Here is a 144,179-nt window from a genome sequence, read left to right on the forward strand (position 1 = left end):
TCCCGGGCCTGCGCAGAGTTCTTCTTCTTCCATGGCATCAACATGGCACAAAAGTGATATTATTTGTCGTCGTTGTAAGGGAAGAGGACATTTTGCGAGAGAATGCAAATCTCAGCGAGTGATGATTGCTACTGAGGATGGTGGGTATGAGTCCGCTAGTGACTATGATGAGGAGACTTTGGCTCTTATTACACGTGAAGAACACGGTGGAGATGATTCTGATCATGAGACGCAATACATGGCTCCTAAAGATGCTGACAGGTATGAATGTTTAGTTTCTCAACGTGTTTTAAGTGTGCAGGTCACACAAGCTGAGCAAAATCAGAGGCATAATTTTTTCCATACAAAGGGAGTTGTGAAGGAACGTTCTATTCGTGTCATCATAGATGGAGGGAGCTACAACAACTTGGCTAGCATGGAGATGGTGAAGAAGCTATCTCTCACCACAAGACCACATCCACATCCTTACTACATCCAATGGTTCAACTACAGCGGCAAGGTTAAGGTAACACATATTGTTCGTGTGCATTTTAGTATCTCTACATATGCTGATTATGTTGATTGTGATGTGGTACCCATGCAAGCATGTTCCTTATTACTTGGTAGACCATGGCAATTTGATAAAAATTTTGTACACCATGGTAGAAATAATCAGTATACTCTTGTTCATAAGGATAGCCATATTACTTTGCTTTCTATGACTCCTGAATCCATTTTGAAAGATGATACTAATAGAGCTAATAAAGCAAAACAGGAGAAAAAGAAGAGTGAAAATCAGATTATGACAAAAGAATTTGAGCAACAAATGAAACCTAATAATCAACCATCTAGTGTTGCTTCTGAAATTAAATTGAAAAATGCATGTTTACTTGCCACAAAATCTGATATTGATGAGCTAGATTTCAGCAAATCTATTTGCTATGCTTTTGTGTGCAAAGAGGCATTATTTTCATTCGAGTACGTGCCTTCCTCTTTGCCCCTGCTGTCACTGACATTTTGCACGAGTTTGCTGACGTCTTCCCACAAGACGTGCCACCGGGATTACCACCTATTCGAGGGATTAAGCATCAAATTGACTTAATTCCCGGTGCATCGCTACCCAACCGTGCACCATATCGTAACAATCCAGAGGAGACGAAGGAGATTATGCGTCAAGTACAGGAGCTGCTCCACAAAGGTTACATACGCGAATCTCTTAGTCCTTGTGATGTTCCTATTATACTAGCGCCTAAAAAGGATGGTACGTCGCGTATGTGTGATGATCGTAGAGGCATTAATAATACCACTATTCGTTATCGTCATCATATTCCTAGGCTAGATGATATGCTTTATGAATTGAGTGGCTCTACAATTTTCTCCAAAGTTGATTTGCGTAGTGGATACCATCAAATTCGTATGAAATTGGGAGATGAATGGAAAACAACATTTAAAACTAAGTTTGGTTTATATGAGTGGTTAGTCATGCCTTTTGGGTTAACTAATGCACCTAGTACTTTCATGAGACTAATGAACAAAGTTTTACATGCTTTTATTGGACGATTTGTGGTAGTCTATTTTGATGATATACTGACTTATAGCAGATCTTTGGAGTAACATTTGGAACATTTACGTGCTGTTTTTATTGCTCTACGTGATGCACGTTTGTTTGGTAACATTGGGAAGTGCACCTTCTGCGCCGATCGAGTATCTTTTCTTGGCTATGTTGTTACTCCACAGGGAATTGAAGTTGATAAAGCCAAGATTGAAGCTATTAAGAGTTGGCCGCATCCCAAAATGGTCACACAAGTGAGGAGTTTTCTTGGACTCGCTGGATTCTATAGGCATTTGGTGAGAGATTTCAGCACCATTGTTGCACCTCTCAATGAGCTTACAAAGAAGGATGTTCCTTTTGTTTGGGGTACCGCACAGGAAGAAGCCTTCACGGTATTGAAAGATAAGTTGACACATGCTCCTTTACTCCAACTTCCTGATTTTAATAAGACTTTTGAGCTTGAATGTGATGCTAGTGGAATTGGATTAGGAGGTGTGTTATTACAAGATGGCAAACCTGTTGCATACTTTTCTAAAAAATTGAGTGGGCATAGTCTGAATTATTCTACTTATGATAAAGAATTATATGCTCTTGTTCGGACTTTAGAAACATGGCAACATTATTTATGGCCCAAAGAATTTGTTATACATTCTGATCATGAATCTTTGAAACATATTAAAAGTCAAGCTAAACTGAATCGTAGACATGCTAAATGGGTTGAATTCATTGAGACTTTCCCTTATGTCATTAAACACAAGAAGGGTAAAGAAAATGTTATTGCTGATGCATTGTCTTGTTGCTATACTATGCTTTCACAACTTGACTTCAAAATATTTGGTTTGGAGACCATCAAAGATCAATATGTGCATGATGCTGATTGTAAGGATGTAATGCAGAATTGTAAAGAAGGAAGAACATGGAACAAGTTCGTCATTAATGATGGATTTGTGTTTCGTGCTAACAAACTATGCATTCCAGCTAGCTCTGTTCGTCTTTTGTTGTTGCAGGAGGTGCATGGAGGAGAATTAATGGGACACTTTGGCATGAAGAAGACGGAGGATATACTTGCTACACATTTCTTTTGGCCAAAGATGAGACGTGATGTTGAGCGTTTTGTTGCTCGCTGCATTACATGTCAAAAAGCTAAGGCACAACTAAATCCTCATGGTTTATATATGACTTTGCTTGTACCTAGTGTTCCTTGGGACGATATATCTATGGACTTTGTTTTAGGTTTACCTTGAACAAAGTAGGGGAGGGATAGCATATTTGTTGTCGTGGATAGGTTCTCAAAAATGGCACACTTTATACCATGTCATAAAACAGATGATGTTGTTAATGTTGCTGATTTGTTCTTTTGTGAAATTATTCGCTTGCATGGTGTGCCAAATACTATTGTTTCAGATAGTGATACTAAATTTCTTAGCCACTTTTGGAGATGTTTATGGGCTAAGTTGGGGACTAAACTGCTTTTCAGTACTACTTGTCACCCCCAAACTGATGGACAAACTGAACTATCAATAGAACACTGTCTACTATGCTTAGGGCTGTTTTGAAGAATAACAAGAAAATGTCGGAAAAATGCTTGCCTCATATTGAATTTGCTTATAATCGTTCTTTGCATTCTACTACTAAGATGTGCCCTTTTGAAATTGTGTATGGTTTCCTACCTCATGCACCTATTGATTTGTTGCCTCTTCCATCTTCGGAGAAGGTTAATTTTGATGCTAAAGAATGTGCTCAATTAATTTTAAAAATGCATGAGTTAACTAAGGAAAATATTGAGCGTATGAATGCTAAATATAAACTTGCTGGAGATAAGGGTAGAAAACATGTTGTGTTTGCACCTGGAGATATTGTTTGGTTACATTTGCGTAAGGATAGATTTCCTAATTTGCGCAAATCAAAGCTAATGCTGCATGCTGATGGTCCTTTTAAGGTGTTAGATAAAATAAATGATAATGCATATAAACTTGAGCTGCCTGCAGATTTTGGGGTTAGTCCCACTTTTAACATTGCAGATTTGAAGCCTTATTTGGTGAGGAAGATGAGCTTTCATTGAGGACGACTTCATTTCAAGAAGGGGAGGATGATGAGGACATCAATACCATTATTACACCCACAGCCCCTGCTGCTATACATACTGGACCAATTACTAGAGCTCGCGCACGCTGATTGAATTATCAGGTACTTTCGTTTCTGGTATCAATTCTAATGTTCATGAGAATATGATGCTGCCTAAATTGGATACATTTGTTTTGCTTACAAATGAAGGGCCTAGCTTGGACAAGAAAGATGAACCTTGGAGCAAGTTCAAGCATGGAGATGATGGCATGCACAAGGGGAACAAGAATGGAGTTACAAGTGATGATTCCAGGACTTTGAAGCCACCATAATGAGTGCATGAAGCCTTGTACAAAATATACAAAATGCCACTTCATAAATTTCGTCCAGAGGCTATTCTATGTGCTGCGTCACCTTATTTTGGGCCAGGCCCATGTAATTTCGAAATACTTGATTATAGGCAGTTTTTAGAGTCCGTATGTGTGGGCAAACAAGAGTTAGGGTTGGTTTCGGAACCCTCCTCCAAGGGCCACGAAATTCCCCCCTCTCTCCTCGATATATACAGCCCTTAGGGCATCATTTAGACTTTGGGTTTTGTTTAGATTAAAAGTTCGCCATAGCTGCAACTTTGCGTACTTCGTTTGTGTCCAACGACCAGACCAAGACGTCACAGAACCCCACCTTCATTAATAAAGCTTTCCTCTTTTATTCGCAATATCCAGATTGGAATCTCAGTTTCTTGCTTGTTCTTTGTTTGCTCGCAGGAAATAGACCCTCATGGTCAGGTTGATCGTGCTCCGGCATGGTTAATAACCCACGGAAGTTGGTTTAGCGATTGATAAGGCGCGACGTCTTCGCACGTTGGTAGTCAGATCCTCAAAGTCGACTCCCATAGAAAATGATATCTATCTCATCGAAACATTGAGACTCCTTCGCCTCTATCAAGACCAAGCACAAGCGATCAGCTCTTTGAAGAATCAAAGTGCAGATCAAGAAGACCAAGTCAAGCCAAAGGAGCAAGACACCACTAAGGGGAAAACCTCCCTTGCCGGCAGGCGAGCCTGGAGAAGTCAAGGTTACCCCGGAAGTGAGCCTCAAGGCCGTCCAGGCAGGCCTGTCGGGCCCTACGAAGGCAAAACACCCCGCCAAGACTCCACCGGACCACCTCACAGCGATGCAAGTCATCGATCGGTGCGGTGTCATGCCCCAAAGTGACTAAGTGGCTGTTTTCTGCCACATGGCAGCCACTTCCTATAGAAATCACCTCCAAATGACACCCGTCCAGCGACGTGTCATGCAGACAGGAGAGAAGGTGGCCGAACTGCCCGGCAAGGCATGCCGGGGTAGGCCATGATGTGACACTAAGCGGTGCATTTAATGCGCTCTGCCCTGTGTGCAGAGTTAGGTATGATAGCACTGTTTGCTATCTAATCAGTGCACAATGAGTGATTTGCAACTGTGGTGACCCCTTGTTCTATAAAAGGAGGCCCATGGCAACCATAGAAAGGATCCGGATCCTTGTACACTCATACGCACGTAGCTGCTCTTGCCCTGAGGCAACCCTACCGGGTTAGAGCGCTGTGCTTCCACCACAATCCACCATCAATCCACCAAAGTAGGACTAGGGTTTTATGCCTCGCGGCCGCCCGAACCTAGGTAAAATTGCCTGTGTGATCTCTGTCGTGCTGCGTGACGCTCCCTGCTCTTTGTGCAATGTGCTCATCCCCCCTGCCGAACCACAAGGGGCTCATGGCCCCATAGGTGGTTGTTGTTTCCCATGACATCTTTGGCACGCGCTACCCCGACACGGCTCCTCAGAATCAAGGAAAACCCACCAGAGGCCGTGAGAAGGAGGATTGCAATGATGAGAATGATGGAGGAGATGAAGTGGAAACTAGCGAGCAGGAATTCCAGAAAGCCACTAACACCCTGTGCATTGACGGGGGTGGATCTCTGCACTCCTCTCACCGCCAACTTAAATAGTAGGCGCGTGAAGTCAATGTTGTGGAGCCAGCAGCATATTCTCAGAGGCCGCTCAAGTGGCCCCGCACGCTCATCATCTTCAACGAAGAGGACTAGCCTGACCCACCACCGTAGTAGGGTGTTTGCCGTTGTTGGTCTGGCCAACAATCCACAACCTCAAAGTCACAAAGATATTGGTTGACGGTGGGGCCGGGTTGAATCTAATCTCTCCAAAGGTCATCAGAAAACTTCTGATAGAAGAGGAAGAGATCAAGGTTATTGGTACGTTTCAAGGAATCAACCCCGGCAGGAGTCGTCCTAAGGGGAAGATCACATTGCCGGTGACATTCGAGGGAGAGTTGAATTACCGAACTAAGAAGATCGTGTTTGATGTGGTCGACCTCCCCTGTCGTACAATGGAATCCTTGGTTGCCCAACTCTGGCCAAATTTATGGCGGCATCCCACTATGCCTACAACACCTTGAAGAAGCCAGGGCCGATAGGCGTCATTTCCATTCCATCAGACGAGAAGGATGCAGTCATTTGCGTGGACAAGATGTATTGGGAAGCAGTCGCGGCAGAGGTCGCTGAAGCCACTGTTCCTACCAAGGAAAGAAAAGGAAGGAAGAGAGCTAACAGGGACGCCAGCAAGGAATCCGGGAAGCATGCCTCTTCAGAGTATGTTGCGCCTATTGATGACTTGCCGGAGAGTTCCAATAGCAAGAGATCCAAGGCTGCTGCACCCACTGTGAAAAAGGTCCCGGCAGGGCCGGCAGGCGCTGATGGTACTTTCACTATCAGTGCCACCCTTGATGACAAATAGGAAAGCGCGCTTGTTGCCTTCCTGTGGGTGAATGTCGATGTGTTTGCATGGCAACCATCTGATATCCCCGGTGCTCCCAGGGAGGTAATCGAGCACCACCTTGTTGTCTGCCCTCATGCCTGACCTATCAGTAGAAGGTCCAAAAGCAAGCTTTGGAGAGGCAACAGTTCATTGCCGTGGAGATCAAGAAACTTGAGGCAACTGGTCTAGTCAGAGGGGTATTGCATCTAACATGGTTAGCAAATCCTGTGGTGGTACGCAAGGCTAATGGGAAATGGAGGTTGTGCATAGATTTGATGGATCTGAACAAGGCATGCCCGAAGGACCCATTTCCCTTGCCACGCATCAACCAGATTGTGGATTCCACCTCCGGGTGTGACTTGCTCTCTTTTCTGGATGCCTACTCTGGATACCATCAGATCTTTATGTCCAAGGAGGACGAAGATAAGACCGCGTTCATCACCCCGTGTGGCACATACTGCTTTGTACGGATGCCTTTCAAGTTGAAGAGCGCCGGATCCACTTTTGCCAGGGAAGTCCACATTGGTTTTGAGTCACAGTTGCATAGAAACATTGAAGGGATGATATTGTGATCAAGACCAAGGACAGATCAACCCTCATTCATGATTTAGAAGAGACGTTTGCTAATCTGCGCAATATTAACTTGAAGCTGAACCTGGAAAAATGTGTGTTTGGCATTCCTTCCGGCAAGCTGCTTGGCTTCTTTGTGTCCCACTGGGGGATAGAGGCCAACCCCGACAATATCAAGGCTATCGAGCAGATTCAAGCACCCAAGACAGTTAAGGACGTGAGGCATTTGACTGGATGTGTTGCTGCGTTTAGCAGATTTATTTCCAAGTCTGCCGAGCGTCCCTTCCGTTCTTCAAAATCTTGAAGAAGGTAGGACCCGTGGAGTGGACCCCAGAGGAAGACGCCACACTGCAAGATTTGAAGGCCTACATGTCCTCTGTGCCTACTTTGGTCGCTCCCAAACCACAAGAGCCATTGCTGCTATACTTAGCAGCAACTATTCAAGTGGTTAGCACATCACTGGTGGTGTAGTGGGAAGAGGATGAAGCGGCAGCCGCAGCTAGTGTCCCCTCCGGAGAGGAAAGTGAGCACACCCTGGCGGAGTTAGATGCAGATCAAGATAGAGAAGAGCAAGGTAGAGGAGGCAGCCCCAAGGTTGCGGTAAGGAAGAAGGTGGTGCAGCGCCCAGTGTACTTCGTCAGCTCCCTATTGCAGGGGGCTAGATCTAGGTACTCTGGCATGCAAAAGTTGATTTTTGGCCTTGTCATGGCCTAAAGCAAACTACACCACTACTTCCACGCCCACGAGATTGCAGTTGTCACCCGTTTTCATTTGCAACGGATACTCCAAAACCCTAAGGCTACCGGCAGGATAGTGGAGTGGGCCTTGGAGTTATCCAGCTTTGGTTTGAAGTTTGAGAGAACATCCACTATTCAGAGCAGAGCATTGGCAGAGTTTATTGCAGAATGGATGCCAACTCCTGATGAAGAAGTGTTGGAGACAGTTATTCCCGGCAAGGAAGTGCCCCAAGAGTGGATCATGTATTTTGATGGTGCCTTCTCCCTACAAGGTGGAGGGGCTGGCGTGCTTCTTGTTGTTCCCACTAGGGAACACCTGAAGTACGTCATCCAGATGCATTTTGCCTGAGAGAAGGCTACCAACAATACTGCAGAGTATGAAGGGCTCCTTGCCGGGCTCAGGATTGCAACAGAACTAGGGATCAAGAAGTTGATCATCCGTGGAGAATCACAACTTGTGGCGAGACAAGTCAACAAGGATTACCAAAGTCCATTCATGGAGGCATGCGTTGAGGCAGTGAGAAAGTTGGAGGAGCGCTTTGACAGATTACAAATAGAGCATGTACCCCGTGCGGAAAACAACATTGCTCATCATCTGTCAAAGTGCACTGCGCAAAAGCTCCCTGTGGAACTAGGAACTTTTGTTCTCCATCTAACTCATACCTCCGTATCCCCGGCAACAATGGCCAGAAAAGTGGAGGAAACTAGACTCCGGCAAGCCTCTCCCGGTAGAACCTCCCGAGGCTCCCCGCAGAGAGCTTGTTAGGAACAACTCCCCTTCGGTCGCTGAGCTGCATCCTCCCGCCAGACCACCGGTCACTGCGGTCGAGGAATGCGCTCCGATGAATGAGGAGGTGCTACTAGTCCTTGTTGCCGAGCCTCAGGCTCCAACTTGGTTGTGGCGCATAGTCCATTTCCTCCAAACTAGAGAACTTCCCAAAGAGCAAGAAGAAGATGAAAGTGTAGCCCAGAGGGCTAGTATGTATCAGTTCGTTGACGACACGCTGTACAAAAGGAGGCCCAATGGTGTGAAATGGAAGTGCATTTGCCAAGAAGAAGGAAAGGAACTGCTGGCAGAGATACAAAAGGGTATATGCGGCTCACACATTGGATCGAGGGCTCTGGTTGGAAAAGCCTTTCGACAAGGATTTTACTGGTCCACAGCCCCCCAAGATGCACTTGAGTTGGTCACCAAATGTGAAGCCTGTCAGTTCCATTCCAAGAATATCCACCTGCCTACCCAAGATCTTTAGACAATCCCTTTGTCAAGGCTGTTTTCGGTCTGGGGCTCAACATCTTGGGCCCCTTCCCCTGTGCTACCGAGGGCTTTGAGTTCTTGTTCGTTTCAATCGACAAGTTTGCAAAGTGGTCGGAAGTAGAGACTGTGAGAAAGGTGACTGCTCAGTCAGCTATCAAGTTCTTAAAAGGATTGGTGTGCCGCTTTGGAGTCCCTGCTCGAATCATCACCGACAATGGCACCCAATTCACGAGCCACGCCTTCATGCAATACGTTCATGCCCTCGGAAGCAAGATCTCATTCGCCTCTGTTGCTCATCCAAGGAGCAACGGGCAGGCTAAGAGTGTGAACGCTGAAGTGCTGCGAGGACTCAAGACGAGAACATTTGATAGGCTACAGAAGTGTGGCAGGCGGTGGATCGACGAGCTGTCGGTGGTTCTTTGGTCCGTCAGAACGACACCAAATCGAGCTACCGAGCAGACTCCCTTCTCCCTAGTCTATGGGGCAGAAGCAGTTATCCCCATGGAACTCATTTACGGGTCACCTCGAGTGCTCATCTACGATGAAGTAGTGCAGGAACATCACCGGCGTGACGATGCTGTGCTACTCGAGGAGAACTGTGTCCGGGCTGCTACGTGTGCTGCACACTACCTGCAAACCCTGCGTCGCTATCACAGCCGCAGGGTTCATGCCCGGAGTTTTGAGGAAGGTGACCTTGTCCTTAGGCGCGTTCAGTATGCCAAGGGTACAAATAAGTTGACTCCAAAGTGGGAAGGCCCTTACCGGGAAGTATGAGTCACCAGACCTGGCGCAGTCCGTCGGGAGACCAGAGATGGCATTCAGTTGCAAAACTCATGGAACATTGAGCATCTCCGCAAGTTCTACCTGTAAGGCACAGCTGTAAGGCCCTGCCCGGCAGCCACCCTTTTGTACAGACCTTGCCTCTATTGCATGGAACCCCTTGTAAAAAGCCACGCGCAGACCCTGAGCAACAGAGAAATAAATGAAGCGCTGGGGGCCCCCAATAAACTGCATGCATGCATAAGCATATCATGAGCATAGCATGGTCATGTAGATAAGATCGCATGAGGCATCATTTTCATCTGCACCAAACTGCAGGCTCCTACCGTGGATTCGGTCCCGAAGAGGAGAAGAGAAGACAAGCCTACGTTGCGAGCCCCGACAAGCCTAGACAGATAAGTTCTTTATCTCTCTTATCCGTACGTGCTCTGTAAGTAAAAACTTGTGCATAACAAAACCTTTCCACTTTTGAAACTTAGGTGCTCCCATCCCTTGACTCGAAGGTTGCTTTAGTCGGGATGGTTGTAGTGGCCTTTGGCGAGAAGGTTTGGCGGAGGGCTGGTCCCTATTTACGATGTGTGCCCGAACTGAGGGTACCAGCAGGATATAGCTTGCTAGGGAAAACTTTTTTACTTGAGTGTATAGACGCACTCTACCTCTGCATGGACATGATACATGCAGAAGTGGCCGGCAAGGTTTATCTTTTTCATTAATATGATGATCAACAAGTACATATCTTACAGAACACAAACATGGATAAAAGAGATTACATAATTTGAACTAAAGTTTGGAAAGTGCCTACATGTTTTAGATTGTAAAAAGATAGATGCCCGTGATGTCTTTGTTCTGTCCCTCTCCTCCTTGGAGTTGCAGGGGGAGACGAACAAGATGGAGGGAAGGCGTGGCTGGGATTCAGCGCGTCCCCAGGATCAGAATGTCGTCGTTCCCTAACTAGGAGGGAGAAACTGGAGGGCAGGTGCAGATGGGAACATCACCGGGAGCCCAGCCGGTGATGATGGTGCTGCTAGCAAGCACGCCTCGTCGGAGTAGTCATCCCCACTCTTGACACATCGTGGGTTGCCGCCACCTTCCCCACCGCGGTCGCTCAAGAGGACGTTCCCACGACCACTTAAACCTCCACCATGGCGAGCAGGGCAGTCATCGGGCGCTCTGGATGACCCCACAAAGAGCATGGTCGTCTCCAACTAACCAAAGCTAGAAGGATGACGCCCCCTGAAGAAGCATGCACGGGCACAAGGAACCTGCCCATACGTAAGACGGGCAGTACCGCGAAGGAAGGGATCTACCGTTATCAATGGCAAGCCACTCCCGTAGTCCCCCTCTGACATCACAAGAGAAGGGGGATAGGCCACGATTGACTACCACGCTTTGAGTCTGTTATGGACTCCGATGTGGTGTCGCTCGCATAGCCCCTCACTAAAGTTAAAGCCCCGAGTGGCCCGGGAATGAGAGCACCAAAGTCGCTACCTCCGGTGCTACCGCCGCGCCGCCCGCGCACCCCCTGAGGCTTGTGCAAAGACTGGAGAGGGGTCACATCCCAGCAAAGGTGTGACTAATGACCCACAAGTATAGGGGATCAATTGTAGCTATTTTCGATAAGTAAGAGTATCGAACCCAACAAGGAGCAGAAGGAAATGACAAGTGGTTTTCAGCAAGGTAAAGTCTGCAAGTGCTGAAATTGTAAGTAGCGGAGTAGTTTGATAGCAAGATAGTTTGTAACGAGCAAGTAACGATAGTAGTAAAAAAAGTGCAGCAAGGTAGCCAAATCCTTTTTAGGCAAATGACGGGACAAAACGGTCTCTTATGATAAGCAAAGTGTTCTTAAGGGTACACTGGAATTTCATCTAGTCACTTTCATCATGTTGGTTTAATTCGTGTTCGGTACTTTGATAATTTGATATGTGGGTGGACCGGTGCTTAGGTGTTGTTCTTACTTGAACAAACCTTCTACTTATGATTAACCCTCCCACAAGCATCTGCAACTACGAGAAAAGTATTAAGAATAAATTCTAGCCATAGCATTAAACTTTTGGATCCAACCGGTCCCTTACGGAATAGCGCATAAACGGGAGTTTAAGCTTCTGTCACTCTCGCAACCCATAATCTAATTGCTACTCCATAATGCATTCCCTTAGGCCCAAATATCGTGAAGTGTCATGTAGTCAACATTCACATGACACCACTAAGGGAAGCACAACATACATACTATCAAAATACCAAACACATATCAAGTTTACATGATTACTTGCATCATGATTTCTCCCATGACCTCAAGAAAAAAAGTAACTACTCACAAATGATAAACATGCTCATAATCAGAGCAGTATTAAATAGCATATTGGATCTGAACATATAATCTTCACCAAATAAACCATATAGTAATCAACTACAAGATGTAATCAACACTACTAGTCACCCACAAGCAACAATCTATAGTTCTGGTAACAAGATTGAACACAAGAGATGAACTAGGGTTTGAGAGGAGATGGTGTTGTTGAAGATGTTGGTGGAGATTACCCTCCCCAAGATGGGAGAGTTCTTGGTGATGATGATGACGATGATTTCCCCCTCCGGGAGGGAAGTTCCCCTGGCAGAATCGCTCCACCGGAGGGCAAAAGTGCTCCTTCCCAAGTTCCGCCTCGAGGCGGCGGCGCTCCACCCCAAAAGTCCTCTCCTTATTTTTTTCTAGGTCAAAATGACTTATATACCAGAAGATGGGCACCGGAGGTGGGCCTGGGTAAGCACAACCCTCCAGGGCACGCTTGGGCTCCCTGGCGTGTCCAGGTGGGTTGTGCCCACCTGGTGGGCCCCCTCTAGTAGTTATTTTCTCCAATAATTCTCAAATATTCCATAAAAAATCCTCGTGAAATTTCAGCTCATCTGGAGTTGTGCAGAATAGGTAGCCTGACGTAGCTTTTTCAGGTCCAAATTTCCAGCTGTCGGAATTCTCCCTCTTTGTGTATACCTTGCATGTTATGAGAGAAAAGGCATTAGAATTACTCCAAAAAGCATTATATGGATAAAAACATTATAAATAATAGTAAGAAAATATGATGCAAAATGGACATATCAACTCCCCCAAGCTTAGGCCTCGCTTTTCCTCAAGCGAAAACCGAAATCGAAAAAATGTCCACATGCTTTGAGAGAGAGGTGTCTTTAAAAACAAAATACGGGCATAGAAGCATCATGTTGATTATTATAACATCAACAAAATTAAACATAAAACTTTTATCATAGAACTTTTATCATATACTTCTCATGAATAAGTGACAATTCATCACACAATTGAAGTATAAAGCAAAAACTCTACTAGAAACCAACAAACTATGTTCTCAGTCAACTTTGCAACTACAATTCAGCATCTTTTGAGGAAGGGTCACGTATCGGAGCCTTTAGGCAAGTCCACATACTCAACCATAATATAGTCTTCTATGATTGCTAACACTCACCACGTACACATGCGCAAAACATTTCAACCGGACACATAGGAAGATAGGGGCTTAGGAGTTTCGCCTCCCAACATACTCACCTCAATGGTGATGTCAACAATAATAACTCATGCTATCTATATCAGCTGGACATATGTGCCTATATCTTTCCTCACCACATGATGCTTGCTAAAGGAGAAAAATAAAAAGGAATAGAAGGAAAACTTTGACTCTTTGCATAAAAGTAAATACATGAAAGTAAAAGATATGCCCTTCGCAGAGGGAAGTAGAGGTTGCCATGCGCTTATTTGTTTGTATGCTCAACCCCTTAGTGCAAAAGAACGTCACGTTTCATTGCCCCTTGTGATAGCGACCTTTATTATGCAGTCTGTCCCTTTTATTCTTCACCATCATAAATTAGTGCAACGCTCAATTTTCTCTTACACTAAATGATCTCATACTTTTAGAAGCAATTTTTATTGCCTTTTTGCACCGATGACAACTTACTTGAGGGATCTTGATCAATCCCTAGGTAGGTATGGTGGACACTTGAAAATAAGATTTGGGTTTAAGGGTTTTTGAATGCACAAGTAGTATCTCTACTTAGTGCGGAATTTTTGGTTAGCAAAGATAGGGGCAAGCACCACATGTTGAAGGATCTATGACAATATGACTTCTATGTGAATATAAACAAACATAAACCATTAAGTTGTCTTCCTTGTCCAACGTCAACAATTTTGGCATATAATATTTTGATGAGGGCTCACAATCACAAAAAATTTCTAGGATAGTATATTTAAATGTGAATCTTCTCTTCCCTTATTAATTCTTTCATGAGTTGGATCATTGACTAATGCTATGTTTGTCAATATCTAATAAAATTTTCTACTTATACTTTTCCTGATTGTCGGGACCCCGATCGTAAGTCACATCGATCTAGCATGTAACACATCATATCACCTTGCGGCGTCATGCACGGTATCCCCACGGGTGCCACCTTACCTGGCCCGGGACCGTTTGCGCCTTTTGGCTGACGTATATGATAGTGTCCTGGCATCCATATGACAGAGAACCCGGGCCGGCATGACTAGTCGTGAATTCAAAGTGGCACTAACTTACCATGACATGCATACATGACCCAGCAACGAATGTGTCGATCATCAACGTATGAACCCAAGTCGTAGCAAGCTACAAGGACTTAAAGGAACAACACATGGCATTTCCCTGAAGGGACAGACACAGGAATGAAGAAGGACACATGCCGGCCAGCCTAAGTGTTCCAGAGCAGTAGCAAGCTACCATGGCTCAGTGGAAGCACTAGGAGACATTTCTCCATAAGAGAGGCTACCAAGAATAAACAAATAGATTGTCGGATCCCACACATACCAAGAATTTCAAAATCATACACACAATATGCTCAATATGTGCAAATACAACATGGCATCCCAACAAAACTCTATGACTCAAAGTATTTATTCATAAGGCTACAAAGAGTCATACATAGTAAGAATTACAGTCATGGGTCACATGACCCAACATACAGAGCATACAAGCAACGAAAGCATAACATGTCTGAGTACACACAACTACAAATGAAAAAGGCTGAGAAGCCTGACTATCTACAAGACCCTCCCAAGGGTACAAGATCGTAGCTGAGGTAACAAGCTAAACGTCGAAGTCCACGCGGAACTACTAGTGAGACTGAAGTCTCTCTACAAAAACATAAATTAAGCAAACGTGAGTACAAATGTACCCAACAAGACTTACATCAGAACTAGCTACATATGCATCAGTATCAACAAAGGGGTGGTGGAGTTTAACTGCAGCAAGCCAGCTTTGACTCAGTGGCTATCCTCTACTACGACTGTTGGTAACTCTTTTGAGGTGGCGCACACGAGTCCACATATTCACCATGACAATACACCACTATGGATCTGCTCCCGTCTCCCTATGAGAAGGCCATCCATAGCACTCACGCTTATCCTGCGCCTTTTAGAGTATCCACTTTCACTTGTCTATGAAAAACGTAAGCAACCTAGTAGTCCATTACCGCAGACGCGGCTATTCGAATAGATCATGTTAACCCTGCAGGGGTGTACTTCTTCACACACGCTCTCTCCACTTACCGCCATGTACATGTCATGTATCTCGACAACCTTCAAGCAGAAGCCTGGCGAGGCTGTCGTCCACGACCTGACTAACCACGCAAGACTCTAGTCCAGGTTTATCGCCTATTCGGGTTCCATCCGCAAGGGAGTCCGGCCGAGTTTTCCATCATGGCCCCAAACGATGTGTACAGGGTTCCCAAGCCCACCAAATGGGCGATGCTTAGTACACCCGGCCACGGTACCTAGTCTGTCCCAAGCCCACCTGTACCGGGTGCCACTTGGTAGACTACTAACACTACCTACAAATGCGTGGTAGTAACTGTCTTGGATCACAGACACGGAACTCAGTTCCTGAGGACGGTTTCAATGAGAAAACCCACCATGTACTCCTACATGACCTCTCACTGCTACCTTCACCAAATCGTGTTCACACACTTAGCTCTCAACAGTAGGACATGTTCACATCATTCCAATTCATCCCCAATGAATCAGACCTAACACAACTCTAAGCAATAGCAGGCATGAAAAACAAGCATGAATAAGTAGGCACATCATGGCTCAAGCAACTCCTACTCATGCTAGTGGGTTTCAACAATTTACTTTGGCAAAGACATGTCATGCAGAGGAAAGGGGTTCAACTACCGCAACATGTAACCGTTGAATCGTTGTTGTCCTAATGCAGTAAAAGAGAGCAGAAGCGAGAGACTGGGATTGTATCGGAATGAACAAGGGGGTTTTGCTTGCCTGGCACTTCTGAAGATGATATAACTCTTCATCGGTGTCATCGATCACATCATCGGAACAACGTCTACTAAGAGGGGACAAACACCGGCAAACAAGAAAGAACACATTCAATGCAATGCAACAATATGATGCATGATCATGGCATGGCAATATGCTTTGATTTGAGCTAATGTAGCTAGCAACAAGTTAAATGAAGTTGGTTTGAACTCAAGGTTCAAATTAAAACTCCATATGTGATATTCAAATGCCATTTATTTGATTTGTCCAATTCAGCAACTATAAGTTGTTCCAACATGCATGAAAATGGTACAGATGGATAGATTGAATTTTTCTGATAATTTTTCATATATAACTTATTTTAAACTGAGCTACGTTTGAATTTATATGAATTTTTGAAGTTTTGGCTAATTTCTGGAATAAATAAACCATTTATGATTTATTTCAAATCACAGAAAAGCTTTACTGCATCAGCAGTACATCATGGTGATGTCAGCAGGTCAACTGGGTCGCCCAGAGTCAAAACTGAAGTGTGGGGTCCACATGTCTATGGCACAATTAGTTAACTGGATTAATTAGCATTAAGCTAACCCTAACTAAAGTGTTAGCAGGGCTGGACCCACACGTTAGTGAGTCAGTTGGTTAATTAAGTTCAATTATAAACTTAACCAAAATTAGCAGGGGCCAGGGCCCACTTGTGAGTGACCCAGGAGGTCATTTAGTTAGTGCCTAACCGGTGTTTAGCCGGAGTTAAGGCCACCGGCGAGGCCAGTCGTGGCGGAGGTCGTCGGAATTCCTCCTCCGGTGACCATTCGAGCGGCGGAGGGTCTCTACGCAAAGCACACGCTCGCGCTCTTCCAACACAGCAAGCGGCGGTGGCTAGGGTGCACAGAAACGATGTTGACAACAAGAAGCGCGGCGGTCGGAGTTCAGTCAAGCTCGGGGCAGGGCCGGCCCTGGGGTATGGCCGGTGGGGCGGCGGCCCAGGGCCCTAGTGAGAGGGGGCCCATGATGTAGTACATACTAATGCCCAACAAAAAATAGGTAAAAACGAGATGGGCTAGGGCGCGAGGCCCATGCGATCGATTACGAAGCGTTACGGATTTAGCGATCGGTACCGGCTGCTCATTTTCTTTTCCTTCGTCTGGCGTCTGGACGGTTCGTCTCTAATCTCTTCGTCCTGCCTGCCGCTCGGCGCTCGGCGCCTCGCCATCTCAGCCGCCGCCAGCTCGCCACTGCGCGCGCCGCAGAGCATTCCGGTAGCCCAAAGTCTACAACGAGCCAACGTGGTAATCCATGATCCATTCCATCCGTCAGTTTCTTCATCCCGTCCATAGAGTTAGTAATAGTACGTATATGTATCCATGATCCATCCCCCCAAATCCCAATTTGACAATTTCAGTAGTATATTTTACTTTTTATTTAGTATGTACGTATTCAGCTATCCACATGTATGTCTAGGGTTCCAATCATCCGATGTATAAATTCTTAATTCTTTGTACCCACTTTTCTTCATGATTTTAGGACATTATCCTGCCATGTTGCCTAAGAAGAAGCAATTGTTGGTGCTGAAAAAAGGAGAAGAAAGAAAGAAAGTATTATTGCATCAAGAAACGTCCGAAGAAACTTTTTTTGAAGCACTGAAGTATTATTGTTGTCGATGGAGTCAGTTGAATTTGGTTCTTATTTGAGGTAATCATGGCATGTTAGTTTCACGTTGCTATCTTTTTTGTATTATTATTTTCGATGGAGTCGGTTCAAATTTAGTTATTATTGTTGTCGATGGAGTTAGTTGAATTATTATAGTCAAATTTGGTTGAAATTTATATAGGGGCCTGTGTCATCGAGTTCGCCTAGGGCCTCCCGAAACACAGGACCGGTCGTGGCTCGGGGTCAGTGTTGCGGTGCACGACAAGACATGCCGGTGGGTGGGTTAGCTTCCTGGGAGTTCCAGGAACGCGTTGAGGTGCTCAGGCACGAGCTCTGCTAGCGGTAGCCACGGCGGCGTCATGGCCGGTGGCAGAAACTTGCGGCCATGGCGGGAGGCAGCTGGGCACGGGAACAGAGGGGCCGAGCAAAGGGAGAAGATCGGGAGCTCACAGGGAAGCAACATAGTAGGTCAGCGGGCTCGGGGACGCGTTGACTGCCGCGAATCGATCGATGGCAGTCGTCGGGCAGACGAGGAAAATGGTGAGGGTGACAAGGCTGCAGGGCATCCATGGTCCCCGACTTTAGCTCGGAGATGAAGTGTTGGACGGCGGACCTTCCAGGCACGGTGGGTGGGCACAGGGACGCCGGTGGGCGCGACATCGGTAAGCGGCGGTGACGAGCTCGTTCGGCTGGGTGAGGGAGAGAGCTAGGGGAGGGGATGGGATCCTGGGAGAGTTGGGAGAGGTGCAAGGGGTCGAGGGGGAGTGTGCGGCGTCGTCCAGAGGATCAGGAAGGGAGGCAACCAGGCAGGAGGTGGCCAAGCGCGACGTCGGCGCTCGCCACCGAGCCGCTTCGTGCGCTGGCATGGGGAAGAAGACAGGCATGCCCCTGTTGGGCTAGGCCGCCTTCTCCACTTGATCAGGTAAGTCAGGTGAGTTTCTGCTCTATTTTATTTTTCTATTTTTTTCTTTTATTTATTTATCTGCCACTGATTAAATTCAAAATAGAATTCAAACTCGTGCCAAAACTTTCTGAAATATTTTTTGTTGCAGACATGGACCTAGCTACATGCCCATAAATTATTTCAGGAGCATTTTTAAGATATATTCTAGTTATATGAATATAAATTCAAATTCAAAATACAATATGATTTAAAATCTATGCCCAAAATTATTCTTTAAAAATGTTCATTATTTTTGGTTTGGATCAAGAGCATTGCAAAAAATATCAAACATCAATGAAGAGCATTTTGGGTTCATTGAATGCAATTTTTAGGGTTCTTCGCCCTTCCTTTAATTACATTTTTGAGGCTTTCAAATTTCCTCAGTTCAACTTTTAGAATTTAGACATTATGCAAGGATGCAATGCCAATAATTTCAAGAATTATTCTAGGGTTGTGACAATTATGTGGTGTCATCACCTACCATAGGATTACTATATGATCTTTTCATTATTTCTTCCTTTTTATTTACTCCCTTTCTCTTTTCCTTTCTTATTTATTTTCTTTAATTGAAACATGAAAGTAAAGAAAGCAAAAACTCAAACTAAACTTTATTATATAACTTGCACATGATTACAAGGATAGATCACTAAGCAAACTCTCTAGGAAGAAAGGATCGAACTAACTTTTATTCATCTAAAGCAAAAAGATCGAACTAAAATAAGTAAAAGCAAAAATATAGTGGGATGATACGATACCGGGGCACCTCCCCCAAGCTTGGCGGAAGCCAAGGGGAGTGCCCATACCCGATACTCAATTTTCCTTTGGTGGTGAAGAAGATGATGGTGATGAAGAAGAGATCTTGTCCTCGGATTTCCATGGCTGTGGTCCGCCATCATGAGAGGAGGAGTGAGTCTCACGGGTCCTGCAACTAGCAGCCAAACTCATACCTTTAAACCTCGCCTCATATTCAAAGACTTGGTTTTTGAGATCATAGATCTGGCTTTGGAGGAAGTTGATTTGCTCGTTGAGAGTGAAGACGATGTCCTTCATGCGCTTGCCATCCACCTTGAGATCACGGGAGAGGTCCATGATCATGAGGTGATTGGCATTGAGCCCACGCTCCACCATTGACGAGGACATCAATACCATTGTTACACCCACAACCCCTGCTGCTATACATACTGGACCAATTACTAGAGCTCGCGCACGCCAATTGAATAATCAGGTACTTTCATTTCTTGGTAACGATTCTAATGTTCATGAGAATATGATGCTGCCTAAATTGGATACATTTGTTTTGATTACAAATGAAGGGCCTAGTTTGGACAATAAAGATGAACCTTGGAGCAAGTTCAAGCATGGCGATGATGGCATGCGCAAGGGGATTGAAAGTGCGTCATATCGACTAGAGGGGGGGGGGTGAATAGGCGATTTTTATGATGTTCTTCACTGAGGAATTTGCCGGTTAGAAAATTCCTTAGCGAAGAACTACTAGCAGCGGAATAAGTACTCAAAAGTAAACATGGCAGAACACAAGCATAGTCATCATGATGAAATGAAGACAAGCACAGAGTACAGGTAGCGTAAGCACAGGATAACACAGGATGAAGACAAACAGACTGAAGAAATTGAACTGAGGAAATTGAGGAAGTCTTTAGTCAAAGTCTTCAAACACAGATATGAACAAGCACACAACACAGTTATGAGGAAATGAAAGAGTTGAGGAAATAGAACCAGTAATCTTGGTGAAGACAATGATTTGGTAGACCAGTTCCAACTGCTGTCTTAGTTGTACGTCTGGTTGGAGCGGCTGAGTATTTAAACTCGACGACACACAGTCCCAGACACCCAGTCCTGAGCACGCAGCTCAGGACACCAAGTCCTCACCGTATTCTCCTTGAGCTAAGGTCACACAAACCTCGCCCAATCACTCGTGGTAAGTCTTCAGGTGACTTCCGAACCTTCACAAACTTGGTCACTCGGCGATCCACAATTCGTCTTGGATGCTCTAGACCATGACGCCTAACCATCTGGAAGAAGCACAGTCTTCAAAGGTAACAAGCGTCGGATCCACGCAGGATCAATCTCTTCAGTGATGCTCAATCACTTGGGGTTTGTAGGTGTTTGGGTTTGGGTTTTTCCTCACTTGATGATTTTCGCTCAAAGTCCTTGGAGGATGGGTTGCTCTCAAATGACAAGTGTCAGTTTCTCTCGGAGCAGCCAACCAACTAGTGGTTGTAGGGTGCGGCTATTTATAGCCTAGGGAGCAGCCTGACATGATAGGACATAAATGCCCTTCAATGATATGACCGTTAGGTGGATAGATATTTTGGGACAGCTGGCGCATAGCACAGCAACGGTCGGAATTTTGAGTAGCAAAATCCTCAGGGCTATCATGTTTCTCACTGTGTAGGCAATCCGAGTGGCAAATTCCTAACTCCTCAGTCAGAACAAATTCCTCAGAGACCAGAAGAACTTCGTATCTGTCATTGAAGAAATTGACTAAACTGTATGAGATTTCCAATGGCTTCACTCGAAGGGATTGGTAGGTGTAGGATTTTGAGTTGAGCATCACATGGAAATTTTTCCTTAGTATTTCCTCGACCCCCTTTAACAGTACGGTGTTTCCTATGACTCAAGAAAGAGAAAATGAAACTACGAAAACAAAAGTCTTCACGCTTCATGTTCCTCGAATGAATACCAAGTCTTTAAGGTCACACCAATTTCTTCACTTTCAAAGTCTTCAGAAAGTCTTCAGAGATTCAAAGTCTTCAGTCGAAGAACTTCATTTTTAGGGGTCGACTTTCTCTGTACATATCAAACTCCTCATAGACTTATAGACCTGTGTACACTCGCAAACGCATTAGTCCCTTAACCTATAAGTATTCAATACACCAAAATCACTAAGGGGCACTAGATGCACTTACAATCTCCCCCTTTTTGGTGATTGATGACAATATAGGTTAAGTTTTCAACAGGGATAAACATATGAAGTGTAAATACTGATATTGAGGAATTTGATTACAAGATATAGAAGAACTCCCCCTGAAGATGTGCATAGTGAGGAATTTGCTTTTGAAGCAATGCACACTTGAAGAGTTGAATCATGGAGATCTCCCCCTATATCTTGTAATTCATACACGCATTTGACATATCACAATGAAGAATGTGAAATGCATGATGAAATATGGTGACTGATGTAATTTAGCATGCGTGCATTAGCATATATGAGGAATAAGCATGCAGAAAAACATATCAAAAGTATGAGAGCACCATCGGGTTTAATTTTACAACTCGATCCAATAAAGTCTCAGAAGAACGAGAGTTGTAACTTAACAAAAACCGCGCATATAGAAAGACCCGCTTGAAGACTAACTCAAAATTCTCCCCCTTTGTCATCAAATGACCAAAAGGATCGAATATGAGGACTAACGCCCCTGAAGAATATCAAGTTGATGAAGGAGTGCTAGCATTGTTGGGGTCGTTTGTTGTAGTAGGGCCTGCCGCAGTGTCGTCCAAGTCTTCATTTTCATTAGTGTCGCGCGATGAAGAAAATGAGCTGGCCACCAGAGAAGGAACCTAGACCTTCTTGAGTTTCTTCCGTGGAGGTGCAGACCAGTCAAAATCTTCCTTGGGACCCCTTTTCTTCAGATCGTCTTCACCATACAGATGTGACAGGATTGCCCAGGTGTGACCGAAGACTTGATGGAGGTAGTAATGGTTTTTCTTCACTGCATTGTGTGTAGCAGTCACGTTGTGAAGAAGTGAACCAAACTGACTGTAACATCCCCAACATCGCACTATAGTAATCTCCCCTTAATGAAGGTCATGTCATCATGATCATCATGCCAAAATGCCACTTGTCCAAAATCTGCTTCAAATTCAAATTCTAATTGCAGGTCAAATATTTGCTTCTTCTTTCATGCAAATAAAATAGTCCACACTATGGCAAATATTCTCTAAGTATTGGTCATGATGAAACCTACCTCTGTTGGATTCCAAAAATGCTCCTGGAAATTATTTGAGTGGACCAACAATAATTAAATTTCCTTTTTCAATTTCTAAAAGTTCTTAAACATTCCAAATGCTCAAAACAATTTTTGTGCAACTTCACAATATTGCAAAGTATTTATTGTGGCATGTGGCACATTTTTTTTCAAGAGTCATATGGTGCTCGGAATAATTGCAAAAGAGTAAGCTATCCTTTAAAAAAGTAAACGAAACAAAAATAGGGAAAAGCAACCCCCCTTTTCCCCACCAGGCCTCTCGGTCCAGCTAGTAGCCGGGCACGGTGTAGCGACCAGACCTCAAACAGTCTGATCTCTGTGCTCCGGTGTCATCCCTGGATCAGTAATGCTGACACCACACAGTACTCGGAGGATTTATAACAGAGTAGCAATCACACACTTATTACATCGAGTGTCTCAATAGAGAACTTATTACAATAAATATGGCTTAAGGCCATCTAATAACGATAACAGCGGAAGGCTTGGAAGATAAGTGAGTCCATCAACTCCAACGGCATCACTGAGTATAGAACCACGACCTAAAAACTCCTTAATCGTCGTCTGAAAAGTCTGCAACATTAACGTTGCAGCCCGAAACGGGTCAGCACATGGAATATGCTGGCAAAGTAACACATAGAGAATAATGGAATGAAACAACTATACTATATGCATATTTGGCTGGTGGAAAGCTCTATGGTTACAGTTTTGCGTAAAGCAAATTTTTCCCTACCGCAAAGGAATAAATTTATTTAACTATCATGGTAGTTGTTAAACATTGAGAATGGTTGACAGCATTCTCAATCCCAATTAAGAATCATCATTAACAAAGCCCAACAAAATTAATTTAGGGTAACATGTTGAGATTCACATGATAATCCAAGTACTAGATACTCAAGATGTCCATAAACAGGGACATGGCTAATCATGATTAGTTTATTACACTCTACAGAGGTTTGCGCACTTTTCCCCACAAGACTCGATCGCCTCCGTTTGTTTTCTCGCACTACATGGTGTTTGAGAAGACGGATGACTGAGACATAGTCTTTCAGAAGTGCTAGCACCTTACGATGGATAGACCGTTACACCTACTTTCCCCTACATCTGCTAGTCTACCCTGTAAGAGTTCGCACGACTTAGTCAACTATGCTAGAGCCCATAATAGCTTGTGGCTGCATACGGAAGTTTCTAGTATGAAAAATCTCATGATCCCTTTGAGCCTGGGCGGCGGTCCAAAAAGAAACAGGCAATCTTGGAATACCCAGGTACCTCAATCCACCCAGATGTGTGTTTAAGTTGCCACCTTAGATAAACCATTAATTAACAATACTCACATCTGTCATGGATATCACTCACCCAATCCACGTCTACTAGCATAGCTTGGCACAGTAAGCAAACGTAGAAGTAACTCCCAAAGGTTTGCTAATAAATAGGTAATAGGTTCTACCTCAACTACTCCCCAAACCCACAATTTAATTAGATCCTAATCATGCAATGTGTGAGGATTGATCTAATGCAATAAAACTAGGTAGTAGGAGGTATGATCAAAGTGTTACTTGCCTTGCTGATGATCCGGGAAACCTAGCGATTCGAAGTAACAGGCGGCGCATTCCAGGTATTCTATCACAAACAAACAAACAAGCATACAATAAGTACTCATCTAATGCACAGGTAAAACTCGAATAAGAGATCTAACCAGAAGGTTCAACTTAAGAACTCCGGTTTGCAAAAAGAATCAAATCGAACGAAGCAACGAAAGTCAAACGGCGAAAGAAAACAACTTCGTTCTACTAATCTGGATCTAAGGCAATTTTTACAGTAGCAAAAACTTGTTTAAGTTGGTTAAACGGATAGAGGGTTTCGAGACGAAACTCCAGGCGCTTGAATCGCCTGATTCTGATAAATGAGCGAAAAGATATACTAAAACGAATCATCTGTATGTGTGGGGAAACAAAAGTTAGGGTTGGTTTCGGACACCTCCTCCAAGGGCCATGAAATCCCCCCCCCCTCTTGCTCCATATATACAGCCCTTAGGGCGTCGTTTTGACTTCGGGTTTTGTTTAGATTAAAGTTCGCCATAGCTGCAACTTCGCGTACTTCGTTTGTGTTCAACGACCAGACAAAGGCGTCACATAACCCCACATTTGATCAATAAAGCTTTCCTCTTATATTTGTGATGACCCACAAGTATAGGGGATCTATCGTAGTCCTTTCGATAAGTAAAAGTGTCGAACCCAACGAGGAGCAGAAGGAAATGATAAGCGGTTTCCAGCAAGGTATTCTTTGCAAGTACTGAAATAAGTGGTAACATATAGTTTTGTGATAAGATAATTTGTAACGAGCAACAAGTAACAAAAGTAAATAAGGTGCATCAAGGTGGCCCAATCCTTTTTGTAGCAAAGGACAAGCCTGGACAAACTCTTATATGATGTAAAGCGCTCCCGAGGACACATGGGAATATCGTGAAGCTAGTTTTCATCACGCTCATATGATTCGCGTTCGGTACTTTGATAATTTGGTATGTGGGTGGACCGGTGCTTGGGTGCTGCCCTTACTTGGACAAACATCCCACTTATGATTAACCTCTATTGCAAGCATTCGCAAATACAACAAAAGTATTATGGTAAACATAACCATAGCATGAAACATAAGGATCCAAATCAGCCCCTTACGAAGCAACACATAAACTAGGCTTTAAGCTTCTGTCACTCTAGCAACCCATCATCTACTTATTACTTCCCAATGCCTTCCTCTAGGCCCAAACAATGGTGAAGTGTCATGTAGTCGACGTTCACATAACACCACTAGAGGAGAGACAACATACATTTCATCAAAATATCGAACGAATACAAAATTCACATGACTACTAATAGCAAGACTTCTCCCATGTCCTCAGGAACAAAAGTAACTACTCACAAAGCATAAACATGTTCATAATCAGAGGGGTATTAATATGCATATAGGATCTGAACATATGATCTTCCAGCAATTAAACAAACTAGCATCAACTACAAGGAGTAATTAACACTACTAGCAAACTACTAGCACCAATCCCGGACTTGGAGACAAGAATTGGATACAAGAGATGAACTAGGGTTTTGAGATGAGATGGTGCTGATGAAGATGTTGATGGAGATTGCCCTCTCCCGATGAGAGGAGCATTGGTGATGACAATGGCGATGATTTCCCCCTCCGGGAGGGAAGTTTCCCCGGCAGAACAGCCCTGCCAGAACCCTAGATTGGCTCCGCCAAGGTTTCGCCTCGTGGCGGCGGAGTTTCGTCCGAGAAGATGGCTTGTTATTTTTCCCCATCGAAAGAGTCCATATAGCAGAAGATGGTCACCGGAGGGCCACTAGGGGGCCCACGAGGTAGGAGGGCGCGCCCCCACCCTCATGGGCAGGGTGTGGCCCCCCTGGTGAAGTTCTTGTGCTCAATGTTTTTTATATATTTGGAAAACATCATCCGTGAAGTTTCAGGACTTTTTGAGCTGTGCAGAATAGGTCTCTAATATTTGCTCCTTTTCCAGCCAGAATCCCTGCTACCAGCATTCTCCCTCTTTATGTAAACCTTGTAAAATAAGAGAGAATAGGCATAAGTATTGTGATATAATGTGTAATAACAGCCCATAATGCAATAAATATTGATATAAAAGCATGATGCAAAATGGACGTATCAACTCCCCCAAGCTTAGACCTCGGTTGTCCTCAAGCGAAGAGCCGATATTGAAAAATATGTCCACATGTTTAGAGAAGAAGGTGTCGATAAAAATAAAATACGGACATGAGGGCATCATGATCATTCTTAGAACAACAACTTATATAATTCTTGTCATATGATTTCGGATGCTAGAGTAATAATTCAATCACAATATCAAGTATGAATCATAAACTTCATTGAAAACTAACAAACTATAATCTCAGTCATTGAAGCAATTGCAATTTATCATAACATAGGAAAGAGTCAATGTATAAGAGCTTTTCAGCAAGTCCACATACTCAACTATGATATAGTCTTTCACAATTGCTGACACTCACGCAATACTTATGGGTATGGAGTTTTAATCGGACACAGAGAAAGATAAGGGCTTATAGTTTTGCCTCCCAACGTTTTACCTCAAGGGTAATGTCAACAGTAATAGTTCATGAAAACCCACATCCAATTAGCCATATATACCGGGATCTTTCTAAAATATTGTGCTTGCCAAAGGATAAAATGTAAAAAGGAAGGGTGAGGATCACCATGACTCTTTTGCAGTGTAGGAGATAAAAGTAAAAGATAGGCCCTTCGCAGAGGGAAGCAGAGGTTGTCATGCGCTTTTATGGTTAGATGCACAAGATCCTAATGTGAAATAACATCACTTTATATTGCCACTTGTGATATGGACCTTTATTATGCAGTCTGTCGCTTTTATTACTTCCATATCACACGATTGTATAAAGCTTATTTCTACCACACCGATCAATCATACATATTTAAAGAGCAATTTTTATTGCTTGCACCGATGACAACTTACTTGATGGATCTTACTCAATCCATAGGTAGGTATGGTGGACTCTTATGGCAAAACTGGTTTAAGGGTATTTGGAAGCACAAGTAGTATCTCTACTTGGTGCAATAAATTTGGCTAGCATGAGGGGGAAAGGCAAGCTCAACATGTTGGAGGATCCAAGACATTATAATTTATCTCAGATGTAAGCAAACATAACCCATTATGTTGTCTTCCTTGTCCAATGTCAACTCTTTAGCATGTCATATTTTAATGAGTGCTCACAATCATAAAAGATGTCCAAGATAGTATATTTATATGTGAAGACCTCTCTTTCTTTATTACTTCCTATTAATTGCAACGATGACCAAAACTATGTTTGTCAACCCTCAATAACTTTTATTCATCATACTCTTTCTATGTGAGCTCATTACTCTCCATAAGACTCATATGATCTCTTTGTTTCTTTTTATTTCTTTCTCTTTTCTTTTATTCCTTTAGGATCATGGCAAAATAATCAAGCCCTTGACTCAATCACTAATCTTTATTATATAGCTCAAGGACTCGATTACATAGAAGGATAATAAAGTAAAACTCATGACTAGATCATACTAAGAACTTTTATTCTACTAGATCAAAATATTACCAAAAGGATTGAACTAAGGAAAAGGTAAAGATAAAAGTGATGGTGATACGATACCGGGGTACTCCCCCAAGCTTGGCAGTTGCCAAGTGGAGTGCCCATACCAGATACTCAGTTCTGCTTTGTTGGAGGAGACGCTGGTGATTTTGTTGATGGCGTAGGCTTCTTCCTTAATTTGTGTTTGAGGACAGAATTTTGGTCCCTTAGGTCCTCGATCCCCTGTTCCAAGCTCAATATCTTTTTGCATAGTTCCTGCTTGTTTTCCTGCAAGAGTCGAAAAGGGATAAACTCGATCTTAGGTTTCTTTACCCTATCCGGGAGGCTTGACTTTTTGAACTCCACATGCATGTCCCAAAGTTGAGGTAGTGGGACTTCATCTTCATCTGAGCTCGTCTCCTCCTTTCCCTTGGGTTCATAGTCTTCTTCTTCTTCCGTGGTCCAACCATAATGCTCCACCTCTCCATAGACCTTAGGGTCTGCAAGGTAATCAGCCACATAGCTTTTTCCTTTCGAATCCTAGGACGACATGTTGCTCTGTCTGCAACAGGACGACTCAAAACAAAGACAAGAGATTTTTGCATGATACGGGAGTCAAAACCCCGGGAGGTTATATAATGATTTTTTTACCGACCAAAATACGTGTTCTGTAAGAAAACGGAGTCCGGAGAGCACACGAGGTGCCCACAAGGTAGGGGGCGCGCCTAGGGGGGTAGGGCACGCCCTCCACCCTCGTGTCCTTTTCGGGCTACTGCTTATTTTTCTATTTTTCTAAATATTCCAAAATGGAGAATTATTGCCTTAAAAATTGTTTGGGAGTCGTTTTACTTAACGTACCACATACCTATTCCTTTTGAGAGTCTGAAACGTTCCGGAAAGTGTCCCTTATGTATTCCTCCGGGGTTACAATTTCAATAACATTGGTTTCAAAATTTATGGGATTACCTGAGATATAATGTTTGATTCTTTGACCATTTACCACCTTCGGATTTGTGCCTTCGAAGTTGTTGATTTTTATGGCACCGGTACGGTAGACCTCTTCGATAACGTAAGGACCTTCCCATTTAGAGAGAAGTTTTCCTGCAAAAAATCTTAAACGAGAGTTGTATAGCAATACATAATCACCTACATTAAACTCACAATTTTGTATTCTTTTATCATGCCACCTTTTAACCTTTTCTTTCAACAACTTGGCATTTTCGTAGGCTTGGGTTCTCCATTCATCAAGTGAGTTAATATCAAATATCCTCTTCTCACCGGCATGTTTAAAATCATAATTTAGTTCTTTAATAGCCCAATAAGCCTTGTGTTCTAGTTCGAGAGGTAAGTGACATGCTTTTCCGTAGACCATTTTATACGGAGACATACCCATAGGATTTTTATACGCATTTCTATAGGCCCATAATGCATCATCAAGTTTCTTGGACCAATTCTTTCTAGACCTATTAACAGTCTTTTGCAAAATTAATTTGAGTTCTCTATTACTCAATTCTACTTGACCACTAGATTGAGGGTGATAAGGGGATGCAATTCTATGATTAACATCATATTTAGCAAGCATTTTACTGAAAGCACCGTGAATAAAATGTGAACCACCATCAGTCATTAAATATCTAGGGACTCCAAACCTTGGAAAGATAACTTCTTTAAGCATTTTAATAGAAGTGTTATGATCAGCACTACTAGTTGGAATAGCTTCTACCCACTTAGTAACATAATCAACAACAACTAGACTATGTGTATAACCATTAGAGGAAGGAAAAGGTCCTATATAGTCAAAGCCCAACAAGTGAATAATTCATAGGCATTTCTTGACGTCTACTAATATTACCAATTCTTTGACATTCATCACAAGATAAGACAAACTTACGAGCATCCTTGAAGAGAGTAGGCCAATAAAAACCAGATTGTAGTACCTTATGTGCAGTTCTATCTCCAGCATGGTGCCCTCCATAAGCTTTGGAGTGACACTTGCATAGGATCTGTTCCTGTTCATGCTTAGGTACACAACGTCCAATAACACCATCTACTCCTTCTTTATAAAGATGTGGCTCATCCCAAAAGTAATGTCTCAAATCATAGAAGAACTTTTTCTTTTGCTGGTATGTGAAACTAGGTGGTATAAACTTAGCAACAATGTAATTAGCATAATCAGCATACCATGGAGCAGTATGAAAAGCATTTATGACATTTAATTGCTCATCAGGAAAGCTATCATCAATAGGTAGTGGGTCATCAAGCACATTTTCTAACCTAGACAAGTTGTCTGCAATGGGGTTCTCGGATCCTTTTCTATCAACAATATGTAAATCAAATTCTTGAAGCAAGAGAACCCATCTAATAAGTCTAGGTTTAGCATCTTTCTTTATCATAAGATATTTAATAGCAACATGATCAGTGTGAATATTTACTTTAGAATCAACAATATAAAGTCTAAACTTATCATAGGCAAATACAACTGCTAAGAATTCTTTTTCAGTAGTAGCATAATTTCTTTGAGCATTGTCTAGAGTTTTACTAGCATATTGAATAACATTTAGTTTCTTATCAACTCTTTGTCCTAGAACAGCACCTACATCACAATCACTAGCATCACACATAATTTCAAAGGGTAAATTCCAATCAGGTGGTTGAACAATAGGTGCAGAGATCAATGCTTTCTTAAGTATTTCAAATGCTTCTACACAATCATCATCATAGACAAATGGTATATCTTTTTGTAATAAATTAGTCAGAGGCCGGGAGATTTTTGAGAAGTCCTTAATGAACCTCCTATAAAAACCGGCATGACCAAGGAAACTTCTTATACCTTTGATGTCCTTGGGACATGGCATATTTTCAATAGCATCAACATTGGCTTTATCAACTTCAATACCTCTTTCAGAAACTTTATGCCCCAAGACAATACCTTCATTAACCATAAAGTGGCACTTTTCCCAATTCAGGACAAGATTAGTTTCTTTACATCTCTGCAAAACTCGATCAAGGTTGCTCAAGCAATCATCAAAAGAAGATCCATAGACGGAAAAGTCATCCATGAAAACCTCACAAATCTCTTCACAAAAGTCAGAGAATATAGCCATCATGCATCTTTGAAAGGTAGCAGGTGCATTACATAAACCAAAAGGCATACGTCTATAAGCAAAAGTACCAAAAGGGCATGTAAAAGTGGTCTTTGATTGATCTTTGGCTGACACAGGTATTTGAGAGAAACCAGAATAACCATCTAGAAAGCAAAAATGTGTATGTTTGGACAATATTTCTAGCATTTGATCGATAAAAGGTAAGGGGTAATGATCCTTTTTAGTAGCCTTATTTAATTTGCGGAAATCAATTACCATCCTATAACCAGTAATAATTCTTTGAGGAATCAATTCATCTTTGTCATTAGGAACAACAGTAATACCTCCCTTCTTAGGGACACAATGGACAGGGCTTACCCACTGACTATCAGCAACGGGGTAAATTATACCTACCTCAAGGAGCTTTAGTATCTCCTTTCTTACCACTTCTTTCATTTTAGGGTTCAGTCGGCGTTGATGACCACGAACTGGTTTAGCATCTTCTTCCAAATTAATTTTATGTTGACATAGAGTGGGACTAATGCCCTTAAGATCATCAAGAGTATACCGAATAGCAGCACGGTGCTTCTTCAGAGTTTTCAATAATCTCTCTTCTTCATGTTCTGAAAGGTTAGCACTAATAATAATAGGATATATCTTTTTGTCATCAAGATAAGCATATTTAAGAGTATCCAGTAACGGTTTAAGCTCAAACACGGGATCACCCTTGGGTGGAGGAGGATCTCCTAGGATTTCAACAGGTAAATTGTGTTTCAGAATAGGTTCCTGTTTAAAGAATACTTCATCTAATTCCCTTCTTTCATTCATAAGCATATCATTTTCATGGTCTAGCAAATATTGTTCTAAAGGATTTCTAGGAGGTACGGCAATAGAAGAAAGACCAATAATTTCATCTTTACTAGGTAATTCTTCTTCACGGTGTTGTCTACTAAATTTAGAAAAATTAAATTCATGAGTCATATCATCTAAACCGATAGTAACAACATCTCTTTTGCAATCTATGGTAGCATTAACAGTATTTAAGAAGGGTCTACCAAATATAATGGGACATAAGCTATCTTGTGGGGAACCAAGAACAAGAAAATCAGCAGGATATTTAGTTTTCCCACACAAGACTTCAACATCTCTAACAATTCCCATTGGTGAAATAGTATCTCTATTAGCAAGTTTAATTGTGACATCAATATCTTCTAACTCAACAGGTGCAATGTCATGCATAATTTCTTTGTATAAGTCAATAGGTATTGCACTAGTACTAGCACCCATATCACATAAGCCATGATAACAATGATCTCCTATTTTAACAGAAATAATAGGCATACCTACCACAGGTCTAGGTTTATCTGTATCACGGGGTTTAGCAATTCTAGCAGTTTCATCATAGAAATAAATAACATGCCCATCTGTATTATCAGACAAGAGATCTTTAACAATAACAATATTAGGTTCAACTTTAACTTGCTCAGGAGGTGTATATGTTTTAATATTGCTTTTATGAACCACAGTTGAAGCTTTAGCATGATCCTTGATCCTAACAGGGAAAGACGGTTTCTCAACATAAGAAGTAGGAACAATAGGATCATTATAAGTAATAGTCTTTTCTTCAACTTTAATAGGTGCAGCTACTTTTACTTCTATGGGAGGATGATATTTAAACCACTTCTCCTTGGGGAGATCAACATAAGTAGCAAAAGATTCACAGAAAGAAGCTACTATCTCAGAGTCAAGTCCATATTTAGTGCTAAATTTACGGAAAATATCGGTATCCACAAGAGATTTAACACAATCAAAACTAGGTGTCATACCTGACTCCTTACCATTGTCGAGGTCCCAATCTTCGGAGTTGCGTTTAATTCTTTCCAATAAATCCCATTTGAATTCAATAGTCTTCATCATAAAAGAGCCAGCACAAGAAGTATCAAGCATGGTGCGATTGTTATCAGAAAGCCGAGCATAAATTTTTTGAATAATCATTTCTCTTGAGAGCTCATGATTGGGGCATGAATATAACATTGATTTAAGCCTCCCCCAAGCTTGAGAGATGCTTTCTCCTTCGCGAGGCCAAAAATTATATATATAATTGCGATCATGATGAACAAGATGCATAGGATAAAACTTTTGATGAAATTCCAATTTCAATCGCTTGTAGTTCCAAGACTCCATATCATCACATAGCCTATACCATGTCGATGCATCTCCCCTCAAAGATAAAGGGAAGACCTTCTTCTTAACAACATCTCCAGGTACACCTGCAAGCTTAAATAATGCACAAACTTCATCCACATATATTAGATGCTCATCAGGATGTTTTGTTCCATCTCCCAAAAAAGGATTAGCTAGCAGTTTTTCTACCATACCCAAAGGAATTTTGAAGCAAGCATTTTCATTTTCAGTAGGTTGAGGAGCAACTCTTTGCTCTACTGGTCGGGGTGAAGATACCCTGAACAAGCCCCTCAGAGGATTACTTTCCATAGTAACAAGTGACAGTAAATTTCAGCACACTATATAAAATTTTCCTTACCAAATTCCACCTACCAAAGGCGCTTCACTCCCCGGCAACGGAGCCAGAAAAGATTCTTGATGACCCACAAGTATAGGGGATCTATCGTAGTCCTTTCGATAAGTAAGAGTGTCGAACCCAACAAGGAGCAGAAGGAAATGATAAGAGGTTTGTAGCAAGGTATTCTCTGCAAGTACTGAAATAAGTGGTAACAAATAGTTTTGTGATAAGATAATTTGTAATGAGCAACAAGTAACAAAAGTAAATAAGGTGCAGCAAGGTGGCCCAATCCTTTTTGTAGCAAAGGACAAGCCTGGACAAACTCTTATATGATGTAAAGCACTCCCAAGGACACATGGGAATATCGTCAAGCTAGTTTTCATCACGCTCATATGATTCGCGTTCGGTACTTTGATAATTTGGTATGTGGGTGGATCGGTGCTTGGGTGCTGCCCTTACTTGGACAAACATCCCACTTATGATTAACCTCTATTGCAAGCATCCGCAAATACAACAAAAGTATTAAGGTAAACCTAACCATAGCATGAAACATATGGATCCAAATCAGCCCCTTACGAAGCAACGCATAAACTAGGGTTTAAGCTTCTGTCACTCTAGCAACCCATCATCTACTTATTACTTCCCAATGCCTTCCTCTAGGCCCAAACAATGGTGAAGTGTCATGTAGTCGATGTTCACATAACACCACTAGAGGAGAGACAACATACATCTCATCAAAATATCGAACGAATACCAAATTCACATGACTACTAATAGCAAGACTTCTCCCATGTCCTCAGGAACAAAAGTAACTACTCACAAAGCATAAACATGTTCATAATCAGAGGGGTATTAATATGCATATAGGATCTGAACATGTGATCTTCCACCAATTAAACCAACTAGCATCAACTACAAGGAGTAATTAACACTACTAGCAACCTACTAGCACCAATCCCGGACTTGGAGACAAGAATTGGATACAAGAGATGAACTAGGGTTTTGAGATGAGATGGTGCTGATGAAGATGTTGATGGATATTGCCCTTTCCCGATGAGAGGAGCGTTGGTGATGACGATGGCGATGATTTCCCCCTCCGGGAGGGAAGTTTCCCCGGCAGAACAGCCCCGCCAGAACCCTAGATTGGCTCCGCCAAGGTACCGCCTCTTGGCGGCGGAGTTTCGTCCGAGAAGATGGCTTGTTTTTTTCCCATCGAAAGAGTCCATATAGCAGAAGATGGTCACCGAGGGCCACCAGGGGGGCCACGAGGTAGGAGGGCGCGCCTAGGGGGTAGGGCGCGCCCCCACCCTCGTGGGCAGGGTGTGGCCCCCCTGGTGAAGTTCTTGCGCTCAATGTTTTTTATATATTTGGAAAACATCATCCGTGAAGTTTCAGGACTTTTGGAGCTATGCAGAATAGATCTCTCATATTTGCTCCTTTTCCAGCCAGAATCCCAGCTGCCGACATTCTCCCTCTTTATGTAAACCTTGTAAAATAAGAGAGAATAGGCATAAGTATTGTGACATAATGTGTAATAACAGCCCATAATGCAATAAATATTGATATAAAAGCATGATGCATAATGGACGTATCAATTCGCAATATCCAGATTGCAATCTTAGTTTCTTCCTTGTTCTTCGTTTGCCTGCAGGAAATGGACCTTCGTGGTCAGGTTGATCGTGCTCCGACGTGGTCAGTAAACTCTCGGAGTTGGTTTAGCTATTGCTAAGGCGCGACGTCCTCTCACGTTCGTAGTGGGATCGTCAAAGTCGACTTCCTCCAAAACTATAGCCACCATCTCATCGAAAGACGGGACACCTTTGCCTCTATCAACCATCCCCTTGCATCGGAAGACATCTTGCTCCATAGCTTCAAGTCTGGCCTCCATGGTTCCCGTCCCCTTGGGATATGTCACATCGTGAAGGTGAAGCACCCCCCTCATGCATCTGGATGGTCTGAGGGTGATGTACCACCTCCTACAGATATGGGTTGATGACGTTCTTGAAGAATTTGTCCTTGGAGGAGCTTGACGTGGCCATGGTAGGTGGAATCTGGCAGAAAAACAACAAGAAAAGAGAACAGGAGATTTCTCCATGATACGGTGATCAACAGGTTCGAGAAGTATATATAGATTTTTTTTATCTTGGAGGACAAGCATACGGAAGAAAAATGGAGTCCAAAAGGTGTCCCTGGTGGGTTGTGCCCACCAGGGTACGCTTCTTGGAAGTTTCTTTATTTCCTAAATTGTTAAATATTCCAAAACTGATAAAAAATATCTGTGCGGATTTTTCGGAGTCCGTTTACTTACCGTATCATGGGCCTCCTTATTTTCACGATTCTGGAGTGTTCTGGAAGGACTCTTTTATGTGTTCTTCCGATGTCAAAGTTTGTATTATAATACTTCCAACATTAATGGGTGTACCTGAGATATAATGTTTTATTCATTGCCCATTGACAACCTTCAGGTTAGTACCTTCGGAATTATTTATTTTGATGGCTCCAGACCAATAAACCTTCTCGATGATATATGAGCCTTCCCATTTTGAGAGGAGTTTTCCTGCAAAGAATTTGAAATGAGAGTTGTACAAAAGAACATATTCTCCAACTTTAAACTCACGCTTTTGGATTCTTTTATCATGCCATCTTTTAACTTTTTCTTTGAATAATTTTGCATTTTCATAAGCTTGGGTTCTCCATTCATCTAATGAGCTAATATCAAATAACCTCTTTTCACCGGCAAGATTGAAATCATAATTGAGTTCTTTGATTGCCCAATATGCTTTATGTTCTAACTCAAGAGGCAAAGGACAAGCTTTTACATAAACCATTTTATAAGGAGACATACCCATAGGATTTTTATATGCTGGTCTATAAGCCCAAAGTGCATCATCTAATTTCTTAGACCAATTCTTCCTGGACCTATTGACAGTCTTTTGCAAAATTAATTTTATTTCTCTATTGCTAAGTTCAATTTGACCACTAGACTGAGCATGATAAGGTGATGCAATTCTATGGTTAACATCATACTTGGCAAGCATTTTACAGAAAGCACCATGAATAAAGTGTGAACCACCATCAGTCATTAAATATCTAGGGACTTCAAACCTTGGGAAAATAACTTCCTTCAACATTTTAATAGAGGTGTTGTGATCAGCACTACTGGTTGGAATAGCTTCTACCCATTTATTAACATAATCAACAACAACCAAAATATGTGTATACCGATTAGAGGAAGGAAAAGGTCCCATGTAATCAAATCCCCAAACATCAAATGGTTCAATAGCAAGTGAATAGTTCATAGGCATTTCTTGACACTTACCAATATTACCTATTCTTTGACATTCATCATAGGATAAGACAAACTTACATGCATCCTTGAAGAGAGTAGGCCAATAAAATCCAGATTGCAATACCTTGTGAGCAGTTCTATCTCCAGCATGATGCCCCCCATAAGCTTCAGAGTGACATTTCTGTAGGATTTGTCCCTGTTCATGCTCAAGTAAACAACGTCTAATAAAACCATCTACTCCTTCCTTATAAAGATGTGGGTCATCCCAAAAGTAATGTCTTAAATCATAGAAGATTTTTTTCTTTTGTTGGTATGTAAAGCTAGGTGGTAAATATTTAACAACAATGTAATTAGCATACCAAGGAGTACTGTGACCAACATTTATTGCAGCTAACTGCTCATTAGGAAAACTATCATCAATAGGTAGTGGGTCATCAAGCACATTTTGAAGCCTAGATAAATTATCAGCTACTGGGTTCTCAACTCCTTTTCTATCAATGATATGTAAATCAAATTCTTCTAATAAGAGGACCCATCGAATAAGTCTAGGTTTAGCATCTTTATTTTTCATAAGATATTTAATAGCAGCATGGTCTGTGTGAACAGTTACATTGGAATCAACAATATAAGGTCTAAATTTAACACAAGCAAACACTACTACTAAGAATTCTTTTTTAGTAGTAGCATAATTTCTTTGAGCACTGTCTAGAGTTTTACTAGCATAATGAATGACATTCAGTTTCTTAACAACTCTTTGTCCTAGAACAACACTAACAGCATAGTCACGAACATCAGACATAATATCAAAAGGCAAGTTCCAATCAGGTGGTTGGACAATAGGTGTAGAAATTAAGGCTTTCTTGAGTGTTTCAAAGGCTTCTAGACAATCATCATCAAAAACAAAAGGAACATCCTTTTGCAGGAGACTAGTAAGAGGCCTAGAATTTTTTGGAAAATCTTTGATAAATCTCCTATAGAAACCAGCATGACCTAAGAAACTATGAATACCTTTTATATCTTTAGGACATGGCATTATCTCAATTGCATCAACCTTTGCTTTCTCCACTTCAATACCTCTTTCAGAAATTTTATGACCCAAGACAATGCCTTCATTAACCATAAAATGCACTTTTCTCAATTCAAGACAAGGTTTGTTTGTTCACATCTCTGCAAAACTCGATCAAGATTGCTTAAACAATCATCAAAAGACTTCCCATAAACAGAGAAATCATCCATCAAAACCTCAACAATCTTTTCACAAAAGTCAAAGAATATAGCAGTCATACATCTTTAAAAGGTAGTAGGTGCATTACATAAACCAAAAGGCATATGTCTATAAGAATAAGTTCCAAAGGGACGAGCAAAAGTGATCTTTTCTTGATCAGGTTGAGAAACACGTATTTGTGAAAAACCAGAATATCCATCAAGGAAGCAAAAATGTGTGTGCTTAGATAATCTTTCAAGCATTTGATTAATAAAAGGCAGAGGGTAATGATCTTTTCTAGTTGCTTTGTTTAATTTTCTAAAAACAATTATCATTCTATAGCCTGTAACAATTCTTTGTGGAATAAGTTTATTCTTATCATTAGGAACAATAGTTATACCTCCTTTCTTAGGGACACAATGAACAGGACTCACCCATCTAGTATCAGCTATAGGATAGATTATACCTACTTCCAGAAGTTTTAATATTTCTGTTCTTACCACTTCTTTCATCTTTGGGTTTAACTGACGATGGTGATCAACAACGGGTTTAGCATTAGGTTCCATATTAATTTTGTGCTGACATAGAGTGGGACTAATGCCCTTTAAATCATCAAGAGTATATCCAATAGAAGCTTGGTGCTTCCTTAGAACTTTCAATAATCTTTCTTCTTCATGTTCTAAAAGGTTAGCACTAATAATAATAGGATATATCTTCTTTTCATCAAGATAAGCATATTTTGAAGTGTCTGTTAATTGTTTTAATTCAAACATAGGATCACGTTTAGGTGGAGGAGGACCTCCTAGAGTTTCAATAGGCAAATTGTGTTTAAGCAGAGGACGTTGTTCAAAGAAATTTTTATCTATTTCATTTCTTTCACGGATATGAAAATCATTTTCATGGTCTAGCAAGTATTGTTCTAAAGGCTTAGTAGGTGGTACAAAAATAGAATCAAGACCAATTAATTCATCCTTGCTAGGAAATTCTTTTTCATGAAGCTTTCTACTAAACTTGGAAAAATTAAATTCATGAGACTCATCACCAAAACTAACACTGACAGTTTGCTTCTCACAATCTATTCTAGCATTAACGGTGTTCAAGAAAGGTCTACCAAAGATAATGGGACAAAAGTCATCTTGTGGGGAACCAAGAACAATAAAATCAGTAGGGTATTTAATTTTCCCAGACAAGACTTCAACATCTCTAACAATCCCAATCGGTGATATCATGTCTCTATTAGCAAGCTTAATCGTAACATCTATGTCTTCTATCTCTACGGGTGCTATGTCATTCATAATTTCTTGATATAAGGTGTAAGGAATAGAACTCACACTAGCACCTATGTCACATAAACCATGATAACAATGATGTCCTATTTTAACTGAGATGACAGGCATGCCAATAACATGTCTATGTTTATCCTTTTTATCAGGTTTCGCAATTCTAGCAGCTTCTTCACAGAAGTAAATAACATGCCCATCCATATCTTCTTCCAAGAGATCTTTAACCATAGAAATACTAGGTTCTACTTTAATTTGTTCATCAGATTTAGGTGTTCTAATATAGCTTTTGTTAACAACAATTTAAACTTTAGCATGTTCCTTTATCCTAACAGGGAAAGGTGGTTTCTCAATATAAGCAGAAGGAACAACTGGATCAACATTATAAAGTATAGTTTCTTCTTTAACTGGTATCGGTTCTTTGATTTCTTCTTTAATAGGTGGGTGATATTTAAACTACCTCTCTTTAGGGATTTCAACATGAGTAGCAAATGATTCACAAAAGGAGGCTACTATCTCAAAGTTAAGTCCATATTTAGTGCTAAACTTTTGAAAAGCATCGGTATCCATAAAAGATTTAACACAATCATACTTAAGTTTAATACCTGACTCTTTACCTTTGTCGAGTTCCCAATCTTCAAAGTTGCATTTAATTCTTTCCAAAAGATCCAACTGGAATTCAATAGTCTTCTTCATAAAAGAACCAGCACAAGAAGTATCAAGCATGGTTTGATCATTACGAGAAAGCCCGAGCATAAAAGTTCTGGATAATAATTTCTTTTGGGAGCTCGTGATTGGGGCATGAATATAACATTAACTTAAGCCTCCCCCAAGCAAGAGCGATACTTTCTCCTTCACGAGGCCAAAAATTATATATATAATTCCGATCACGATGGACTAGATGCATAGGATACATTTTTTGGTGGAACTCCAATTTCAATCGATTCCAATTCCAAGATCCAATATCAACGCATAGCCTATACCATGCCAATGCTTTTCCCTTCAAAGATAAAGGGAAAACCTTTTGCATAAATTCATCCCTGGGTAAACCTACAAGCTTAAACAATCCACAAATTTGTTCTACATATATCAAGTGCATATCAGGATGTTCGGTTCCATCTCCTGCATAAGGATTAGCTAGCAGTTGTTCTATCATACCAGAAGGAATTTCATATTCAATATTTTCAGTAGGTGTAGTAGGTTGAGGGGTAACTAATTGTGGTTCCGGACGAGGTGAAGATACCCTGAACAAACCCCTCAAAGGATTGTTTTCCATAGTAACAAGTGACAATAAATTTCAGCACCCGATATAAATGTTTCCTTACCAAATTCCACTTACCAAAGGCGCTTCACTCCCCGGCAACGGCGCCAGAAAATAGCCTTGATGACCCACAAGTATAGGGGATGAATTGTAGCTCTTTTCGATAAGTAAGGGTGTCGAACCCAACGAGGAGCAGAAGGAAATGACAAGTGGTTTTCAGCAAGGTAATGTCTGCAAGTGCTGAAATTATAAGTAGCGGAGTAGTTTGATAGCAAGATAATTTGTAACGAGCAAGTAACGATAGTAGTAAGAAAAGTGCAGCAAGGTAGCCAAATCCTTTTGAGGCAAAGGACAGGCCAAAAAGGTCTCTTATGACAAGCAAAGTGTTCTTGAGGGTACACAGGAATTTCATCTAGCCACTTTCATCATGTTGGCTTAATTCGTGTTCGGTACTTTGTGATGTAGGGTAGAACCCTAGTGGCTTGATCTTTCACGAAAGGAGCAGATCCCAACTAAGAACACGAAGAACACGAGGGGGAAAACATGAGGGGAAAGAGAGGAATCACTCAAATAGACAAGAAACAATCACACATGTGCTAGATCCATGAACACAAAGAGATACACGGTCCAAATCCAACAAAGGATGATACATAGGGTAGCCGGTTCTTCTCCGTAGAGGAGGTCTTGAATCCACAAGGGGATCTTCCCATGAGGGGTCTTGAATCCAAGGTGGATCTTCTCCGTAGAGGGGCCGCGGTCTCTCTCGTGGAGTAGATTCGATATGGATGAGCGAGGCTCTATCTCTAATATAAGCTATCACAATGCTAACCCTAGCTAGGAGGAGGTAGGGGGGTATTTATAGTCTAAGTGGGAAAAAGGGTAAGTGGGAAGGGATACAAGGCCAAAGGCCCGCGGCTGCGCACAGGCAGTTACCGGACGTCCGGTCGTTGTCGGACATCCGACGGCTCGAGGGGGACCGGAAGTCCGGCGGGCATCGGAAGTCTGTCGTTTTGCTTCAGGATAGGTGGCACCGGATTTCCGGTGAGCGTCGGACGTCCGGTGCCTGGGACTTGTCGGACGTCGGGTGTTCATCGGTCGTCCGGCGGCTGTAGAGGGTCGGACGTCTGGTGGTTTCCGGTCGTCCACCCGTTGTAGACTCTGCAACTCCTTCTTCTTCCGTCTTCTCTTCCAGGCTTCCCTCGCAGATGGTGTAGGTGTACACTTGCGCTCACACTCCTCCTCCTCGTCCGTACCATTCCGACAATACCTATGCATGCACGCGAGTGGAGTGTCAAGTAGTATACCATCCTCGAAGGGGTCAAGTGCACACATGTAAAGGAGATGATTCACCTTTATGTATGTGGAGTAGATGCTGCACGTGTCACTTGCCAAACAGACTCTTGACATAGTGATGTCCATAGGATGCTCCGCATCATCTCCCCTCCCTTGGGAAAGACCCGACCTCGGATCGAAAACCAAATTACCATGGGAAAGAGATGGCTTCGTCGTGTAGAAGTGGACGTTCACCAAGTAGGCATCATCTTCAAGCTTGAAGTCGGCACTATCCAATGTCGCACCGTCTCGTGATTCCTTCAAAATGAGAAAGGACAACAAACACTTCGAAAAATAAATGTGGTTAGCGTTAGTGCAAAACCAAGCATTCAAGAGGTGATTCACCAAACAAGTGTCATCATCATGCAAAGCATATAGTGTGACAAAGGATTGTGACATGGCATGTAAGCATATCAATCTAGCACAAGCAAAGAAATCATGGGGACAAGCATGTGAATGTGAGGTAGATGCAAATATGCGTGACAAGAGAAGAAGCATCTACCTCAAGTTCATAGCAAGCATTCACAAATTGCTCAATGAAAGGTCTATGGTAGGCATAGGAATCATTCACAACACCAAATAAAATGAAGTGTCTAAATACATGGGTCAAGTGCATGACAATCCAAGCATAATGTGCATGGGGTGTAGTGAATATAGTGTGGCACTCAACACAATAGAAAAAGCAATTGTTAATCATGTGTGAGGCAATCAAGGCAAGCATGTAGCAATCAATGGGACATGACATATGTGAAGAAACGGCATTGTTGCAACCAAACATGTGATAGGAGCAAGTAATCCAAGAATTGGATGCAACACACAATGTATATATATCATGATGCACGGAATTGTGAAAATGACAAGTCGAAGCAAGATCTCTAACAAGTGTGCAATCATGTGGTCCAAGATGAACAATAAGTCTCATGGTGCAAGCAACACAAGTAGTATGATCCGCAATATCCATGCTCAAGAAAGATGTCACCTTGAAGTTGTGTTCTTGTGCATTCTTCACATTGCTGAAGTGGTAGGAAAGGTGGTGTAGAAGCGAGTCATGGTCCAATGTATGAGGCTCTCTCTCAAGAGCTCTGATGTAGGGTAGAACCCTAATCAGCTGATCTTTAATGAAAGGAGCGGATCCTGCGACGAACACGAAGAACACGAGGAGGGAAACGAGGGTAAACACGGGGAAAACACAAGAGAGAGACACTCAAACCAACAAGAATGATTATACAAGTGCTAGATCCTTGAAACATAATAGGAGATACAAGATCCAAAGTCAACAACGGACGATACACGGTAACCGGTCTTCTCCATGAGGAGGTCTTGAATTCTTCCCTAAAAGGAGTCTTGAATCCGCTTGGGGGATCCGGTGGAGGCTCGAATCTCCGAGGAGAAGGTAACCAAGTGGATGAGCAAAGCTCTCACATGAAACATGAGCTAATCCTTTCCTAACCCTAGCTAGAAGGAATAGGAGGTCTATATATAGTCTTAGTGCAAAAGAGGGGGGCGAAGGGGTACATGGGCTGCGGCCCAACATGAAACAGCACACAGGCGTCGGACGCCCGGGAGTCACCGGTCGTCCAGAGGCTCACGAGGGTCCGGACGTCCGGTGCCTGTCGGACGTCCGTAGATTCGGCTCGGGTGGTCTTCGGTCGGTCGTCCGGTCGGGGTCAGACGTCCGGGCGTCGGTCATCTGCGGGACTCTGGAAATCCGTAGATTGGCTCGGGTGCGGTGGCATCAGTCATCCGGTTGGGGTCGGATGTCCGGATCCTGGAGATCGTCGGGCGTCCGGTCCTGGCCGGTTGTCCGGAGCCTGTAGCTTCCTCTTCATCATTTCTTCTTCTCCGTCATCACGTCCATCTTCCTCTTCTTCTTCTCCTTGCTCCTTAGCTTCTCCATGATACCTAAGCATGCACAAAATGTCCGTATGAGGTAGTAGCCATGTCTCATGTGCATCAAAGTGGAAATGTGAGAGGAGAGATGTCACCTCGGTTTCAAGAGCTCTTGCACATGCTCGTGTCGTGGGTCCAAGAGGTGTCATAGGAGATGTAGTTGGGTCCATGGGGATGGCCTTGGGATGCTCCGCATCATCTCCCCTCCCTTGGGGAAGATCCGTCTTCGGATCAAATTCTTCATCACCATGGTAGGGAGAGAGATATTTGATGTAGAAGATGTCACTCACGGAGGACTTGTCGTGTGGAATTTCGATCTTGTATGCGTTGTTATTGTAGCGTGCAAGCACCTTGAAGGGTCCATCCGCTCGTGGTCGAAGCTTGGACTTGCGTTCTTGTGGAAAGCGATCCTTGCGAAGGTGTACCCACACGAGATGACCAATGTTGAAGACCATGGGGTGCTTGTTGATGTTGAGCTTGGTCGCAAGGCATTGAACTTGGCAGTCGATGGTGTTTCTTGTATCTTCATGCGCCTTATTGAGATGTGTCACTCATGCACTTGCGTCCAAATTGATGCGCTCTTGGAGTTGTAGAGCAAGAATGTCCAATGGTAACAATGGGTTGAATCCGTAGACGACCTCGAAGGGGGACTTACGGGTGTTGAGTGTCTTGCGCGGTTGTAGGTGAACCCGGCGATCGGTAAGAACGGTTGCAAGATTTCCCTACAAAATAGATGTGTAATATGTGAAGTATCGTGCATCTTGTTGCAAGGTATGAAATGAGCCGTGTTGGACAATCGGTTCACAACAACAAACACAGAAATTTTTCCATTCCTATTTCGAGGTAACCCAAACACAAAATCCAGATGAAAATCCTCCCATGGTTGATATGCAATTTGAAGTGGCAATGAAAGGCCATGAGATTGAGCTTTGCACTTAGCTTTGTGAGATGTGTAGTATTTGATGTTGAAGCGGTTGACGTCGCGAAGCATCAAGGGCCAAGAATAGTGCTTGGAGAGCGTAGCAAGTGTCTTGTCATGTCCAAAGTGGATGAGCAGTGGAACTTGCCATTGGATCCCCTTAGGTTCCTCGGGGTTGGCGCGGTAGGGGACCTTTTTAGGAAGGGGAGCTCCGGGGATGATGTCTATTCTGTGCTCAATGCCTTGTAGTGGAGGTAGTCCTAGAGGTAGCTCATCGGGGAATACATCGTGAAATTCCTGCAAAAAAGAAGACGACACTAGAGGAAGAGTGTGATGGGCGTTAGCTTTTGGTGCATCGTCGTTGCATAAAAGGTCACAGTGCTTGACACTAGATGGGTTCCCACACACTTCTCTCATCTCACGTGTGGTGGCAAATAGAATGAAGTATTGCTTGTCACTCATCATGGAGTCGCTCAAATTGGGCTCGTGGCACTCACTTTCTTTTTGGTGGCTCGCTCTCTCTCTATTTTCTCCATGATGGGTGGCTTGCTTGTCGGCGATCACTTGGCTTGGAGACATGGGGCGAATGGCGTACTCCTTTCCCTTCATCTTGAAGATGTAGTGGTTCGTTCGGCCGTTGTGGATGACTCCTCTATCAAATTGCCATGGGCGTCCAAGGAGAAGGTGGCAAACGGTCATTGGAACGATGTCGCACTCCAAAGTGTCTTCAAAGGCACCAATTTTGAAGGATACTTGTACTCGATGGTCGACTTGGAGAGTGTCGGAGTCGCTAAGCCATTGCACTTTGTATGGATGTGGGTGCTTCGTCTTGGGCAATTGGAGCTTGGAGCAAAGTTCTTCACTTGTGAGGTTATGACAACTCCCTCCATCGATGATGACCTTGACGGATCGTCCATTGATGCCGGCCTTGGTATGAAAGATGTGGCATCGTTGGTCTTCTTCTTGGTGATGTTGGAGAGTCAAGACCTTGGAGACAAAAAGAGCGGGACTTGAATCTTCATCGCAAAGGACTTGTTCCTCTTCATCATTCACTTGCCGGTGCAATGCCACTTGCTCATGGGCTTTTATCTCCTCATCACTCATGGAGTCTTATGTACCATCGTCGTGGAGAATCATGTTGCGCTTGCTGGTACACTCGAATGACTTGTGGCCTTGGCCGCCGCATGTGAAGCATTTGAAGGAACTCGTCTTGACGGTCTCATCAGTTGGGGTAGATGATGATGAAGCTCTCGGCTTGAAGTTGCTTGTAGTAGGATGACGACTTGGGTTGGTCAAAGATGTTGGAATCGTTGAAGCTTGATTGTTGGAGAAGCCGTCGGACTTGGATGAGAACTTGGCATACTTGAAATCATCTTGCACTTGACATTCTGCTTTTGTAGCTTGATGCACTAGCTCGATGAGGTTTGAGTATGGTTGGAAGTCGGCGATCTTCTTGATAGGATGGTTGAGTCCATTCAAGAAACTTGCCATAGTTTGCTCATCATATTCCATGACATTGGCTCGTATCATGGCAATCTCCATCTCCTTGTAGTACTCTTCAATGCTCTTGGTTCCTTGCATGAGTAGTTGGAGTTTCTTGAAGAGGTCGCGGTTGTAGTAGGTAGACACAAAGCGTGCAATCATGACATCCTTCATTTGCGCCCAAGTAGTGATGGGTGGTTCACCTCTTGCCTCTCGACGCTCGATAACTTATTCCCACCAAATGAGGACATAGTGTTGGAACTCAAGGGATGCCATCGCGATCTTCTTCTCTTTTTCATAGTTGTGCAAACGGAAGATTTTTCGACCTTCAATTCCCATGATAGGTACTCTTCGGGATCGTTGCTTCCGTTGAACTTGGGCATGGTGAACTTGAGCTTTTCGTAGTGTTGCTCTTCATTGTGTTGGGGTCAGGGATGATGACGCCCATGTTGTTGATGATTGTCAAACTCGTGTTGCTCTTGGTGAGGAGGGTTGTCAACCTCATGTTGCTCTTGTTGTGGAGGATTTCCATTGTCGTCATGCTCTTGATGAACTTGATGTTCTTGGCGAGCTTGTGGAGGAGCTTGTCGAGCTCGAGGAGGAACTTGGGGAACTTGATGATGCACGCGAGCTTGAAATCTTCGTTCTTGAATTTCTTCGCGAAGTGCTTCTTCATGTTCACGAGCTTGTCGGCCTCGGTTGGCTACAGCTTGACTTGAATCTTGGAGGGCTTGTTGCGCTGCAAGTGCTTGAGCTTCACGGAGTTGTTGTTCTTGGCGTTGTGCCTCTGCATCTTGTGCATCTTGGAGTAGACGCGCGCGCTCTTCCTCTTCATGTTGGCGTTGACGTTGCCGTTCTCGTGCTAGAGCAAAGGCCTCTTGGGTTTGACGTTGTCGACGCTCTTGAGAGTCGGTATCGCGTAGAGGATTGAGGCTTTCTTGACGATCATTGCGCGTGGCATGGCGTAGAGTGTTTGATGTCGATGTACTTGAGCCGGAGAGGGTGAAGTCGGAGTGTCGACTTGAGCGAGTCCTTCTTGATGAAGACGAAGTGGAAGAAGAGCGGTTGAGAAACAAAGCGTGAATCTCGTCCATCCTTGCGTCATTCTCTTTCTTGTGATCATCGAGCTTGTGGTTGAATTTGTCCCTTGTATGTTGCTCGGAGAGTCGCAAGTCAGCGGCGAGGTTGTCGATGTGTTCACTCATTGCTTGTTGCTCTTGATGCAAAGCACGTTGTGCACCAAAGAGGTGGCTCTTAGTGACGTAGGAGTTGTTCATGTCGTTGTCGTGCTCAATGAAGAGTGGGTTGGTAGAAGTACTTGGCCTATCCATCATTCCAAGATACACAATGTGAGTGGTAGAAAGAGAAGAACGAATACCAAATGTACCTTGACCAAAGTTGAAAGTGGATCAATGATCACTCCAATGTGGACAAGTAAATAGCACAATTGGTACCAATTCTTGTCGGTTTCTCACGCCTACACAAGTAAAAGCTTATGGTGGAGCCTAGTTAGGATGGTGGCACAAAATTTGATGCAATTGTAAGTGAGCTTCAATAATGTTGGAAAAGATTCGCAAGATGCAATGTAACAAGTAGACCAAGCAATACAATGTACACAGAAACACACACACAAAGAGATAAGTGGGGTTGGGCAACCAAGCATGAGCCAAAATGTGGAAACCACAAAAATGCTCTTGTTGCACAACACTAGAGAGACGCGAGCCTGATTGCACAATAGGCGGATACAAGACTTGTGCACAACCTACTAAGCAAAAATGCAACGACTTCTATCCCAAGTATGCTCTATGCAAGGTGTTTCTATGATATGATCTAAGATGATCGAGTATGACAATCTTAATGTTGTATGATGCTATGGTGCTTGCTTAAAAGCTCTTTTCTTCTCTTTCTTTTTTCTTAAAAGCTTGGTTGGCTCTTTGATGTTTGAGCTCTTTTCTCATGCAATGCTTGACGAACCAAGATAGTGATTGTGTATGTGATGACAACCTTGTGACACAAGAGATGATACCAAGATATGCAACAATGATGTATGTATGCTATGGGAAGTATGATCACTAATGTGCACAAGTCTCGTTGCCGTCAATACTCAAAGGCTAGTCTCGATGGGTAAGAAACACAAAGGACTAAGGTTATGATGGCTATCAATGTAATGGCAAGAGTGATATGTCCAATACCAAGGCGAGGTTACCATTCTTGCTTACGGTATGGTGTCAAAATGGTGGACCGAATACCAAGATGTAGTCGAGGTGGTCATTGTTGATGACGCGTCCGTGGTGAAGATGAGCGGCGGTGATGTTGATGTCGAACTGTACGTAGATAGCAGAAACACAAAAGGATACAAAACCGCAACTCAAATTCTCAAAGCTCGAAGTGGAAACACATCTCGGAGTATGAAACGGGTAAGAAAAGGTGGTGGTATGCGGAAGTGGTGATGGTGTATAGGTGGTAGGAGTGTGTATGCGGAAATGTGGGGCGGTGGTGGTGACTAACTAGAAAAAAATTCAGTTTCGTCAGGGTTCGTCGGACGTCCGGGCTGGGCCGGTCGTCCGGTCACCGGACGTCCGGAAGGGGTCGGACGTCCGGTGCCTAGGCGAACTTTGGGCACGGGATGAACAGCTAGGGTTCGTGGTGGAGATGTGGAAATTCATCGAATCCGGAGGATTTTGTGGATGGATAGGGTGGAGACAAGGAGGGAAAAGCTAGATCCACTCAAAACAAAGCAAATCCACGGATCAAATCCAACAAAATTTAAACACAACAGCAAATCACAAAAAAATTGGGCTATTTTTGTGGGTAATTTTCTAATTTGGGACAAAAACAACAAAAACTAGGCTAGCAACACCAGAGGGAGGCTCCGAAATCGTGATCAATGAGGCTCATGATACCAAGATGATGTAGGGTAGAACCCTAATCGGCCGATCTTTCATGAAAGGAGCGGATCCCGCGATGAACACGAAGAACAAGAGGAGGGAAACGAGGGTAAACATGGGGAAAACACAAGAGAGAGACACTCAAACCAACAAGAATGATTACACAAGTGCTAGATCCTCGAAACATAATAGGAAATACAAGATCCAAAGTCAACAACGGACAATACACGGTAGCTGGTCTTCTCCATGAGGAGGTCTTGAGTTCTTCCCTAAAAGGGGTCTTGAATCCGCTTGGGGGATCTTCTCCGGTGGAGGCTTGAATCTCCGAGGAGAAGGTAACCAAGTGGATGAGCAAAGCTCTCACACGAATATGAGCTAATCCTTTGCTAACCCTAGCTAGAAGGAATAGGAGGTCTATATATAGTCTCAGTGCAAAAGAGGGGGGCGAAGGGGTACATGGGCTGCGGCCCAACATGAAATAGCACACAGGCGTCGGACATCCGGGAGTCACCGGTCGTCCGGAGGCTCGCGAGGGTCCGGACGTCCGGTGCCTGTTGGACGTCCGTAGATTCAGCTCGGGTGGTCTTTGGTCGGTCGTCCGGTCGGGGTCGGACGTCCGGGCGTCGGTCGTCCGTGGGACTCTGGAAATCCATAGATTTGGCTTGGGTGCGGTGGCGTCGATCGTCCGGTCAGGGTCAGACGTCCGGATCTTGGAGATCGTCGGACGTCCGGTCCTGGCCTGTCGTCCGGAGCCTGTAGCTTCCTCTTCATCATTTCTTCTTCTCCGTCGTCATGTCCATCTTCCTCTTCTTCTTCTGCTTGCTCCTTAGCTTCTCCATGATGCCTGAGCATGCACAAAATGTCCGTATGAGGTAGTAGCCATGTATCATGTGCATCAAAGTGGAAATGTGAGAGGAGAGATGTCATCTCGGTTTCAAGAGCTCTTGCACGTGCTCGTGTCTTGGGTCCAAGAGGTGTCATAGGAGATGTAGTTGGGTCCATGGGGATGGCCTTGGGATGCTCTGCATCAAGCTCGAATGGTCAACTCATGTGACATGGAAGTTGACACAAAGTCCAAGTTTCCTACACGTGCACAAAACAAAGCAAAGAACATATGCACATGGTAGATAAATACATCATCCATCATGATGGTTCTCCTCTCTTGCACATAACCATTAGTAGCATAAGTGCATGAATAATATGATGCAATAATGGCTATATTCATGGCACTAGGTATATGGTGCAAAGAGGCAAGACAAGCTGCTGCACAAGAAAAATGTCAAAATCTCCAATCATATGTGAGAATGCTATGGGGGAAATCTCATTAGCAATGCTAAATGTATCGTTACACTCAATACATGGCAAATCATCTAGCATGAGAGAGGCAACACATGGAGATATATGACAAGAAGCAATAACAATCAGGTGTAAAGCATGTAGATGGTTGTCATCCACCGCAAGAAATGAGAAAATATGAATCATCGGTGATGCAACACAAGCAAGCATATCAATCATGTCGTGCAAACTAGTGTAGCGAAGATGCAACACACTAGGGGAAATCATGGCAATCATGTCATGTGAGCAAATAATAGTCATAGGCAATGTACATGACATATCGCAAGCACAAACACAAAGCAAGATGAAAGTATCATCATAGGCATGGGGTACAAAGCAAACATGGCAATAGCAAGCAATATATCCACCAAGCTTGCAAATACACATACAAGTAGTAGAATCAATCATCATGTGTAATGCAAAGCATGGGTCACAAATGCATGGCAAAGGTATAGGAATGAGCATATCATGCAAAGTGAACATGGCAAGATGGGCAAATGATATATAATGGACAATAACCCATAGCCAAGTGAGAGCCATGTAGAATAAATGCACAAAGTCTTTGCATGAAGAGAGCGGTGGGAAAGACACTCCATGGGATCTCAAGTAATCATTGCTCTCTAGAGCTCGTTTTTTCAACTTGTGGGATTACGAGGTTAACAAGAATTCATGGGTACCTACACAAAAGAGACACAAACGAAAGAGATTGTGTGTGTGGTAAATGTACACATCATCCATCATGTTGTGTATGTGCATGTGAGAGTTAGCACAAGATAAGCATCGCTTAAAGAAATTTGATGCATGGTATAAGAACATGTCATCCATCATGAAAGAATAGTTATTGTGTATAACACGATGGGGATGCAAATTGAGCATACAAGTATAAGGCACAACAATATCATTTTTATTCATGGGGATTATATTGTGCACATAAGTATGAGGATAATGCAATGGATGGGATGAATTAAAATCTGCTAAAATGTATGAGGAAACTATGGGGGTCTCCTCATGAGCAATTTCGTAAACATCACATGGAGAAAATGGACAACATCCAAAACAATGCATATCCGAAGCTAGGTGGTTATGGCATGGAATATGAGATAAATGATGCAAATGTAGCATGTCAATATCATCACAAGAGAAACAAATGCCAATAACCATAGGCTTGTCATCTATGCCATATGTGCAAATTGGGTTTATTTGAATAGCATATGCATAGTCACTATGAAGAGATTGCAAATATGACATATGATTGATCTCATGCATAGCATATGAAAAGTCAAGCGGATTGGCAAACATGATGTGACCTAAAGAATGATCACAAGAAATCCTATGTAACATGACATCACAACTAATAGAATCCACATGGCAATCATCATACTCATCATAAATGGGCAAATCATCGCATGGGGAAGTCGCACTAGCATGAAGCATGGTAATAGGTTGGTCAATATCATGCAAGCAATCAATGTCAAGAATGTCCACTAGTGGGACTAGAGCATCACCTTCACCTATGTTACCTTTGTCATTCCACTCATGTGGTGTAGGTAAGGTGGGAAAGGCCAAATGATGGTCATCTTCATCTTGATGGAACCATGTGGGGGGTGCATCATATTCCACCATGGCCATCGTCTTGTCCAAAGGGAGGACGTAGTCGTCGCGAATTGAACCGTCATCATATATGGGACCTAGCACCAAATGAGGTCAAGTTGTTAGAAATGCAAATGGCCTCACATGCCCTATCAACTATCATACTCTCTCTATGTGGTGGTTCACTCCCTCCCTCAAAATAGGTGCGCTCAAACTCACATATGGTGGAGTCACTCATCTTACTCAAGTGGTGCGGGTTGTGGCTCTCCTCACATGGGAATTGTGGCAACACATCATATGTCGGGCTAGTAGTGAAGTCACTCTCACTCTCAATATGGTGGCTAAAGTCACTCAAGTCAACATATGTCGCCGTGATCGAAGGGAAAATCCCATGCTCAACCATCTCGTTGCCGTCGCCGTGGATGAAGGCCGAAGATGGCACATCATCACTCTCGTCTCCTAAGATGGAAGCATCCTCTATGCTTGTCACCATGTTGCATGCCTCCAAAGCATGTTCCTTGATTGGCTCCATAGTCGTAGTCGTCGCCACACCGTCTTGAAAAACAGTCGAAGTAGACTCGGCGCCATCAATGCCACAAAGAGGGTTGGCGATGAAGTTGAACTTGGGAGCATCATCTTAGAGCTCATCGGGCTTGGACATCTTGGTGGTACTATCCTCATGCTCGCCTTCTTGGAGCTTGGTCTTCGAGAAGTGTGCTTGGGGTGGAGAAGCCTTGGCCTTCATGAGTTCTTGTTCCGCCTTGGGAGCACCAATGTAGTAGTCATCGAGGGACTTGTAGTTCTCGAGGAAGAGAGTCTTGGAGATGTCGTTGTGCAATCCCATCACGAAGTGGAACTTCATCGGAATGGGGTCGTTCACGCCGGCACGTCGTAAGGCTTTCTTCATCTCCTTGAAGTACTCATCAATGGACTTGGATCCTTGGATGGTGTTCTCTAATTGGCGTAGAAGTTGTTCCGTGTAGGTTGGAGGCACGAACTCTCGCTGCATAGCTCTCTTCGTCTTGGGCCAACTCATGTCGTAGGTCTCTGAAGGTGAGTGAAGCCACCATGTGGATGCGTAGTCGTGGAAGTTCCTTGTGGCGCACTTCACTTGATATTCGGGAGGAACTTGATGTAGCTTGAGGTAATCGTCCATCAAACGCTCCCACTCGAGATACTCCTCGGGTTCTTGAGTCCCATAGAAAGGAATCGCGTGGTCGATGTCGAGGTCATAGTAGCTCGTGGAAGTCACGGACTTGAGCTTGGGGAGCTTCTCTCGAGGTGCTTGTGGGCGAAGATGCCATATGTCCATTGGCAAAGATGCCTTGAAGTCGCTTGGCGATGATGCCAAGGGAGATGGTGAAGTCATTGAGCGGTTGTTGGTGTTGAGCTCTTGATCTTCACGTCCTTGTTGGTGATGGTGTCGATGCCGATGTGATTTTGCCGGAGATGGTAGCTCGGAGACATCTTCTATTGAGCGTCTTCTCGAAGATGAGGAAGATCGCTTGTACGACCTGATGAGGGCTTTGATCTCCTCCATTTGAGCTTGCATCTTGGCGTATGTGGAGTTGTTCGTGGCATCAAACTCGTCGTTGTTGTTGTAGACCGAAGATGAAAAGCGTTGCCTATCCATCACAAGACTCGAGCCAATTTGAGTGGGAGAAAGAGAAGAGCTATACCAAATGTACCTTGACCGATGTTGAAGATGGATCAATAATCACTCAATGATGTAACAAGGAAATAGCACAATTGGTACCAATTCTTGTCGGTTTCTCACGCCTACACAAATAAGGCTTATGGTGGATCTCGGTGAGGATAGTGGCGCAAAAATTTGATGCAAAATGTTAGCAAGAGTCAATAATGTTGAAAGAGATTCACAAATTCGCGAGTGAAACAAGTAGACCAATAGCAATATGTGGCACACAGAAACACACACATGGATAGATAAATGGGGTCATGCAACCAAGGATGAGCACAAAATGTGGAATCCACAGAAAACGCTCGTGTTGCACAACTCAAGAGAGACGCTAGCACGATTGCTCTATAGGCGGATACGACACTTGTGCACAACCTATGATATGCAAAATGTATCGACTTTCTATCGCAAGTATGCTATGTATGATGTTCCGGTGGTATGATCCAAGATGATCGGATATGACAATCTTATATGCAATGTGGTGTGATGCTATGGCTCTTGCTTACAAGCTCTTTGCTCTTTCTCTTTTGCTTAAAATCTTTATTCTTTTTTTTGTATATGGCCACTTTGCAAAATGCACAAACCAAGATAGTAATTGTGTATATGCGGGAACAAACTTGAGGCACACGAGATGATATGATACCGATATTGTATGGTGTGTATGCAATGTATGGTGTAGATCACTAATGTGCACAAGTAACGTTGCCAGCAATACTCAAATGGCTAGTCTCGATAGGCAAGAAACGCAAAATAGGCTAGGGGTTATCAATGCAATGGCAAGGGGATATACAATGGAGGGATACCACGATACAGACATGATATGGAGGTTACTGTCCTTGGCGATGATGAGTGGCGGTGTTCTTGATGTAGATACCAAGATGATGGAGACTCGTCCCTAAGTAGCACTACAAAAAAATACACTTCCGTGATGATACGTGTTTGTCACAGTAGGTCGCTTTTTTTGTCATGCATGTACATCCATGACAAATTTATGACAGAATCAAGATAGTCATACATGTGCTGTCGTAGAAGTGTTCCATGACATTACCAAAATTATCATCACAGAAGTGTCCACTTCCATGACGATAAATCGCGCGTCACAGAAGTGCTTTCGTCAAGGGTGACCGACACGTGGCATCCACTATAACGGAACGCCGTTAAGCTATCGGGTCGGGTTTTGGATTCGATAACCCGTTAACAGCCCCCCCCCCCCCCGACCAATGGGGATTTTCCACGTGTAAAATCATCATTGGCTAGACAAAACACGTGTCGGCTCATCGTCGGGACAGATGTCATCCACTCACTGGACAGAAGGCGCCTATGATACGTCGACACGTGGCACGGCCCAACAAGTTTAAATGGGCCGGCCCAACTAGAGGCCCACAAGATTTTGCAGACCATAATGGGCCGGCCCAGCTAAAGGCCCACAAAATTGTGCAGACCTTAAAGGGCTGGCCCAGCTAAAGGCCCACAAGATTTTGCGGGCCATAATGGGCCGACCCACGTAAAGGCCCACAAGATTTTTTTATGCCATAATGGGCCGGCCCAGGTAAAGGCCCACAAGATTTTTGCGGGTCATAATGGGCTGGCCCAGCTAAAGGCCCACGAGATTTTGCCAACATTAATGGGCCGACCCAGCTGTAGGCCCACAAGATTTTGAGGACCCTAGTAGGCCGGCCCATTAACTGGCTGCCATGTTTTGGGCCAAATGTCGGCCCATATTTGATCCGGTCCATTAATGGCCTGCCATGCTCCGGGCCTAATAGTGGCCCATATGAGATCCGGCCCATTAAAAGCCTACCACGTTCTGGGCCAAATTACGGCCCAGATCAGGTCCGGCCCTTTAAGAGGCTTTGGGCTCAATTATGGTCCATATCAGATTCGGCCCGTCAACTGGACACTATGCTTTTGGGCCCACTTGCTAAAGGCCCACTTAGTAATTCGGCCTGATATTAGTTTTGGCCTGTTAAGGGCCCGTTTAACATTTCGGCCCTATATTAATTTCGGCCTGTTAAAAGCCCGTCATATAGTTGGGCCTAGCTACGGCCCGGTTTGCATCCGGCCTGCTCGCAGCCGATATCTGATTGGGCCAAACAAGGACCCAGACAATTTTGGCCTGTTAAAAGCCCATGATTTGATTCGCACAATCATGGGCCGGGGTTCATTTCGGGCTGCTGCGTAACTAGTAGTAATTAAGAACAAACCTACTCTATACAATAAAGAAATTATGGCATAGTAACTAAGAATAAACCTACACTACACAATAAAGGATTTAAGGTATATTACATCCACTGGGCATCAAAGTTCGCCACCAGTGATCATAAAGCGCAACGAAGAAGCAGAGTACAAAAACTGGGCACCATTGCAGCGTAACAAAATAATACTGAACCGAGACCACTTCCAAGACAGTTCAAGAAAGGTTAGCCTTGCGGGGGAACTGCTGCGCAAGCTGCTGAGCAAGGCTGTGAGACCGGCCTAGCATGTTGGTCATAGCTTCTAGGTGTAGCTGTTTAGCGATGAGGTTCTTTTTTAGAGATAGGACTTCAAGTCGAAGTTGAGTTGCAGAATGCCTTTCTACTAGAACTTGGGACTGAAGAAGTCGAACTGATTCAGACAACGAATTTTGTGAGCTTGTCTAACTGTTAGTCTCATGTAACTTGAACACTGCATCAAGACAAGACTTTGGGGTTGTCTCGCTATCTTCAAGATGTTTTGCCTTCTTTGCTGCAATATATGTTGGGTTTGTGTCACAGCCTTCAGCAGACTTGTGCATGCCATCAGGCATATCACCCCGAAACAAAGCAGAGAGATGACATGTTTTGCACGTGTATAAACAAAGATGATAACTGTTCTTTCAATTCTATCCAATTTCAAATTATATAATAAAGAGTATGTTCAAAATATCAATAGCATAATTTGGCATTGTTCATAATGCGGGGAGCTTCACCACACTACTGGATTACCATGTCAACATAACAAGCATAGATGAAGGGCAAAGAAAATCATTGTATCTATTTTGGATAATGTGCATGGCATGTTGTTCATATCATCAGCCACATCAGTAAGATAAAACAGGAGATGACAAGGTGCAAATGTGGGCTGCTTCACCACACAATGGATTATAGATCCACAAAAACAAGCATACATATAGGGAGTATTAAGTAATGTGCATGGTATGAATAAGGAATTTGGTTTTACAAGTAAAACTTAGAACTTACGGTTCTTACGAACATGCATTTTGGTAGAAACAGCAAACTAAACAGCAGTAAACGATAGGGAGTATGAGCAAATTAAATAGTAGTTGAGGATAAAGGCTTTAGAAGGACTGACTTACATTAACAGTTAACACCGGCTTTATAATGCCCTTCTCCATGGCAAGGGAAGGATAACTCAAGAATTTCAGCACAGAATCTTCTTCATAAGCATTGCCTGTACTCTACAATTTGTAGAGAGTAATTATAGATATGATAATACTGGAAAGGATAGAGGATAATGAAGATAAGATGCAGATTGATGCTACATAATCAACTACCAATCCCTGGAAGTACAAGCGTTACATGACAAAATGTACTGAAAAGAGCAATGGGCTACACTTCTGCACTGGCATTGTCTGTGTATTCTACTTGTTGGTAAGATTAAATATAGATCTTAATCTTTTTTAGTAAATGGTGGGCGAGGGAGATAAGATGCAGAATGCTACAAAATGAACCAATCCCTCTTCCCACAATACAAGAGTGTTTTGAACATTGGTGTACTGTACAAAACGTTCTTATATTATGGGACGGAGGTAGTAACTGTTAATATAAGTACAGTGATAGACCACGTTCAGTCCTTACAAGAGGACTGCAGAGCTAGCGTTAGCGTGTGCACTTGACCCCTTCGAGTATGGTATACTAATTGACACTCCACTCATGTGCATGCATAGGTATTGTTAGAACGGTACGGACGAAGAGGAGGATTGTGAGCGTAATTTTACACCTACACCATCCATGAGGGAAGCCTGGAAGAGAAGACGGAAGAAGAAGGAGCTGCGGAGTCTACAACGGCTGGACAACCGGAAGCCACCAGACGTCCGACCCTCTACAGCCGCCAGACGAAAGACAAACACCGGACGTCCGACAAGTCTGAGGCACCGGACGTCCGACGCTCACCAGAAATCCGGTGCCACCTATCCTGAAGCAAAACGATGGACATCTGACGCCCGCCGGACTTCCGTTCCTCCTCGAGCCGTCGGGCGTCCAACAACGACCGGACGCCTGGTAACTGCCTGTGCACAGCCGCTGGCCTTTGGCCTTGTATCCCTTCCTACTTACCCTTTTTCCCACTTAGACTATAAATACCCCTACCTCCTCCTAGCTAGGGTTAGCGTTGTGATTGCTCATATTAGAGATAGAGCCTCGCTCATCCATATCGGATCTACTCCATGAGAGAGACCATGGCCCATCTACGGAGAAGATCTACCTTGGATTCAAGACCCCTCATGGGAAGATCCCCTTGTGGATTCAAGACCTCCTCTATGGAGAAGAACCGGCTACCCTATGTATCGTCCTTTGTTGGATTTAGACCATGTATCTCTTTGTGTTCATGGATTTAGCACATGTGTGATTGTTTCTTGTCTATTTGAGTGATTCCTCTCTTTCCCCTCGTGTTTTCCCCCTCGTGTTCTTCGTGTTCTTAGTTAGGATCCGCTCCTTTCGTGAAAGATTGGGCCACTAGGGTTCTACCCTACATCATCTTGGTATCATGAGCCACGTTGATCATCATTTCGGAGCCTCCCCTCGTTGTTTTGTAGCCTAATTTTATTGTGTTCTTCCCCAATTTCGAAAAATCCCCACCAAAAATAGCCCCAATTTTTTTGTGATTTGTTGGTTTGACGAAGTTTTGTTGGATTTGATCCATGGATTTGCTTGGTTTCAAGTGGATCTAGCATTTCCCCAATTTTCCCCATTTTCATCCATGAAATCTCATTAATTTTGACCCCAAAATCATCATTTTCCGCCCAAAATCGTGTCCCGGATCTCAAATCCCGCGTTGACCCCGATCCACCGGACGACCGGCCTTTCACGGATGTCCGGATTACTATATGGTTTATTTGGTGGAAGATTATATGTTTAGACCGAACAACTGACCTCTACCGGACGACCGGAACCCCTAACCCGAGCCTAATTTACGGACTTCCGAGCCCGCCCGGACGTCCGGCCCCTGGACATCCGACCACCTTCAGATGTCCGATACATGTACATTCCCATTTCGGCTGATTTTTATTTTGTCCATAACTAGTTCATCCGGACTCCGATTTTGATATTCTTTAGCTCGTTTGGAAGGTCTTGACATTACCCTTCGCACAAAAATACCACCAACATCATTTGACTCCATCAAATTTTTTGAACTTTGGTATCTTTGCCTAGGGCTTCCATCACATCATCCGCTACACCACCACCGACTTCCGCAACCTAACTAATTTTGTTTCCCATCGCATTAGTGGTTGCTTGAGGAGTGATTTGAGTCTCCTAAGGTGTCTAGGCTACTTAGGGATGGTTGCTTCTTCATCGACCACCACCACCACTTCCGCATTGGCTTACCAACCAGACACTTCTTCCACACCGACTTAACCCAATTTTGTTTGTGTTGTGAGTTGTGTCTGCTAAGGTGTTTCGGCTACTTAGGGACCGTGCTTCCAACTCCGACACCGTGTATCACTACTAGAAAAAGGGCTGCTAGTGGTGCACCTGTTTTCGCAACTAATGGCGCACTACAGGTGCGCCACTAGCACCACGCCATTAGATTTTTTTACTAATGGCTTACCTGTGGTGCGCCATTAGTATACCAGATACTAATGGCACACCACGTGGGAGTGCGCCATTAGTATACCAGATACTAATGGCACACCACGCGGGAGTGCGCCATTAGTAGCAATTTTTTCAATTTTTTTTTTATTTTTTTATTTTTTCTTAATCTTGGGTCACTATGGCTTAATCTCGGGTCAATATGCTTAATCTCAGATCAAATCACACTCTGTGGTCAAACTTCCCAAAAGGTCACCCATCCTCACACTACTCCAGCCCAAGCATGCTTAACTTCGTAGTTCTATCCAACCCCAGCACCACCTCACTTCACAGGCACTTGTTGATATATCTATCATATCAATCCTATTAAACCTCGCTGATGTCTAGGACTTAGTTCATGAGTATGATGAAATTTTGAAAAAATATTTCAAACTTCCCGGTCATATTACGTATCATATTTTGAAAAATAATTCAATTTTTTTCGAAACCATTTTTTTCTGTTACTAGCGGCGCACCTAGCATACGGTGCGCCACTAGTAAGTTTGAATTTTTTTGCCTCTGGATCTTAAAAGCCCCGTAACTTTTTTCTGTTAGGTTCCCCCTGTTAAATTCGGATGTAACTTTTTGAGTAGATGATTTTTCATATAGAAAACTTTTTAATCCGAGTTCGTATGCAAAAGTTATGCCAATTTTACAAATTCCAAAGAGATTTTGCAAATAAAGTCGAAATTCATATTTGTAAATTTTCCCAACAACTAGACCACATATCACATGGGAAACTTATTTTCTTTTATTTTTTGACATTTCCATCAATTTCTTTTATTTTTTTAAACTAAAAAGGCGGTCCACGGGGGGGGGGGGTGCATTCGGTGGAAGTTTTGGGGCAAGTTAGTAATGGCGCACCGTGGGAGTGGTGCGCCATTTCTAGTTAAACTAGTAATGGCGCACCACACCCACGGTGCGCCATTACTAGTTTTAAAAAAACAAATTCTGAATTTTTTTTGAAAAAAACTTAGTAATGGCGCACCAGTTGACAGTGCGCCATTACTAGTTTTAACTAGTAATGGTGCACTGTCCACTGGTGCGCCATTACTAGTTTTGAAAAAATAAAAAAAAATTGACAAAAAATTGAAAAATATTTACTAGTGGCGCACCGTGGATGTGGTGCGCCATTACTAGTTTAACTAGTAATGGCGCACTATCCACTGGTGCGCCATTACTAGTTTTGAAAAAAAATGAAAACAAATTGTTACTAATGGCACACCGTGGATGTGGTGCGCCATTAGTATTTGGACACTAATGGCGCACCTACACATGGTGCGCCATTAGTATATACTAATGGCGCACCACATGTCTGGTGCGCCATTAGTGGCCATATCATCATAGCCCTTTTCCTAGTAGTGTATAGTCCACCACCTAACCCTCCACTTCCGCATTGCTTACTCGCATAACCCATCATTGCATTTCCGCAATCCCATTGAGTTTCCACAACCACCACCGCATCCCGCTACCGCCATTTGACGTTTGAGATTTTGAGTTCGCGGTTTTTCCATTTCCTAAGGTGTTTTGGCAACACTACAAAAAAAGACACATCCGTGACATTTTGGGCCGAACGAATTTTTTTCTGTCATACATATGACACTTCTATGACGATAATTGTGACAAAACCCGGTATCATCATAGATGTGGTGGGCTCCTACTTCTATGACAAAAAATCATGACAGAAAATGGGCCTTTTGTCCTGGGCGGGCCGGAGACGCAGATGCATGACATTCTTTGGGCCGTCCATGACGGAAAAAACCGTGGTAGAAGCGAGAGCGAGGAAAATTCCGGGGAGTTCTCGGTTACGGTGGGAGGTCGGGGGCCGAGCGATGCGCGTTTCTCTCGTACACGTACGCGCGTGTGTGTGAGGCGTTGGCTCTAACTAAACCCGAGCGATCGATCGATGGCTGTTAACTGAACCCGATCGAGCGATTCCTTCGCTACTACTGCTAACTGAAGCCGATCGATGCTGCCTCTGGATGAACAGTGAGCGTTGCGGGGGGGTGGGGGGGTTGGATGAACAGTTCCCGGTGGGGGTGGATGAACAGGACCCTGTGGTGTTGCCTCTGGATGAACAGGACCCCGATCGATCGAGCCGGTTGGGGCTGGATGAGCAGGACCCCGTGGAGGGCTAGATGAACAGGACCACCCCGTGGAGGGCAGGATGAAAAGTAGACGGTGGAGGGCAGGATGAACAGTAGCCCGTGGAGGGGTTGTTGAACAGGAGCCCGTGGAGACGGCTGGTTGAACAGTAGCCGGTGGAGTAGCGCGCGGTGGAGGCTGGATGAACAGGAGCCTGTGGATGAACAGTCGCAGGTGGAGGCTGGAGGAGGTCGACGGTGGATGAACAGCAGCTCGTGGAGGCTGGAGGGGATCGACGGTGGAGATGAACAGTATCCCGTGGAGTCCCATTTTGCGGTACCCCACACCCCTCCTGACGAACAGGACCCCTGTTTCGACCGTAGGAGGTACATTTCGTCCGTTTTGCGGTACGCCACACCCCTCCCGATGAACAGGACCCCCGTTTCGACCGTAGGAGGTCCGTTTCCTTCGTTTTGCGGTATGCCAGTCCCCTCCCGATAAACAAGATCCCGTTTCGAACATGGCCGGTCGAACACAAGGCCGTTTCCTCCGTTCTGCGGTACGCCAGGCCTCGTTTCCATCGCCTGTTCCGTCCAAGCCCTCCCGATGAACACGACGCATTCCGTTGCCTCCCCATGAACACGACGCATTCCGTTGCCTCCCCATGAACATGACGACGATGCTTTTTCTCCGTTCCGACCCAGCCATGTACACGAGCCCTGGCCGTACGTATGCGCGAGTAGGCGTTCGAGACCCCGCCCGTATGTACACATACGTGGTCGTATTTTCTTTCTTGCACCCTGGCCGTTGTACGTACGTGTACATGCTACGTGCGCGCCTCTACTATGACATGTGCGGGCCTCTACATCGACCAGTATATATGTACGTACACATTCACGACCAGAATGACAACGCTACATATGCTTCGACCAGGTGGGTCCCGACTGTCAGGCACTTCCTTGCATGCGAAGATGTAGCTGGTGGGTCCCAGCAGTCAGGGGCAAACGTTTTTTTCGCGAAATACGGTGGCCCATCCGGTGGGTACCGACTGTCAAGTGGAGGAATAATTATTTTGCGCGTAATAAGGAGGCACTTCCTTGCTGCGGCCGTGGACCCAGCTGTCAGCATCTCCACGCACAGTACTCTTCCGATGGAAGTCGGTCGTTGACCACATTGACCATGCCGCGCTGAGAGCACCACGGCGGTGGACGACGGCGAGGCCTAGGAAGGGGACGACGCGGAGAGGAGTACAGGGTTCACTGGTTCGGCTGAGGTGTGAGGCTGCCGTCGCCGCAGGGCCTGGCCAGCGGTGGGAATAGTAGGGTGCGGTGAGGCCTCCGCGGCAGCACAGCCAGCCACGGGAGGCAGGAGCATGCGGCACGACCGGCGCTGCTTTGGGCGGCTGGAGCAAGAAGACCAGAGGTTGAAGAAGCACTACGGCCGTTGGATGGACATCATACGGTCACTGGAGCTAGAATCGTTCATATTGACTAAGTTGACAAAGCCCTTCGTCCCCGTCAACTTAGTAGGCCCACAAGTAAGCCTCCCACCAAGGTGGGTCCCAGCTAGCCGGGGGAGTATTCATTTTTTTGTGCGTAATAAGGAGGCACTTCCGGTGGGTCCAAGCTGACAGCGGGCTGAACGCGATTTCTGTAAAGTCTCTGGTGCTACATTTATCCGATGGTGACTGGAATAATCTTGTTACACATTGGTCTCGGCTGCAGCGTAAGGTACTGTCTATGATATCACATCACAATTTGAACTACATTTCTGCATTTGCCTTAATGTCTCACTTGTATGAAAACAGTTAGTAGAAGAACATTCGTTCTCAAGGGACCATAGAATCTCGCAACTATACTGCACACTGCATTGCTCTTGTGAGTACCTCTTGCCCTGTATGACCATACTTACTTTCATAGCTGTTTGATTATGTAGCATCACTGCACATGTTAGCCTCGTAATCGTCCATTTGGTGGACATTATAAGATCCGTATGGACTCTTACATAAATTTAGAATCAACCCAATGCTTTTGCAGACGTAGATGTCGCACATGTCACTTGCCAAATGGACTCTTGACAAGGTGATGTCCATAGGATGCTCCGCATCACTTTGATAATTTGATATGTGGGTGGACCGGTGCTTAGGTGCTGTTCTTACTTGAACAAACCTCTTACGTAAGATTAAGCCTCCCTCAAGCATCTGCAACTACGATAGAAGTATTAAGAATAAATTCTAACCATTGCATTAAACTTTTGGATCCAATCGGTCCCTTACGGAATAACACATAAACAAGAGTTTAAGCTTATGTCACTCTCGCAACCCATCATCTAAGTGCTACTATACAATGCATTCCCTTAGGCCCAAATTTGGTGAAGTGTAATGTAGTCGATGTTCACATGACACCACTAAGGGAATCACAATATAGATACTATCAAAATATCGAACACATATCAAGTTCACATGATTACTTGCAACATGATTTCTCCCGTGACCTCAAGAACAAAAGTGACTACTCACAAATGATAAACATGCTCATGATTAGAGGAGTATTAAATAGCATATTGGATCTGAACATATAATTTTCCACCAAATAAACCATATAGTAATCAACTATAAGATGTAATCAACACTACTAGTCACCCACAAGCACCAATCTATATTTCCGGTAACAAAATTGAACACAAGAGATGAACTAGGGTTTGAGAGGAGATGGTGCTGCTGAAGATGTTGATGGAGATTTCCCTCCCCAAGATGGGAGAGTTGTTGGTGATTTCCCCCTCCGGGAGGGAAGTTCCCCCAGCAAAATCGCTCCGCCGGAGGGCAAAACTGCTCCTTCCCAAGTACCGCCTCGAGGCGGTGGCGCTTTGTTCCGGAAGTCCTATCCTTATTTTTCTCGGTCAAAATGACTTATATACCAAAAGATGGGCACTGGAGGTGGGCTAGGGTGAGCACAACCCACCAGGGCACGCCTAGGCTCCCTGGCACGCCTAGGTGGGTTGTGCCCACCTGGTGGGCCCCCTCTGGTAGTTATTTGCTCCAATAATTCTCAAATATTCCATAAAAAATCCTCGTGAAGTTTCAGCTCATTTGGAGTTGTGCAGAATAGGTAGCCCGACGTAGCTTTTTCAGGTCCAGATTTTCAGCTGCCGGAATTCTCCCTCTTTCTGTATACCTTGCATGTTATCAGAGAAAAGGCATCAGAATTACTCCAAAAAGAATTATTATGGATAAAAAATTATAAATAATAGTAAGAAAACATGATGCAAAATGGACGTATCAGTGACCACGCCCTTTCACTTCTTGTGCACGGACACGAGCATTCGACATCATCAACCCCAAGCTAGGGCTCGGGGCCCGGCCCCGGGCTCTCCCTTTCATCATACCAAGAAGAAAGCAGAAAATTGAGGATCTCGGTTAGGGGGTCCCGAACTATGCGTCTAAGGATCGAGGGTAATAGGAGGCAGGGGACACGATGTTTACCCAAGTTTGGGCCCTTTTAATGGAGGTAATACCCTACTTCCTGCTTGATTGACTTTGATGAGTATAGGGGTTACAAGAGTTGATCTACCTCGAGATCGTAATGGCTAAACCCTAATTGTCTAGCATGTATGATTATGATTGCCTCTACGGACTAAACTCTCCAGTTTATATAGACACCGGAGGGGGCTAGGGTTTGTACAGAGTTGGTTTACAGAGAAAGGAATCTTCAGATCCGCACGCCAAGCTTTTTACCCACGCAGAGGAGAGTCCCATACGGACACGAGGGAAGGCCTTCTATCTTGTATCTTCATAGCCCATCTGTCTGGCCCATGTTACATAGCCCGACACACGAGGACCCCATAATCTAGGAGTCCCTCAGTAACCCCTGAACCAGTCTTCAATGACGATGTGTCTGGCACGGCGATTGTTCGGCATTGCAAGGCGGGTTCCTCCTTTGAACACTTGAAAGTAGTTGATCACCAGTACTATATCCAGCTCTGTACAATAGTCACAATCCTTAAACATAAAGTTAAAATGCAGATCAGTTCTGCCTTTTGATGATTTTATGGGCGAGACGTTACATCTGGCCGTTTTATTATTTCGAACCGTTTTTCGGCCTCCCGTTTCGCACTTCGAGACGTAGCCTCCGGCGACACGTATTGTAAAAGCAGAGATCGTGCCCCCTTATTACGGTATTCTTATCATTACGGGTCTGGGAAACCCAACCATGCCGCTTTGCACGACCCCTTGGGAATAGGCGAGCTTTAAGGCTCGTGGGGGACGCATGATATTCACTGCCTTTATAAGGAGATAAGGTTCCCCCTTTTTACCCCACGCCTTCCTCTTCCTCTGGCCATCCGCCCTCGAGCTCCAGCGCCCAAGTTTCAATCTTCTTCGTCCCCAGAAAGTACCCCTGCCATGTCTGGATCCGGAGCGCAGGGCAAGTGGATGGCTTCTGTCGTCACAGAGAGAAACATCAAGGAACTCCGGGAAGCGGGGTATCTGGGCAAGGAGATCGCCCACCGGCTCCCAGCCAAAAAGCAGATCATCCCCATGCCAAAGCCCAATGAGAGGGTAGTTTTTATCCCTCATTTCCTCCACGGACTGGGGTTTCCCCTTCATCCTTTCGTCCGCGGCCTCATGTTCTACTACGGGTTAGATTTTCATGATATAGCCCCGAATTCCTTCCTCAACATTTCGGCGTTTAACATCGTATGCGAGGCATTCCTCCGCATTTCCCCCCACTTCGGCCTATGGCTCAAGGTCTTCAACGTGAAGCCGAAAGTGATGGACGGCCAGCACGCGGATTGTGGTGGTGCTATGGTGAGAAAACTTCCCAACATCACTTGGCCCAAGGGCACCTTCGTGGAGACCATGAAGGGCTGGCAGCAGGAGTGGTTCTACGTCATAGAGCCCCGTGACTCCACATGGGCTGCTCCTACGGAGTTCAAGTCCGGACCCCCAATGCGGATAGCATCCTGGCTCAACAAGGGCCTGGACTGGGCGTCGTATGACGAGGTGATGATGCTGCAGAAGCATATCAAGAGCATGGTAGATAAAAATACCAGCCTCGCCAGCGTGATCCAGGTGATGCTCTTCAGCCGGATTCTCCCCAGTCAAGCGCGTCAAGAGTTCATGTGGGAGTTCAACCCGAACAGTCCACAAGCCCTGAAGTGTTACTTCGGCACGAAGCACGAAGACATGTGGAAACTGCTCTTCAAGACCCATAAGCCATGGCCGGAGACAACCGAAGACCTTGTCTATGACAGCACCCATGCTGCGACCCCCGTAAGTTCTTTGATAACCTTACTTTGCGAGTCCAAGGAGCACACAAAACTCTACATTTTCTTTCGCAGGGCTGGACGAAGAAAGCGGAATGGATTCATTGTCCGGCTCCGCTGCCGGAATACTCAGCTATTCCTCTATTGACGAGGATTCTGGTCCCGGTGCTGTACCAGGCGCCGGAAAAGAAGGCCAAGAAGAAGGTCAAGGAGGCCAAGACTGGCCTCCACCGTAAAGGTGCCTCAGACGTAGTGTCCGAAGACACCGAAACTCTCTCCTCCCCCGATGAAGAGGAAGAGGAGGAGGAAGAGAGTGACCCCCCTAAGGGGAAGAAGAAGAGGGCAGCTTCCGCCGATCTAGAGGCGGAAACGTCCAAGAAAGGGAGGACCTCCCTTACGGATGACACCGAGTCGGACGTCGATGAGTGGCGCCCCAGGCCGAAGCCCCTGGCCGGATCGTAAGTTCTCAAAGGTATATATATATTCGGTTTTTCCGCCTTATGATTGTAATGCGTTTAAATTGCATGCTGCGGTCTGGTTCATGTCCTCCCCTAGCGATCTTTCCTCTTCTGGGAACTCACTGGGTCCGAACATGATGGAGAGCGAGTCGCCTCCACCAGCTTCCTCCCCCACTGCAGCGGATACCGTGGTGTCATCCCAAAGGACCCTCCCAGAACAGGGAGAGGTGCCGGAGGATGCCAAGACGGTGCTGTGGGGTGACACCTTGGCTGCCGAGAACATGGGGGAACCGACCCCCATGGAGACCGGAGACGGGGGCCATGTCCAGTTTGGCCCCCATCCCAATGTCCCGGAAACCCATATGGTTCCGAAGATAGATGAGCAACCCTCCTTGCCAAAAGGGGGTGCGCCTACAACACCGGCGTCCTCTATCAATGCGGAGGCACCGGACACTCTGGTGAGAGCGCTTCAGAGCGCCATCATTGTGGAAGAACATCGTACCCTTATGGGTACGGTGATTGAAAGGGTTCAGTCCATGAAAAGCAGACTAATCGAAGCCTACACTAGCCTTTTAAGAGGCTTTGAGGTATGTGCCTTAATGTTTCTTTTTAGCTGTATAAAAGAATGCCTGTGTATAGATAGTAGCCCCTGAGACTCTGTTCGGTGTTCGAAAAGAAAAACCGAACAGAGGATCTAATAACTAATGCAGGAGACTAATGCACATATCTGTTTGAACAAACAGGCTGCGAAACAAGCGTCAGCTGCCCATGCCACCGAAGCGTCCAAGCAAAGGCGGAAGTTAGAAGAAAAGCAAGGTATGTGATACCGAAGCACGTTTGAAATGATGTCATCTCTGATGTGTTATCTGAATGAGTTTCATAATTATGTTTGTAGCTGACACGTATGAGGTCGAGGCCCTCAAGAGTGCGCTGGTCGAGGCCAAGAAGGAGGCGGAGGAGGAGCGATCCTCCTGCCTTAAACATGAATCACGAGTGGAGGAAGTGCAGTAAGAGCTTAAGGATGCCATAGGCAAATGCAAGTCCTTAGAGCGCAAGAGTTCGGAGCAAAATTTCGAACTTGCTAAGGCACTCCAAAGTGCACAAGAAGCCCGGGCCGAAGCCCAAAGCGCTGTCCGGGAGATCCAAGAGGCAAAGCAAATTACGGCGGGTAAGGCCTTTAACATGCGGAGCAAACTTGTGAGGAAAAGGTATATCTTGCTAACTCGGATTTGGAGTTCTCCAGGAATGTTTGCGGACCTGCCCCGGAGTTGTCGGATTTCGGGTTCTGACAAAACCCTTGAGCTTCGAACACCGGGGTGCACATGAAGATCTCTCCCCCCTCTAGCTCGCACACATCATGATCTCACAGCCTAGCCCGACGAACCCAAAGAACAAGAGACACAAGAGTTTATACTGGTTCGGGCCACCGATGTGGTGTAATACCCTACTCCAGTGTGGTGTGGTGGATTGCCTCTTGGGCCGAGGATGAACAGTTACAAGTGAAGAACAACCTCCTGAGGAGAGGTGTTCTTGTGCTTGGCGAACTTGTGTGCTTGGGGATGAACCGGATCTCTCTCTCTGGATCAGTTGCCTCCTACTGTGGTGGCTAGTCCTATTTATAGAGGCCCTGGTCCCCTTCCCAAATATTGAGCAGGAAGGGATCCCACAACGGCCAAATTCGAAGGGAGACAACTAGTACAAGTTATCCTGACAAAAGTAGTCTTCGCCTGCCAAAGGCTCTGTGGTGACACCGTCTTGGGCTCCACAGTGACTTCCATCCTGTCGTCCTACTGGTCTTGGTCTTGTTGCACCGATATGGAAACCTTTGCCTGATGCCTCGGGACTCCTCGCCTGCGCTTGCCCCTTTAGCACCAAAGAGGAAACGAGGACACTGTGCGCACTGGCGCCCGCCTAGCACCCGCCTAGCTTACGTCATAGAAACCTCGCGAGGTGTCCCTTGCCTTGATCTCTCGGCCCCTCGCGAGCCAGCCTGGTGAGGCTGCCCCCAAGGAGGTCTTGTGCCATCCGCCTCGCGAGGCTTGGCCCCTCGCGAGGGTCTTGAGTGTTTGCTAGTGAAGATGGGACGTACAGGGCCGCTGGTGGAGGCACGCCGCGGGCCGCAGGCAGGCAAGGCTGGGGACCCCCGTTCCCAGGACGCCGATAGTAGCCCCGGGCCCAAGGCATACTCAGACTTGGCCTCGAGGCGAGGCTAAAGGGCAAGTGTGGAGCGCTGCAGGCCCCAACAGCCTGCTTCCACGGTTGGCGCGTGGCGACTGATTGGACGTGGGCGTCTTCGCTTCCCCATGCTGCCTCGGCAACTGCCCGACTTGATGAGTCCTTGCTGCATGCAGAAAAGGATCATTATTACCTTAGATCATGGAGGCCAGCGGTTGGCCTCCCCTTGGCTATAAATGGGAAGTAGGGGGCGGAGCCCCTGTCACTCATCTCTTCCTTTGCTTCTCGCGCTCCTTTTTCTTCCTCGCTTCATCGCTTGCTGCATCGACCATGGCGTCGATATCATGGAGGCCAGCGGTTGGCCTCCCCTTGGGTATAAATGGGAAGTAGGGGGCGGAGCCCCTATCACTCATCTCTTCCTTTGCTTCTCGCGCTCCTTCTTCTTCCTCGCTTCATCGCTTTCTGCATCGACCATGGCGTCGATACGGAGGTTCTCGGCCACGGAGAAAGGAAAGACTCCCCTTGACGAGCCCGAGCCACTTCCGCCGAAGAAGAGGCTGTCCCACCGTCACGACATTGTCGTGAGGCCGGAAGTGTCGCGGCCATGGTACGAGCGGCCACCTCCCGAGTATCCGTTGCCCTTGTATGCCCAAGCTGAAGGCTCTGGAAGGAGGGGCGATGAGCGCCGCCGCCCGCGCCAGGGCCGTGGTCGCCGCACCACAGTGACGCATGCCGTTGCCCCAGGGTCCATGCTGCGGACTCCTTGCGCAAACTCGTGATGTGGGTAGTGATGCCTCCGCGCACTTGGATTCGCTTCCCGCAGTTCTTCTCCGCCGAGATGTCGCCGTGGGGTCCCCTCGAGCTTTGGCTGCAGCACGCTGACTGCGATGCCCCAGCGACTGTGGCGGAGGTTCAAGCCGTCTCCTCCGAGAGGATCTTCATGACTCATGGCTGGGGCGAGGTCGCTCGAGTCTGTCGTGCGGAAGGCGCCCTCGCCATCCACTTTGAGTACGATGGCGCCTCCATGATGTTCTTCAAGGTCTTCAACGAGGAAGGCCGCCGCTTGGTGTGCTGCCCTGAAGGGGGTCGCGAGGATGGCGCAGCGATGGACGCCGAGCCTGCCGCTGGCCTCGCCAGCAACTCCTCCAGCGACAGCGGTCACTCCTGGTGGTCCAGCGACTCTCCCGATCTCGTGGAGACTCCAGAGACAAGCGACAACAGCTACGTGCCCCCAAGCTCTCGTCAGGCCCGGAGCATGGCTGCAGTGTCCGGCCGCCGCCGTCGCTGATCTGGATGGGGTTGGCGCCGGCCTCCCGTTGCCCACTGTTGATGATGGCGTCGGCCGCCCCGACGCGTGTAGATAGAGCTCCTGGGAACTCCCTTCTTTTTGTTCCCTGCGAGGAATCGAAATGGACCCCGTGGGGTGTGTAAAGGGTCTGTAATGTCTTTTGTTCATATTGTCCCTATTTATGAAAGTTTGCGATCGCATGTCTTGTTTCAGCTCGGTCTCCCCTTTCCAACCCCATGGCACCTTGGTGCTCTACGCCGACAGGTCTAGGTCCCTAGGCAGGCTGCAGCCATCGCTGGTATGCCAGGTCGCGATGCCGTGGTCAAGGCCAGGAGGTGAGTGGCCCGAGGTCCAGTAAGAGCTCCTGAGGCGCGATGCTCAAGAGGTCCCCTTTAGCGCCCAAGCAACTACCGAGAGCCAAGAAAGGGTGATGATGTCACCGTAACAAGGCTGCCGCAGGTGAGGATCCTATGCTGTAACACTGGGTCGATCTAGGCGCGAGACTTATCTTGGCATTCTAGAGCTGGTTCCTTGTGTCGCGCCAGACTTGGGCGTCGACCACTGTTGGGTAGCTAAATTAGGCCCGTGCGAGCCTCCCCCTTCTCCATGCTCTTCTATGTGCTTTGCGTCCTCAGGTCCCGGCCCTCGAGCGAGCTCAACCGCCGCTGGTATGCCAGGTCGCGATGCTGTGGTCAAGGCCAGGGATGAGGGCTGGAGAGCCAGTAAGAGCTCCTGAGTCGCGATGCTTAGGATCCCCCCTTTTAACGCGCAAGCGAATTCCACGGAAGAAGAGAGGAGCCCGCGGTACCGCCCGTTGTAGTCCTCAGGAGGTTCCTGCAAGTTAGCGTGAGGAAGGGCACAAATTGCTATGGTGATTGCCGGTCCGCCACTGGTTGCTTCGCAAGGAGGTGAAGGCACTTGAGGGTTTGGTGAGGTGACGTGCACGTGTGTGTCGCGAGCCGGAGCTCGACCGCTCAGATTTGTCAGTGTTGCAGGGACAGACCCGAGCACAAGCGCCGTGCCGGCATGGGTGGTTCCCGTGGCAGGTGATAATCAAGTAGGCAGTGACGATAGGTAGCTTATGCATGGAAAGCAAACTAGCTTAGGTAAATGCAAGAACGATACACGCCACTGGGTTGGACCCGAGTGTCATGGGGATGATGCAGGCCGAGGGGTGCCCCCAGCAGAGTAAGGTAAAGACGTACAAGGATACGAGCCGCAGGGACAGACCCATGCGGCCCGGGAATGATGCAGCCCAGGGGGCGCTCCTAGCTAAATAACTTGGAAAATTTCACCTGGTTTGGTTGTCGAAGGAGTGTTGGGGTAGCTGAAGACGTGCGCCGAAGAAGTCGCTCCTCACGAGCCGTCGAGACCCAGAGCCTCGGGAGGCTCTGGAGGCTCAGGTGGCCTCCTGAGGACCGTCTCCACCTCCGCTAGGACTGCGTGATGCCTGGCCTCCTGACCTGCCAGGATGCTCCGTAGGTTGCGCTGGAAGGCGGCTGCCACGCTCGGCAGGCCGAATGGCATGCAAACATAGCTATGGGGTGGGCCTACACACCGTCCAGCACGCGAGGGCCAAAAGCACTCCTGAGATGCGGCCCTGTTGAGCCCTGGGATGTTGATGCAGACGCGCAGCTCACCACGCTCGCCTGGGTGGGGAGCAGCGCCAGGTGGGCGACGGTCGCCGCGCATGGCTCTTGCATCCTGCAGCTCGCCCGGTCTTGACGATGAACTCCTGAGCGCCGGGCGCCCCTCGCCCGGTGTCCTCCTGACAGAAACGTGCCGCGAAGCACGCCTCCGCATGGTGCCCGAGCGCCTCCCTCGTGATGTTGTCTAGGTCGGAGGCCCTCTATAAGAGAGCCCCCGAGCCCTGCCCGAGGAGGGCGTCGGGCACGCCTCCCTATGCGAGGGAGGGAGGCGCCCCAGGCGCGGGCGTCGAGCCTGAGGTGGCGCCGCTGGAGGCGCTGCTCCCCTGAGGCCCAGTGCGGAGTAGCTACTTCTTCTTCTTGGGGTTGGCCTCAGGAGGGTACTATACACCCGCGCTGTCAGGGTCTCCGACTGTAGCAGCTTGGAAAGCGCGCTCGAGGGAGCACACCGTGTCAGGGGACTGTGATGATTCCGCCGCTTCCTGGCATCTTGAGGACCTTTTAGCCATGGCGGGTGACTGCCATGAATTTGGCTAGCGCTGGGTACCCGAGGATGGCATTGTACGGCAGGTGGATGTGGGCGACGTCGAAGTCGACGAGCTCGGTGTGGTAGTTGTCGCGCTGACCGAAGGTGATAGGGAGATGAACTTGCCCTATCAGGGTGGTGGAGCCGTCAGTCACTCCTGAGAAAGGCTTGGTGGGCTGGAGCTGATCATATGGCACTTGAAGGCTGTCGAACGTCTCGACGGACAGGACACTGAGCCCTGCGCCGCCGTCGATGCGGGTCTTGGTGACTTGGACATTGCTGATGACTGGTGAACAGAGCATCGGGAGGACGCCGGCGATTGCCGCACATTTGAGCTGGTCTGCCGAGCTAAAGGTGATGGCGTACTTGGACCATCTGAGCGGGCGCGTGGCCTCGAGCTTGGGGAGAGATGCATTCACCTCGCGAGAGAACTACTTGAAGATGCGCTGGGAAGCTGGCGCCTGAGCGCTACCCAAGATGCAGGCGATGTCGTGTGGCTCCTAGAAGCCCCCAGCCCCTTCGTCTTGCTGGTGGTCATCGTTCCTCCTTGGTGGTGGCGGCAGCAGATGATAGAGGCAAAGGTGTCCCGTCTTTCGATGAGATGGTGGCTATTGTTTTGGAGGAAGTCGACTTTGACGATCCGACTACAAAAGTGTGAGGACCTCGCGCCTTAGCAATCGCTAAACCAACTCTGAGAGGTTATTGACCACGCCGGAGCATGATCAACCTGACCACGAAGGTCTATTTCCTGTAGGCAAACGAAGAACAAGCAAGAAACTAAGATTGCAATCTGGATATTGTGAATATAAGAGGAAAGCTTTATTGATCAAAGGTGGGGTTCTGTGATGCCTTTGTCTGGTCGTTGAACACAAACAAAGTACGCGAAGTTGCAACTATGGCGAACTTTTATCTAAACAAAACCCAAAGTCTAAACGACACCCTAAGGGTTGTATATATGGAGGAAGAGGGGGAATTTCGTGGCCCTTGGAGGAGGGGTCCGAAACCAACCCTAACTCTTGTTTCCCCACACATACGGACTCTAAAAACAGCCTATACTTAAGTATTTCGAAAATACATGGGTCTGGCCCAATAATAAGCTGACGCAGCACCTAGAATAGACTCTGGACGAAATTTATGAAGTGGCATCTTGTATATTTTGTCCAATGCTTCATGCACTACTTATGGTGGCTTCACCTTGCGCAGGCCATCATCACTTGTAACTCCGTTCTTGGTCACCTTGCGCAGGCCATCATCTCCATGCTTGAACTTGCTCCAAGGTTCATCTTTCTTGTCCAAGCTAGGCCCTTCATTTGTAAGAAAAACAAATGTATCCAATTTAGGCAGCATCATATTCTCATGAATATTAGAATCATTACCAAGAAACGAAAGTACCTAATAATTCAATTGGCGTGCGCGAGCTCTAGTAATTGGTCCAGTATGTATAGCAGCAGGGGCTGTGGGTGTAACAATGGTATTGATGTCCTCATCAGCGGAGGGAGACCAGGGTTTCCCTGAGGACGATCCTCGCGAGGCTGGTCCCTCCAGGTGCCCTAACGAGGCTGGTCCTGCTAGCGGTCCTCGCGAGGTTGATCGCGCCACTCCTGGCAGGGCCCACGGTCGTCCCAACGTCCTCCACCTCGTCCACTTCCTCGGCCGTAGCCCCGGTCGTTGCGCTCGGACAACTTGGGACGACTCGGGAAGGTCTCGGCCGCGCTTTGTGTCTGGCTCTGCCACGAGTACGGCCACCCCTTTGCGCTTCACGTCCTTGACCTTGGCCTTCTTCTCCTCTGGATCCGTAGTAGGGAGCTCGAGGAGGGAGAGATGCCCCTCCTCAGCTCTTGCACACTTAGTCACTATGTTGAACAGCTCCAAAGTCATGCACAACTCCTCATGGATGGCGAGCTCCTCCTTCATCTTGATGTCGTGGACGCCATCGGAAAACGCTAAGATGATGATGTTGTCCGTCACCTTGGGGATCTTTGAGGCACATGTTGCTCAAGTGCTGGATGTACTTCTGCATGGTCTCCCCCGGCTGTTGCTTGATGCAGCACAGGTCACCCGCGGCTGGGAGGCGGTCACGAGTGCCTTGGAAGTTGGTGACGAAGTGGTCGTGCACCTCATCCCAGGAGGAGATCGAGCCCGGGGGTAGGTTCAGGAGCCATGAGCGAGCACCGTCCTTGAGAGCCATGGTAAACCAGTTCGCCATGACCTTTTCATCGCCGTTGGCCGCCTCGATGCTCAGCTCGTAGAGCTGCAAGGACTCTGCATGGTCGGGGTGCCATCGTAGCGAGGAGGCAGATCCGACATGAACTTGCCCAGCCAGACGACGCTACGCAGCTCAGGAGTGAAGGCGCAGCAGCTTGCTGTGGCCATCGCGGCCCGTCGTGGAGGCGGAGCTTGATCTTGGTGTCCTGGCGCCGCCACGGCAAGTGGCGCGTGGCCCTGCCGCAGCAAGCGATCCTGACGTGGCGGTGCTGGGAGCGGTGGAGCGTTTTCTTGCGGACGAGGAACCTCTGGGCAACTTCTTTCTTCGTGCGCGGGCACACGGCGCGGTGGATCACGCCGGGGGACCACACATATTGGAGCGAGGACGTCGTCTTGACGCGGAGGGGGCGGAGGCGCTCTATGAACCGCGCGTCTCGGTGCGAGGGTGCTGTCTTGATGCGGAGGGGGTGGAGGCGCTCCGTGAGGCACATCGCCCGCAGCCGGGGCTGGGCGAGGCAGCAAGAGGGATGGTGCAGGAGAGCCCCCGGCGACACTGACGAGCTCGGCGATGCGGTCCAACCAGTCCTAATAGAGGTCGTCGACCAGGCGATAGTGCAGGAGCTCGCATGCCATGAGCAGCGCGGCCTGCGCGTCCGTGGGTACACGGCGAGCGTGAGACGATGAGGCGGCCGGAGTGGCGGCGCGGCCGTCTCACCGCACGGAGGGGTGCAGTGAGGAGGCTTGCTGCTCGTGTGCCGCCGGGCCGGTAGTGGCATTGGCGGCGGGTGACGGAGAACGACGGGGAGGCCCGCCGACAGGGGCTGTCTCAGCGACGCGGGGGGCGAGAGCGGCCCGGCGCTCAGCGCGGGCCCGACGAGCATCGACCATGAACTTGGTGGAGTGGCGAAGCGCGAATTGACAAAGGGGAAAGCTTCAGCGCACCCCTACCTAGCGCGCCAAATGTCAGATTTCGGGTTCCGACAAAACCCTTGAGGTTCAAACACTGGGGTGCGCACGAAGATCTCTCCCCCCTCTAGCTCGCACACATCATGATCTTGCGGCTTAGCCTGACAACCCAAAGAACAAGACACACAAGAGTTTATACTGGTTCAGGCCACCGATGTGGTGTAATACCCTACTCTAGTGTGGTGTGGTGGATTGCCTCTTGGGCTGAGGATGAACAGTTACAAGTGAAAAACAACCTCCTGAGGAGAGGTGTTCTTGTGCTTGGCGAACTTGGGTGGTTGGGGTTGAACTGGATATCTCTCTCTAGATCAGTTGCCTCCTACTGTGGTGGCTAGTCCTATTTATAGAGGCCCTCGTCCCCTTCCCAAATATTTAGTGGGAAGGGATCCCACAATGGCCAAATTCGAAGGGAGACAACTAGTACGAGTTATCCTGACAAAAGTAGTCTTCGCCTGCCAAAGGCTCTGTGGTGACGCCGTCTTGGGCTCCACTGTGACCTCGTCCTGCCGTCCTGCTGGTCTTGGTCTTGTTGCACCGATATGGAAACCTTTGCCTGATGCCTGAGGACTCCTCACTTGCGCTTGCCCCTTTAGCACCAAAGAGGAAACGAGGAAACTGCGCGCTGGCGCCCGCCTGGCCTTGATTATCATGGCTTACATCACAGAAACCTCGCGAGGTGTCCCTTGCCTTGATCTTTGCGCCCCTCACGAGCCATCCTGGTGAGGCTGCCACCGAGGAGGTCTTGTGTCGTCCGCCTCGCGAGGCTTGGCCCCTCGCGAGGGTCTTGAGTGTTTGCTGGTGAAGATGGGCCATACAGGGCCGCTGGTGGAGCCATGCCACGGGCTGCAGGAAGGCATGTCTGGGGAACCCCGTTCCCAGGATGCTGATAGGAGTGTTGCTGATGCTGCGGAGTTCTTTCGGGCCGAAGAGGGGATCTCAACGGAGAAGCTATTCTAGTCGCAGTACCTTGCGCCAGAGCATCCCGTGCCACTCAGTGATCAGCTGAAGCAGTGGACCGAACTACATGGGGTAGCCGAATTGGCCGTGATGGATTTCATAATCCATCTCTGGCCTGCCGAACCCATGCCCAGTAGCTACTTCGATCTCGTGAAGCGGCTGGTCGGTGCCTAACCTCAGCTTCATGCTGTGAAGCGGTCAGTCACCATCAAAGGTGCGCGGATGGCCTTCGCCCATGTCAAGGTATAGTGGGCGAAGATGGACACCGTCAAGCTTGCAACTGAGGAACCGCCCGCAGGCGAAGAGGACCACACGCCGGAGCAGTATTTCGATGATGTCCTGGAAGGATCCCGCATTGTAGAGGACCAGTGTTGGAAGGACATCATTTTTGAATGAATGTATCTATGTTGTCCAATCCTGTATCATGAAATAAGGCTTATGTATGATATGTTGCTTATTTTACTTTAAAATATCTCCTCCTGTTTGGCTGTTTATGACATCTGAGAGTTGGCCAGTCATCGGCATCAGCCCCGACATAGGTAGTACGGGGGTGTTCGGGATAACACTTTAAACACACTTGACCCAACGTATTGGTCTGTGAAGGAGGTGTTAGTGCGGCGAACTAGGCAATCGAACTATGTGGCTTTATCGCCCTCACTTAGCCTTTGGAGTTTTATAATGGGAGTGTGGGCGCAGCCCCTAGTATTGTTCGATTATCCGAACTTGGGTGTTGTGAATGCCCGGCCGGGTGAAGGCCAGCATATCGCATCATTTGGAAAAAATCGCAAGAGATTTATTGATGTAGGCTAGAACCCTAATCGGCCGATCTTTCACGAAAGGAGCGGATCCCACGAGGAACACGAGGAACACGAGGCGGAAAACGGGGGAAATCACGAGGGGAAACATGAGAGAATCACTCAACCAACAAGAAATAATCACACATGTGCAACATCCTCGAGTACATAAGAGAAGATACACGACCCACAATCAACAATGGACGATACAAAAGGTAGCCGGTCTTCTCCGTGAGGAGGTCTTGAGATTCTTCTCCGAAAGGAGGTCTTGAATCCAAGGGGATCTTCTCCGTAGAGGCCGTGGTCTCTCTCGTGGAGTAGATCCGATGTGGATGAGCAATGCTCGATCTCTAAATATGAGCTAAACCAATGCTAACCCTAGAAAGTAGGACGAGGTCGAGTATATATAGTCTAGGGGGCGAACGGGTACACGGGCCTCGTCCCTTACACTGTGCGCAGACAGGGGAGGCCGGACGTCCGGGCGTCGGGTCAGATGTCCGGGCGTTCGCGGAGGGCCGGATGTCCGGGCTGGTGAAGCAGGCCAGGTTGCCCTCGGTTTGGGTGTGTCCGGATATCCGGACTGGCAGCCGGATTTCTGGGTGTTTGGGAAGGGCCGGATGTCTCCGCTGGCGAGGCCAGATGTCCAGGGCATGTAGTGTCCTGGCGGCTGAGCGGCTGTGGTGGGTGAAGCTCCAGGGGCCGGACGTCCGGGGTCATGGCCGGATGTCCGGGGCCTGGGAGGTGTCCTTGACTCCTTCCGTTGGTTTTCTTCATCCGTGAACTCAGGGGCTTGTACATCTTCACATGCATCTTCAGGAGGATCCTTTTGATACCTAATCATGCACAACGTCTCGGACTTCGGTAGTAGCCATGTCTCATGCATAGAAAGTGGAAGTTCGGAGAGGAGTGAGTTCACCTTATCTTCGATAGCCTTGGCTCGGGCTCTTGTCATTGGTCCAAGTGGTGTCATTGGAGGTGTAGGAGCGTCCATGGGGATGATCGTGGGATGCTCCACATCATCTCCCCTCCCATGGGGAAGATCCGACCTCGGATTGAAATCCTCATCACCATGGTAGGGCGAGAGATCTTTGAAGTTAAAGATGTCACTCCCGGAGTACTTGTCGCGTGGAATGTCGATCTTGTAGGCGTACTTGGCGATCTGTAGGCACAGCTGCAAGATTCCCTACAAAATAGATGTGCAATATGTGAAGTATCGTCTTTCTTGTGGCAAGATATGAAATGAGCCGTGTAGGAGAATCGGGTCACAATAACAAACACGGAATCCTTTCCATTCCTATTTCTAGGCAACCCAAGCACAAAATCCCTACTAAAATCCTCCCATGGTTGACATGGAATTGGAAGTGGCATGTAAAGGCCAAGAGATTGACCTTTTCACTTAGCTTGGCGACATGTAGAGTATTGGTTGGTGAAGCGGTTGACGTCGCGAAGCATCATGGGACAAAAAAGTGCTTGGAGAGCGTAGCAAGTGTCTTGTCGTGTCCAAAGTGGATGAGTAGTTGAACTTGCCATTGGATCTTCTTAGGATGCTCGGGGTGGATGCGGTAGGAAACCTTGTTAGGAAGGGGCGCTCCGGGGATGATGTCGAATGGGTGCTAGCTTTTGATGCCTCGTCATTGCACGAAAGGTCATAGTGCATGACACTAGATGGGTTCTCACACACTTCTCTCATCTCACGTGTGGTGGAAAATAGGACTAAGTTCTTCTTTTCGCTCATCGTGGAGGCGCTCGATTTGGGCTTGTGGCGCTCACTCTCTTTTTTGTGGCTCCCTCTCTCACCATTCTCTCCACGATGGGTGGCTTTCTTGTCGGCGATCACTTGGCTTGGAGACATGTGACGAAGTACGTACTCCTTTCCCTTCATCTTGAAGATGTAGTGGTTCGTTCGATCGTTGTGGATGACACCTCTATGAAATTGCCACGGGCGTTCAAGAAGGAGGTGGCAAATGGTCATTGGAACGACATCACACTCCAAATTGTCTTCGTAGGCGCCAATTTTGAAGGAGACTTGGACTTGATGCTCGACTTGAATAGTGCCGGAGTCGCTAAGCCATTGAACTTTGTAGGGATGTGGCTGCTCCGTCTTGGGCAATTGGAGCTTGGAGAAAAGTTCTTCACTTGCAAGGTTATGACAACTCCCTCCATCGATGATGACCTGGACGGATCTTCCATTGATGCCGGCCTTGGTATGAAATATGTGGCATCTTTGGTCTTCTTCTTGTTGATGATGAAGAGTCAAGACCTTGGAGACAACGAGAGCGGGACTTGAATCTTCATCACAAAAGACTTGATCTTCTTCTTCTTCGGGTTTGCACCAGTGCCTTGCCACTTGCTCAAGGGCTTTCATCTCCTCGTCACTCAGGGAGTCATGTGTTCCGTCGTTGTTGAGGATCATGGTGTGCTTGTTTGTACACTCAAAAGACTTGTGGCCTCGACCGCCCCATGTGAAGCATTTTAAGGAACTTTTCTTGACGGTCTCGTCGGTTGGGGTAGATGATGATGAAGCTCTCGGCTTGACGTTGTTTGTAGAAGGAGGATGACTCGGGGTAGTTTAAGATGTTGGAGTCGTTGAAGCTTGATTGTTGGAGAGGTCGTATGTCTTGGAAGAGAACTTGGCATAATTGAAGTCATCATGCACTTGACGTTCCGCTTTGGTAGCTTGATGCACTGGCTCGATGAGGTTCGAGTATGGTTGTAAGTCGACGATCTTATTGATAGGATGGTTGAGTACATTCGAGAAACGTGCCATTGTTTTCTCATCATCTTCTGTGACATTGGCTCGTATCATGGCAATCTCCATCTCCTTGTAGTACTCTTCAACGCTCTTGGTTCCTTGCTTGAGTAGTTGGAGTTTCTTGAAGAGGCTGCGGTTGTAGTAGGTAGGCAGGAAGCGTGCTCTCATGACATCCTTCATTTGTGGCCAAGTAGTGATGGGTGGTTCACCTCTTGCCTCTCGGCGCTCGATAACTTGTTCCCACCAAATGAGGACATAGTCTTGGAACTCAAGGGATGCCATCGCGATCTTCTCCCCTATTCATAGTTGTGCAAACGGAATATTTTGTCGACCTTCAATGCCCATGAAAGATACTCTTTGGGATCGTTGCTTCCATTGAACTTGGGCATGGTGAACTTGAGTTGCTGTAGCATTGCTCTTCATTGTGTTCAGGTCGGGGATGATGACGTCCATGTTGTTGATGATTGTCAAGCTCATGTCGCTCTTGGTGAGGAGGGTTGTCAACCTCATGTTGCTCTTGTCATGGAGGATTTCCATTGTCATCATTCTCTTGATGAACTTGATGTTCTTGGCGAGCTTGTGGAGGAGCTTGTCGAGCTTGAGGAGGAACTTGAGGAACTTGACGATGCATGCGAGCTTGAAATCTTCATTCATGAATTTCTTCGCGAAGTCCTTCTTCTTGTTCACAAGCTTGTCAGTCTCGATTGGCTACAGCTCGAGTAGAATCTCGGAGGGCTTGTTGCGCATCAAGTGCTTGAGCTTCACGGAGTTGTTGTTCGTGGCGTTGTGCCTCGACATCTTGTGCATCTTGATGTAGACGCGCGCGCTCTACCTCTTCATGTTGGCGTTGTCGTTGCTGTTCTCGTGCTAGTGCAAAAGCCTCTTGAGTTTGACGTTGTCGGCATCTTGAGAGTCGGTGTCGCATAGGTGATTGAGGCTTGCTTGACGATCATTGCGCCGGCACAGCGTAGAGTGTTCGATGTCGGTGTACTTGAGCCGGAGAGGGTGAATTCCGAGTGTCGACTTGAGCAGGTCCTTCGTGATGAAGACGAACTGGAAGAAGAGCGGTTGAGCAAAAAAGCGCGAATCTCATCCATCCTTGCGTCATTCTCTTGCTTGTGATCATCGAGCTTGTGGTCGAAGTAGTCCCTTGTACATTGCTCGGAGAGTCGCAAGTCAGCGATGAGGTTGTCGATGCATTCACTCATTGCTTGTTGCTCTTGATGCAAAGCACGTTGTGCACGAAAGAGGTGGCTCTTGGTGACGTAGGAGTTCATGTCATCGTCGTGCTCAATGAAGAGTGGGTTTCTAGAAGTACTTGGCCTATCCATCATTCCAAGAAAAATGTGAGTGGTAGAAAGAGAAGAACGAATACCAAATGTACCTTGACCGAAGTTAAAGGTGGATCGATGATCACTCCAATGTAGGACAAGGAAATAGCACAATTGGTACTAGTTCTTGTCGGTTTCTCACACCTACACAAGTAAAATCTTATGGTGGAGCTTGGTTAGGATGGTGGCACAAAATTTGATGCAATTGTAAGTGAGCTTCAATAATGTTGGAAAAGATTCGCAAGATGCAATGTAACAAGTAGACCAAGCATATAAGGTACACGGAAACACACACGCAAAATGATAAGTGGGGTCGTGCAAGCAAGGATGAGCCAAAATGTGGAATCCACAAAAATGCTCTTGTTGCACAACACTAGAGAGACGCTAGCATGATTGCACAATAGGCGGATACAAGAACTTGTGCACAACCTACTTAGAAAAAATGCAACGACTTCTATCCCAAATATGTTCTATGGAAGGTGTTTCTATGCGATGATCCGAGATGATCGAGTATGACAATCTTAATGTTGTATGATGCTATGGTTCTTGCTTAAAAGCTCTTTGCTTATCTTTCCTCTTTTCTTAAAAGCTTGTTTGGCTCTTTGATGTTTGAGCTCTTTTCTCATGCAATGCTTGACGAACCAAGATAGCAATTGTGTATGCGATGACAACATTGTGACGTTCTTGCTTACAGTATGGTGTCAAAATGGTGGACCGAATACCAAGATGTAATCGAGGTGGTCGTTGTTGATGACGCGTCCGTGGCAAAGATGAGCGGCGGTGATGTTGATGTCGAACCGGACCTAAATAGCCGAAACACAAGTAGGACACGGTACCGCAACTCAAATTCTCAAAGCAAAATTGGACCAAAATTGTCGGAGTTGGAAGTGGTAAGCGATGGTGGTCGTATGCGGAAGTGGTGGGGGGTATGCCGAAGTATATGTGGGCACCGGAACAAATTTGGCGAAAAATGGACGGAAAACGGGCGGTGGAGAGGAAGTGGTGCTGCCAGGGGCCGGACGTCCGGGGTCGTGGCCGGATGTCCGGATCGTCGGATGTTCGGGCTCTGGATCCATGGATGGATTCGAAGATCGTCATAAGGAGAGGTCAAATCCGGGCAAAATTCGGAGAAATTTGTGGATGGAAATTGGGGAAAAGTGGATGGAAAGCTAGATCTACCTGCAACACACGAAATCCGCGGATCAAATCCAACAAAACTTCATCACACCAACAAATCACAAAAACATTTGGGGCTATTTTTGTGGGGAATTTTCAAATTTGGGACAAAATCAACAAAAGTAGGCTAGAAAACACAACGGGGAGGCTCCGAAACCATGATCAACGTGGCTCTTGATACCAAGATGTTGTAGAGCAGAACCCTAATCAGCCGATATTGCACGAAAGGAGCGGATCCCACGAAGAACACGAGGAGGAAAACAAGGGAAATCACGAGCGGAAACACGAGAGAATCACTCTACCAACAAGAAATAGTCACACATGTGCTAGATCCTCGAGTACATAAGAGAAGATACACGATCCACAATCAACAACAGACGATACAAAAGGTAGTCGGTCTTCTCTGTGAGGAGGTCTTGAGGTTCTTCGCCGAAAGGAGGTCTTGAATTCAAGGGGATCTTCTCCGTAGAGGCCGCGGTCTCTCTCGTGGAGTAGATCCGATGTGGATGAGCAATGCTCTATCTCTAAATATGAGCCAAACCAATGCTAACCCTAGAAAGTAGGACGAGGTGGAGTATTGTAACACCCACGATGCGGCTGTATCTCCCACGTGTCGGAGCACGACATAGAGGCATAACCGCATTGTAGGCATGTCGCAAGAGGGGTAATCTTTACACATCCCATGTACTGAATAAGAAAGAGATACAGAGTTGGCTTACAATCGCCACTTCACACAATACATAAATATAGCATTACATCATCCAAAATACAATCAAGGTCCGACTACGGAACCAAATAAAGACAACCCAAATGCATAAGATCCCCGATCGCCCCAACTGGGCTCCACTACTGATCATCTGGAAAGGAAACATAGTAACGTCCTGAATCCTCGTCAAACTCCCATTTGAGTTCGGTCGCATCCCCTGGAATGGCATCATCAGCACATGCATCTGGTTTTGGAAGTAATCTGTGAGTCATGGGGACTCAGCAATCTCACACCCTCGCGATCAAGACTATTTAAGCTTATCAGAAGGAAAAGGTAGTGAGGTGGAGCTGCAGCAAGCACTAGCATATATGGTGGCTAACTTACGCAAATGAGAGAGAGAAGAGGAGCAAAGCACGATCAATAAACTATGATCAAGAAGTGATCCCAGAACTACTTACGTTCAAGCATAACATGAGACCGTGTTCTCTTCCCAGACTACGCCGAAAAGAGACCATCACGGCTACACACGCTGTTGATTCATTTTAATTAAGTTAAGTGTCAGGTTTTCTACAACCGGATATTAACAAATTCCCATCTGCCCATAACCACAGGCACGGCTTTAGAAAGTTCAAAACCCTGCAGGGGTGTCCCAACTTAGCCCATCACAAGCTCTCACGGTCAACGAAGGATATTCCTTCTCCCAGGACGACCCGATTAGACTCAGAGTCCCGGTTACAAGACATCTCGACAATGGTAAAACAAGTCCAGGAAAGCCACCCGGATGTGCTGACAAATCCTGATAGGAGCTGCACATATCTCGTTCTTAGGGCACACCGAATTGTCCAAACTTCCGGTAGGCCAACCCATAGTTGCCCCTGGTGGCCACCGGCGGCTGACAAGTTGGACCAACACTCAGAGGAGCACAGGCCCGGGGGTTTAAAATAAAGATGACCCTTGAGTCCGCGGAACCCAAGGGAAAAAGGCTTAGGTGGAAAATGGTAAAACCAAGGTTGGGCCTTACTGGAGGAGTTTTATTCAAGGCGAACTGTCAAGGGGTTCCCATTATAACCCAACCGCGTAAGGAATGCAAAATCAAGGAACATAACACCGGTATGACGGAAACTAGGGCGGCAAGAGTGGAACAAAACACCAGGCATAAGGCCAAGCCTTCCACCCTTTACCAAGTATATAGATGCATTAAAGTAAACAAGATACAATAATGATATCCCAACAAAAAACATGTTCCAACAAGGAACAAACTCCAATCTTCACCTGCAACTAGCAATGCTATAAGAGGGGCTGAGCAAAGCGGTAACATAGCCAAACAACAGTTTGCTAGGACAAGGTGGGTTAGAGGTTTGACATGGAAATATGGGGAACATGATAAGGAAAGTGGCAGGTATCGCGACATAGGCATAGCAATAGAGCGAGCAACTAGCAAGCAAAGATAGAAGTGATTTCGAGGGTATGGTCATCTTGCCTACAATGTTCTCCGAGTTGACGTAAGCTTGATCCTCGTAAGCGTACTCAACGGGTTCCTCGATCACGTACTCGTCTCCCGGATCTACCCAAGCAAGAACACAAGCAAACGAAACAACAATCAACCACGGTGCAATGCGCAAGCAACATGATGCAAAATATGGCATGACATGCAGGATGTGATATGCAATGCTTATGCATGCCCCGGAAGGAAAAGATTGAACTAGACCTCAACTTGGCAAACCAAGAGCGCCGCTAGAAAGATGAGGTGATTTCGGTCGAAATCGATATAAAGATCACCGGAATCGGATGCACGGTTTGCAAATGGCAAGCAAAACAATAATGGCACAATTCTGCGATTAACAGCACGATGCCATCTAAAATGCAACAAGAAACTAAGCTACTGCACTCTAACATAGCAACAAAGCACATGGCAGTGATCTACTCAAGATTCTTGACAAAATATGAACACTGAGCTATGGCTAAATCACACGATAGAAGGTTCAAACAAGCATGGCAAAAGTGCAAAAGATATCAGCTTCACAGACTTAGTGAAAATAACAACATGCCAGGAATTAACATCAGGAAGCAATGTTTAGAGCAAGATAACAACATGCTACAGGATCAGATCATAGCAACACAGGGCATGGCATGAAACTACTCAAAGCATATAACAAAAGTCCCTTACTGACCATAAGCCAAAAGGGCACAAAAAACATGATGGCACCCATGTAAACATAGCAAGTTTCGTTAACAGATTCAGACAGCAGAAAACTGGACATGACAAAAACAGAGTTACGTAGGCACGTTTGTGAGCTCAATGCACTCAACACAAGGCATTTCATGACAAACTAAGCATACTCCCAGCAATAAGACATGATCAAGTAGCTAACCATTGCAAGAACAATTTCATAGCATCCATGGATCAAGTACAACAATCTCGAAAAAATTGATTAACACGTAAACAATCTGCCAGGAACATTTTATAGCAAAATTAGAGCAAGATTGAGTCATGCTAGGGTACTCCAAAAATGCAAACAAGGACATGGATGGATATAGAACAACCATATGCTCAAATCATCCTTACTGAACATACTCAAAAGAGGCATGTATCACTCTATAGCAACATGAATACATGGCATAAAAATAACATCAGGAAAATGACGGTGAAATTATAAGTCCCTGAAATTAGCAACATCACGAGAGCTACTTTGCATGCATGTGCTAGTCACCACATTGATCACAAAAATACATGGCATACACCCCTGTAAAGATGGCATGGCATAGCCCATAACACATGTAGAGCTCATGCTCATATGCAGCACACATTAATCATGGAAAAATGACAAATACTCAATAACTGATAAGAATCAGGAACTAACATTTTATAGCACTCTTGCAATAGACATTAGGGCATCAAGATGGACTCAAACAAGCATGGTGCAATGGAACAAAATGAAGAGGACATCCTAACGAACATTTTGATATATGGCACACCCAAAATGGAGCTACGATGACATAGTTATGGCATGAAGAATAGTGCCTCAGAATGCAAAAAAATAAAATGACTTAGGGAATTTTGACTTCTGAGATGCCCAGATGTCGGCGCGTGGATCGAGGTTGACCGGAGCGGGCTCGCTAGAGAGGAGGGAGACGACGGTGACCGGAGCTTGCCGGGGTGGAGGGATCCGGCGAGGGCGCCCCGTGACGCGTTGCGGCGCCGGTGAGGAGGAGCGTCGGGGGCGGCGCGGAGCAGCACCGGCGAAGAGCGGCGCCGGCGAGGCACTCCGGCGGCGGACGGCGGGGCAAATGGCGGCGAGGAGGAGGCGGCGCGGCGCGGGTGCTTGGCGGCGGGGCGAGGCGCGGGGCGCGGGCCCGGCCGACGGGGAGCGGGCCGGCCGTGGGCTGCGCGGGCCGCGGTAGCGGCGGGTGGCGCGATGCCACGTGGCAGCCTGCGGTTGGACGGGCGCGGCGGCGGACACGTCCGGCTCCACCCGGACGTGTCCAGCGGGCGAGAGGGGAAGATCTAGGGTTTTTGACCTCGAATTTCGGAGGGGAAGGTCTATTTATAGGTAGAGGGAGCTAGGAGAGTCCAAATGGAGTGCGGTTTTCGGCCACGCGGTCATGGTCGAACGACCAAGAGGATGGAGGGGGTTTGGATGGGTTATTGGGCCACTTTGGAGGGGTGTTGGGCTGCAACACACACACGAGGCCTTTACGGTTCCCCGGTTAACAGTTGGAGTATCAAACGAACTCCAAATGGCATGAAACTTGACAAGCGGTCTACAGGTGGTGTACCAAGGCCGCTTGGCAAGTCCCGGTCCATTCCAAGAAAGTTTAACACCCACACACGAAAAGAGACAAAAGGGGACGCCGGAGGACGTAGGAGTGCCGGAATGCAAAACGGACAACGGGGAAAATGCTCGGATGCTTGAGACGAACACGTATGCAAATGCGATGCACATGATGACATGATATGAGATGCATGACATGAACAAAATGCAAAACAAAGACAAAACCCAACCACGAGGGAAATATCATAACTCAGAGCCAAAAATGGGTAGAACCCTAATCGGCGATCTTTCAAGAAAGGAGAGGATCCCACGAAGAACACGAGGAACACGTGGGGGAAAACGAGGGAAATCACGAGGGGAAACACGAGATAATCACTCAACCAACAAGAAATAGTCACACATGTGCTAGATCCTCGAGTACATAAGAGAAGATACACGATCGACAATCAACAACGGACGATACAAAAGGTAGCCGGTCTTCTCTGTGAGGAGGTCTTAAGCTTCTTCTTCGGAAGGAGGTCTTGAATCCAAGGGGATCTTCTCCGTAGAGGCCGCTGTCGGTGTCAATACCGGCGGATCTCGGGTAGGGGGTCCCAAACTGTGCGTCTAAGGCGGATGGTAATAGGAGGTGGGGGACACGATGTTTACCTAGGTTCGGGCCCTCTCGATGGAGGTAATACCCTACTTCCTGCTTGATTGATCTTGATGATATGAGTATTACAAGAGTTGATGTACCACGAGATCGTAGAGGCTAAACCCTAGAAGCTAGCCTATGGTATGATTGTTCTCGTCCTACGGACTAAACCCTCCGGTTTATATAGACACCAGAGGGGGCTAGGGTTACACAGATTCGGTTACAAGGAAGGAGATCTACATATCCGTATTGCCAAGCTTGCCTTGCACGCCAAGGAGAGTCCCATCCGGACATGGGACGAACTCTTCAATCTTGTATCTTCATAGTCCAACAGAAGGCCAAAGGATATAGTCCGGCTATCTGCAGACCCCCTAATCCAGGACTCCCTCAGTAGCCTCTAAACTAGGCTTCAATGACGATGAGTCTGGCGCACAGATTTGTCTTCGGCATTGCAAGGCGGGTTCTTCCTCCGAATACTACATAGAAGATTTTGAACACAAGGATAGTGTCCGGCTCTGCAAAATAAGTTCCACATACCACCGTAGAGAGAATAATATTTCCATAAATCTAATCTCCTGACACGTTTGACAGCATGACATCATACCACGGCCCGGTCATTATTCGAACCGTTTTTCTCAACCAGCTACTGCACATATCGCAAGGTGGTTTCCTTGGCACGTCTTGTCGAAGCAGAGATCATGTCCCCTTATCATGAGATTCTCATCAATATGGATGTGGGTTACCCAACCGCACCATCAATTATGGCACTTGGGGAATGAGAGGTTTTACCAAGTGAGTGGGGAGGTGCATCGCCTCTTCCGGCCTTATAAGGGGACAAGAATTCAATCTTTTCACCCATGCCTTCTTCCCGATTCATTCCCTTCTGCTCAGGCTCCAGCGCCCAAGCGTTCACCTTCTCTGCCCACAAAAGGTCTTCCAAAGATGTCCGGATCCAAAGCAGGAAGCAAATGGATGGCCTCTACCGTCCGAGAGAAGGATATCACAAAACTTCGGGAGGCCGGGTATCTGGCCAAGAAAATCAGCCACCGTCTCCTGACGGTGGGACAGATCGTCCCCACTCCGGAACCCCATGAGAGGGTTGTATTCCTCCCTCACTTTGTCCGCAGGCTAGGGTTTCCCCTCCACACGTTCGTTCGTGGCATCATGTATTATTATGGGATCGATCTTCATGATCTGTCCCCAAATTCCTTCCTCAACATCTCGACATTCATTGTCGTGTGCGAGGCTTTTCTCCACATTTCGCCGCACTTCGGTTTATGGCTGAAGGTTTTTAATGTGAAGCCCAAGGTGGTGGGCGGCGAGCACGCCGAGTGCGGGGGCGCTATGGTGAGCAAGATGCCCAATGTCATATGGCCAATGGGAACCTTTAATGATTCTATCAAGGAGTGGCAACAGCATTGGTTTTACATCACTGAGCCGTACGGCAAGGAATGGGCCACCTCTCCCAAGTTTCGATCCGGCGCCCCTCTGCGGCTTACATCCAGGGTTAAGAAAGGCCTGGACTGGTCCTTGTCCGACGAACTATCGGTGCTCCGGACGCGCGTTAAAGATATGGGAGATAAGAACACTGAACTTGTCAACGTAGTCCAGGTGATGTTAGTCCGCCGGGTACTGCCTTGTCAACACCGGACTTGCAATCTATGGGAATTCGATCCGGCCAGGCACCAAACCTTGCGAGGGTTCTTCGGCTACTCGCACAAGGACATTTGGAAGGTGCTTTTCAAGTCCAGCAAATCATGGCCGGACTCCGCTGAGGACCGCGGGTACCAACTGTCCCGCCCTGCAAGTTCGGTGAGTTTATCCAACTTTTCTATCCGCATGACCCAAAGGAAGCGCTTAAGGCGTGTTATTCAACTCTCCTAGGGCTAAACTAAGAAGGCGGAGCGGATCCATTATCCGGCCCCGCTGCCCGAAGACTCGGCCATCCCACTTCTGACGAAGATGCTGGTCCCGACGCCTTACAAGGTGCCGAAGAAGATGACCGAGAAGGAGGCCAAAAAGACCCGGGGCGGCCTTCGTCGCCACGGCACTTCGGACACAATATCCGAAGGTTCTGATGCCCATTCCGCCTCCGAGGAGGACAAAGAGGAGGAGGAAGATGAATCCCCTGCGGGGGGAAGAAGGAAGAGGACGGCCTCCGCACCCTTGGAGGCTGAACTGCCCAAAAGGGGAAAGGCTCCTCTTCCGGAGGAGTCCACTGCCACCGCCGACAGCGGCCTAGCATGGGATCCCAGGGCCCAGCCCCTGGTGAACTCGTAAGTATATAAAATCCGAGTACGTTTAAGCGTCCGGACTCATCGTGGCTTAGTATTTTAACCTGAGCATATATTTTTTGTAGTCCGGCGAGGTCCCATACGAAACAATCCTCATCAGAGGACCTGCTGAGCTCAAATGCTATGGAGAGCAGGACGCCCCCAAAGGCCCCTTCCTCCAAACAGGTGCATAACACCGAGGGCTTCGTCCCAGAAGGACCCCAGCCAAGGAGGAAAGGAAGAAACCGTGAAGGCGGCGCCTGGAGGTCAAACCGCAAGGGCCAGACACGTGGGGGAAAAGATTCCCATGGGGTCTGACGGTGGGGGAGATCCTGAGTTCGGCTCCCCACCGGATGCGATTCCAGAGACCTATACGTCTCCAGAATCAAGAAGGCAGCCTCCTTTGGGTGGAGGGGGCGTGCCTGTTCCGCCGGCGACCTCTGTCCATCCAGAAGTGATGGATGCTTTGTTGGTGGCGTTGCAAGACGCCTCCATCATTGATGAACACCGTGCCCTTATGGGTGCGGTGATTGAGAAGATTCAGTCAACTGAGAGTGGACTGAACGAAGCCTGTATCAGCCTTATAAGAGGCTTTGAGGTATGTTTTATGAGTTGTCGAAGAGTGTCATCGTATAGATAGTAGCCCCTGATACACTATTCGGTGAAAGAAAGAACCGGATAGGGGATCGAATTGATGATCGCAGGAAGACTCATTGAATGACATTGATTTCTCTTCTGTTTCAAGCAGGTACCTGTAGCGGCTACTGCCTCTCATACCGCGGAGATCTCCGGACTGAATCAAAGTCTGGAGCGGGCCATAGAAGAACTTGGCCAATTGAAAATGCAGTTGAGGGATAAACAAGGTATGCACAAGAGTTGCGCGCATTTATTGTGAAATAAATGTTCAGTATGAAATAAATTGCATAATTTGTGCTAGGGGTTATGACCGAAGTCGAGGCCCTCAAAAGGGCCATTGCCGAGGCCGAGAAAAAGGCAGCCACAGAGCGGACTCTTCGTGAAAAACACGAGGCCAGAGTTATTAAAGCTGAGCAGGAGCTGCAAGAGGCCGTAAGTAAATGTGAGACCTCGGAGCAGAGTTTAACGGAGAAAGAGTCCGAACTCACCAAGGCGCGTCAAGCCACGAGCGATGCCCGGGGGGAAACCCAAAGCGCCCTGCAGGGGATCCAAGAGGCGAGAAATATTGCGGCGGGTAAGGCTTTTCCCATGTAAAGCAAGTATTTGAAGGGAAAACTGTGTTTCTGATTTTGAATCCGGATTTCTCAGGTGTATTTGCCGAGCTACCTTGCAGCATATCAGATGCCGCCCAATTCTACCGAGCCGAAGAAAGGAACACCGCAGATAAGCTCTTCTGGTCGCAATAATCCGGTGCCTTTTGCCGATCAACTGAAACAGCTGATCGAATTGCATAAGGCAGTGGAACTAGCCATGAAAGATATGGTTATCCTGCTATGGCCTGCCGAGCCAATTCCAAGCAGCTACTTCGGGCTCGTGAGGCGGCTTGTAAGCGCTTGCCCTCGACTTGACGTCATCAAGCGATCGGTCTGTATAGAAGGAGCGTGAATGGCCTTCGCCCGCGCAAAGGTGCACTGGGGGAAGATGGATGCCGAAAAGCCGATGACCGGAGGACCGCCAGAGGGGAAGGAGCACCGCAAGCCCAAATTATATTATGAGAGTGTCCTGAAAGGATCCTACCTTGCAGCGGAGCTATGCACCAAGGACATTATATTTGCATGAATGCCAATCATGTTGTCCTTTGTAATGTTTGAACAAGGTCGTTTATTTGTCGCCTGTTATATAAAAGTTTACCCTCCTGTGTGGCTGTTTTTATATTAAACCTAAGAGTTGGCCAGTCGTCGGCTTCTGCCCCCACATAAGAAGTATGGGGATGTTCGGGATAAACCTGAGCAGTCTTTATCCCAGTTTTGGGTCCTTCGAAGGAGGTGCTCAGCACAACGAACTAGGCAATCGGACTATAGGGCTTTATCACTCTCACTTAGCCATAGGAGCTTTAGTATGGTCGGCGCAGCCCCTTGTGTTCGGATGACCGTACTAGGGGCTCTATAAGCGCCTGATCGGAGAAAAAACCGATCCATCACACACTGCATTGGTTATGGCATTATGCGGGAGAAATCCTTAAAGATTTTGTAACCACTCAAACAGCTGACCAGCTCTTGCCGTATCATGACAGTTAGTTTTCGGCTTTCTCTACTGAGGTGCTCATCCGGAAGAACCGGGACACAATTGCAGTAGTTCTCCCAGTGCTACCTTAACCGATATAGCGGAACGTAAGGTACCAAAACATGGGAGCCGGGCAAACCCAACTATTGACCCAAGACATGATTCGGAGCTGATGCATATAATGCTATAGGTTCGGGGTGCCGAACTTCTATGAAGGTGTTCAGACTTTTATTGCCATGTTACGGGAAAAACTAAGCCCCTGGCATATTTAAGGCATATCGCTGTGTACGGATGCCACTTGACAAAATGATTTCAATAAGAAATAATCAGCAAGTAAACGTCATATAAATCCACATGTTGTATTGGAATAATACGTCTATGCGTATGGGTACAAGTCATGTGATAAAAATGGGTTGTGATAGCCGAACCTGCTGTGACCAGGGGGAGAGGTTGAGTGCGGATCCGTAATATAGCCGGACGGTCACTGCGGGGAATTTCTAAGGATTCCTTAACGCGTTCAAGCTGCTTCCGTGTAGTCCGTCCTGGTTTGTTCAAAGGTGAACCTGCGAAGAAAAAATAAGAAATGTTTACGTGTCGGAGGGCGGTTGAACCGCTGAGTTCGGCCTATCATGGCCTCGCTGGAGTGTTTAGCTGAGCTCTGGACGAGCCAAGGTATCCTTCCGCGAAGTAGTTCGGAGCCCCTTGATGGTGTCCGAGAGCCTGGACGTCGACTCAAGGTTCGGCTGCAAGGTGCTGCTCGTTGTTTCTGCTGCTAAGGCAGTGGTGTATTTGTTGGTGCCGAAGGAAGGTTCCGCCTTTCCATGAACCATGATGACGCCACGTGGACCGGGCATCTTGAGCTTACGGTAGGCATAATGTGGCACCGCGTTGAATCAAGTGAACACGCTTTGTCCGAGCAGTGCTTGATAATCACTGTGGAAAGGGCGATTTCGAAGATTAACTCTTCGATACGGTATTTTTCTGGTGATCTGAAGATTACCTCAAGGGCAATGGAGCATGTACAGCTAACCTCCATACCTGGTATGATGCCTCTAAAAGTGGCTTTAGTGGGTTTGGTCGCCAAATGATCGATGCCCATCTTGCCCACTGTGTCCTAGTAAAGCAGATTTAAACTGCTACCTCCGTCCATAAGGACTCGAGTGTGGTGGAACCCTTCTACTATTGGGTCGAGGATTAGTGCGGCTGGATTGCCCTGATTGGTGTTATCCGGATGATCCGTGTGGTTGAAGGTGACCGGCCCTAGTTTATATTGTGGGACGGCTAGTTCCGTTGAGTCGCATCCCTAAGGGTGCATATCTGGTCCGAGTTGGCAATTTGGGTGGTATTTACCACATTCACCGATTGAATATGGGGGGATTTCTTTTGCCCTCCTGTGTTCGATGATCTGGGCTCTTCGTCGCTATCGTCGCTTTGAGACCCCTCTTCGTCTTTGGCGCCTACCTTGCCGGCTTGTTTGAAGACCCAGCATTCTCTGTTGGTATGGGTGGCTGGCGTTTCTAGGGTGCCATGAATTTGGCATTCGTGATCGAGTATGCGGTCCAGACTGGATTGACCCAGATTTTTATTTTTGGGTGGCCCTTTCCGCTGATCGGACTTTGAGCGCCTGAACCCGGCATTAACTGCCGTATTTTTGGTGTTTTCACCATATTTGCGGCGCATGTGTTTGTTGCGTCGTGGTTTGCTGTTGCTATCCCAGGCTTCTGATATGCCAGGATTGCTTGCTATATGGGTACTACGAGCCAACCAACTATCTTCGCCCGCACAAAAGCGGTTCATAAGTGTCGTGAGGGCTGCCATGGATTTTGGCTTCTCTTGGACGAGGTGTCGGGCGAGCCATTCGTCACGGATATTATGCTTAAATGCCGCGAAGGCCTCTGCATCCGGCATCGACAATTTGGTTATTCTTGGTTAGGAACCTGGTCCAATATTTCCTGGCCGATTCCCCTGGCTGCTGAGTTATATGACTTAAATCGTCAGCGTCCGGCGGTCGCACATAAGTGCCCTGGAAATTGTCCAGGAATGCCTCTACCAGGTTCTCCCAACTTCCGATGGAGTTTGCTGGCAAGCTATTGAGCCAATGCCGAGCTGGCGCTTTGAGTTTTAGCAGGAGATACTTGATGGCATGTAGGTCATCCCCGCAGGCCATGTGAATGTGGAGGAAGAAGTCTTCTATCCATACCGCGTGGTCTATAGTACCATCGTATGATTCAATGTTTACGGGTTTAAAACTTTCTGGGAATTCGTGATCCATTACTTCATTAGTGAAGCATAAGGGGTGTGCGGCGCCTCTGTGCCGGGCTATATCACGATGCGGTTCATACGAGTCTTGTCTGCCGTGTTCGGCTCAGCCGGATTTGCTTTTAGTGTATCCGGCGTGACGATCATCGTCGCGTGTTGGTGCGCGCCCCCGTGATCCGTAGATCGATCTTTCATGTTTTGCCTTGTTTTCCAATACGTTTCGCAGGTCCTGCATGTTGCCCCAGGCCTTGGCATTTTTGTTTGATTGACGTCGGGGTGCGGGCTGGACTTCGGGCTGAAATACCTCTCTATCTCGGCCACGAGGTGGCCCGTCAGCCGCATCATATGCTGGTGATGTAGGTTTCAATGCTTCCTCCTTGAGGTGAGGTAGCAACCTGCGCTTTGGGTAACTCTTGGAGGGGTGCTCGAGTTCGTATTCCTCGGCCGCAAGGACTTTGGTTCATCTGTCTGCTAGCAAATCTTGATCAGCTTGAAGTTGTTGTTGCTTTTTCTTCAAGCTATTTGTTGTGGCCATGTCAGGACCCCGATTCCAAGTCACATAGATCTAGCCGGTAACACCTCATATCACATTGCGGCCTCACGCACGGTATCCCCATGGGTGTCGCCTTACCATGGCCCGGGACCGTTTGCGCCTTTTGGCTCACGTATATGATAGTGTCGCTATCATCCATATGACAGAGAACCTGGGCCGACATGGCTAGTCATGAACCCAAGGCGGCACAGACCTATGGAGACAGGCATACATGAATCACATCGAGCATCTCGGTCATCAGCGAGTGAATCCGGGCGGTAGCACTGGGCTAACAGGACTCCGGGGAACCCGGGCTATAGCAGGCTAGGCAGGACTCCGGAAGTCACCGCGTGACATTTCCCCGAAGGGATAGCCAGAGGAACAAAGTGAAACACATGCCGACCAGTCAAGTGTCCTGAGTAGGAGTGCTGGGCTAGCAGGACTACGGTGAACCGGGCTGTAGCGGACTACTATGGCTCAAGGAGCACTAGACTACATTTCCCCATAAGAGAGGCTGCCAAGGATAAACAACTAGATTGTCGGATCCCACACATACCAAGCATTTCAATCATACACACAATATGCTCGATATGTGCAAATACAACATGGCATCACAACAAAACTCTACAACTCAAGTACTTTATTTAAAGGCTCCAGAGAGCCATACATAACATGTTCGTACATGTAGGGGTCACATGACCCGACACTCAAGTCATACAAGCATACAAGCACATGCGGAAGCAAATAGTCTGAGTACAGACACTAGAAAGAAAGAAGGCTTCTCGAAGCCTGTTTATCTACATAGGGCCCTCCATGGCCAGGATCACCACCTGGGTGGCAAGTCACTCATCGACGTCGAGATCTACATAAAACCCATCGGAGGGGGCAGTGTTGTCGTCTGAAAACAATAATTAAGCAAACATGAGTACAAAGGTACTCAACCAGTCTTACATCAGAACCTACTATACATGCTCATTCTCAAGAAGGTGGTGGAGTTATTGCAGCAAGCCAGCTTTGACTCTTGGCTAAGCTATCCTACGGGACACCACTAGTAAAATAGTTTTTGCACACGAGTCCACTAATCACCAACACGATACTCCACCGGGGATCCTCTCTCGTCATCTTACGAGAGGGCCATCCTCGGTACTCACACTTATCTTGATTCTTTTAGTAGTAACCATTAACTTGTCTATGAACTATATAAGCAACCAAGTAGTCCTTTACCGCGGACGCGGCTATTCGAATAGATGATGTTAACCCTGCAGGGGTGTACTTCTTCATACACGCTCTCACCACTTACCGTCGTTTACACGACATGTACTCGGCAACCTTCAAGCGGAAGCGCAACGAGGGTGTCGGCCACTGCCTACCTAAACACTCAAGTCTCTAGTCCAAGTTTATCGCCTATCCAGGTTCCACCCGCAGGGAGTCCGGCCGAGGTTTCCACATACGGCCCCGAACAATGTGAACAGGGTCCCGAGACGCCAATCGGGCGCCCGGCATACCCGGCCACAGTGTATCTACCGCAACATAGCCCACCCCTAGGGTTAGCGCTACGCACGGCCGCCAGCACATAACCTACAAACACCAGAAACTAATTGCAAGTCCTGGACAGAGTACTAGGGTGATTAAGAAGCCGAGATGGTCCATTGGTTTCGGGCCCAATGTATGGTAGTAACTGAATCTTAAATCGCACATACAGATCTCAGTTCTTAGGGACGGCCTCAATGAAACAACCCACCATGTACTCCTACATGGCCTCTCATCGATACCTTTACCAAATCATGTTCAACACATCCCTCACATTACCGACATAATCATTTCACTCTAGCCCATCACCCAGATGAACCAAACCTGACACAACTCTAAGCATAGCGGGCATAGCAAGGTAGGAAACACAAACATGGCTCAATCAACTCCTACACATGCTAGTGGGTTTCATCAAGTTACTGTGGCAATGGCAGGTCAAGCAGAGGATAAGGGTTCAACTATCGTAGCACACAGCAGTTTGAAACGATGTTGTCTTAATGTGGTAAATGAGAGCAGAGGCGAGAACATGGGATTGTATCGATATGATCAATGAGGCTGCTTGCCTGACGGAGTGGTAGTAGGGTACTGCCCTTCAGTTGGAGACTCGGAGATATCCTCGGAGGCAGGACCTACCACGAAGGACACACAGAACATAATCAACACATGACAATATGCAACAATATGATGCATGCTATGACATGGAAAAATGATGTGTCCTGCCTAATTCAATGTGAAACAAGTTGAGATGGGTCCATTTGAATCAAAGATTCAAATGAAGGTCAAAGTTCTTATGCATAATAAGTGTGTTAGCTTGTTTCACCTAAACAACAAGGTTAAAGTGGTTTTTCATGCATGAAACCATTACAGATGGATATATTGAATTTTTCTGATCATTTTTCATATATAATTTGTTTGATTTGGAGCTATGGTTGATTTTCTATGATTTTTAGAAGTTTTGGCTATTTTATGGAATTCCCTATATAAAAATAAATCCAGAAAATGAATAATTGCGTCAGCAATGCATCACTGTGACGTTAGCGAGTCAAAGGCGCCAGGGCTAGTCAAACCTGACTGGTGGGCCCCGTCTGTCAGTGTCTCAGCTAACTAACAGAATTAAGTTAGTACTAATTAATTGTCAGTGGGGCCTGGGCCCACATGTCAGTGACCTAAACTAACTAAAATTAGTTAACACTAATCCTAAACTAATTTACAAGCCAGCCCCACCTGTCATAGGCTCAGGGGGGGAGTCAACCTGGGCCCACACGGGTCAACGGGTCAAAGCCTGCCGGTGTTTAGCCGCCGGCGAGGCCAGACGCGGCGGCGCACTGCGGGATTTGCCCACTGGGCATCATTTGCTGCGTGGAGAGCAGCTACGGGCAGCTGGTGCTCGCCCGCATCCAGCCGTGGTGATGGCTTGGCTGGGGAGTGGCCGGAGCATCGCCGGCGACGAGCTTGGCGGAGGCCGAAGCTCGGGTCAGCTCGTGCGCGTGGCTGTAGTGGCCTAGGCGGCATGGCGCTAGCACCTACAACATCTACGCGATGCGGTAAGCATGCTAGACGTGCCAGCGGGACCGCTAAGCGGCCGAAGCTACGTCGGCGACGAGCTCAGGCGGCGGTGCGTTCGGACGGAAAAGGCACGGTGGCTACAGAGCTCTAGCGACAAAGCGGAGAGAAGGGGGAGGAGCAGTAGCTCACTGGGAAGCCGTAGAGAAGGTCAGCGTGCTCGAGGAAGTCTCGGTGCGGTCGGAACAGCGATGGGGATCTCGGCGGCCCGAGGTTGAAGACGATGGCGGCGGGGACGATGCAGGGACTCCGGCATCGTGAGGCTTGGCTAGTCGACGTAGTCGACGACGGCGAACCGTCCGGACACGGTGAGAGGGCGCGGGGACGGTGTTGGACGCGGCGGCGACGAGCGGCGGCAACGGTGACGTCTCGGGTGACGTCGGGGAGGGCGAGAGAGAGGAACCAGAGGGAGGAGCGAATGTCTGCGAGGTCAGGGAGAGAGAGGGGGTTCGTCCCACGTCGACAGCTCGACTTGGGGAGCGGCGAGGCGGCGGGCAGCTGCCTGGCACGCATGTTGTGCTCGCCGTCGAGCAGTTGCTTGCCTGCCTGGCCAAGCCAAGCAGCTCGCTGGAGCGTTGGCTGGGCTGGGCCGGCAGGTGGGCCTGCTGGGTGGGCGCCAGGTAAGCTTTTCTCTTTCTCTCTTTTCCTGTTTGTTTTCTTTTTCTATTTTTCTGTAACTTTAGGGCTTTATTAAAAATACTTAGGCACTTACTAAAATCCTGAAAATAATTGTGGGCTCTGTTGGGATTATTCCTAACAGCCCTCACTTAAATCCAGAATTATTTGGGAATTTAAAATATTTTATAGCATTTAAATGCCCAAATTCAAATACTTATGATTTAATTCAAAAAATCCAGAATGTCCTAGAAAAGAGTGCACCAATTTTGCCAGGGGTTTTAACCCAATCCAGAAATGATGAACATTTTGTGAAGGGCATTTTGGGTTCATTGAAAATAATTTTAGTAAACCCTAGTTGTTTCCAGCGGGGTGCTGGCAGTTCTGTCATCCCCATTTCAAGTTTCTGTAAAAGTGGACATGATGCAACACTCTAATGCATGAACCAGCTAGGGTGTGACAACTCACCCCCACTCAAAAGAATCTCATCCCGAGATTTAGAATCCTCCGGGAAGAAGGTGGGGTACTCGAGTCGAAGACGATCCTCCCTTTCCCAAGTGGCTTCTGTCTCGGAATGGTGTGACCATTGAACCTTAAGAAACTTGATATTATGGCGTCGAGTGGTACGCTCGGCTTGATCAAGGATACAAATGGGATATTCCCGATATGAGAGGTTATCTTGTAGATCAAGCGTTTCGTGGTCCACTCCACAGATAGGATCCGCGAAGCAATGCCTGAGTTGAGAAACGTGGAAGACATCGTGAACTCTGGAAAGATGCAAAGGTAGTTCCAATTGGTAGGCAACTTCTCCTCGTTTGGCAAGAATGCGAAAGGGTCCAATGTAACGAGGAGCCAATTTGCCTTTGATACCGAAACGATGGGTTCCCTTTAGCGGAGTAACCCGAAGGTAAGCCTTCTCGCCGACTTCATAAGTCATGAGCTTATGTTTACGATCATATTGGCTCTTTTGACGAGATTGGGCTGTTTTCAATTTCTCACAAATAACGCGAACCTGCTCTTCTGCTTCCTGAATCATATCTGGGCCAAAGAGTTGTCTTTCCCCGGTTTCTAACCAGTTAAGAGGCGTTCGACATTTTCGTCCATAGAGAACTTCGAAAGGAGCTTTGCCCGAGCTAGCTTGATAACTATTGTTATAAGCAAACTCCGCAAATGGAAGGCATTTCTCCCAACCCATTCCGAATGAGATGACAGAAGCTCGGAGCATATCTTCCAGAATTTGATTGACTCGCTCTACTTGACCACTTGATTGAGGATGGAAGGCGGTGCTAAAAGAGAGACGAGTTCCCATAGCATTTTGGAAACTTTCCCAAAATCGAGAGGTGAAGAGACTCCCACGGTCTGAGTTAATTTCCAATATGACACCATGAAGAGACACTATTCGGGAGATGTATAAATCAGCTAGCTGGCTAGCGGTGATACTCTCACGAACAGGTAGGAAATGGGCTACTTTGGAAAGACGGTCGATCACGACGAAGATGGCATTATTCCCTCTCTTGGTCCTGGGAAACCCAGTGATGAAATCCATACTGATTTTATCCCATTTCCACTCAGGAATAGCCAAAGGTTGAAGGGTGCCAGCAGGCCGTTGATGCTCTGCTTTAACACGACGACAGACATCGCAACTAGCAATGTATTGAGCAATTTCTCTCTTCATCCTTGTCCACCAAAACCTCTGGCGTAGGTCTTGATATATCTTAGTACTACCGTGATGAATGGTGAGAGGGGATGCATGAGCTTCCTTAAGGATCAGCTGCCTCAGGTTTCGTGCCTTGGGAACCACTAATCGGTTTCCAAAGTATACGACACCTTGATCATCAACGGAGAAACAATTTGCGACTCCTTTCTTAATGTTTCTCTTAATACGGGAGATTCCCGGATCTACCTTTTGTGCCTTGATGATCTGATCCGTAAGGGTAGGTTTCACCACCAGGGTGGATAGGAATCCTCGAGGAACAATGTGAAGATTAAGCTTACGAAATTCCTCATGGAGAAGTGGTTGACTTTGTTGTAACATCAGGTTGTTACAATAGAATTTACGATTTAGTGCATCCGCCATGACATTGGCTTTGCCCGGGGTGTAAGTTATTCCTAAGTCATAATCTGAGATCAACTCGACCCAACGTCATTGCCTGAGATTCAAATCCGGTTGGGTGAAGATATATTTCAAACTTTGGTGATCGGTGAAGATCTCGCAACGATTACCGAGAAGGTAATGTCGCCAAGTTTTGAGTGCATGGACTACAGCTGCAAGCTCTAGATCATGTGTGGGATAGTTTTCCTCATGTGGGTGTAATTGCCGTGAGGCATAGGCAATTACCTGACGATCTTGCATGAGTATGCAACCTAGTCCTTGTTGCGAGGCGTCGCAATAGATAATAAAGTTCTTGGAAAAATCTGGTGGTACCAGTATGGGAGCAGATGTCAGGCGTCTTTTCAATTCCTGAAAGCTGAACTCACACTGTGGGGTCCACACGAACTTTTTATCTTTCTTGAGGAGTTCAGTTAGAGGTTTAGCAACCTTGGCGAAATTCTCGACGAAGCGGCGGCAGTAGCTCGCTAAGCCAAGGAAGCTCCGAACTTGCTTGACCGTCTCAGGTGGAGTCCAATCAAGGACGGCTTGAACTCGCTCAGGATTGACAGCAATACCCTTACCAGAGATTACATGGCCTAGATAGGTCACTTTGGGCAACCAAAATTCACACTTGGAGAATTTGGCATAAAGGCGATGCTCTCGAAGTTTCGTCAATACTAGCCTTAGATGTTCGGCATGTTCCTCTTCATTCTTGGAGTAGATGAGTATGTCATCGAGGTATACTACGACGAATTTATCCAAATACTCCATGAAGACCGAGTTCATTAACCGAGAGAAGGTGGCTGGGGCATTGGTTAAACCGAAGGACATAACGGTGTACTCGTATTGGCCATAACGAGTGACAAAGGCCGTTTTGGGAATGTCCCCGTTTCTGATTTTGATTTGATGGTAGCCCAACCTCAAATCCATCTTGGAAAAGACTGAGGATCCAGTGAGCTGGTCATACAGATCGTTGATCCTGGGAAGTGGATACTTGTTCTTGATAGTGACCAAGTTGACAGGTCGGTAATCTACAACCATCCGATCCGTTCCATCCTTCTTCTTGATGAAGAGGACGGGGCAAGCCCAAGGAGAGGAACTAGATGGATGAAACCCTTTTTCAAGGACTCATCGAGTTGGTTCTTAAGCTCGGCTAGTTCTAAGGGTGCCATCTTATAGGGTCTTCTAGAAATTGGAACGGTTCCTGGAACAAGGTCTATCACAAACTCGACATCCCTGTCAGGTGGAACACCTGGCAGTTCTTCTGGAAAGACATCCGGAAAGTCCCGGACTATCGGAATATCTTCAAGGTCTGGAAGGGGGTAACACCTCATATCACATTGCGGCCTCACGCACGGTATCCCCATGGGTGTCGCCTTACCATGGCCCGGGACCGTTTGCGCCTTTTGGCTCACGTATATGATAGTGTCGCTATCATCCATATGACAGAGAACCTGGGCCGACATGGCTAGTCATGAACCCAAGGCGGCACAGACCTATGGAGACAGGCATACATGAATCACATCGAGCATCTCGGTCATCAGCGAGTGAATCCGGGCGGTAGCACTGGGCTAACAGGACTCCGGGGAACCCGGGCTATAGCAGGCTAGGCAGGACTCCGGAAGTCACCGCGTGACATTTCCCCGAAGGGATAGCCAGAGGAACAAAGTGAAACACATGCCGACCAGTCAAGTGTCCTGAGTAGGAGTGCTGGGCTAGCAGGACTACGGTGAACCGGGCTGTAGCGGACTACTATGGCTCAAGGAGCACTAGACTACATTTCCCCATAAGAGAGGCTGCCAAGGATAAACAACTAGATTGTCGGATCCCACACATACCAAGCATTTCAATCATACACACAATATGCTCGATATGTGCAAATACAACATGGCATCACAACAAAACTCTACAACTCAAGTACTTTATTTAAAGGCTCCAGAGAGCCATACATAACATGTTCATACAGGTAGGGGTCACATGACCCGACACTCAAGTCATACAAGCATACAAGCACATGCAGAAGCAAATAGTCTGAGTACAGACACTAGAAAGAAAGAAGGCTTCTCGAAGCCTGTCTATCTACATAGGGCCCTCCATGGCCAGGATCACCACCTGGGTGGCAAGTCACTCATCGACGTCGAGATCTACATAAAACCCATCAGAGGGGGCGGTGTTGTCGTACATGCTCTCACAACTTACCGCCGTTTACACGACATGTACTCGGCAACCTTCAAGCGGAAGCCCAACGAGGGTGTCGGCCACTGCCTACCTAAACACTCAAGTCTCTAGTCCAGGTTTATCGACTATCCAGGTTCCATCCACAGGGAGTCCGGCCGAGGTTTCCACATACGGCCCCGAACAATGTGAACAGGGTCCCAAGACGCCAATCGGGCGCCCGGCATACCCGGCCACGGTGTATCTACTGCAACATAGCCCACCCCTAGGGTCAGCGTTACGCACGGCCGCCAACACATAACCTACAAACACCAAAAACTAATTGCAACTCCTGGACAGAGTACTAGGGTGATTAAGAAGCCGAGAGGGTCCATTGGTTTCGGGCCCAATGTATGGTAGTAACTGAATCTTGAATCACACATACAGATCTCAGTTCTTAGGGACGGCCTCAATGAATAAAACCCACCATGTACTCCTACATGGCCTCTCATCGATACCTTTACCAAATCATGTTCAACACATCCCTCACATTACCGATATAATAATTTCACTCTAGCCCATCACCCAGATGAACCAGACCTGACACAACTCTAAGCATAGCGGGCATAGCAAGGTAGGAAACACAAACATGGCTCAATCAACTCCTACACATGCTAGTGGGTTTCATCTAGTTAATGTGGCAATGACAGGTCATGCAGAGGATAAGGGTTCAACTACCGTAGCACACAGCAGTTTGAAACGATGTTGTCTTAATGCAGTTAATGAGAGCAGAGGTGAGAACATGGGAATGTATCGATATGATCAATGGGGCTGCTTGCCTGATGGAGTGGTAGTAGGGTACTGCCCTTCAGTTGGATACTCGGAGATATCCTCGGAGGCAGAACCTACCATGAAGGACACACAGAACATAATCAACACATGACAATATGCAACAATATGATGCATGCTATGACATGGCAAAATGATGTGTCCTGCCTAATGCAATGTGAAACAAGTTGAGATGGGTCCATTTGAATCAAAGATTCAAATGAAGGTTAAAGTTCTTATGCATATTATGTGTGTTAGCTTGTTTCACCTAAACAACAAGGTTAATGTGGTTTGTCATGCATGAAACCATTACAGATGGATAGATTGAATTTTTCTCATCATTTTTCATATATAATTTGTTTGATTTGGAGCTATGGTTGATTTTCTATGATTTTTAGAAGTTTTGGCTATTTTCTGGAATTTCCTATATAAAAATAAATCCAGAAAATGAATAATTGCATCAGCACTGGGTCATTGTGACGTTAGCGAGTCAAAGGCGCCAGGGCCAGTCAAACCTGACTAGTGGGCCCCGCCTGTCAGTGTCTCAGCTAACTAACAGAATTAAGTTAGTACTAATTAACTGTCAGTGGGGCCTGGGCCCACATGTCAGTGACCTAAACTAACTAAAATTAGTTAACACTAATCCTAAACTAATTTAAAGGCCGGCCCCACCTGTCATAGACTCAGGGGGGGAGTCAACCTGGGCCCACACGGGTCAGACGTGGTCAACTCGCCGGTCAGTGGGTCCAAGCCTACCGGCGTTTAGCCACCAGCGAGGCCAGACGCGGTGGCGCGCTGCGGGATTTGCCCACAGGGCATCATTTGCTGCGCGGAGAGCAGCTACAGGCAGCTGGTGCTCGCCCGCCTCCAGCCGTGGTGATGGCTTAGCCGGGGAGTGGCCGAAGCATCACCGGCGACGAGCTTGGCGGAGGCCGAAGCTCGGGTCAGCTCGTGCGCGTGGCTGCAGTGGCCTAGGCGGCGTGGCGCTAGCACCTATAACATCTATGCGATGCGGTGAGCATGCTGGACGTGCCAGTGGGACCACTAAGCGGCCGGAGCTACGTCGGCGACGAGCTCAGGCGGCGGTGCGTTCGGACGGAAAAGGCACGGCGGCTACAGAGCTCTAGCGACGAAGCGGAGAGAAGGGGAGGAGCAGTAGCTCACTGGGAAGCCGCGGAGAAGGTCAGCGTGCTCGGGGAAGGCTCGGTGCGGTCGGAACGGCGATGGGGATCTCAGCGGCCCGAGGTTGAAGGCGACGGCGGCGGGGACGATGCAGGGGCTCCGGCGTCGTGCGGCTTGGCTAGTCGACGTAGTCAACGACGGCGAACCATCCGGACACGGTGAGAGGGCGCGGGGACGGCATTGGACGCGGCTGTGACGAGCGGCGGCGACGGTGACGTCTCGGGCGACGTCGGGCAGGGCGAGAGAGAGGAACCAGAGGGAGGAGCGAATGTCTGCGAGGTCGGGGAGAGAGAGGGGGTTCGTCCCACGTCGACAACTCGACGATGGGAGCAGCGAGGCGGCAGGCAGCTGCGTGGCACGCATGCTGTGCTCGCCGTCGAGCAGCTGCTTGCCTGCCTAGCCAAGCCAAGCAGCTCGCTGGAGCGTTGGCTGGGCTGGGCTGGGCTGGCAGGTGGGCCTGCTGGGTGGGCGCCAGGTAAGCTTTTCTCTTTCTCTCTTTTCCTATTTGTTTTCTTTTTCTATTTTTCTGTAACTTTAGGGCTTTATTAAAAATACTTAGGCACTTACTAAAATCCTGAAAACAATTGTGGGCTCTGTTGGGATTATTCCTAACAGCCCTCACTTAAATCCAGAATTATTTGGGAATTTAAAATATTTTATAGCATTTAAATGCCCAAATTCAAATACTTATGATTTAATCCAAAAAAAATCCAGAATGTCCTAGAAAAGAGTGCACCATTTTTGCCAGGGGTTTTAACCCAATCCAGAAATGGTGAACATTTTGTGAAGGGAATTTTGGGTTCATTGAAAATAATTTTAGTAAACCCTAGTTGTTTCCAGGGGGTGCTGGGGGTTCTGTCATCCCCATTTCAAGTTTCTGTAAAAGTAGACATGATGCAACACTCTAATGCATGAACCAGCTAGGGTGTGATAGGCCATAAGCCGGCGCTTGAAGCGCTCCTGCTCGACGGGATCCTCAGGCACAATAAATTCTTTGTCGCCGAGGCTCACCTCGTCTTCGGAGAGAGGCATGTAATTGTCCTCCTTCGATTCTCCATCTGCTGCCTGCTCTAGAGGGCTAGCTTGTTCACCCTCCCGCTCTAAATCGTGCTGGTGGGGATTGTTTTCGTCTTCGGCACTATCCGGTGTGTTATTGTCTCTTGTGCTGGTATCACTACTTTTGCTATGGCGGGACTAGAGCGGTGCCGCTGACGTCGGCGCTTGGGTTGCTTCTTGGAGGGGTCATCCTCCGCTGTCTCGTCACCATTGCCTTCTTTGGGGTGTCCACCATGTATATATCATATGATGAGGTGGCGGTCCAGTGCCCTGTGGGCGGTGGTTCCTGTTCGTCTCCTGCATCGTCGTCCATACCGTCGATGTCTTCGGAGTCGAAGTCGAGCATGTCGGTTAAATCGTCGACAGTGGCTACTAAGTGGGTGGTGGGTGGGGAGCAAATTTCTTCATCGTCCGCATCCCATTCTAGCCGGACATAGTTCGGCCAAGGTTCTCCTGACAAGGAGAGAGACCTTAATGAATTTAGCACGTCGCCAAAAGGTGAGTGCTGAAAGATATCCGCAGAGGTGAACTCCATGATCGGCGCCCAATCGGATTCGATAGGCATGGACGTAGGCCGCTCGGAGTCCGTGGCCGGAGACGAATCCAGTGGTTCAGCAACACGGCTCTCGTAAGGGGTGAAGTCAGTATCCGGCTCTATCGCAACTGAGAGTGCGGCCTCCATGGCGGGGTCTATCCAGCCGCCCTCGGATGGCGCAATTTGCTCCGGATTGAAGGCTGGAGTAGTTGCAGGTGTGATCTCCTGAACACTGTCCGACGGAAGAGCTAAATCACGCTCGTCGTGATCGTGCGGCGCACCTGGTATAGGCTCGAATCCGTCGAGGATCAACTCTCCGCGGATGTCGGCAGTGTAGTTCGAGTTTCCCAACCTGACCTGATGGCCAGGGGCATAGCTCTCGATCTGCTACAGATGGCCAAGCGAGTTGGCCCGCAGTGTGAAGCCGCCGAATACGAAGATCTGTCCAGGGAGGAAAACCTCACCTTGGACCGCATCGTTACCGATGGTCGAAGGAGCCATCAAGCCTTACGGTGACGGCATAGTGGAACTCTCAATGAAAGCACCAATGTCGGTGTCAAAACCGGCGGATCTCGGGTAGGGGGCCCCGAACTGTGCGTCTAAGGCGGATGGTAACATGAGGCGGGGGACACGATGTTTACCCAGGTTCTGGCCCTCTCAATGGAGGTAATACCCTACTTCCTGCTTGATTGATCTTGATGATATGAGTATTACAAGAGTTGATCTACCACAAGATCGTAGAGGCTAAACCCTAGAAACTAGCCTATGGTATGATTGTTCTCGTCCTACAGACTAAACCCTCCGGTTTATATAGACACCGGAGGGGGCTAGGGTTACATAGAGTCGGTTACAAGGAAGGACATATACATATCTGTATTGCCAAGCTTGCCTTCCACACCAAGGAGAGTCCCATCCGGACACGGGACGAAGTCTTCAATCGTGTATCTTCATAGGCCAACAGTCCGGCCAAAGGATATAGTCCGGCTGTCCGGAGACCCCCTAATCCAGGACTCCCTCAGCCGCAGTCTCTCTCGTGGAGTAGATCCGATGTGGATGAGCAATGCTCTATCTCTAAATATGAGCTAAACCAATGCTAACCCTAGAAAATAGGATGAGGTGGAGTATATATAGTCTATGGGGGCGAAGGGGTACACGGGCCTCGGCCCTTACACTGTGCGCAGACAGAGGAGGCCAGATGTCCGGGCGTAGGGCCGGATGTCCGGGTGTTCGCGGAGGGCTAGTGAAGCTAGCCATGTTGCTCTCGGGTTCATGGGTGTCCGGATATCTGGGCTGGCAGCCGGATTTCGGGGGGCTTGGGAAGGGCCAGATGTCCGGGCTGGCGAGGCCGGATGTCCAGGGCCTGTAGTGTCCTGGTGGCTGAGCGGCTATGGTGGGTGAAGCTCCAAGGGCCGGACGTCCGGGGTCATGGCCGGATCTCTGAGGCCCAGGAGGTGTCCTTGACTCCTTCAGTTGGTTTTCTTCATCCGTGAACTCGGGGGCTTGTACATCTTCACGTGCATCTTTGGGAGTATCCTTTTGATACCTAATCATTCACAACGTCTCGGACTTATGTAGTAGCCATGTCTCACGCATAGAAAGTGGAAGTTCGGAGAGGAGTGAGTTCACCTTATCTTCGATAGCCTTGGCTCGGGCACTTGTCATTGGTCCAAGTGGTGTCGTTGGAGGTGTAGGTGCATCCATGGGGATGATCATGAGATGCTCCGCATCATTTTATACTTAGTCACTAAATAACTGACTAGCTCTCGTCGCATCATGGCAGTCAATTTTCGGCTTTCTCTACTGAGGTGTTTGTCCAGGTGAACCAGAAACACAATCGCAGTAGTTCTCTCTTTACTACCTTAGGCGATCAAGCGAAACGTAAGGTAGTAACCATAGGAGCCAGGCAACCCAACTATTGACTAAAGACATGATTCGGAGCCAATGCATATAATGCTATATTCGGGACGCCGAATTGTACTATAAAAGTGTTTGGACTTTATTTAGTATTAGAAGATGTACGTGGCTTAATAGAGCCCCTGGCGATTTAAGTCATACCAAGGCGTACATGACAATCGGAAAAAAGAAACAGGGAAACAAATGTTAATAGATGAGCCAACGCCACGTAGGTTGGGCTAAAAAATTGTTTCCATTATAGTCTGATTGATACGTCAAAATGTATTGGGTCAAATATTACAGTAGGCAACAAGGCTATTTTACATGCCAAACACAAGGGAAAGCTGTGTATGTACTCTGCCACGTGCCTATGTTGCTTTTCTCCTTGGTGTATTGTCCCTCAAGAGGATCATCGACCAGTGTTTTCATAATAGGCCTCTAAAAGAGGCCTTGGTACCGTCAAAGAGGTGATGTGGGTTTTAAGGAACCTAGAAAAATAAAGAGGAAAGAAAAAGGAAATATGAGTGTTCGGATAGGGTCTAGCCAGATTGATGTAGGGTGGAACCCTAATCGGCCGATCTTTCACGAAAGGAGTGGATCCCGCGAAGAACATGAGGAGGGAAACAAGGGAAAACATAAGGGGAAATACAAGAGGAACACTCAAACTAACAAGAACAAGTCACACATGTGCTAGATCCTCGGATACATAACGAAAGATACACGATCCACGGACAACTAAGGACGATACAAGGGTAGCCGGTCTTCTCCGTGAGGAGGTCTGGAGTTCTTCCCTAAAAGGGGTCTTGAATCCGCTTGGGGGATCTTCTCCGGTGGAGGCTCGAATCTCCAAGGAGAAGGTAACCAAGTGGATGAGCAAAGCTCTCACACAAAATATGAGCTAATCCTTTGCTAACCCTAACTAGGAGGTGGGAGAGGTCTATTTATAATGTTAGTGCAAATGGGGGGGGTGAAGGGGTTCATGGGCCTCAGCCCGCAACTGGACACAGCCAAGAGCCGGACGTCCACTAGAGACCAGACGTCCAGTGGCTCAGGGGTGGCCGAACGTCCGGTGGTTGTCGGTCGCCCGCTCAATCTGGCGCGGATGCTGATGTAGCGGATTTCCGGTGGCTGCCGGTCGTCCGGTCGCCGGACGTCCGTTGGCACTGGTCGTCCGCTCATTTGGCTCGGGTGCAGGGGCACCGGTCGTCCGGTCCGGAGTGGACATCCGCTCGCTGGGGCATGGCTGTTGCTTCAGGCTCTAGACGTCCGGTCCCGGCCGGTCGTCCAGTGGCTGGGATTCCTTCTGCAGCCCTTCTTCTTCTCCATCTTCACGTCCATCTTCCTCCTCTTCTTCTCCTTGCTCCTTAGCTTCTCCATGATACCTTAGTATGCACAAAGTGTCCGTATGAGGTAGTAGCCATGTCTCATGTGCATCAAAGTGGAAATGTGAGAGGAGAGATGTCACCTCGGTTTCAAGAGCTCTTGCAAGTGCTCGTGTCATGTGTCTGCTAGGCACTTGGTGAGACGATGGTAGGTCCATGGGGATGACCTTGGGATGCTCCGCATCATCTCCTCTCCGTTGGGGAAGATCCATCCTCGAATCAAATTCTTCATCACCATGGAAGGGCGAGAGGTCCTTGACATTGAAGATATCGCTCACGTTGTACTTGTCGCGTGGAATGTCGACTTTGTAGGCGTTGTCGTTGTAGCGTGCAAGCACCTTGAAGGGTCCATCCGCTCGTGGTCGAAGCTTGGACTTGCGTTCTTGTGGAAAGCGGTCCTTGGGAAGGTGTAGCCACACGAGATCACCAATGTTGAAGACCATGGGGTGCTTGTTGATGTTGAGCTTGGTCGCAAGTCGTTGTACTTGGCGCTCGATAGTATGTCTTGTATCTTCATGCACCTTCTTGAGATGAGTCACACGTGCACTTGCGTCCAAAATGATGCGATCTTGGAGTGGTAGAGGGAGAATGTCCAATGGTGACAAAGGGATGAATCCGTAGACGACCTCGAAGGGGGACTTTGCCGGTTGTTGAGTGTCTTGCTCGGTTGTAGGCGAACTCGGCGATAGGTAGGCACTCCTCCCACTCCTTGATGTTCTTCTTGATGAGTACTCGAAGTAGAGTGGAGAGTGTGCGGTTGGTGACTTCCGTTTGGCCGTCGGTTTGTGGATGATACGCTGTGGAGAAGAGTAGCTTGATTCCGAGCTTGGCGCATAGGGTCTTCCAAAAGTAGCAAAGGAACTTGACGTCGCGGTCCGAGATGATCGTTTTTGGCACTCCATGTAGACGCAATATTTCCCTGCAAAATAGATTAGCAACATATGAAGCATCATCTATCTTGTTGCAAGGAATGAAATGTGCCATTTTTGAGAAACGGTCCACAACGACAAATACCAAATCCTTCCCATTTCTAGTCCTAGGCAAACCAAGTACAAAGTCCATGCTAACGTCTTCCCATGGTTGATATGGAATTGGTAGAGGCATATAAAGGCCATGGGATTGAGCTTTGGCCTTAGCTTTGCGACATGTAGAGCATCGGTTGGTGAAGCGGTTGACGTCACGAAACATCTTGGGCCAATAGTAGTTCTTTGAGAGCGTAGCGAACATCTTGTCGCGTCCAAAATGTCCCAATAAGCATCCTAGATGAGATTCCTGCAAAAGCAACAAACAAAGAGAAGACTTGGGGATGCAAAGTTTGTTAGCTCTCATACGATATCCATCTTTGATGTAATAGCGTTCCCAAAAGGTGTGCCTCAAACACTTGGTATAAGCAGTAGCAAAGGTAGGATCGTGCTCAAACAAGTCTTTTATATGCTCAAAGCCAATGACATCTAGCTCAAATTGAGTAACAAGCATGCATATCCGGGAAAGGGCATCTGCCACAATGTTTTCTTTACCTTTGATGTACTTGATGACATACGGAAAAGATAAAATAAATTCACTCCATTTAGGATGACCCTTGTTCAACTTGGTTTAGCCCTTAAGATACTTGAGCGTTTCATGATTAGTATGAATGTGATAGAGGCGAGGGTCCCGATCTTTCGATGAGATGGTGGCTATCGTTTTGGGGGAAGTCAACTTTGACGATCCGACTACGAACGTGCGAGGACGTCGCACCTTATCAATCGCTAAACCAACTCCGAGAGGTTATTGACCACGCCGGAGCATGATCAACCTGACCACGAAGGTCTGTTTCCTGCAGGCAAATGAAGAACAAGCACGAAACTGATATTGCAATCTGGATATTATGAATATAAGAGGAAAGCTTTATTGATCAAGGTGGGGTTCTGTGACGTCTTGGTCTTGTCGTTGGACACAAACGAAGTACACGAACTTGCAGCTATGGTGAACTTTTAATCTAAACAAAACCCAAAGTCTAAACGATGCCCTAAGGGCTGTATATATGGAGGAAGAGGGGGGGGCTTTCGTGGCCCTTGGAGGAGGGGTCCGAAACCAACCCTAACTCTTGTTTCCCCACACATACGGACTCTAAAAACATCCTATACTTAAGTATTTCGAAAATACATGGGCCTGGCCCAATAATAAGGTGACGCAACACCTAGAATAGCCTCTGGACGAAATTTATGAAGTGGCATCTTGTATATTTCGTCCAAGGCTTCATGCACTCCTTATGGTGGCTTCAAAGTCCTGAAATCATCACTTATAACTCCGATCTTGATCCCCTTGCGCATGCCATCATCTCCATGCTTGAACTTGCTCCAAGGTTCATCTTTCTTGTCCAAGCTAGGCCCTTCATTTGTAAGCAAAACAAATGTATCCAATTTAGGCAGCATCATATTCTCATGAACATTAGAATCGTTACCAAGAAACGAAAGTACCTGATAATTCAATTGGCGTGCGCGAACTCTAGTAATTGGTCCAGTATGTATAGCAGCATGGGCTGTGGGTGTAACAATGATGTCCACATCATCCTCCCCTTCTTGAAATGAAGTCGTCCTCGACGAAAGTTCATCTTTCTCACCCAAATAAGGCTTCAAATCTGCAATGTTGAAAGTGGGACTAACCCCAAAATCTGCAGGCAGCTCAAGTTTATATGCATTATCATTTATTTTCTCTAACACCTTAAAAGGACCATCAGCACGTGGCATTAGCTTTGATTTGCACAAATTAGGAAATCTATCCTTACACAAATGTAACCAAACAAGATCTCCAGGTGCAAACACAACATGTTTTCTACCCTTATCTCTAGCAAGTTTACATTTATCATTCATATGCTCAATGTTTTCCTTTGTCAACTCATACATTTTTAAAATCAATTCAACACGTTCTTTAGCATCAAAATTAACCTTCTCCGAAGATGGAAGAGGCAACAAATCAATAGGTGCACAAGGTAGGAAACCATACACAATTTCAAAAGGGCACATCTTAGTAGTAGAATGCAATGAACAATTATAAGAAAATTCAATATGAGGCAAGCATTCTTCCCACATTTTCTTATTATTCTTCGAAACAGCCCTAAGCATAGTAAACAATGTTCTATTGACTACTTCAGTTTGTCCATCAGTTTGGGGGTGACAAGTAGTACTAAAAAGCAGTTTAGTCCCCAACTTAGCCCATAAACATCTCCAAAAGTGGCTAAGAAATTTAGTATCACGATCTGAAACAATAGTATTTGGCACACCATGCAAGCGTATAATTTCACGAAAGAACAAATCAGCAACATTAACAACATCATCGCTTTTATGACATGGTATAAAGTGTGCCATTTTCGAGAACCTATCCACGACAACAAATATGCTATCCCTCCCCATCTTTGTTCGAGGTAAACCTAAAACAAAGTCCATAGATATATCCTCCCAAGGAAAACTAGGTACAGGCAAAGGCATATGTAAACCATGAGGATTGAGTCGTGCCTTAGCTTTTTGACATGTTGTGCAGCGAGCAACAAAACGCTCAACATCCCGTCTCATCTTTGGCCAAAAGAAATGTGTAGCAAGTATATCCTCTGTCTTCTTGACGCCAAAGTGTCCCATTAATCCTCCTCCATGCGCCTCCTGCAACAACAAAAGACGAACGGAGCTAGCTGGAATGCATAGCTTCTTAGCACGAAACACAAATCCATCGTTAAGAACGAACTTGTTCCAAGTTCTCCCTTCCTTACAATTCTACAATACATCTTTAAATTCAGCATCATGCACATATTGATCTTTGATGGTTTCCAAACCAAATATTTTAAAGTCAAGTTGTGAAAGCATAGTATAACGACGAGACAATGCATCAGCAATAACATTTTCTTTACCCTTCTTGTGTTTAATGACATAAGGGAAAGTCTCAATGAATTCAACCCATTTAGCATGTCTACGGTTCAGTTTTGCTTGACTTTTAATGTGTTTCAAAGATTCATGATCAGAATGTATAACAAATTCCTTGGGCCATAAATAATGTTGCCATGTTTCTAAGGTCCGAACAAGAGCATATAATTCTTTATCATAAGTAGAATAGTTCAGACTAGGCCAACTCAATTTTTCAGAAAAGTATGCAACAGGTTTGCCATCTTGTAATAACACACTTCCTAATCCAATTCCACTAGCATCACATTCAAGCTCAAAAGTCTTATTAAAATCAGGAAGTTGGAGTAAAGGAGCATGTGTCAACTTATCTTTCAATACCGTGAAGGCTTCCTCCTGTGCGGTACCCCAAACAGAAGGCACATCCTTCTTTGTAAGCTCGTTGAGAGGTGAAGCAATGGTGCTGAAATCTCTCACAAAATGCCTATAGAAACCAGCGAGGCCAAGGAAACTCCTCACTTGTGTGACCGTTTTGGGCTGCGGCCAACTCTCAATAGCTTCAATCTTGGCTTTATCAACTTCAATTCCCTGCGGAGTAACAACATAGCCAAGAAAAGATTCTCGGTCGGTGCAAAAGGTGCACTTTCCAAGGTTACCAAACAAACGTGCATCACATAGAGCAATAAAAACAGCACGTAAATGCTCCAAATGTTCCTCCAAAGATTTGCTATAAATCAATATGTCATCAAAGTAAACTACCACAAATCGTGCAATGAAAGCACGTAAAACCTCGTTCATTAATCTCATGGAAGTACTAGGTGCATTAGTTAACCCAAAAGGCATGACTAACCACTCATATAATCCAAACTTAGTTTTAAATGTTGTTTTCCATTCATCTCCCAATTTCATACGAATTTGATGGTATCCACTACGCAAATCAACTTTGGAGAATATTGTAGAGCCACTCAATTCATCAAGCATGTCATCTAGCCAAGGAATTGGATGACGATAATGAATAGTAATATTATTAACGCCTCTACAATCAACACACATACGCGATGTACCATCCTTTTTTGGCACTAAAATGATAGGAACAGCACAAGGACTAAGGGATTCGCGCATATAACCTTTGTCGAGCAGTTCTTGTACTTGACGCATAATCTCCTTCGTCTCCTCTGGATTGGTATGGTATGGTGCACGGATGGGTAATGATGCACCAGGAATTAAGTCAATTTGATGCTCAATCCCTCGAATAGGTGGTAATCCCGGGGCACGTCTTGTGGAAAGACGTCAGCGAACTCCTGCAAAATGTTAGTGACAGCAGGACGCAAAGAGGAAGGCACGTCCTCGAATGAAAATAATGCCTCTTTGCACACAAAGGCATAGCAAACAGATTTGCTAAAATCTAGATCATCAATATCAGATTTGGTGGCAAGTAAACATGCACTTTTCAATTTAATTTCAGAAGCTACACTACATGGTTTATTATTAGGCTTCACTTGTTGCTCAAATTCTTTTGCCACAATCTGATTTTCACTTTTATTTTTCTCCTGTTTTGCTTTATTAGCTCTATTAATATCATCTTTCAAAATGGAATCAGGAGTCATAGGAAGCAAAGTAATATTTTTATTCTTATGAACAAGAGTATACTGATTGTTTCTACCATGGTGTACAGAATTTTTATCAAATTGCCATAGTCTACCAAGAAATAAGGAACATGCTTGCATAGGTACCACATCACAATCAACATAATCAGCATATGTAGAGATACTAAAATGCACACGAACAGTATGTGTTACCTTAACCTTGCCGCTGTTGTTGAACCATTGGATGTAGTAAGGATGTGGATGTGGTTGTGTGGTGAGAGATAGCTTCTCCACCATCTCCATGCTAGCCAAGTTATTGCAGCTCCCTCCATCTATGATGACGCGAACAGAACGTTCCTTCACAACTCCCTTTGCATGGAACAAATTATGCCTCTGATTTTGCTCAGCTTGTGTAACCTGCACACTCAAAACACGTTGAGCAACTAAACATTCATACCTGTCAGCATCTTCAACAGCCATGTATTGCGTCACATGATCAGAATCATCTCCACCGTGTTCTTCATGTGTAATAAGAGCCAAAGTCTCCTCATCATAGTCACTAGCGGACTCATACCCACCATCCTTAGTAACAATCATCACACGTTGAGATTTGCATTCTCTCACAAAATCTCCTCTTCCCTTACAATGAAGACAAATAATATCACTTGTGTGCCCTGTTGATGCCATGGAAGAAGAGCTCTGCGCAGGCCCAGCAGGTGTGCTCTTAGCAGATAGTGGTGGTTGTGCTTGCTTCTTGTATCACGGATGGAGGTGGCACCTGATGGAGGTGCTGGTCCAGTGGAAGTAGAGGATGCACGTGGTGTCCATGATGAAGATTGACCTGCATAAAAATTAGTTCGCGCCAATGCCTGTCGATCCTGCACTTCACGTTCAGCTTTACAAGCAAGATGGAATAAACGAGTGATATTAGTATACTCCTTATACTCTAGAATTTTCTGAATCTCTCTATTTAATCCACCCACAAAACATGCAAGCATAGTTTCATTCTCCTCAACAATACCACATCTAATCATGCCAGCTTGTAATTCCTAATAATATTCTTCTACAAAAAAAATTCCTTGTCTTAAACGCTACAATTTTTGAAGTAATTCACATTGATAATATGGTGGAACCCAACAAGTATGCATAGCAGTTTTCAACGCAGCCCAAGTAGCTGGAATAGGATATAATCTACAATGTTCAGACCACCAAACACATGTGAAGCTAGTGAAAGCACAAACAGCAGCAGGAACATGTCTCTCCTCAGTATATTGTAAACATGTAAATCGTTGTTCAGTTTCTAACTCCCAAGTAAGATATATATCAGGAACATATCTACCCTCAAATGGTGGAATATTCAATTTCAGTTTAGGGAGATGGTCATGATCTCGTACTTGAGGGGGAGCCCTACCATTGCCATTATTTGCATGTGGACGACCTGGTGGTTGTGGTGCTGGTGCTTGCATGTAGTTCTGATTTTGATCAACCTCATCCCCGTAATCTCCCACATAATCATCCTCCTCCGCATCAGCAGCAGGAGCCACAGAAGAATTAACAGCAGCACCAACAGTTTGACCAGGCGCAAGAGGGACACGGCTCGCTCGGCGGAGGGCTATTTCGCGATGTGGAGGTAGTCGTCGTTGTTGTTTTTGTTGTTGTAGATGTGCGTTAGGTGCAGCTGATGGTGGTGGTGGAAGACGCGCGAGCAATTCATTAAACTTGTTATCGAGCTTTGTTTCGAACGTCTTCTCCATGCCATCAATCTTCTCCATGGCCTCTTCAAATCTTTTTAGCACATCTTGCACCTGTCCACTCATCATTTGCTGAAATTTATCATGCAACTCCTTATTCGTCATGTTCTCCCAGTCAGTATCGTCAGCTTGTGATCCTGCCATGGTTAGCAGCAATATAAACACACAAGAATATTATCCTACAAACTACTAACAAGAGGTGGTGGTGGCTGTCACAAATCTGTCAACCAAATCTCAAATTCTTACCAGTTCTTACCCAGTAGCAGACGGTGATCGGCAACCGTCGTAGTCAAAACTCTCAAAGCTTGGATAGAGCGATTACCAGGGAGAGTCAAACGCACGACGTAGATGTATGTGAGCTGGGAAGGCTTATCATCTGGTAGCAAAAAGGGTCAGCAATAATCAATTCAGAGATGCAAAGTTGAATAAACGCTCAATGACGGTACTATGCTGGTCCTAGGCTAGACCGTGCTAGAGACGCGAGCCTAGAACAGTAACAAAATCATGGCGCTGCACGTAAACAAGGGAGGAGCACGCTCTGAATTGTTTTTCTCTTTTTCACTTTTTTGCACTTTTTTTCCTCTTCTTTTTTGCCCTGCAACAATTTTTTTCGAAAAAGTCTACAAATGGTCTAAAAACTGCCTAGCCAGAATTTTCCAGACTTAGTTTTTTTTTTGAGTTTGGAACTATTTTTCTACTGCGGATAGCACGAAAGTTGGGGAGTTCGAATCTGTCACGACTCGGAGTATGGCGTGATATGGAAATCCAAAACAAAGCAACAAATACTGGACTCGGACTAGGACTGGTGGCGGAGATAAATCTGGAGGAAACTCGGACTGGTGGCGGATATATGTAGGCGGTGGAACTCGGACTGGTGGAGAATCGATGATGGAGGTGGACTCTGATTATCATGATGGCGGTGGATATGTGGTAAAGGCAGCGGTGATGACGATGGCGGTATATGGCAGCGGTGATGACGATGGTGGTATATGGTAGCGGTGATGACGATGGTGGTATATGGTAGCGGTGATGACAATGGTGTGGCGGCGGCGTGACAACTTGTGAACAGAACTCGAAACTCTAAAGGACTAGACACTAAGACCAGCAACTAGACACGACGATGCAACCGCAAATTCAACAATGCAAAACCCTAAAAAGATTATGCAAAGGCTCAGATTGGTTCGGATATGATGAACTAACCCTATTTTTTTTGGTTTTTCGTGGACTGTAGGTATGAAGAACGGACTCGATCTAAACTACAAAAAACTGTAAAATCTCACTGAGCAACCTGGAAATCTGATACAACTTGATAGAGGCAAGGGCTCGATCTTTCGATGAGATGGTGGCTATCGTTTTGGAGGAAGTCAATTTTGACAATCTGACTACAAACATGTGAGGACGTTGCGCCTTAGCGATCGCTAAACCAACTCCGAGAGGTTATTGACCACGCCGGAGCACGATCAACCTGACCGCGAAGGTCTATTTCCTGCAGGCAAACGAAGAACAAGCAAGAAACTGAGATTGCAATCGGGATATTGCGAATATAAGAGGAAAGCTTTATTGATCAAGGTGGGGTTCTGTGACGTCTTGGTCTGGTCGTTGGACACAAATGAAGTACGCGAAGTTGCAGCTATGTCAAACTTTTAATCTAAACAAAACCCAAAGTCTATACGACGCCCTAAGGGCTGTATATATGGAGGAAGAGGGGGGAAATTTCGTGGCCCTTGGAGGAGGGGTCCGACACCAACCCTAACTCTTGCTTCCCCACACATACGAACTCTAAAAATAGCCTATACTTAAGTATTTCAAAAATACATGGGCCTGGCCCAATAATAAGGTGACGCAGCACCTAGAATAGCCTCTAGATGAAATTTATGAAGTGGCATCTTGTATATTTCGTCCAAGGCTTCATGCACTCCTTATGGTGGCTTCAAAGTCCTGAAATCATCACTTGTAACTCTGTTCTTGATCCCCTTGCGCATGCCATCATCTCCATGCCTGAACTTGCTCCAAGGTTCATCTTTCTTGTCCAAGCTAGGCCCTTCATTTGTAAGCAAAACAAATGTATCCAATTTAGGCAACATCATATTCTCATGAACATTAGAATCATTACCAAGAAACGAAAGTACCTGATAATTTAATTGGCGTGCGCGAGCTCTAGTAATTGGTCCAGTATGTATAGCAGCAGGGGTTGTGGGTGTAACAATGGTATTGATGTCCTCATCAAGCCAAGTCTTAATAGCATTGATCTTGGACTCATCAACATGAACACCCTTAGAAGAAACAACAAAACCCAAGAAAACGAGCTTGTCAATGCCAAAAAGGCATGTCTCCATATTAGCATAGAGATGCTCTTTTCGAAGAGTTTGCAAAACGGTTCGGACATGGGTGACATGCTCTTTGAGAGACTTGCTAAAAACAAGGATATCATCGAAGTAGACCACAACAACCACACCAATGTAAGGGCAAAAGACATGATTCATAAGACGCCTAAAAGTACCCGGTGCTTCCGAGAGACCCATAGGCATGACTATCCACTCATACAAGCAAAACTTGGTTTTGAAAGCGGTTTTCCATTCATCACCCTCTTGTATGCGGATTTGATAGTAACCACTCTTAAGATCAATTTTGGAAAATATAGTGGCACCACTAAGTTCATCAAGCATATCATCAAGGCGTGGAATGGGATACCTATAAGGAACGGTGATAGCATTGATAGGTCTACAATCGGAGCACATGCGAAAGCTACCGTCTCGTTTTGGCACAAGAATGACCGGGACGGCACAAGGGCTCAAACTTTCACGCACATGTCCATGGTCTATGAGATGCTTTACTTGCCTTTGTATTTCTTTGGTTTCTTTGGAGTTGACGCGGTAGGGAGCTTTGTTTGGAAGCGGTGCTCCGGGGATGAGGGTGATTCGGTGCTCAATACCTCGTAGTGGAGGTAGTCCCGGCGGTAGCTCGTCGGGGAAAACATCGTGAAATTCCTACAGAAGAGAAGACAACACTAGAGGAAGGGTGTGAGAAGTGTTAGTTTGTGGTGCATTGTCCTTGCACACAAGGACGTAGTGTAGGACACTAGATGGGTTCTCACACACTCCTCTTATCTAACTTTTGGTGGCAAATAGGACTAAGTTCTTCTTTTTCGTCATCGTGGATGTGTTCGATTTAGGCTTGTGGCGCTCACTCTCTTTTTGGTGGCTCGCTCTCTCACTATGATCTCTACGATGGGTGGCTTTCTTGTCGGTGATCACTTGGCTTGGCGACATTGGACGGAGGACGTACTCCTTGCCCTTCATCTTGAAGATGTAGTGGTTCGTTCGGCCGTTGTGGATGACTCCTCTATCAAATTGCCATGGGCATCCAAGGAGAAGGTGGCAAACGGTCATTGGAACGACGTCGCACTCCATGGTGTCTTCGTAGGCACCAATTTTGAAGGAGACTTGTACTCGGTGCTCGACTTGGATAGTGTCGGAGTCGCTAAGCCATTGCACTTTGTATGGATGTGGGTGCTTCATCTTGGGCAATTGGAGCTTGGAGAAAAGTTCTTCACTTGCGAGGTTATGACAACTCCCTCCATCGATGATGACCTTGACGGATCATCCATTTGATGCCGGCCATGGTGTGGAATATGTGGCATATTTGGTCTTCTTCTTGGTGATGTTGGAGAGTCAAGATTTTGGAGACAACAAGAGCGGGACTTGAATCTTCATCGCAAAAGACTTGTTCCTCTTCATCGTTCACTTGCCGGTGCATGGCGACTTGCTCAAGAGCGTCCATTTCTCCTTCTCTCATTGAGTCATAGGTTTCGTCGTTGTTGAAGATCATGGTCCGCTTGTTGGTGCACTCGTAGGACTTGTGGCCTCGGCCTCCACATGTGAAGCATTTGAAGGAACTTGTCTTGACGGTCTCATCGGTTGGGGTGGATGATGATGAAGCTCTCGGCTTGAAGTTGCTCGTAGTAGGACGATGACTTGGAGTTGACGAAGCTTTCTTGGAACTCGACTTGTCAATGTTGCTTGTAGAAGGCTTGGTAGACGGTGTTGGAGTCGTTGAAGCTTGGGTGTTGGAGAAACCGTATGACTTGGATGAGAACTTGGCATACTTGAAATCATCTTGCACTTGGCATTCCTCTTTGGTAGCTTGATGCACTAGCTCGATGAGGTTCGAGTATGGTTGAAAGTCGGCGATCTTCTTGATAGGATGGTTGAGTCCGTTCAAGAAACGTGCCATAGTTTGCTCATCATCTTCCGTGACATTGGCTCGTATCATGGCAATCTCCATCTCCTTGTAGTACTCTTCAACGCTCTTGGTCCCTTGCTTGAGTAGTTGGAGTTTCTTGAAGAGGTCGCGGTTGTAGTAGGTAGGCACAAAGCATGCTCTCATGTCATCCTTCATTTGCGCCCAAGTAGTGATGGGTGGTTCACCTCTTGCCTCTCGGCGCTCGATAACTTGTTCCCACCAAATGAGGACATAGTCTTGGAACTCAAGGGATGCCATCACGATCTTCTTCTCTTCTTCATAGTCATGCAAACGGAAGATTTTGTCGACCTTCAATGCCCATGATAGGTACTATTCGGGATCGTTGCTTCCATTGAACTTGGGCATGGTGAACTTGAGCTTTCCGTAGCGTTGCTCTTCATTGTGTTGGGGTCGGGGATGATGATGCCCATGTTGTTGATGATTGTCAAACTCATGTTGCTCTTGGTGAGGAGGGTTGTCAACCTCATGTTGCTCTTGTCGTGGAGGATTTCCATTAACGGCATGCTCTTGATGAACTTGATGTTCTTGGCGAGCTTGTGGAGGAGCTTGTCGAGCTCGAGGAGGAACTTGACGATGCACGCGAGCTTGAAATCTTTGTTTTTGAATTTCTTCGCGAAGTGATTCTTCTTGTTCACGAGCTTGTCGGCCTCGGTCGGCTACGGCTCAACTTGAATCTTGGAGGGCTTGTTGCGCCGCAAGTGCTTGAGCTTCACGGAGTTGTTGTTCTTGGCGTTCTGCCTCGGCATCTTGTGCATCTTGATGTAGACGCGCGCTCTCTTCCTCTTCATGTTGGCGTTGTCGTTGCCATTCTCGTAGGGGATTGAGGCTTGCTTGACAATCGTTGCGCGCGGTGCGGCATAGAGTGTTCGATGTTGGTGTACTTGAGACGGAGAGGGTGAAGTCGGAGTGTCGACTTGAGCGAGTCCTTCTTGATGAAGACAAAGTGGAAGAAGAACAGTTGAGCAACAAAGCGCGGATTTCGTCCATCCTTGCATCATTTTCTTGCTTGTGATCGTCGATTTTGTGGTCGAAGTAGTCCCTTGTACGTTGCTCGGAGAGTCGCAAGTCGGCGGCGAGGTTGTCGATGCGTTCACTCATTGCTTGTTGCTCTTGATGCAAAGCACGTTGTGCACCAAAGAGGTGGCTCTCGGTGACGTAGGAGTTCATGTCGTCGTCGTGCTCAATGAAGAGTAGGTTGGTAGAAGTACTTGGCCTATCCATCATTCCAAGAAAAATGTGAGTGGTAGAAAGAGAAGAACGAATACCAAATGTACCTTGACCGAAGTTGAAAGTGGATCGATGATCACTCCAATGTAGGACAAGGAAATAGCACAATTGGTATGAGCTCTTGTCGGTTTCTCACACCTACACAAGTAAAAGCTTATGGTGGAGCTTGGTTAGGATGGTGGCACAAATTTTGATGTGATTGTAAGTGAGCTTCAATAATGTTGGAAAATATTCGCAAGATGCAATGTAACAAGTAGACCAAGCATATACGGTACACGGAAACACACACGCAAAAAGATAAGTGGGGTCGAGCAACCAAAGGTGAGCCAAAATGTGGAATCCACAAAAATGCTCTTGTTGCACAACACTAGAGAGATGCTAGCACGATTGCACAATAGGCGGATACAAAGAACTTGTGCACAACCTACTTAGCAAAAATGCAATGACTTCTATCCCAAGTATGCTCTATGCAAGGTGTTTCTATGCGATGATCCAAGATGATCGAGTATGACAATCTTAATGTTGTATGATGATATGGTTCTTGCTTAAAAGCTCTTTTCTTATCTTTCCACTTTGCTTAAAAGCTTGTTTGGATCTTTGATGTTTGGGCTCTTTTCTCATGCAATGCTTGACGAACCAAGATAGCAATTTTATATGCGATGACAACTTTGTGACACAAGAGATGATACCGATATATGCAACAATGGTGTACGTATGCTATGGGAAGTATGATCACTAATGTGCACAAGTCTCGTTGTCGGCAATACTCAATGGCTAGTCTCGATGGGTAAGCAATGCAAAGGAGTAAGGCTATGATGTCTATCAATGTAATAGCAATGGTGATATGTCCAATGCCAAGACGAGGTTACCTGTTCTTGCGGATGGTATGGTGTCAAAATGGTAGCATGAATACCAAGATGTAGTCAAGGTGGTCGTTGTTGATGATGCGTCCGTGGCATAGATGAGCGGCGGTGATGTTGATGCAGAACCATACCTAGATAGCCGAAACACAAAACGATACGGAACCGTAACTCAAATTTTCAAAGCTCGAAGTGGCAACACGTGTTGAAGGGCGAAACAGGTAAGCAATGGTGGTGTTATGCGGAAGTGGTGATGGTGTAAAGGTGGTAGGAGTGCGTATGCGGGAAAGTGGGGCAGTGGTGGTGACTAAAACTGAAAAGATTCAGTTTCGTCAGGGTTTGTTGGACGTCCGGGCTGGGCCGGTCATCCGGTCGTCGGACGTCCCGTAAGGGTCGGACGTCTGGTGCCTGGGCACGACTCGGGCACGGGAAGAACTGCTAGGGTTCGTGATGGAGACACGGGAAATCATCAAATCCGGAGGATTTTGTGGATGGAAAGGGTGGAGACAAGGGGACAAAGCTAGATCCACTCAAAACAAAGCAAATCCACGGATCCAAACCAACAAAATTTCAACACACCAACAAATCACAAAAAAATTGGGGCTATTTTTGTGGAGAATTTTTCGAATTTGGGAAAAAAACAAAAACTAGGCTAGCAACACAACGGGGAGGCTCCGAAATCGTGATCAACTTGGCTCTTGATACCAAGATGATGTAGGGTGGAACCCTAATCGGCCGATCTTTCACGAAAGGAGCGGATCCCGCGAAGAACATGAAGAACACGAGGAGGGAAACAAGGGAAAACACAAGGGGAAACACAAGAGGAACACTCAAACTAATAAGAACATGTCACACATGTTCTAGATCCACGGATACATAAGGAAAGATACACGATCCACGAACAACTAAGGACGATACAAGGGTAGCCGGTCTTCTCCGTGAGGAGGTCTTGAGTTCTTCCCTAAAAGGGGTCTTGAATCCGCTTGGGGGATCTTCTCCGGTGGATGCTCGAATCTCTGAGGAGAAGGTAACCAAGTGAATGAGCAAAGCTCTCACACGAAATATGAGCTAATCCTTTGCTAACCCTAACTAGGAGGTGGGAGAGGTCTATTTATAGTCTTAGTGCAAATGGGGGGGCAATGTGAAGGGGTACATGTGCCTCAGCCTGCAACTGGACACAGCCAGGGGCCGGACGGGCTCAGGGGTGGCCGGACGTCCGGTGGCTGCCGGTCGTTCGCTCAATCTGGCTCGGATGCTGATGTAGCGGATTTCCGGTGGCTGCTGGTCGTCCGGTCACCAGACGTCCATTGGCGCCGGTCATCCGCTTGTTTGGATCGGGTGCAGGGGCACCGGTCGTCCTGTCCGGACCGGACGTCCTCTCGCTGGGGCTCGGCTGTTGCTTCAGGCTTCGGACGTCCGGTCCCGGCCGGTCGTCCGGTGGCTGGGATTCCTTCCGCAGCCCTTCTTCTTCTCCATCTTCATGTCCGCCTTCCTCCTCTTCTTCTCCTTGCTCCTTAGCTTCTCCATGATACGTGAGTATGCACAAAGTGTCCGTATGAGGTAGTAGCCATGTCTCATGTGCATCAAAGTGTAAATGTGAGAGGAGAGATGTCACCTTGGTTTCAAGAGCTCTTGCACATGCTCGTGTCATAGGTCCGCTAGGCACTTGGTGAGATGATGGTAGGTCCATGGGGATGACCTTGGGATGCTCCGCATCACGTATTGTGGACTTTGTCTTTATTATGCCTCCATCCTTTCCCATGGTATTTTTAGTGCGTAATTATGTACGCGTGGTACATATGCCAAAATTTGATAGGGGTTGGCATGGAGGCCGAATTGCTAGTCGAGCTCCTGACGAGCTGGGCTGTCGTACTGTGGGGTAGTCCGGACTCGTTTGACAGTGTCCGGGGACTTGGCTGCCGACGTAATAGTCGGCTTGATAAGGCCACCCTATACTTCTACTGCCAGGGCTGCAGTGTGCTCCTTAGTATAGAGGGAGCATTCCGTGTTTCCATTGAGTATTATAACACCGCGTGGTCCGGGCATCTTGAGTTTGAGGTAGGCATAATGTGGGACCTCATTGAAGCGAGTGAATGCGGTTCGTCCGAGCAGTGCATGGTAGCCGCTGCGGAAGGGGACGATGTCGAAGATCAAGTCTTCGCTGCGGAAGTTGTCCGGTGAACTGAAGATGACCTCCAATGTCATTGAGCCCGTGCAGTGGGCCTCTACGCCAGGTATTACTCCTTTAAAGGTAGTTTTAGTGGGCTTGGATCGATGCCCATCTTGCGGACTGTGTCCTGATAGAGCAGATTAAGGCTGCTACCGCCATCCATTAGGACTCGCGTAAGGTGGAATCCATCGATGATTGGGTCAAGGACCAATGCGGCCAAACATCCGTGACGGATACTGGTCAGATGGTCCCTGTGATCGAAGGTGATCGGGCAGGCCGACCATGGGTTGAATTTTGGGGCGACTGGCTCTATTGCATAGACGTCCCGTAGGACGCGCTTGCGCTCCCTCTTGGGGATATGAGTGATGTATATCATATTCACTATTTTGACTTTGGGGGGAAGTGTTTTCTGTCCCCTGTTTTTGGTGCATGAGGTTCTTAATCATCGTCCTCGCTGGGCGACCCTTTCTCCTTATGTTCGGCATTTAACTTGCCGGCCTGTTCGAAGACCCAACATCTTCTGTTGGTGTGGTTGGCAGGCTTATCAGGAGAGGATCTAGCAGGGTCGATCCAGTATTCGGTCCAGCCTTGATGAACCGTCTTTGTTTTGTTTGAATGGATTCTTACGTTGACCGGATTTGGAGCCCCTGAATCTGGCGCTGACTGTTGTATTCTCTGTATCATCATTGTTGTTCCGACGCTTGTGTTTCTTGCGTCGGGGCCTTCCGTTGCCGTTTCTGGCTTCGGAAATGCCGGGGTCGCTGGTACTGTTGCCGCTACAGGATAGCCAGCTATCCTCGCCCGTGCAAAAGTGGGTCATTGATACGTCTCCATCGTATCTACTTTTCCAAACACTTTTGCCCTTGTTTTGGACTCTAACTTGCATGATTTGAATGGAACTAACACGGACTGACGCTGTTTTCAGCAGAATTACCATGGTGTTATTTATGTGTAGAAACAAACGTTCTCGGAATGACCTGAAACTTCACGGAGCAACTTTTCAGAAAATATGAAAAATACCTACAAAAGATGAAGGCCGGGGGGCCCACCACCTCTCCACGAGGGTGGGGGCGCGCCCCCTACCTCGTGGGCCCCCTGTTGCCTCTCCGACTCCAACTCGAACTCCATATATTGTGTTTCGGGGAGAGAAAAAATCAGAGAGAAGAAAATCGTCGCGTTTTATGATATGGAGCCGCCGCCAAGCCCTAAAACCTCTTGGGAGGGCTGATCTGGAGTCCGTTCGGGGCTCCGGAGAGGGGAATCCGTCGCCATCGTCATCATCAACCATCCTCCATCTCCAATTTCATGATGCTCACCACCGTGTGTGAGTAATTCCATCGTAGGCTTGCTGGACGGTGATGGGTTGGATGAGATCTATCATGTAATCGAGTTAGTTTTGTTAGGGTTTGATCCCTAGTATCCACTATGTTCTGAGATTGATATTGCTATGACTTTGCTATGCTTAATGCTTGTCAGTAGGGCCCGAGTGCCATGATTTCAGATCTGAACCTATTATGTTTTCATCAATATATGAGTGTTCTTGATCCTATCTTGCAAGTCTATAGTCACCTATTATGTGTTATGATCCGTTAACCCCGAAGTGACAATAATCGGGATACTTACGCGTGATGACCGTAGTTTGAGGAGTTCATGTATTCACTATGTGTTCTTGATCCGGTACTCTATTAAAAGGAGGCCTTAATATCCCTTAGTTTCCGTAAGGACCCCGCTGCCACGGGAGGGTAGGACAAAAGATGTCATGCAAGTTCTTTTCCATAAGCACGTATGACTATATTCGGAATACATGCCTACATTATATCAATGAACTGGAGCTTGTTCTGTGTCACCCTAGGTTATAACTGTTATATGATGAACCGCATCTGACATAATTCTCCATCACTGATCCATTGCCTACGAGCTTTCCATATATTGTTCTTCGCTTATTTACTTTCCCGTTGCTATTGCTATCATCACTACAAAATACCAAAAACATTACTTTCACTACTGTTACCTTTTGTTACCGTTACCACTACTATCATATTACTTTGCTACGAAATACTTTGCTGCAGATATTAAGTTTCCAGGTGTGGTTGAATTGACAACTCAGCTGCTAATACTTGAGAGTATTCTTTGGCTACCCTTGTGTCGAATCAATAAATTTGGGTTGAATACTTTACCCTCGAAAACTGTTGTGATCCCCTATACTTGTGGGTTATCAGTCATTAGTGTTGTAAGGGCTGCCATGGACTTCGGCTTTTCTTGGCCGAGGTGTCGGGCGAGCCATTCATCACAGATGCTGTGTTTAAAGGCTGCTAGGGCTTCGGCGTCCGGACATTCAACGATCTGGTTCTTTTTAATTAGGAACCTGGTCCAGAATTTCCTTGCCGACTCTCCAGGCTGTTGGACTATATGACTGAGGTCGTTGGCATCCGGAGGCCGGATATAAGTGCCTTGGAAGTTGCCTCTAAAGGAATCCTCCAAGTCTTCCCAGCTTCCAATAGAGTTTTTGTTGTAGGGTGGAACCCTAAGTGGGGATCTTTCACGAATTAGAGGGGGAATCCCCAAGAACAAGATGAACACAAGAGGGAAAACAAGAGGAAACACTCAATTGACTAGATCAAATCACACATATGCTAGATCCAAGAACATACAAGAGGTCACAATGATTCAAGAACAACAAAGGAAAGATACAAGATAGTAGTTCATTCCAATCATATGAGGAGAGAGGTCTTGATGATCCTATGATGGGGATCCTTCCCACATGTGGGGGTCTTGATATCCACAAGTGGATCTTCTCCCTTAGGAGGACATGATCTCCTAGAGGAGTGGGTACAAGGAGCAATGCTCACATAATCATCTCATATACTTTGCTATCCCTAACAAATGGTCTAGGTACGGAATATATAGGTAGGTGGATGGAGGGGACGAAGAGGAGGCCCAACAGCAGCTCACAGCCATCCTTCCAGTTGGGCCAGTGCGCATGGGGTAAGTTGGGCCCGTGCGCACAGGGGTCCCGTGGGCACGGTACATGCCCGTGCGCACGGGGTGCTCCAGCGCTAGCTCCCTGTGTAGCCCGTGGACATGGGGTCTCAGGGGCCCGTGCGCACGGGGTCGCCTGGGACTTCTTGTCCAGCTCCTGTTGTGCTTCTCCTTCTTCCTCGTGGTCTTGTGGTGCTTCTCCTACTCCTTTGGGGTGTTCCTCACCAGCTTGTGGTCGTCGGCCCTCGTATCTAAGGACACATAGAGCACTTTGGTGAGGTAGCAAGCAAGTCCAATGGATATTCATGATATTCTTGAAGAAGAATGGGTTCACCTTAATTCCGGTAGGTCTACTTGGGATTCGAGCTGCTATGACGGTGTACATGGAGATGACCGTGGGATGCTCCGCATCACCCCCTCCCCCTTGGGAGAGATCCGACCTCGGATCGTAAACCGTATCGCCATGTACACAGTAGGAATTGATGCCTCGTCGCTCAGTGAGGTACTCTAAGATGTTGGTGACGTGCAACATGTATTCCTTCCTATGACGATGATAGCTCATTATGGTACCACCTTGCAAGACCTTCAAAAAGAAACAACATGACAAACACTTGGAAAAACCCATGAGGTTAGCGTGAACGCAAAGCCTATCATTTGGGAAGGGAAATGCCCAACAAGTGTATGCATCATGCTCATCATAAGAAGGGACAAGGTGTGGTGTGGTATGAAAGCATATGATGCAACTACTACCAAAAAGATTAAGCTCAATCAGACAAGCATGCATCACAAGTAATATGCCCAAGTCTCCAAGATCGATAAGCATCGCATGGGTGCACTCACTACAAGTTGATATCAATGGTGCAACTAACGGAGACAAGAGACAATGATTAAGAAAAATCAAGTGAGAGTCATGAACATATATGCCATCAACCCAAGAAAGCGAGCAAGAATGGAACATGGGTGATGCAACCAAGCAAGTAGTCATATGCATGAAGTTATGCAAGCTAGTAGTGCAAAGATGCAACATACTAGAGGTAATCATGGAAATCATGTCATGGGTGCAAATAGTGGGCATATAAAATGTGCATGACATAGCACAAGCATGAAAGCAAGATATGATGAAGGTATCATCATTGTATTGGTGAGATTCCATATGTAAATAGCAAAGGGACATCATGACTCTCCCAAGACAACAAGCATGAATAGCATGAGGCACATGATAAACATGGCAATAGCAAAAAGGATCTCCCCCAAGCATGCAAACACACATAGAAGTAGTATAATGGTGAATCACATGTAAGTGCAAGAAAGGGTCACAATTGCATGGCAAAGGCATGGAAAGAGGCATGGCATGCAAAGTGAACACGAGAAAATGGGCATAACGTAACAAGTGATATATAACCCAAAGCTGTGTGAGAGCCAAGTAGAAGAGATGCGCGTAGTGGTTGCGCGAAGAGAATGGTAGGGAGGACAATCCATGGGATCCCAAATCGTCGTTGCTCTCAAGAGCTCGTTTCGTCAACTCTTGGGATTGAGAGGTTGACGAGTATACATGAGTACCTACACACAACACAAACAAAGGGAAAATTCTGTGTGCGTGGTAGATGTACACATCATACATCATGATGTGCACGTGCTTGTATTGGTTAGCACAAAATATCCAATGCTCAAATAAATGAGTTGCATGATATAGAAACATGTCATCCATCATGAGAGGTTTGTTGTTATGTATAGCATAATGGAGACTCAAAGGATGTAATGCATCATTCGCAATATCAAGAGCATTGTGAGAAATGGTATGCATGTGGTGCACACAAGGGATGTAATCATGTGAAACACAATATTTTTCATGGCATGGCATATAAGATGAATTGCACAAATTTTGCAAAGGAAGCATATCAATATCATCGCAAGAGAAACAAGAGACAATGACCATCATCTCGTCATCTATGCCATATGTGCAAATAGGATTTATTTTAATGGGGTGAGCATAGTTACTATGTTGAGATTGAGATGATGCAATATGGGATAGCTCACTCATAGCATATGACAAGTTCAATGTATTGTCAAACATGATGTGACCAAAAGAATCTTCACATGATATCCTATGGAGCATAGCATCACAACTAGGCAACTCAACATGATCATCATCATATTTATCATAAATAGGTAAGTCATGAAATGATGAAGTCGCACTAGCATGAAGTATGATAATAGGTGTGTCAACATCATGCGAGCAATCATTGTGAATATAGTCCAGTAGTGGGACAAGAGAAGCACCATCACCTATGTTACCTTTGGAGCTCCACTCATGTGGTGTAGGGGAGGTTTCAAAGACCGAGTCGTGGTCATCTTCATCGTGATGGAACCATGTGGGGGGTGCATCATATTCCACCATGGCCATCATCTTGTCCATAGGAAGGACGAAGTCGTCGAGGATCGGCGCATCATCATAAATGGGACCTAGCACCAAGTGAGAAGACACAATAGAGGTAGAGGTCAAGTCGTTAGAGTTGAAAGTGGCCTCACATGACCTATCAACTATCTCACTCTCTCTATGTGGTGGTTCAATCACTCCCTCAAGGTAGGTGCACTCAAACTCACATATGGTGGAGTCACTCATCTCACTCAAGTGGTGGGGGTTGTGGCTCTCCTCACATGGGAGTTGTGGTAACTTGTCATATATGGGGCTAGTGGTGAAGTCACTCTCACTCTCAATATGGTGGCACAAGTCACTCAAGTCATCATATGTCGTCGTGGTCGAAGGGAAAATCCCATGCTCAACCATCTTCCTTGAGGGGCTTCCGAAGATGGAAGTGTCGCCCTCTCTCGTAGGTGATCGCCTTGGACTTGATGATGTCGAAGTAGGCGTACTCGTGGGAAGTAGGCAAAGATGCCGTACATCCAAAGGCGAAGATGCCTTGGCGTCACTTGGCGAAGATGCCAAAGTTGTTGTTGAAGCCGCAGCCTTGGGGTCGATGGTGCTGTTCTGTAGAGCCCATGCGCACGGGGGTGCAGGAGGCAGTGGGCACGGGGTCCCGTGTCTATGGGGATCCAAGACCCGTGTGCATGGGGGTGGTAGAGAAGCCATCTCTCGTCCCGAAGGTCGCTCTTCATGGTCTTGGCGGTCGCCTCGAAGATGATGACAGTGCCGCGTGGTACTTGAATTGCGTGGCCGTAACGAAGACTTGCGACTTGGGCGTCTCCGCCGTGAAGATGACGAAGAGGAAGAAGACTTGTAGTTGGCCCACACGTTTCGGATGTCATCCAATTGTGTGTCCAACTTGGTGTCGATGTAGTCCCTTGTACGTGCTTCGCGTTGGTGAATGTCGATGGTGAGTCGCTCAATGCTTTGCATTGCTCGTTGTAGTCCGAAGATGGTCGTTTTGGTGATGTAGTTGTTCGCGCCGTCGTTGTCGTGGAAGACCGGAGATGAAATGCCTTGCCTATCCATCACAAGACTCGAGCAAATGTGAGTGGAAGAAAGGAAAGAACTAGACCAATGTACCTTATCCAATGTTGAAGATGGATCAATGATCACTCAATAATGTAACAAGGAAATAGCACAATTGGTACCAGATCTTGTCAATTCTCACACCTACACAAGTAAGGCTTATGGTGGAGCTCGGTGAGGATAGTGGCACAAAACTTTGATGCAAAAATGTTAGCAAGAGTCAATAATGTTGGAAAAGATTCACATATTCGCAAGTGAAACAAGTAGACCAATAGCAATATGTGGCACACGGAAACACACACACACACACAGATAGATAAATGGGGTCGTGCAACCAAGGAATGAGCACAAAATGTGGAATCCACGGAAAACGCTCGTGTTGCACAACTCAAGAAAGACGCTAGCATGATTGCTCAATAGGCGGATACGACACCTGTGCACAACCTATAAGATGCAAAATGTATGAGCTTTCTATCCCAAGTATGCTATGTGTATGATGTTCCGGTGTTTTGCATATGATGATCCAAGATGATCAATATGGTAGTATGGTATGCAATGTGGCGATGCTATGGCTCTTGCTTACAAGCTTCTTTGCTCTCTTTTCTTTTGCTTAAAAGCTTATTATTATTATTATTATTATTATTTGATATGGCCACTATGCGAAATGCACAAACCAACCTAGCGATTTTGTATATGCGGGAACAATCTTGTGGCACAAGAGATGATATGATGCCAAGATGATACCAATATGATATGGTATGTATGCAATGGAAGGTACGTATCACTAATGTGTACAAGTAACATTGCCGGCAATACTCAAATGGCTAGTCTCGATAGGCAAGTGACGCAAAAATGGGCTAAGGGGTTAACAAAGTAATGGCAAGAATGTACAATGATGTGATACCACGATACCAAGATGATATAGAGGTTACCGTTCTTGCTTACGGTTAGGGTGTCAAAATGGTGAAGTGGTCAATGTCGATGACGACCTCGTGGCGATGATGAGTGGTGGTGGTCTTGATGTAGACCCGTCCCTAAGTAGCCGAAACACCTTAGGTAACGGTAAAAACCACAAACTCGAAATCTCAAAGGAAAATGTCAAATGGTGGAAAAACCAAGATGAGCCGCTCGGGCACGTCGCTGGCTTTTCAACGAGCTAAAGAACACCCAAATCGGAGTTCGGGAGTGGAAGTTATGGGTGAAAACGTAAAGTGGACGCGGCTGATTCTGGGAGGGCCGTGCGCACGGGGTCTATGGTCCGTGGGCACGGGGTCCCGTGGGCATGGTACACACACCGAGGGCACGGGGTCACCTGGGACATGCGAGTTTGGCAGAGTTCTTCGCGATCTGGGCTCCAAATGGATGGATCTCGTTGTTGGGTTGAGCTGGGGGTATGGGGGTGGTATGGGAGGGTGGGGGCGAAGGGGCAGCGGCGGAAACACACTGGAGGGGTCGTGCGCATGGGGGCTGCGAACACCGTGTGCACGGGGTCCCGATGGCCCGTGAGCACGGGGTGCTCTGCGAGCGGACGAACTGTTCCAGATCCGTGGGTAATCTCGAATCTGAGGTCAAAATCGAAGGATGGAAGGTAGGGGAAGGTGGAGGAAAGCTAGATCCACTTGAAACCAAGCAAATCCATGGATCAAATCCAACAAAACCTCATCAAACCAACAAATCACAAAAAAATTGGGGCTATTTTTGGTGGGGAATTTTCGAAATTGGGACAAAAACAACAAAACTAGGCTAGAAAACAAAGAGGGGGGCTCCAATTTCGTGATCAACCTTGCTCATGATACCAAGATGTTGTCGGGTGGAACCCTAAGTGGGGATCTTTCACGAATTGGAGGGGGAATCCCCAAGAACAAGATGAACGCAAGAGGGAAAACAGGAGGAAACACTCAATTGACTAGATCCAATCACACATATGCTAGATCCAAGAACATACAAGAGGTCACAATGATTCAAGAACAACAAAGGAAAGATACAAGATACTAGTTCATCCCAATCCTATGAGGAGAGAGGTCTTGATGATCCTATGATGGGGATCCTTCCCACATGTGGGGGTCTTGATATCCACAAGTGGATCTTCTCCCTTAGGAGGACATGATCTCCTAGAGGAGTGGGTACAAGGAGCAAAGCTCACATAATCATCTCATATACTTTGCTATCCCTAACAAATGGTCTAGGTACGGAATATATAGGTAGGTGGATGGGGAGGATGAAGAGGAGGCCCAACGGCATCTCACAACCATCCATCCTGATGGGCCCGTGCGCACGGGGGTCCCGTGGGCACGGTACATGCCCGTGCGCACGGGGTGCTCCAATGCGAGCTCCCTATGTAGCCCGTGGACACGGGGTCTCGGGGGCCCGTGTGCATGGGGTCGCCTGGGACTTCTTTTCCAGCTCCTGTTGTGCTTCTCCTTCTTCCTCGTGGCCTTGTGGTGCTTCTCCTACTCCTTTGGGGTATTCCTCACCAGTGTGTGGTCGTCGGCCTTCGTATCTAAGGACACATAGAGCACTATGGTGAGGTAACAAGCAAGTCAAATGGATATTCATGATATTCTTGAAGAACGGGTTCACCTTAATTCCGGTAGGTCTACTTGGGATTCGAGCTGCTATGACGGTGTACATGGAGATGACCGTGGGATGCTCCGCATCAGTTTTCTGGGATGCTATTTAACCAGTGTCGAGCTGGCCCCTTTACTTTTAGGGCAAGGTATTTGATGGCGTGTAGATCATCACCGTGTGCCATGTGAATGTGGAGAAGAAAGTCTTCAATCCATACTACGGGATCTGTTGTGCCATCGTATGATTCAATGTTCACGGGTTTAACCCTTCTGGGAACTGGTGCTCCATTACCTCATCGGTGAAGCATAGGGGGTGTGCGGCGCCTCTGTATCAGGCCATGTCACGCGCAGCTCAGATGGAGTCTGTATGTGGTTTTCAGCATGGGGTTGGTTATGCTTATCGCACGAGGCTTGATAGCCCTCCTCTCGCGCCGGAGCATGCCCCCGCGATCCGTAGATTGACTTGGACTGACCTGCTCTATTTTCCAGGTCTTGTCGTAGGTCGTATGTGTATCCCCGAGCTGTTGTTTCTCTGCTTTTATGGCAAGGTGGTGCGGGCGAGTGTTCAGCTTGAGTTGTCAGTCTGTCCCGACCACGCGGTGGGCGGCCGGGTCCGTCAACCGCGTTATGCGCGGGTGGTATAGGCTCCAGCGCCTCGTTGTCGAATTGGGGTAGCAGCTTGCGCTTTGGGTAACTCTTTGCTGGGCGTTCGAGGCCATATTCATCGACTGCCAGGATGTTAGTCCATCTGTCGTTGAGCAGATCTTCGTCATCTTGAAGCTTCTACTATTTATTTTTTAGGCTTCTTGCCGTGGCTATTAGCCGGCTCTTAAAGCACTCTTGTTCGAGGGGTTCCTTTGGCACGATAAAATTTTCGTCGCCGAGGCCCATGTCATCCTTGAAGAGTGGCAGATAGTTGCTGTCCTCCGAGTCTTTGTTCCCCGCTTGCTTGTTAGGGTCAACTTGCCCGTCCTCTCGATCATCCTGTTCGGATATTGGATTGATGGGGTCTTCTTGGTCTTCGGTGTTCTCTGGAGTATCATTGCCTCCGGTGCCGGTATTGCTATCTTTCCCGCGGCGCAATTTAGAGCAGCGCCACTGACGTCGATGCTTCGGTGGTATTTCAGGAAGTTCGCCCTTGACTGGATCCTTCCCGTTGTCGTCATCGCCTTCTTTAGGTGTGTCCACCATGTAAATGTCGTATGAGGAAGTGGCCGTCCAGCGTCCGGTGAATGGCGGGTTTTGGGCCTGCTCCTCTCTGGCATCGTCGTCCATACCGTCGATGTCTTCTGAGCCATAGTCAAGCATGTCAGTTAGATCCTCGACAGTGGCTATAAGGTGAGTGGTGGGTGGGACGTAAAATTCCCTATTTCCAGCCCCTAGTCCAGGCTGGGCACAATTTGGAAACGGTTCCTCTATGATGGCGAGGGACCGCATTAAGTCCAGGGCCTCGTTTAAGGGTGAGGTTTGGGCGGGGACAGAAGTTTCCGGCCCGAGCTCGCATGATGCAGGCTTCGAGGGTTTGGAGTTGGTGTCCGGAGAAGAGTCCATCTTTGTGATGATAGCCGGAGATGCTATCCTCTCCGGTTTTCCGGTATTGAGCTTTAAGGCCGCAGAGACTCTGGTGGGCTCTAGACTCCCGTCTTTGAACCCGATGATGCATCCCGAATCTAAGGCCGGAGCGGCGGTTGGGACCGTGAACCCTTGGAAGATCAAGTCTCCTCAGACATCAACGACATAGTTCAGATTTCCAAAATTGATCTGGTGACCAGGGGCGTAGCTGTTGATCTCCTCCAGGTGGCCAACCGAGTTGGCGCACAGTGTGAAACTACCAAATACGAAGATCTGGCCGAGGGGAAGGATCTCCTTCCCGGCAGCGTTGTTGTAGATGATTGATGGAGCCATCGAGCCTTTCGACGACAGCACAGAGGAACTCTCAATGGAAGCACCAATGTCGGTGTCAAAACCGGTAGACCTCGGGTAGGGGGTCCTAAACTGTGCGTCTAAGGATCGAGGGTAACATGAGGCAGGGGACACAATGTTTACCCAGGTTCGGCCCCATCTGAACGGAGGTAATACCCTACTTCCTGCTTGATTGACTTTGATGAGTATAGGGGTTACAAGAGTTGATCTACCTCGAGATTGTAATGGCTAAACCCTAATTGTCTAGCATGTATGTTTATGATTGCCTCTACGGACTAAACCCTCCAGTTTATATAGACACCGAAGGGGGCTAGGGTTTGTACAGAGTCGGTTTACAGAGAAAGGAATCTTCAGATCCGCAAGCCAAGCTTGCTAGCCACGCAGAGGAGAGTCCCATCTAGACACGAGGGAAGGCCTTCTATCTTGTATCTTCACGACCCATCTGTCTGGCCCATGTTACATAGCCCGGACACCTAAGGACCCCATAATCCAGGACTCCCTCACCCACCCCTTCTTTTATAGGCGGGCTGGGGTTGGTAGCCGACCCCTCAGCGGGTAACCGTCGTCCTCCTCCACAAATCCGAGAAGGGAGGGCAGAGGCCGCAGATGAAATACGCACAGAACAATCGGTATGAATCTGGCGGGTCCTCTTTCCCCTCCGCTAGAACTTTGGGTGCGCACCCTTTCGGGACTTCCCTCCCCCGCAGGTATTCGTACCTTGCCTCCAGCACCCCGCCATCCAGATTTGACGGGAAGAAGACGACGTCTCCCCTCCGCCTCTTGTCCAGCTTTGTTGCCCTCTTGCTCCCCTCAGCAACCGCCTCTTTCGCGGTGGTCATCCACTTCCCCTTGGCGGCGGCTTTCTTCCTCATCTCCTCAAGCTGCAACAGGGATGGGGGAAGGTAGTAGGATGGGGGACCGGTGGTGAGTATGGGCGAAGAGGAAGAGCGGTTGTTTGTCTTGCGGAAGAAGATGGTGGAGGAGCGGAGCGGGCAATGAATGAGCAGTGCCCTTCCGCGTTTTCCTCTCTTAAGGAAAGAACGCGGGGGAGGGCGTGACTCTTCAAAAAGTTACCATTTCACATTAACTGCTACAGTCCCACTACCCATGACCCGCGGTAAATACACGAAGTGGACATTGGATCGACTGATTATCATGACAAATCGCTGCACGCACAACGTTTCCTCGCCACATGTCCGTGACTGTTTTGGGGCCTAACCCAACGTGCCCAGTGACAAGTATGGCTTAGGCCCGGGGGCTTCTGTCAGGGTACACAAACAAGGGCGTATGTTTCCCCCTGACTTATGCATGGACAGCAAGCCACCAACCCAACAAGATTACAACACCCAAGACAAGACCATGTACAAGAGATCAGCTCTTTGAAGAATCAGAGTGCAGATTAAGAAGACCAAGTCAAGCCAAAGGAGCAAGAGACAACTAAGGGTAAAACCTCCCTTGCTGGGAACGCGAGCCTGATGAAGTCGAGGTTACCCCAGAAGCGAGCCTCAAGGTTGTCTCGGCAGGCCTGCTGGGCCCTACGAAGGCAAAACACCCCGCCAAGACTCCACCACACCACCTCACAATGAGGTAAGTCATCGATCGGTGCGATGTCAAGTCCCAAAGTGACTAAGTGGCTATTTTTTGCCACATGGCAGCCACTTCCTATAAAAATCACCTCCAAATGACACCCTCCAGCGATGTGTCCTACAAACATGAGAGAAGGTGGCCGAACCGCCCAGCAAGGCATGTCGGGCAGGCCATGATGTCACACTAAGTAACGCATTTAATGAGCTATGCCCTGTCGGTAGAGTTAGGTATGATAGCACTGTTTGCTATCTAATTAGTGCAGAATGACTGATTTTCCACTACGGTGACCCTTTGATCTATAAAATGAGGCCCATGGCAACCATAGAAATGATTCGGACCCTTGTACACTCATATGCGCGTAGCTGCTCTCGCCCCGAGGCAACCCTGCCGAGTTAGAGCGTTGCGCTTCCACCATAATCCACCATCAATCCACCAAAGCAGGAGTAGGGTTTTATGCCTCGCGGCGGCCCGAACCTGGGTAAAATTGCATGTGTGATCTCCGCCGTGCTGCGCGACACTCTCCGCTCTTTGTGCAATGTGCTCATGCCCCCTGCCGAACCACAAGGGTCTCATGGCCCCATTAGTGGTCATGGTTTTGCACGATACTCTGGATCCTAGATGCGAGCCACACACACCTCCATGTATCTCTGCCAACAACATTAGTCCATCTTCATGACTAATACACTTCAGCTACACACCGTTTTGGCCCCTTTCTATACAGAATGTTGTCCACAAAGTGGTACATACTCGATTGTCGGGCTACTTTCTCAGATTCCTCTTGGGCATCAGGAAGTTCTCCAGTTTGTAAGAAGTGGACTATGTGTTGTGCCCATGTAGGAACTTGAGGCTTGACGACAAGGACTAGAGGCACCTCCTCTATTGTGGGAGCGCTTGCCTCAACAGCATGAACTTGGGATTCTGCTAGAGAACCCAGCTCGCCAGCTAGCATAGGGTCTCCCCCAGCAACCTTCTCACCAACGGCCTCGGGGAGCTCTACCGGGAAATGTTTGCCGGTGTTGTGTTTTCTTCATTTCCTCGCCAAAGATGACGGAGAAACCGATGGTTGGGTTAGGTGGAGTACAAAAATTCCTTGTTCGACAGGAAGCTTTTGCACAGCACACTTCGACACATGATCAACAATGTTGTTTTCCGCACGAGGTATGTGCTCTGTTTGCAGCCTGTCGAAGTGTTCCTCCAGCTTCCTCACCTCTTCCACGTATGCCTCCATCAGTGGGCTCTAATAATCCTTATTCACCTGCATCACAACGAGCTGAGAGTCGCCACGTATGATCAACTTCTGTATCCTCAACTCTACTGCAATCCTGAGCCCGGCAAGGAGTCCTACATACTCTGATGTGTTATTGGTGGCATCTTCCTTGGGAAAATGCATTTGGATGACGTATTTGAGGTGTTCTATGGTGGGTGTATAAAGTAATACTCCTTTCCCATCACCTTGGAGCGAGAAAGCACCGTCAAAGTACATGATCCATTCCTTGGGGGGCTCCTTGTCGGGGAGGGAAGTTTCCATAATCTCTTGATCGGGCGTTGGTGTCCATTCTGCAATAAATTCTATCAGTGCTCTACTTTGTATAGTTCTCGTGCTCTTAAACTTCAAAGCAAAACTTGACCCGAGCCCATTCTACTATCCTACCGGTGGCTTCGGGGTTCCTTAAGATACGCTGCAGCTGAAGGCGGGTCACAGCTGTGATTTTGTGAGCTTGAAAGTAATGGCGCAGCTACCTCGAGGCCATAAGGAGGTCGAAGATTAACTTTTGGACCCCAGAATACCTTAACCTAGCCCCCTACAAGAGGGAGCTGACAAAGTAAACTAGTCGTTGCACCATCTTCTTTCTTGCTAACCCCTTCCGCTTATCAGCATTAATTTGTGGCTCCCCTTCATTATCACCATCAGGCCCTGCCGGGGATAAAGTTGGTCCATCACTGGGTGGTTCTGCCGCGGTAGTTTCTTCAGTATCCACTTCTCTCTGCGCCACCAGGGCAGCACTAACCACTTGATTCGTTCCTGCCAGATACAACAACAACGGCTTTTGTGGTTTGGGTGCGACCAGGCTTGGAGCAGAGGAATGGTAAGCTTTCAAATCCTGCAGCGCAGCCTCGGCCTTTGGAGTCCATTTTATTGGACCACCTTCTTCAATATTTTGAAGAACTGTAGGGCATGCTCAGCGGATTTTGAAATGAACCTACTTACTGCAGCAAAACAGCCAGCTAGATGCCTCACATCCTTAATGGTCTTCAGAGCTTGAATCCGTTCTATTGTCTAGATCTTATTGGGTTGGCTTCTATCCCTCGCTGAGACACGAAGAATCCAAGGAGCTTGCCTGAAGGAACGCCAAACACACATTTCTCTGGGTTGAGCTTTAAGTTGATCTTCCACAAATTTGCAATGGTTTCCTCTAAATCTTCATTCAGTGTAGATTTATCCTTGGTTTTGACCACTATATCATCCATATATGCTTCAATGTTCCTGTGCAGCTATGGTTCAAAACCAATCTCTACGACCCTTGCAACATGGAACCATCGATTTTTAGCCCGAAAGGCATACGTACAAAGAAGTACATGCCACATGGGGTAGTAAAGGCGGTCTTTTCTTTGTCTTCCTTGGCCATGAAGATCTGATGGTAACCAGAGTAAGAATCAAGGAATAAGAGCCAATCACATTTTGAGGTGGAGTCAACAATCTGATTATTGTGTGGCAAGGGGAAGGGATCCTTTGGACAAGCTTTGTTCAAGTTAGTGAAGTCGATACAAAGTCTCCACTTCCCATTTTCCTTGCATACCACCACTGGATTTGCTAACCAAGTTGGATGCATTACTCCTATGACTAAACATGCTGCCTCAAGCTTCTTAATCTCTTCAACAACGAACTATTGCTGCTCCAAGGCCTGCTTCCTGACTTTCTGCTTGACAGGATGGGTGTGAGGACAGACAGCAAGGTGGTGCTCAATTACCTCCCTGGGAACACCGGGGAAGTCAGATGGTTGCCAGGTAAATACATCGACAATCGCCCACATGAAGGTAACGAGCGCGCTTTCCTATTTGTCATCGAGGGTGGCACTAATGGTGAAACTACCATCAGTGCCATCCTACCGCGTCGGGACTTTGTTGGCTGCCGGAGGGGCAGCCTTGGATCTTTTGCTAGCCGAACTCTCCGGCAAGTCGTTGCCGAGCACAGTGCACTCCAAAGAGGAGCGATTCCTGGGGTCCTTGTCGGTGTCCTCCCAGTCTTTTTAATTTTCTTCTCTTCCTCGGCGGGAGCCGAGGCCTTGATGGCCTCTGCTGCTACCGCGTCTCTATACATCTTATCCACACAAATGACCACATCTCTCTTATCCGATGGGATGGAAATGACTCCCATAGGACCAAGCATCTTTAGAGTGTCATATGCATAATGGGATGCTGCCATGAACTTGGCCAGTGCTGGAGAGCCAAGGATCCCATTGAACGGCAAGGGAAGCTCATCGACATTGAACACAATCTTCGCAGTCCTGAAGTTTACTTCCCCGCCAAATGTTACCGACAAGGTAATTTTTCCCTTCGGCTGGCTCCTCCCCTAGTTGATCCCTTAGAAGGTACTAGTCTTCTACAGGTCCTCATCAGGAATTTGGAGTTTCTTTAGCACATCGGGGGAAATCAAATTCAACCCTACCCCTCCGTTGTGACGCCCCAAGACCAGAGCTTCAGATGCCTTCCTTGTTTTTTCTGAGATTCGTTGTGTGATTTGTTTCATCTTTGCATCATGTGCATTGCATCATGTGCATTGCATCATGTCATCATGTCATAAGTCTTTTGCATCTCAACTAAATAATTTGTGTAGATCTTCGATCCATTTAAATCAAGGGAAGAGTGACTTCTCTTTATAACATTATCCTCCTAATATTTAGGGAGCTATTATAAATATTTCCATTCTTTTGGAATTTACCTTAACACACTTGCATATTAATTCCTTTGGCCTTTTCTTCTTCAAGTGTTGACTCTCTAACCTTGCCTTGTATCCTTTCATCATTTTCCGGAGCTCCACCTAAAATTTCAACATTTTTGGTCACTCCAAAAACCTCGTCCCAGTTCAAACCCATTTGAATTAAATTCAAATGAGTTTGAAATCTTTTGTTCGATCGGGCTTTTTCTATTTTTCTCGGAACGAGCATATTTTTGTGAGTTCGGGAAAATTATCCCCATACTCAAAATCCTTCCCTAACCCTCTCTTTCTTTTCCTCTCTCTAATTTCTTTTTGGTTAAAGGATTAAGTTTTAGAGAGAGAGAGAGAGAGAGAGAGAGAGAAGAGAATCGAGGCCCATCTTTTCCCCGCAGTCCAACCAGCCCTAAGGCCCACCTAACTATACCTTGCGGCCTGACCTAGATGGCCCGACCAGCCACCAGCCTCCCTAGGCCAAACTCCAGCGCTGGCCCAAGGCCCAGCCGCACCCACCAACCCTAGCGCTATCCTTAGCCCGATACTCCTGCGCCCTCTCGCTCTCGATCCCTCCCTCAGCGCCGCCAAGAGAGGAGGAACCGCGCTTGACCCTCCTCTGCCCGATTCCATCTCCCCGATCCCCTTGTTCTCTCCCTCGATCCCTTCCCTCGTTTCCCTCAGCGCCGCCAGGGGCCTAGCCTCGATCTTTTTCTTTCTCTCATCTCGATCTTCTCCTCCCTCCGTGCAGCCGCCTCGGACCGCGACCACAGGAGCAGGAGCAGGAGCTCCTCGGCTCGCGCACCTACGCCCGTCCCTGGAGGTCTCCTTCCTCTCGTCCTCGAGCTTGCCTCGATCTCCAATGCCGTCGGAGCACCAGCAGCCAACAAGAGCTCGCCGGCGGCGACCAGCAGGAGTGCATCTTCGACGCCGGTCCTCATCCGCAGCACCCCGGTGCCGTTGCGCCCCGTTTTCGACTCGGTCTGACCAAGATCGGTCCGTCCTGCTTCGCCAGCCTCCTCCGGTGCCCGAACCTGCTCCGCCCTTCATCCTCTATGCGCCCCCAAGCCCTGTGTCGTCAGCCTCGCCTCTGCTTCGAGCAGGAGATGAGAGCCCGCCGCTGCGTCGATCTGCGATGCCCGAGGCCACTTGGCTTTGTTTCGCTCTGGATGCATCGAGACCATCGTTGCAACGTTGCTACCTCTGCCCCGGAGTACCTCAAGTTTGTGTACATGAAACTGCCAAGTACCTCTACGCACAGACACCGTCAAGTACCTACACCGGCAAGGCTACACAGACGTTCGTTCCACTACAACACCGAAACTTCAAGGTCGACTATGTTTTGTTGCCCCGTCCGTAGTCGTCAAGTACCCGAAGACCGTATTGGCACCAAGTACATCAAGCATCGTCTTCGGAATCGCTAAGAATGTCAAGCACCCCTTCGAGATGACGAGACCGACAAGTTCAAATGACCCCAAGTACCTCTCCGAAAACAAGACGTATACCGCTACCGTCGCAAGAATCGAGACCGACAAGTCCGAAGATGTAAGTACCACTCCGAACCATGTATGACCGTCGCCAAAGACCCGTGTAATGCAAACATCAAGTTCAACTACCGTCGCGTGAACCGCTACTTCCCACGACGACCCCGTGAACAACTATTTCCCCTTCAACACGTGTACCCCTACCGCCGAACTCGATCCGTTCCGATAATGCACGCTTCGAAGGTATAACCCGAGACGACGTCCATGAACGAATGCTTGCGATGTTTGAGATGCTCGTGTTTGTACCATGTCCAAATTGTCACTCGTTTCCTTGTCGTCAACTCGTGGGACACCCGGAATCCG

The sequence above is a fragment of the Triticum urartu genome, chromosome 5A, assembly GCF_056163025.1.
Source record: "Triticum urartu cultivar PI428250 chromosome 5A, HENAU_Tu73, whole genome shotgun sequence".
NCBI lineage: Eukaryota > Viridiplantae > Streptophyta > Magnoliopsida > Poales > Poaceae > Triticum > Triticum urartu.